The sequence below is a fragment of the Lynx canadensis genome, chromosome E3, assembly GCF_007474595.2.
Source record: "Lynx canadensis isolate LIC74 chromosome E3, mLynCan4.pri.v2, whole genome shotgun sequence".
Lineage (NCBI taxonomy): Eukaryota > Metazoa > Chordata > Mammalia > Carnivora > Felidae > Lynx > Lynx canadensis.
In genome coordinates, this window is record NC_044318.1 from 31,989,694 (window position 1) to 32,097,118 (window position 107,425).

Genomic DNA, 107,425 nt, shown 5'->3' on the forward strand with positions numbered 1-107,425 from the left:
AGCCAGAGCCGTGAGTCCACAGTGACAACAGTGAGCGGCAAGGGCTCTGGCAGGACGGCACCAGCCACGGGGTTTAAGGGAAGCCTTCGAGAAGGTGGTGATGCCTATGGGCGGTGACTCTGGGGACACAAAGGAGTCAGGAGAAGAGAAGGAGTCCCAGGGAAAGGGAGCACTGAATGGAAAAGCCTGGACACAAGAGAGATGCGGAATCTGTGTGGCAGGGTGTCCGTGGGGTGGTTACAGCTAGACCAGAAGGCAGGCCGTGGCACGACTTTAAGCGACCGGAAGCCACCAGAAGCTGTTACTCAGGGCATGACACGGTCTGATTTGCTCCTGGACTGATCTCTCAGGTTGCTGATGAGGGGGCGGGGGGGGCGGGCAGGATGCCGGAGCAGCAGACCGGAGTGAGGGGCTTGGATTTTGGTGGCAACAGGAGGGGAGCGAGTGGATAAATGGAAGTGATACCAAGAAGGGATGGGGGACCAAACTTGCTGACAGGTGAGCTGTGATGGGCCGGGGCAGCAGGGGTCTCCAAGCTCCACATGTGTTCCTGGCACAGGTGACCAACAGCCAGAAGGGTCACCCATGGGCCAAGCACTGTGGCCAAGGCAGGTGGAGAACAGGGCTCCCAGAGCTCTGTGTGGGGCTTGATGAGTGTGGGATGCTTGTGGGTGACCCCAGGAGAGGCCCTGGTGGAGCTGGGGTGCAGGGCTGGGCTAGGACAGAGGCAGGAAGCTGGCAGGGCTTAGGGATGGAGAGAGAGGTTAGAAGAACAGGTTTGGTCTGCAAAGTCCCAAAAGCCTTCCTCTCCTGAAAAATCTGGATGATCCTCCCAGGCACAGGTAGGGACCAGAGGCTCGGAAAGGGTCAGTGACATCCTCGGGGTCACACAGCAGGGAGTGAGGAGCCTGGCCTAGAACCCAGGGACTTGGGATTTAGGGGGATGGACACATGAGCTTATGTTCTCATCGCCACCTCATCATCCCTGTGTGTCACTCTGTCCCCTTCGCTACCTTCCAGGTTTTGTGGCTCTGAACACCTCCCACCCCGTCACTCTGAGGCCCATGAGGGGAATGTGTATTGGGAGGTTGTGTTGCAAGAAAGGCCCCGTCCAGGATGTCCAGACATGCCCAATCCCTTCTTCCCACCTCCCTCCACCCCTTCCCTCTCTCCCATCCCACTCGCTGGGAAGAAGGCCTCCCTGTTGCTTAGCAACTAGCTGGAGCCTAGGAGAAAGGAAATGGAAATAGCTCAGGAGGTGCCTCCCCTCTGTCAAGATAGGTCCTTGGTGTGTGTGTGCGCGTGTGTGCGTGCGTGTGCTTGCACGTGTGTGTATGCCTACTCTACTTTGAGCCTAGTGTGGAGTCTTACCTTTCAAGACATGCTGACGCCCACCTCGCCCTGAGCCTGCAGGAGGATGTGGCTGTCTGGAAAGCTAATGTCAGTGCCAGTTTGGTTGTATCTTCAAGAAGCAGTGTTTCCAGAACAAAGGAGGGGACAGACCTGTGGGGCTTCAGTCTGGATCTGGCCCACCGCTGGAAGGCTGGCTTTGGAAAAGTTGGCCAGATCAACTGCAACCTGCCTCTGTGGCGGGAATGCAGTTGACTTCATCTTCCTATCTCCGCAGGGCTTCCCTGGGAGCTGGGGACACACGTGACCGCATGGGCCAGCAGGACAATGGGTGTTTGGGGGGAGGAGGTGCGGGGTTCAACTGAGGCTGAAGGGAAAAACAAAAATAAAACAAACAAATTTTACCTGGGGCACCTGGCTGGCTCTGTGTGAAGAGCATGTGAGTCTTGATCTCAGGGCTGTGAGTTCGAGCCCCACGATGGGTGTAGAGATTACTTAAATAAATAAATAAACAAACAAACAAACAAATAAGCAAGCAAGCAAGTAACCAAACTTAAAAAACAACAACAACCTAACACGTTTTCCCAGAGACCAATGTGGTTGCCTACAACCACAAGGGAGTTGCAAGCAGAGGCTAGATTTCAGGCCCAGGAACTGGTACAGGGGAGAGAGGATTGCCTTAAGCGGTTGCTAGGTCCCTCCCTGGAGAGGACTATTCCAAGCACAGGGCCCTTAGAGGCCATCTAGTCCAACCTGCATGAACCCACTTTACAGATGGGAAAGCCTGGGGTCCAATCTCCCCTCATGCCCTGAGGCGTGACCCGAAGGTGCTAACCTGACGTCCGCCCCCCTCTGCAGCTTGAGGGGGAGCGGATTAGAGCCATGAGTGGGCCTTTAAATCTCCAGGATTAACCCGCGCGGAGAGGAGCTTAGCAGGTGGCCGAGAAGTGACCATCCCGCCTGGTGTCTGTGTCTGTCTCGCAGGGCCGAGGCCAGCGGCTCCGGGGCCAGCCGCCATGTCCTCCACAGTGAACAACGGGGCGGCCGGCATGCCGTCCCCACCGGACGCGGCGAACGGCTTCCCTCAGCCGGGGGCCTCCTCGGGGACCTGGCCGCGGGCCGAGGAGGAGCTGCGCGCCGCGGAGCCGGGCCTGGTAAAGCGCGCGCATCGCGAGATCCTGGACCACGAGCGCAAGCGGCGCGTGGAGCTCAAGTGCATGGAGCTGCAGGAGATGATGGAGGAGCAAGGGTGAGCGGGCCACGGGGCGGGGCGGGTCACGGGGCGGGGCGGGGCGGGGCGGGGCCGGGCGAGGCTCGGACTGCAGTCAGGCTGGGAGGGGCCGCACTCGGAGCCAGTCCAGGTGGGGCCACTGCAAGGCCAGAACTTGCCTTCTTGTGTTCATTTATCAACCGTCTTGGCCGCCTGCTCTACGTCAAGCTCTGAACTAGGCTCAGATTCACAGAAGCCAAGGAGACACACAGTCCATGTCTTCCAGAAACATCCAGTCCGGGGGGGAGAGAAGCATGCAAACACCTATGCTAACCAACTCAAGGTCTCAGTTTCCCCTTCTCTAAAACAACTCTATTGAGCTTCCTGGACTGTGCCAAGGTGGGTGCTGCAGCCAGGCAAGAGGGGACGATGGGCTTTTTTTAGTACAAGGCTACCTGTGGTTTCAGCAGAGGAACCCCAGCCAGCAGCCACACCCAGAAGCTTCAGTGTTACCTGTCCAGTTCAGACCCAGTCACAGGGACACACAAGTGCGCCAGCCACCGTGCTGCACAATGTTGGAGCTGGATCAGGGTCACTTCCTCAAAGACTGCCCCTCACTCCCTCCCCAACTGAGAGGAGAGACAACCGTGTTCAGAGCCAACTCCAGCATAAAACGGGTTGGAATCGTGGTTAAAGGACAGGACAGGAGAGGACCAAGCACTTCAGGAGCTCAGAGGAGAGATTCTGAGAGGAGACATTCGAATGGGCCTTGAAGGATGAGTAGGAGTTCGCCAGGGCTTGTGCATCGATCAGTCAGTAAGGCTCTTTTTAGGGACTTTCCTCAAAAGTCCAGTGGAGACAGGACAGGCCTGACACCTGGGGTTGGAGGCAAAGAAACAGAACAAAGCCATTCCCATTTGTGCAGCTCTAAGGAAAGCTGGTGGTCTTGAGTTTCCATTTTGTATCTACCCTGAGGATTTTGAAACTATTGGGCTGGCTGTTGAGGGAGTCAAAGTGAGGAGCCCGCCCATCAGACTGGCACTGTTGGGGAGCTGACAAGTTGGAAATGCCCAGTGCACTGGGGCCCGGAGCCACACTGGGACAGACAGCCTGTGTACAGAAGTGCTCCTAAGCCTCGCCTTTGTCCGTCCAGGCCTCTGGGCTCCCCAAGAGGCAGCCAAGACATGGTTCACCATCACTATAGAGCCCAGGAAGACACTGAGGCTCAGACAGAGACAGTCCCTGGCTGCAGGCAGAGCCAAGGCTGGGCCCAGATCCAGGGTCCTCAGGGAGGCTGCCAGGCAGGGCCCCTGAGACACAGAGACTTGGTGTTCATCTCCAGCTGGGGACCAGGTGGGGGTGGGGGGGGTCCCTGCCAAGAGGGATAAATGGATGGAAAGCAGCTGAAGGCAGACGGAGAGGAGGCTTCCAGCTGGCAATGAAACCAGGTTTGATGAGCCGTGGATGTGGACAGAGGAAATGAGACCCCCAGGGGCAGGGTCAAGTAGGGGTGGGAAGAGGAGAGCCCACGGACCTCATTTCAACCTGCAAATCCCAATAAGTTGGGGCGACTTGGGCAGTGAAGGGTTGACAGGCAGGTGGGCGAGTTGAGGGAACAGGAGGGGCGCCTGGGCCAGAAGAGGGCCAGCCTTCTGCGCTGCATTCTTGGAAACTGTCCCCTCCCCCTCCCACAGCCCCACCTCCTTCCTGAGCCCCCTCTCTCCCCCTTGAAGAGCCCCATCCTCCCAGGGAATCCCTAAGGCACCCCTCTCATGGTGCTCCTCCCCTTCCCAAGCCTCCTCCCCTGGCTGAATCTCCCTCTCCTCCAGGAGCCCCCAGACCCTCACGGCACACAAGAAGGTCATCGCAGGATGAGGGCAGCCTCACACAGAGGGGATGGTCAGGCAGAAGTCATTTGACCATGACCTCAGTGTTGGTCCCCTGGCATAAAGGACCGTGCCTCTCTGGGATGCACCCGCTAGGTCTCCAGTCAGGACCCCTTACCCTACCCAAGCCCTCACTCCAGATGGTCCTTAGTCTGGAGTCTCCTGTAAAGCTAGCTCTCAAGTCACCAGTGCCCCCCCGCCCCCAAACCCCTAGCGGCAGCCTGGTCAGTGGAGGGCACAGCCACTCCGGAACCCAACAATCCAGAACTGAGCAAGCTATGGTTACTGGGAGTTGTTCTACGTCCTGTGGGCTAAAGATGTACAGGGCTCTCCCACCTCCAGCCAGTCCCCAGAAGGTGCTCCACAAACACTGGGGACCCTTGCTCTGTTACAAAATCCGGTCATTAATATCCATTTCTACAAACACTGGTTCATTCGAGTCTATTTACCAGGTTCTCAGGCATTTGACAGATATTCCCACTAGTCACAGGAACACACATTCTTTGGCCCCATTAAAAAGCAATCCCTTCCTTAATATTGATGGATGGATGGCTAATTCACTGGTGATTGATGCTGCATTGGAATCACCTTCACGCAGCCTGCAATCACCATGGGGCCAGGGACAGAGTCCCTCGCCTGTGTGATGTGCTGTTCCCACCCCAGCCCCAACCTGTGCCCCTTCCTCTGCCCCGGAGGCGGGCAGAGCCATGCTCTGGGGCTTGGAGCTTGGAAGCCTCCCTTCTCCCTGTTCTGTTTCCAAATCCGTCAAATGGGAAGAGGAAAACCGCCCACCCTCTCTGAGCTGGAGTCAAGAACAAATTAGTGACCCAGGGACCCAGGAAGTGATTACGTAGGAGCATCCCAGTCTGGGTGGAGACAGGCAGAATGAAACATTTTCAACTCTGAGGACCTCTTTTAAAATGCAGTATTCTGGGGCGCCTGCGTAACACAGTCAGTTGGTTAAGCGTCTAGCTCTTGATTTCACCTCAGGTCAGGATCTCACAGTTTGGGAGTTCAGGCCCCGCATCGGGCTTTGCGCTGATGGTGCAGAGCCTGCTTGGGATTTTGTCTCTTTCTCTCTGGCCCTCCGTCGCTTGTGTGCTCTCTCTCTCTCTCTCTCAAAATAAATACATTAAAAAAAAAATTTAATGCAGTGTCCCCTCACCCTGCCCCAGCCTCAGAGGGCGGTCCAGGAAGCAACGACAAATTTGGCACATCGTTCCCTCATGGCCCATAGAGTGGAGATGAGACAAGGGAGCCAGATTGCCTGAGCCAGGCGGCTGGGACACTGAGACAGGTGTCATTGCTGTCCCTGTCCCCAGTCCCCTGGCCAAGCCTTCGACTTCCAGTCTGGCTTTGGCACGGCCGCCAGGCCTCTGCATGGCAGGCACTGCCACCTTCACAAGGACGGGGTAGCAGCCTCCCTACCTCGGCCTTTGCCTCTGGGAGAACAGGGAGATGGACCGAAGGTGATTCCCGACCTGGGACACTGCTGACCTGGCAGGGGTGTAGGGTGGAAGAAGGCAGGGAGCCTGGGACAGCTAGACCCTCGGTCCCTCCTGCTCTGGGACAAAGGGTCCTTGGTCACTACTATTTATTGGGCAGCTATTATGTGCCACGCACTGCGCAGAGTGCTTTGTAAGCATCATTTCCCTTAATCCTTGTGACAGCCTTGAAAGACAAGTTACTGTCCCTTTTCACAGATGTAGAGGTCAAGGTCACAGAGCTAGAAAATGGGGGGTGCCAGGACTCAAACGCAGGACCGCCTGGTTCTCGGACCTCTTCCCTTAATCACTGTCCAACGTGGCCTCAGCTGAGGGCTGACCTCAAGAGATACGAGGGAACAGGAGACTTGAAGGCAGAGGTTGTACCTGACACCTCTTTGCCCAGTAACCAGACGGTCATCCCTGGGTCCCCAGCTTCTCCTAGCAAGATGCTCTGGGGCATAGAGGCGTCCTCCCTAAGCCTCCAAGTCGATTCAATCCAGCACTCCCGGCCTCCCAATGGCCTGCGCTGAAGTTCGTCAACTTGCCTCAGACCTGCCTGCTCTGGGATGGGCCCTAAATTCCTGCACATGTCCTGCTCCAGGTCTTAGCGAACCCTGAGTCCTGCTCCTACCTCCCGGCCCCCTATGCTCCATAGACTCCAGGAGTCTGGGGAACTTGGGCCCTGGCCTGAAGCCCATCCCACTCAACTGAGGATGTGGCCCAGCCTCGCTCTTGGGCCATCTCCCCAGCCCCACCAGGTCCAGGGCCCCATGGCCTGAGACAGCCGGCCTATCTCTCCCACCCAGAGATCCACGAGTCAGGGTCTGGGCGGCGTGGAAGGGCCTCCGCTGTCTGTCTCAATGTTGGTGCCAATGACAAGCTGGTCCCCTGAGGAGAAGGCGAGAAGGGAGCAGTTCCCATGTGCCTGCACTGCTCAGAAAAGGGGCCACCGTCCCTTCTTCCCGGGCACCGGGACAGCCCAGCCGACCAAGGGCTCTGCACTGCCCAGCGAACAAGGCCAAGGCACCTGCAGCCAAATGCCCGAGTCTGAGCCTAACAGGGACGGAGGTGGACATTGATGAGCATGAGCCAGTCGGCAGGCGGTCCCCAGGTCCCAGCCACCCTGCATCCTGGATGCTTTGTTGTCCACTGCTTCCCCTGGGTCCTCCCGCCCACTCCCCACGCCCACTGCCCAGCTCTGACTTCACGGTCTCCCACACAAAGCCCTGCAGTAGCCAGTGCCGGCCTCCCTGCCTCCAGATTCCCCGCCTCTAGCCACGCAGCCACCAGAGTCAGGTGTCCAAAACGAACATCCAACCTTCAAACTGTTCGATGCCTCTCCGTCACCAGTCACTCATTTGTCAAAGCAATTTGGAGGCCACATGTGGCAGGCAAGGTGCCAGATGCTGGGACACAATGGCAATCCAGACAGACAAGGTCTCTGCCCTCAGGAACCCCCAAGCCAGTGCAGGATACAGCGGAGTCGGTCAACAGGTAACAACACAGGAGCCACCTGCTGGGACCTGGAGGCACAGGTTGCTATGGAAACACAGCCTAACCTGGTCGGGGGTATCTGTCCTGCGGTAAACAGCCCATGAGTCACGTCTTTGTGCTTAGCCATGATTATTTCCACTGGCTAAACCAGGAAGTTAATTTTGTGAGGCAAAAGATGTGCTCATTTCTTCTGGCTTTTGAAAGGAATTGCCACATTGCTCTCCAGAAAGGCTGGGCCAATCCCAAATGCTTGTTGGACAAGGGGAGGGTAGGAGAAGAGAGGGGAGGACAGAGATGGGGTCCCTGAGAGGCAACAACGTGCCATTTTCATGGACAAACTGAGTGCAGAGGCCTGGGTCTGCTGTGAGGACAGAGCGGATGGTGAGTGAAGGACAGAGACAAGACGGGACCCCGGTCCTATTTTGCCACCATGTTTTCCATCCAGGACAATGACCTGCAGCGCAGAGATGGGAGGGTGAGGGGATTAGGAGGCCAAGATTCATCCGGCAACAGACACGGTATCTGCGATATCTGCTGTGCGCCAGGCGCAGGGCACGGGGCTGAGCGAAGGCCCCCACACCCTGCCCCGGGGACAGCATGGACACAGGCTGGAGGGGGAAATGCCAGAGGAGCCAAGAGGCTGTCACAGGGATGCAGTGACAGGGGATGATGACTGACCCCAGGGTGGGAGCAAGGGTGATAATTCTGGACTTTGGTCCTTAGCCTGAACCCAGGCTTAGGGAGGGAGGGGGAAGGGAATAGAGAAGTTGGGGGACTCCATTCAAGACCAGACTTGGGGCTCCCGGGTGGTTCAGTCGGTTAAGTGTCCGACTTCGGCTCAGGTCATGATCTCACAGTTTGTGGGTTCAAGCCCGGCATTGGGCTCTGTGCTGACCGCTCAGAGCCTGGAGCCTGCGTCAGATTCTGTGTCTCCCCTTCTCTCTGCCCCTCCCCTGCTCTCTCTCTCTCTCTCTCTCTCTCCCTCCCTCTGCAAAAATAAATAAACATTAAAAAAAAAAAAAAAGACCAGCCTTCACCCACCTCCCCCCCCAAAACAGGGAAGCAATGGATCTGGTACTGGGATCTGGGACAAGCCGCTTGCAGCCTCGCTCTTGCAGAGGTTGGGATGAGTTGAGGACTTCCCAAGGCTATTGTAAGGATCAGGAAAGCGGAAAAGTCCTGGACCTTCACTTCTCCCTTAAAACGTCTCCAGAGAGTGACTGCGGCCTGGACGTGGGAGGGTGACCTGCCCTGGGAGTGGGGGGGACCAGGAGGAAGGGCACAGCTTCCTCCCCACAGTCTCCCCCCCTTCCCCCACCTCCCGGGACAACTCTTCCCTTTTTTTGGTCCATTTGTTTGTTTGGCTGGTTGTTGCTTGTTTGTTTAGTTGGTTGATTGTCTGGTTTGGCGCAAAAAGCCTTGAGCTTCCCCAGGGCTGAGAGCCTTGCTTGGTCGTGTGACCTCAGACAGGTCTTTGCAAGCTGGAAGGTGCACTTGTGATGGGGGGGACGGGGGGGGGGGTGGGGAGGGAAAGAAAGCCAAGAGGGCAGCCCTCACCCTCCCTGTGCCCCTGCAGGTACTCGGAGGAGGAGACCCGACAGAAGGTCAGGACTTTCCGGCAGATGCTGATGGAGAAGGAGGGAATGCTGACCAGGGAGGACCGGCCTGGGGGCCACATGTGAGTGCTTGCTGCTTGGGGGTAGGGGTGGGGGAGGGAGGGTGATCCGGAAACTTCAAAAACGTTCTGACCCCAGCGTGGCCGCTGGCTGACGGTGTGGCCCCAGGCTAGCCCCACTTCCCCAGTTATTACCACCTGTAAAATGGGCCCCGGAGTAAGCACGTGTTCCGGAAAGTGGGAACCGACACACCGAATGCCATTGCTAGCGTGGCCAAAGAACCATCAGGTAAAGAGAGCAAGGGCTCCGCAGGGGTCACATCTTGCGCCCGTCATAGGACAGGAGGAACACCACTGTGCCATGGGCCATGGGCTTGGCATCCAACAGGGGAGCTATGGGGAGGCAGATTTATCTGGGGTTAGAGAAACTGGGGACAAGAATGCCACACGAGAGTGCAGCAGGCTGCCATAGGAGTGTGAGGGCAGCCCGTCCCTGCGCCAGTCCCGGCCCCACCGGATGGCTGACCGCGCCCCATGCCTGGCAGGCAGTGCGCACTGAGGGGGCTTCATGGAATCCACTCGATGGGCCTTCCCCTCCCCTCACTGAGCCTCAGAGCCCCACCCCGGTTCTGGCTCTGGGCGGGACAGAGGCTTCTAGAGCAGCCAAGATAAATACTCCTGGCATTTCTTCGGGGGGGGGGGGACTAATTTGAGGAGCAGGCATTTTGCCAAGGCCCCTAAACCCCTGTCACTTTTGCTTACACCCCAAACAAAAAGAGAGCAGCATGTTCTGAGAGATTCTCCTGTTGAGGACAGAGAGAGAGACAGAGCACAAGTGGGGGAGGGGCAGAGAGAGCGGGAGACACAGAATCCGAAGCAGCCTCCAGGCTCCCAGCGGGTCAGCACAGAGCCCAACGCGGGGCTTGAGCTCACAAGCCTTGAGATCATGACCTGAGCCAAAGTCGGAAGCTTAACCGACTGAACCACTCAGGCGCCCCTCCTGTCGCCATTGTCTTAAAGACAAACAGCATCGCAGGAGTAGCCAACCTGGGTGGGCAGCGGGGAAGCCCTTTCTTTGTCCTTCTGGATGGCTGGGGGCTCCGGGGGTGGGGGAGTCCCGCCGTACCCCACCTAAACCTCACCTCTCTGGTTCAGGTATGGAGAGGAGCAAACACAGGGCAGCGGAGGCTTGCGAGGGGCTCACGGGTGATCTGGGGGAGCCAGGCGATAAGGTGGCGCTAATCACCACCTCCCTCTCTGCAGCCGCCCTCAACTCACAGCACCCTCAGCCACTCCATGCCCTCCCTTCAGTGATGCCCATCCAGCCCCCTGCCCCCCACCCCCACCAAGAGCAGGACAGCACCTCTCTTCCCTTCCTAAAGCTCCTGAGAGCCGGATCCTCCTGCTGCTGCCCGCACCACCTCCAGACTCGGAGGTCCTGGCTTTCCCACTTGTGCCCCCCTCAAATCACCCCAGCGCTTTTCTGGAAAATCACCCTCCTCTACACAGTGCAAGGGACAGAGGCCTGTGTGGACTCTCCTGCCACTTTCCCTGGCCCTTCCAGCAAGAAGCGTGCCCTTCTCCCCTCTCCCAGGCTCCTTCCTTCCTTCCTGTCTTTTTTATTTTAATGTTTATTTATTTTTGAGAGAGAGAGAGAGAGAGCGCACACACGCACCCGCCCGCACCCGCCCGCTCGTGAGCAGGGGAGGGGCAGAGAGAAGGGGAGAGAGGATCTGAAGCGGGCTCCATACTGATAGCAGAGAGCCTGATGTGGGCCTCGAACGCACAAACCACGAGATCATGACCCGAGCCAAACAAAGTTGGACACTTAACTGACTGAGCCACCCAGGTGCCTCCCAGGCTCCTTCCTTTTAATTGGATTCCCCGTCCTTCCTCAGCTCTGCTTCCTCCTCTGGCCACTGTCCCACGTTTTTCTCTCCTTTTTCAATCGAATTTCTGTAGACCGTGAGGCACGTGTTGCCCCTACTTCCTTAGGCCACGCAGCCGTGGTCGGCTTCTGCCCCAATCCCTGGGACCTGCTGACACCAAGGCCTCCAGAGTCCTACTTCCCGTGGCCCGTGCTTCTCGGCAGGTCTGGCCTCTCTCTAGTCCGGGCCACCACTGTGCTTCCCCTTCTGGAAGCCTACTTTTCCCCTGGCTTCTGTGTTTCCTCCTGCCTCCCCTGGTGGCTCTCTCTGTCTCCCTTTGCCCCTGCCCTCCTCCCGGATGTTGGGCCCTTCCCTCTGCCTTTCCTCTTCTCCCCAGGAGGGGGAGGATCTCACCTGTTCCCCTGCTGAGATGCCTCCTGTCAGGGGGTGCTCTCAAGTCTTTGCCAGGGGTCTTGATCATATCTTCCCTGTAAGAACCAGGATGCACTGGGAAATTCACCAGCGTGTCCATCATCAGAAGAAATGTCCTTAAGGGTCTGTATTGGGTGTCCCCCCCCCACCATTCCCCGTGCTAGTGCTAGGAGCAGGGAGGAGAGGAGGGGAAGGGGGGCCCCCTGCCCCGCCCCCCCCAGGTGGCAACACAAACCTGAAACCTGAAACCAGGAATCACCAGCAACCCCTGACAAGAAACACCAGGGCCGCTTGAACCACGCAGCCCTTGTGTGTGCTCGGTAGAGGAAGAGAGAGCGACAGGCTGGGGTGGTCAGTCAGGAAGGGTCCCTTGGAAGAGGCAGTGTCTGGAAGACTCGATGATCAGGGAGCACTCCTGCTTTGGAGGCAGAGAAGAGTGTAGACTAGGCTGGGTCCTGGGATTCCGCTAGCTAGCGTGTTAGAAGATGCTATCAGAAGACTGATCTTTATCGGTTTACTGCTCTATCTCTGGTACCTAGAGCACTGCAGCTCGCCCGATTTTCCCCAAAGCCTGGGTTTCCTCCTCTACGTGGGAAAAGGGGTGGGGCCGGAAGGTTTCTTCTAGCTCAGGGAGCCAAAACGATGTGAAAATAGCACTCCAAACGGTGACGGGAGGCAAGCTAAGGAGGCTGATGGTGGCCTGGATAATAACTCGCAGGCTGGGAGGAGCCCGAGGCCCAAGGCAGAGAGGTGACAGGGAGCTGGTGACCGATGGGTCGTGTGCCTTCCTGTGGGCCTGGCATCAGACCGTGGATCTTCGCTTCCTAGCTCGGAGTCTGGGGTAGTGGAGGGAGAGTGTGGGCTCTGGTGTCAGACACGTCACCTGTCCCAACCTCCAAGCTCCATGTTAACCCCCCGGGCCCTGGATCCCAGCTCGACCACACCCCGGCTGTGTGACTTGGGCACGTCCTTGACTTCTCTGGGCCTTTACTTCTTTACTTATAAAAGGGACCACTCGGCAATCTCTGTGCTCATGCCTCTGGCTTCCTGACCCCGATACCCCAACCCCCTCATGGACTGGATTTTGAGACATGGAGAAATCCAGTGCCCTCTTAGAGGGAGGTGACAATGCCAGAGCCAGTAGAATGTCACCTCTCAGGAGGAAGAGAGGAGGGATATCTGATTTTAACCCTCCATGGACTGTAAGAGCCTATGGTACCTCCCCTTCAGGAAAAGGGTCTTAAAGGGGCAGGATCACTCCCAGTGATCTTAAGTTAATCTACCAGTTTGAGTGACCGACTCTTGAGACAGACCGCCAGGACACCATACTGCTGCAGTACCTGGACCGGATTCCATAGACGGTGGCAGCCGGTGGAAGGTTTGGGGGAGGTGTGATGTGGTCAGACAGGTGTTTGGGGACTTTCTTCTTGGAAAGAGGAATCAGAAGGGTGACAGGCGGGGAGAACCGTGGGGCAGCTGGCAAGGTAATCTGGAAGCCAGATGACAGACAGTAGTCAGGTCCCAGAGACACTGAGAGAGGACACGCCTTTGTCCTTGCAAACTGATTGATGTTGGGAGCCTATCTTACCCCCGAAACCCTCTGTGGTTCCCCACCATCCACGCAGCCCTGGACGCCCTGGCCTCCTACTGAAGGCTCTCCACACCCTCAACCCAGCCCGGTTCCCCGCTCCCAGCCTCAGGCAGCAGCCAGCCCGACCTGCAGTTCCCAGCTCCCTCCTGCTGTTCCCAGGTCCATGCCTTTGCTCACCCTGGGCCCTCGGTCTGGAACACCCTGGGCCCCTCTGCACTGGCTCTAATTCACCCCATCATTCAGGGCTGCCTCTAAAAACCACTCCACCAACATTCCCGGGATAAAAGTGAACCGTTTTCCTCTTTGGAATCCACACAATGCTTTCTTACTTCTCGTGGTTGCTCTCAGTTCTATTTTGTATTTTCCCTCGCTCTAATAGACAAGCTTTAAGAATAATTGTTTTCCTAGTTATGTAACATTAAAAAAAATGCTCAGGAGAGAGAGTTTCTGGAAAACAATATTCATAAGCTACTCCCTAACACAGTGAGCAAATTCCAGTCTTTTTTTTTTTTTCCTGTGCATCCGGTTTGCTGCATAATGCGACATCTCTGTGCCTCATGGTTTTATCTATAAGATGGGAATTTTCATGATGGTACCTATGTCACAGAGCGGTTTGAGCATTAAATGATTAAATGAGATAAATACAGACACAGTGCTTAGAATCGTGCCTGACAATACGCCCCCATGCACTGTGTGGAGCAAGGGGAGGGGCCTCAGGCCTGACTCATCCCTGTTCCCGCCACCTGTCCTGCCATCCTGTTCATCCCTGTTCCTGCCACCGCTGTCCCTGTCCCAGGCCCCAGGCAGACCTGTCATGCCGGCTGAGTGAATGAGCTGGGAAAGCAGACCCTTTGCCTGGAATCCTCCCCTCCTCTGTCTGGACTCATTCATCTGTTGATTGGCCATTATGCTCTTGGCTAATGGGAAACAGAACCAGTTAATGAGAGAAGCTGCTGGCATGAGGAAGAGCGTGTGACAGGCAGTCTTTACTCAGGTCAGAGCCTTGGCCGTGGCGGCCGGTCCAACACATGTCCTGTGCGGTGAGGACCCTTGGTCCGTTCGTTCTTGGTCTCTCGTCACTAGACCCAGACTGTTTGGCTGGCTTTGCTCAGCTCTGTGGGGGCTGGGTTCATTGTATCACAGGGGAGTAACGCCTCCCGCACCTATTCCACGGATGTGGTGAGGAGTCAACTAGATGACAAACTCGAATTTAAGGGCAGGAAGTACTAGGGGCACCTGGATGGCTCAGCTGATTAAGCATCAGACACTTGATTTTGGCTCAGGTCATGATCTCACATTTTGTGAGTTCGAGCCCCACATGGGGCTCTGTGTTGACAGTGAAGAGCCTGCTTGGGATTCTCTTTCCCTCTCTGTCCCTCTCCTGCTCACGTACAGGTGCGTGCATGCTCTCTCTCTCTCTCTCAAAATAAATAAATAAACCTAAAAAAAAAAAAAAGAGCAAGGGGGTACCTGGGTGGCTCAGTTGGTTCAGCGTCTGACTTCAGCTCAGGTCATGATCTCGAGGTTTGTGAGTTTGAGCCCCACGTCAGGCTCTGTGCTGACAGCTCCGAGCCTGGAGCCTGCTTCGGATTCTGTGTCTCCCTCTCTCTCTGCCCCTCCCCTGCTCACACTCTGTCTCTCTCTGTCAAAAATGAATAAACTTTTAAAAAAATGTTTTAGGGGCGCCTGGGTGGCTCAGTCGGTTGAGTGGCCGACTTCGGCTCAGGTCATGATCTCGCGGTCCGTGAGTTCAAGCCCCGCGTCGGGCTCTGTGCTGACAGCTCAGAGCCTGGAGCCTGTTTCAGATTCTGTGTCTCCCTCTCTCTGACCCTCCCCCGTTCATGCTCTGTCTCTCTCTGTCTCAAAAATAAATAAACGTTAAAAAAAAATTTTTTTTAAATGTTTTAAAAAGAGGAGGAAGTGCTACACAAATCTAGAACTCCATGCATATCCAAAACTCCGTGCATACACCCACAAGTGTGTCTATAAAGTAGAGGCCAGGGCTGAGCTAACATCGGCAGCAGGGGCTGGCCAGTGAAGTCAAGGCCTGTCCTGTTTGCACATGAATTCTCAAAGCCAATTGCATAAGTGAACTTGTATCCTTTAGTCAAAAGTTCCCAAACCAAAGGGGATGTTCCTTTCCTTCTCTGGGCCTCAGTTTTCTCCTCTGTAAAATGGGGAGGTACAATTTCTCTAAATCAGGTAGTGACTCTGATTGGGATTTGTGGACATTCGAGGGCAATTGAAACATTATTGTTGGTGATATTATCATCCAGGAAAGGCAGGCTAGGAGAACACAGGGTTCTAGCCTTGGGAGATCCTGAAAAACAGATGTGCTGATATCAGCTGCACAAAGTCAGCGAGAGAAGCGTCAGCCTAGGCCCTTTTATACCCCTGGAACCTGCAGGACACAGAGGTTCTGGAACCAGAAGGTTCTGAGACCTGTGCCCCTCCCTGAGCCCACTACTCAATGCCCTGTGCTTGTACCTTCAATGCTCCCAGCAGCCGAGAGCCCAAGTAAATCTCTCAGAAGGGACCACAGACTGAGAAAGGCCAGCTGAGAAGTCCCCAGGGAGGGAGAATACAGAAGCTCTGTCCCCAGGACAGAGGAAGAAAGATGTCTGTAGGGGTGCAGCCGGCAGAGCAGGAGGGCACAGTGTGGGGAAGGAGGAGTTCGGGTGTTACAGGCAAAAAAGGATCCCTGCCCAGGGCAGTGCCCAGACGGAGCTGTTTTGTTTTGTAAATAACCTTTATCACATTTTCGTCAGGATAGACTCCGGAGCTCCCTCCTGCCATCGGCTCACCCACAGTGTTTGAGGTGCCCTTAAGTTTTGCCAAAGACCGTGTTTATGTGTCAGGCATTTGTGCGGGTGAGGGCTGTGTGGGGGTGACACCGTCAGGGTAGGGGACAGTGAGGGGGGGGTGGCGCACGGGACAGGCTGAAGAGCTGGAGATTTCAGGAACAGGAAGGAGGCCACTGGCTTCAGGAAGAGGAATGTGGGGAAGAGCAGAGAGGTTTGAATGGAGGGGTATGGGGATGTTTGGCTCTGTGGGGTGCAGGGGGAATGACGTGAAGCCCCCCCGCCCTCCGTCGCCCCAGAGAAACCTCCCACACTACCCGTGTGACTTCAGGGTTGCCCCGGGCCAGGTTGGGGTTTAGGAACCAAACAGCATTCTTGATACTGGCCTCCAGGCTAGCTAACACTGTCAGATTTGGGTTACGTTCTTTCTTTGTTTTTGTTTTTTTAAGTTTATTTTAAGATAGGGAGAGAGAGAACGAGCAGAGGAGGGGCAGAGAGAGAGAGAGAGAGAGAGAGAGAGAGAATCCCAAGCAGGCCCCTCGCTGTCAGTGCAAAGCCCAATTCAGGGCTCAAACTCACAAACTCTGAGATCATGACCTGAGCCAAAACTAAGTCAAAACACTTAACCTACTGAGCCACCCAGGCTCCCAATTCTTTTTTTTTTTTATACAAGATCAGTTCTTTATTCTTATTATTTTTTTTTAGTTTTTTGTTTTATTTTTGAGAGAGAGAGAAACAGAGTGTGAGCAGGGGAGGGGCAGAGAGAGAGGGAGACACAGGATCCTAAGCAGGCTCCAGGCTCTGAGCTGTCAGCACAGAGCCTGACGTGGGGCTCGAACTCACGAGCTGTGGATCATGACCTGAGCTGAAGTCAGACGCTTAACCAACTGAGCCACCCAGGTGCCCTACAAAATCGGTTCTTCAAAGAACAGATTAGTGGGTGCTCTACTAGAGATTTGCTCCTGGAAATTCTTTCACCTTGTAGCTGTGGGGAGAAGGTGAGGGTGCGTTAGTGTCTGACAGGGGTCCCTCTGTCTAATAGTGGCAACCATGTGTGGGACGACCGTCTGGGGCCAGGCCTGTCGCTCATGTCAGGAGCTTCCTAGAGCGAATCTCACTTAATCCTCTCCTCAGCTGGGATATTCTTTTCGGGCTTGTGGAGATAAAGGCCTGGGGACTCAGTGAGCATGGTCATGCCTGGATTGAGACCTGTCTGTGTGAATCCAAAGCTCGTGTCATGTCCTTAATGCTCTGCCACCCCCAGTGCTGGCCTGCCTTGCTCCGGGCAGGGAAAGAGTGAGCCTGGCGAACAGCACCCAGGAGTGAGGGTAGTGGTACCCGAAGCAGGGCTGAGCCTCCGTCTGGGAAGGGCACTGTCTGAGCCAGCAAGAAAGAATGGAAAGTGGGGAAGCCACCACCTTGAAGCCACTACCCTGGAGCTGGGCTTTGGAGGGTCGCTTCTGGGCTTGAAGAAGAAGTTGCACAGTACTGTTTCCCCCAGAGAATCCCCCAGCGGCCCTGTGACAGTTATCACGCTCCTCTCGGAGAAGGGGCTCAGAGAGGGGGGATGACAGGTACCAAGTCACACAGGGACTCAGGGCCAGTGCACGATGAGGCCACGCCTGCGGCTTCAAAGCTCATGCTCCTGCCGCAAGCCCCGCTGCCTTTAGGAAGAGAGCATCCCTCGGCGAAGCGCCCGCGGGGAGCGAACATCTGTGGCGGAAGACGGCTGTGGGCTCCAGAGCCGGGAGCAGGGACGGGACGCTGCGGTCCCTGCTGAGCGCAGGGGAGGGCTCTGCAAGATAGATGGGGAGCCGCGGAGGCGGCGGAGTGCCGGGGCCCGCGCCGCTGCCACCGGGCGGTGATTGATGACAGCCCGGCAGCGGCAGCGGGAGAAGAGCAGCCGGGCCTCGGGAGGCTGCGGAGAGGAGGGCGAGGAGAGGCCATGAATATTTCAGAGCCGCGGCCGGGGCGGGGGGACCGGATGGGGGCGGGGAGGGAGGCGCTCGGCGGGGAGGGGGGTGGGGACCAGGCCGGCGAGCGGGGTTAGGGAGCTAGGAGGGCTCACGAGAGGAAGGGGGGCTGCGGACGGGGAGTGGGCTGAGCGAGGGGCAGGGGGGTAGGGGTAGGACAGTGGGGCTCAGGGGCACAGGGATCGGTGAAAGGGACTGTGTGCGGGAAAGGGGGGCTGGGGAGGGCAGAGGAGCACTATGAATGGGAGTGAGGGGCTCGGCGAGGGGAGGGGGCTCACTGAGAGGTGAGACCAAAGAAGGGGCCGAAGGGGCGGGAGGGCCCGGCTGAGGCCGGGTGTCTGCAAGGGAGGCGGCTCTTTGGGTCGCCCAGATCCCCGACTGACCGTCTAGGGGTCGGGGCCGCATCCCGCAGACCTTGCGGGAGGACCAGGCCTCGGGGCGCCGCGCTGAGAAAGGGGCAGGCGGAAGGCCCGGCCCTGGGGCGCGGGTGGTGAGCGTCCCTGTCGCCGGCAGCGTGGCGGAGACCCCGCGGCTGCTCGAGGGCGCGGAGCCGGGCCTGGAGTACGCGCCCTTGGACGAGGACGACGGCCCGGTGGACTGCGACTGCCCGGCCGCCTGCTACCGCGGGCACCGGGGGTACAGGTCAGCGCCCGCCGCGGCGGGGAGGGGCGGGGGGAAGGGGGCCGGAGCCTCCCCTCCTCCCTCACCGCCCACCCCCAACCCCCCACCCCCTCTCACCCAGGACCAAGCACTGGTCCAGCAGCTCGGCGTCGCCCCCTCCCAAGAAGAAGAAGAAAAAGAAAGGCGGCCACCGGAGAAGCCGGTGAGAGCGCCGCCCGGCCGGAGGGGACGGGAGGGGCACGGTGGGGTCCCCCAGGTGCGCACCCTTCTGCGGGCAGGAGACCCAAAGTTGCATTTGTGAGCCCCGCGCCTCGCCGCGACCCTTTGCCCTTACAGAATCCCGCCCCCTCACTGTGCGGGCCCCCAACGAAGGGCCCGCCCCCTCACCAGGCTCCTCCCCCTCGCGGAGCCCCTCCCTTTCGCCCAGCCCCCTCCCCTTATTGGCACTCACCTACCCCAGAACTAGACACACTGATCCGGCTCCTGGGTCGACCCGCTAGACCCGCTCGCAGTCCCCCCTTCTCGCTCCCCCGGCGGTCCTGCACTCACCACCACAAGTGTGAGTGGCCTGGGGAGGAGGGGTTTAGTTGGGTCACATCTGTGGCTCCCCATCTGTGTGTCCCCCTCTCCTATCCCTTGCAGACTTCTGGAGCCCCAACTAACTCTGTCCAACTGTCTGTCCTTTTCTCTCCCTGGCCCTCAGCAAAAAGAGGAGACTGGACTCTGAGTGCAGGTCAGTATCACTGGTTACCAGGGGCGGGCGGGGGGGGGGGGACAGGAGTGGGGATGTCTGTGGGTGGGCAAGACTCCAAGACCATCCCCCAGAGGCAGGAGGCCTGCCACATCAGGCCCTGGACACTGCCAATGTGCCAGCTGTGCCCACGGAGGCCAGAAATCCCACCATTGGAGCCTCTAACATTTGGGTTTGAAACAGCCCTCACTCAAAATGCCAAGGAGGCTGAAGGGTGGCTAGGGGACAACACAGGCAGCTCCATCACCTACCTTAGGGACCTTGCTGGCCCTCAGGGCCTCGGTTCGCTTTGTACAATGGGCAGCCGCTTTGAACAACGGGCAGCCGGCTTCAGCTAGATGCCCGAGACACCCAGGTTTCCCCAGCATTTCCAGCTGCCCCTCCCCGTCCCGGGCACCAGTTCACTAGAACCTACCCCACCCTGTGTCCGCAGCTGTGGGAGCTCCTCACCCCTGCGCAAGAAGAAGAAGAGTGTGAAGAAGCACCGAAGAGACAGGTACCTTCCCTCCCCTGGGGCCTCCTCTCACTCCTGTCGGCCCAGGACCATGGCTGTGCAGATCTGTGTCCCCAGGCCACCCCAGACAAGCTCAAGAGAACCCTTTTGTGGCCCTACAGGTCTGATTCTGGGTCCCGGAAGAAGAGACGACACAGGTGAGTGATGCCCTGCTAAGGGTGTGGACAGAGGCTAGTGCCACCCCGTGGGGACCAAGGCCCAAGGGAAGCAGTGATGGGAGGGGATTGGTGAGGGTCTTCCCTTGCTCCACCCTCCCTCCGGGACTCCTTCCGGGAGGCAGGCAGGGAAAGTTGGGGGTGGGGGGCGAGAAGGAAGGCCAATTGTTTGCAAAGCTTTCTGGTCCCATGAGTCAGCCTTGATGTCAGGAAGGGAGAAGCTCAAGACCCCACATTTGCAGGGAAAGGGCATCCATACAGAAGGAAAGCTCAGTGGGTGGGAGACAGGTGGGCGAGCTGTGGCTGTGGCTGGCAGTTGTGTCTGGAGGACAGGTGCCAGCCCCCAAAAAGACCTGACTGACAGGCCAAGGAGCTGGCCTCCAACCAGGCGGGGCTGGGAGCCAGTATGGGGCTCTGAGCAGGACAGAGATTGTTCAGGATGGATTAGGGGAGGGGAGGGAGGAGGTGAAAGTCAAGAGCCCTGGCAGAGGCTGGAGTGGGGAAAGTAGAGAACTCAGCATGGAGGGAAGGAAGATGTAAGGTCGTCCCAGCCCCAGGGTGGGCATGAGGGCCAGAGGACCTCCCAGCAGCCCTGAAGAGGGACAGAATCCCCAGTCTCATTCCTGCAGTGGGAATTCGCCGAGGGTCATTTGCCAGGTGGGGTAGGAGCCTAAATAAATAATCCTGAATCTCTAATTTCCCCAATTTCCCATCTTCCCTTCCTCTCTTCCCCACTTCTCAGGGGCCAGTATGGGCCCCCACTGCCCCCTAGTGGTCACCATCCATCTGCACAGATCCTCTGGCCCGCTCCCAGGAGTCCTGGGAAGGACCTAGAGACGACCTAGGGCTAGAGCAGCTCCAGGTGGGGAGACTGAAGCCCAAAGCAAGCAACATGGGTCCTAGAACTAAAATCTTTGGCCTCCTGGGCCTGCCCCCACCCACTCTGCTCCTGTGAGAAACACATCCCAGTTTTTTCTTAGCATCACTTCATGTTTGGTCAGAAAGAGGCATCTGTTCAGGACTAGAAGCATCCAGCTGGAAATCTGGTGGCATCAGGGAGGGTGGGGCTAAGAGATCTACAGGGACCAGGGGTGCAGTGAGACCTTAGACACCTACTAGGAAACTTTTCAATCCTTTTGTCAAACGTAGAAGGAGAACACTGTGGGGCCTGGCCCAGGGAGCTGGATGGGATGGGACTGTAGGGGGCAGGACTGGGTGGGATGGAAAGCTTTGGGAACAGCCCTTGATGAGACTCCAGAGGACTCAAATGCAGGGAGATCATGCCCAAGGGAAAGCATTTCTTTCCTAAACCCCCGGAGAGCTGGCCCAGAGTAGGGCCACTCTCTGAGGGGGCAGAGAGGCAGGAAGCCTGGGCTCGGCCCTAGAGAGCCCCATCTGAGGGGACCTGGGAACAGGGGACACAAATGAGGTGTGGAAGGGCCACCCCCACCACCATGACTCATAGAGGGGCCTGTCCTGAGACCAATTCCAGAAGGAAAGGACAAGTCAGCCTTCTGGGGTGGTGGACACATCACTTATGGCACCCCCAGGAGGAGCAGGACTCCGGCCCAGATGGGCAGTGATCCTGGGAGAAGGAAGGAAGGAGGCTTGGCTGTGTGAAAAGGAACCAAAGCAGTGAGGTGGGATGAGCGAGTCCACACCAGCCGGGGTAGGGGTGGGGGGCTCAGATCCCAGACAGGAACAAATCTCAGCTCCCTCAGCTCCCTACCTGGGCACACCCCCTGCTGGGCTCAGGCCGAGCTGTCCCCTCAGCCTCTGCTTTCTGCAGATCTCGAAGCCCCAAGAGCAAAAGGAAAGAGAAGAACAAAGAGAGGAAGAGGTGAGAACCTGTCACCATTCTCTAGCTCCTCCGCCTCCCTCCACTCTTCCCCCACTCCGGCAAATCTGGCCTTCTAGAAGCACGGAATTGGGCCCTTGGAGATAGTTCGTTTGGTCCCCATTGCCCAGATGGAAAAATTCCCACCCAGAGAGGAAGCCAAGAGCCCCTGTGTGTCAGTGGCAGAGCCAGAACTGGAACGGGGGCCTCTTGCCTCCCAGTCCTGGGTTCTTTCAAACTCTGTCTTTGTTACTCCCCGCGTCCCTCACCCCCTAGTCACAAGAGCACCAGCTGAGGAGCCAGTGAGGTCTTGGGGGTCCGGGCTGTCTGGAGAAGAGGGTGCTTTCTCCTAATTCCCACAAATGACCCACATGGACTAGAGAGGCTATTTCTGTAGGGCACTGTAGGGGGCGGGGTCCCCCGTGGGGCAGTCAGGCGGAACTTAGGTACTGGCTGGTTTCTCTCCCAGGCCACACGCGGAGTCCCCAGGTCGGAGGCCCCGTCGCCACAGCAGCGGCAGCTCCCAGAGCCCCTCCCTCTCCTCCCACTACAGCGATTCCAGATCACCCAGCAGGTAGGTCCTGGGCCCCTTCGAAACGCTCCAGAGGACGTTCAGCTCGGTTCAGCTCTGCTGGGGGGTGGGGAGTTGCAGATCGAACCCTCCCAAGGGCTGGGGAAGAGGCTGGTGGGCAGAAGAGCAGTTGGTGGGTGGAAGTCTACCAGGAGGGTGCAGGTGCCCACCCCCCTGCAAATGGGCGAGGAAGAGCTTCCGGCCGCGGCTCTCGGAAGTCGAGGCAATAGGTGGGCCAGGGCCTTGCTCTCTAAATGCAAGTGAGAGGCAGGGGAAGGGGCAGCGGTTCCGCTCGCAGAGGGGGCGGTCCCACGCCGGCTGCCCGCCACGTCCCCTCCCCACGCCCCACCCCCCCAGGCTGAGCCCCAAGCACCGAGATGACGGGCGGAAGACGGGCAGCCAGCGGTCCAGCGGGAGCCGGTCGCCTTCCCCGTCCGGCGGCAGCGGGTGGGGGTCGCCCCAGCAGAACGGCGGCAACAGACAGCGGAGCGGAGCGCACGGGGGCCGCCCCGGCTCGGCGCACAGCCCGCCAGATGTACGTACGCTTCGCTTTGCGGAGGGTTCCCGCGCCGTGCGGGCTGCGCCGCGCTGGGTGGGGTGTCACCGCCGGGCGGGGCGCGGTGAGTGTGTAAATGGGGGAGGGAGGCGCCGCTTCCCCCTCCCGGCTCGGGAGCGGCCTGGAATGCTTGGTTGTTGCGCCCACCTGGCCCTAGTGTCGGGGCGAGGGGGGCCTGCAGGCTTGGGCCACCCTTGAGCTTGGCAAACTGATGGCCAGAGGGGGTTGACCACTGGGACTCCCAGCCAGTTGGGTAGAGAGCTGAGGAGAATCCGGGGTCTCCTGCCTCCCTCTCTCCAGGCATATTGGGGTGGGAGGGGCATGGACAATGCTAGGGGTCGCAGTCAGGAACCGGATTCAGAGACGGGGTCTCCCCTGGGCACCACTTAGGCCCTGAGCCTCCCTCTCCCCCTCCAAGCGCCCTCCCTCCCTCAACCCTCTCACTGGCCCCTCCCTCTCCCTCGAAGCCCTCCTCTTTCTCTGTCCGCAAGCGGCCACCGAGCTGCATTTCTAAAGTCCCTTTTCCAAGGAGAGTGTGTCCTTTCCCCCAGGGACTGGCTGCCCACGTGTGGACAGATGTCTCAAACCTGCAGGCGCCCTTGTTCCCCGTGTTCCAACCTTCCTAAAGCACCTGCCAGTGTCCCCATTGCTCCCTCAGAGACTCCACACCAACACCTCCCAAAAACTGTTCCCACCCATCCTCCAAGAGGGGCCAGGACTCCTTGAGACCCACAAGCAGCTGTGGCGATGGCAGGGGCTGGCAGAACAGACAGGCTTCTCGGCCTTTCCCAGGTGGAGGGGCTAGGCTGGGCTTGGAAGGGGGCGTTCTCCCAAGCCCCAGGGGAGCCCCACATCCCCTTGTATCCGTTGATCTCAGGGAGACGGGGCGGCAGTACTGGCAGGGGCACTGGGTGGGCAGGGGGACTTGGGGTGGACAGGCCTGCAGGTGTCCCCACCCCAGACCCTAAGGCTGCCTCCCAGCAGGGAGGGTGGGGGCTGCCCCTCCCCAGACCTCCGGTCTCAGCAGCAAATATGTCCGTGTTGGTCAGTTTCATTTTGATTTTTGGCTGTTTCCTTCACTCCCTTTATTTTCTCAAACACCCTTACCGCCAAGGCCTTAGTGAGGAAAGCCAAAGGCAGCAGACAAAAGGCTCTTGGCGTCAAGGTTAATTTTTGTTTAAGGACGTTACCTGTTTCGGGACTGCCCCACTTGGACAGGGTGCCAGGCTCCTGAGCTCCCAAGGGCCTGGCTGGGCCACATAGGGAGGATCACACCAGTGTCCCTGGATCTGTCCTGGGGGTGGAAGAGGACACACAAAGGTAGCTGAAGGCAGCCAGGACAGAGACGGTGGACAAACTCAGAGGAGAGTGTGACCATCCCCCCACCACCATGGGCACAGAGCCCCCAAATACCTTCTCAGGGGAGCTTCTCATCCTCCTGGAAAGGCACAGAACGAAGCCAGGGCCAAAAGGAGGCTCCATCCCACTTCTGGTCCCCTCCCCTCCCTGAGCAGTAGGCCACCAAGAGCCCTGGACACGTACAGACAAAATGGCCACAGCAACGAAGTAAACCCCAGGACAGAGCAACCAGGGAAGAGGGTGTAGCCTCCAGCCTTGGGGAGGGTGCCCTGTCGGCCGCACCCAAATCTTGACTGCCTCCCAGAATGGGATTCCATTTTGACATTGCTCTGGGAGCCTCCTGGGAGACGGCACTCTGTTACCCCTTTCACAAAGCATGTTCCCCAAATCCTCTCCCTTCCCTCGGGCCCTGCGAGATCTGGGACCTCAGGACATCCAGGCCTCTCACCTGCACCCTTCCAGGGAGGTGAGATGGGGGCGGGGGGTGTGTGTGTGTGTGTGGAGACTTTGCCAGTCACCAAAAATGTCTTTGGGGACAAGTACTGGGGGGCGGGGGTATTCTTGGACGCTACCTTAAAAAAAAAAAAAAAAAGAGAGAGAACAAACGGAAAAAAAGAAAAGCTCACCATTTTTAACCCCGTCTATGTTTTTGCTTGTTTTTTTAGCCTCCCATTTGAACCGTGGTAATATTGTGATTCCATTTTCCTGTTCAGTTGGCAAGGGAAGAGGGTGGGGAAGTTTATGTAACTTTTTCCTGTTTTGTTTTTGTTTGTATTTTCTTTCTTTTTTTCTTTCTTTTTTTTTTTTTTCCTTTGGTAATGTACAGAAATGCAAACTATCTCTCTGGTTGTTTTTTTCTTTTTTTCTATCTTCTATGTTGCTCTAGAATTTTGCTTTTGTGCGTGTTACTGTGGGAGCCTCTCCTCCTAATGCAGAGATGGGTCCTGAATCTCAAGTGAACATTGACCATATACATATGTCTTTATACTTATTCTTTTTCCCTTTGTAACCAGAATTTAAAAGGGAAGATAACTCTTAAAAAATGACTCCCACGCCAGCAGCCCCTGCGAAATCTGCAGCGGCAGCCAATCAACTCCTCAACCCCAGGGCATGTGCTGGAAATGCCTCAGCTTTTAAATGAACAGAAGTGGCCCCCACCGTTCTTCCGTGTCCCTGTCTCTAAGGAACGTTGGAGGGAAGCTGGGAGACGGGAGGAAGAGAGATATTTCCCAGGTCACCGGAGGAACATCCAGGGGCAGTGAGCACCCTATGGCTCCCCAGTTCCTTCTAGTATAAGATGGCTGGGGGAGACAGGGACAGGCTGCACAAGGCCTTCAGTGCCAGGCCCCAGATCCTAGAGGGAGCTGTCCACACCTGTAGCCCAGGTGAGGGCTTCAGAGCCGGACATTCCCAGGCAAGACAAAAATCCTCATCTTGAGACAAAGGCCAGCTGGGTGCTGGCTCCCGCCACGGCTCTCTTGTTGTCCCGTCCCAGGTCAGGATTAAACCCCCAAAGGGATTTCTGGGTTCTGCTATTTACTGCCAGGAGCTCAGAGAGGTCAAGTGACCGGCTCAAGGTCACACAGCTTTTTAGAGGTAGATCCAAAAGGAGACTCCAGCCCCCTCACCTCGAGACCACCAGCCAGTGGAGAGAGTGGCCAGTGGAAAAGCACACTCTGGGAGCCCTGAGTAAGGGGAGGAGGGCTTGGAGGTGGGTGCTGGTTGTCTCAGCTCCTGCCTTCCCCCTGGGGACCCCTTCAGATGTCCACGGCACACTCCCAGCTCTCAATTCCCTGGCACTGGGGCCCATCCACACAGAGACCAGGGAACAGGTGGGCCCAGCATTAAGCAAACCCAACTCTATAAAACTGTCACCTCAGTGACTCAGAAACCCTAAGCCCTCACAGTTCACACACGTATGGGGACAGAAATAGTGAGGCAGAGAGGGAAGGGGGCTGCTCGTGGTCACGTGATTTGGCGATGGCGAAGTAAGATGCTGAGCCCAAGTGCCAGAAAAGGTGTGAGGTGTTTAAGGACTTAGAAGGAGGGCCCCCTGCCTTGGCTCCACCTGTCCCTGGCATTGGAAGTGTCAAGGGAAGCCTCTCCATTTGGTGAGGGTGACAGAGAAGGTTCCTGAGCCAGGCCCCCAGGCTCTCTCTGGCCTCCGCCTCTGGCTCAAATTTCATCACGGAATGGGCAGCCTAGGGTGACCCAAGAAGAGGTGTCCGTCACCTGCTCCACCCCGGCCCCCCGCTCCTGCCCCCAGGAAAGAGCAGTAACCACAGCTGGGGGGGGGGGGGCAGTCAGACTAGGAAGCGGCATCTTGGCATTTCTCCCAGGCCGAAGCCAGAAGGCAGGAGGGATGGGTTTTGCTAAAATGACGCCTAAGCAGAGGGGGAAAGCAGTTGACCTGAGGCAGGATCAGGCCTCCAAACTGAATCTGTGGTTGCCTTCCCTTTTAAATGCACTGATCCCTTCACCCCATCTGTCCACTCTGCCTCATTGTAATAGCTTCTCTCTCTTTGTTCTGTCTGGGCCCGCCTCTCTCTATTTCCCTGCCTGTCTGTTTCCTTCTGCCTTTGTTTCCCTCTCTCTCTGCATCTCTCTGTCTCTGTCTCTCTCTCCATCTCTCCCCCCACATGGGCCTCTCTCCCCCTGCTGCCAGCCCCTCCTGAGCCCACCCTCTGGTTCTGCTTCTATCCGCCGCTTCCTGCATGCCCTCTGGAGGTTTTCTGTTGTTTAAAGAGTTAAGGAAAGCTTGGCTATTGGAGCCTGCGGGTTTAAACACAAAAAGAAAAAAACAAAAAGAGCAGACCAAAATGGCTGGGCAGGAGCCCCCTCCCACCCCTGGGACTAGACCGAAAGCCACCCTGGCCGCACATGCAGGTGCCAGTTCCCAAGGGGGAGCACAGCTTAGAGTCACCGTCTTCCCCCCCACCTTCTGCATTCCCAATGCGGAGATCTTCTTTTCTTTTTTATTATTGCATTCCTGTCCCTGACCACTGAGAAGGTAGGTATCCCGGCCCCGCTGTGCGCCCCGCTCGCTCCCATCTCCAGATAAGCCCCCTGCCACTCTGCTTGGTTTGAATGTGGTTTTCTTTCTCTCTCTTTCTCTCGATCTCGCTCTGGTTGGTTTTCTCTCCTTCCCTTTTCTTTCTTTATTTTAGTGACTCCTCATTTGTAACTTGCATTTTTTTCTCCAAATGAGCTACGTACGAAAGCTGTGTTTCCTGGTTTGTCGTTTGGTTTTCTTGACTTTCCCCGACAACTTTTCTGGTTCATTTCCCCCCTCCTTTCCACCTTCCCTGCTCCTTCTTCTTCCTCTCCGACCCCACCTCCACCCCCACCCCTCCAAGCCCCGTCCCCCCCACGCCCTCTCTTTCTCATTTTGTTGTCCGAATGCATTTCTGTGTGGTTAGCATTTCCAAGTTTGTGTTCTCCTCCTGAACTGTATGCTGCGGTTGAGCCAATTTGATTTCTGTTGTCTGGAGTAGCTGCTAAGCCCCCCACCCCTCACCCCTGCCAGCCCCCGGGGCCCGTTTTGGCACTAAGCAGTGGTGGAGGAGCGTGTGCTGGCCTCTTGGCCTCCGGATCCTGGAAGAAGTTCTGGCTGAGGCCAAACCTGAGGAAAGAGCCCTGCCCCACCCTCCAGGGCCTGCTGGGCTCCCAAGGGTCCTGCCCTGGTGGCAGCTGGAGCTTTCAGGCAGGACCTACAGACTCTGGGGCAGCAGCTGGCACCAGGGCTGAACCTCACAGCTCCATCTTTTGGGTGTAATGGTCGTTGAACTTCAGGGGCCCAGTGAGCTGGCACTGGACTCAGAGGGCCTACTTAGTATAAGTTCCAGTGGGGCAATTTGGGGGATGAAGGGGACTCTCAGCTCACCCTCCCCCCTGCCTGGACCACTACTCAGCTCAGACAGGGTCTCCCTCTGCCCCCAGCATCGTTCCATCTTCTGAATTTGAGTTTAATGTGCAGAATGATTCGGAAAGGACAGTCAGTGAGAGCCGGGGTTCCCCGAGGTGTTGGAGCGGAACCGAGCTTAGGTCCTGAGACTTGCGACTCCCAGGCCAGTGCCCAATCCAGCCACATTGGGGGTAGGTCCTCGGACCCCACCGCCCACCCCAGCTCTTTAAACTGTTTCCTGTCCCACCTGGGAGTAGCTGCAGAAGTTAGACATCCCAGCCCTTGTGAGGCATCAGCGGACCTCCGTCCTCAGCTCTGGAAAGAGAAAGTCCGCTCTTCACCCTCCCCGCCCCCCCCCCCCCCCCCGCTCCCCTATGTTGACCCCAGGGGCAGGTTGTGAGGAGCTCACCCACTCAGAATATTGCTCGGCTGTGAGTGGTGTTGGGAGGGCAGACAGGAAGTTGTTCAGGGAGAGAGAAATCACTCTGGGTCCCACGGGGAGACTGTCCCAGCCCGATGGGAGGAGTAGAGGACCTGATGTGACCAGGGACCCAGAAACGGGATCGCCACATGCTGAGCTAGAGGGGGTAGTTAGCTGAGCCCTAACTCCCCCTAGAGGGGGAGAGGGGGTGGAGCATCTCAGATGCTCACTGTTCTCATCCTTAAGAATCCCGGGATGGGGCTGGCACATCATCTTTTGCCTTACTCTTTTCCATTGCCTTTTCCCTCCAAACATTTCTTATGTAAGCTAAAGAGAAGGTTTCAGAGAGCAGGTGGTACGAAGGAGCAGAGGGGCTCCTGGAAGCCTGGAAGCCGGGCTCAGAGACAGGCGAGGTCCTCTGTGTTCACTGACTCATTCACTCACACACACACTCAGCCAGCATCCGCTGGGCCCTCCTCGGTGCCAGGTCCGTGCCTGGGTTTGAGGGAACTGGTTTGCGGCCCCCACCTGTCAGGCTGGGGCACTGACAAAGGTCACTCAGAACAATTAGAGGGGAAAAGCCGAGCCAACAGGTGGGGAACTCTGCTCACCACAGTAGGCCTCACAGCCCTGCACAGTCCATACTGAGAGAAGGCCCAAGGGTCTGTGGGATCACAGAGGAATGCACCTGTTTCAGGGTGAGGGTCAGGGGAGGCTTCCTGGAGGAGGTGGTCTTGATTGAGCACAGGGCCCATAGGCGTTAGCCAGGCTGTGAGGGGGTGCTGAGGGGCAGGGAAGGGGAAGAGGGAACAGGAGTCACAAAGAGCAGGCTTCCGGAGGAGATGTTTGGAGGTCCCTGGCCACAACAGTCCCGTCTGGCTATGAAATCCCATGGTGTCTGGACTGATTTCTCCCTCAGTTCCTGGGAAAAATGAGACCCGGCCAAGCTGAGGAGGGGGCTCTCACTCTGGCGGGACCATGGCGACCCTTTCTCCAGGGAGGTATGGGTGGATAAGAATGTGAGATTGGCCCAAGGAGTCTTCCCCCAGGGAAGGTGCCGTCTGCCACCCTGCCCAGCAGCGCCTTCGTCCCGTCCTCTGCCATCCTGGCACGTGGCCATGCCCAGACCTTCCTGCGCTGCTCTGACCCCGTTCATCCGTGAGGGGACTGTGAGTCACTTGTGCTCTGAAAAGAACCTTTCGACTCCTACACAGGCGCCTCCCCCAGCAAAGACCCCAGTTATCCCCACTTTATCGATGGGGAAACTGAGGCCCCCAGCGTTCGATCACAGCAAACTCATATCAGGGCTGATTCCAGGTGTGCCACTTTTCCACTTACCATCATCTTAAGCTATGGCATTTGGCTTGGAGGAGGGGAGAGGGAGGAGGACTTGACTTCAAGGCACGCCAGGCAGGAAGCTTCCAGACAAGCACAGAGGTTTGGGCCTCAGTGGTTGCGGGCAGCAATGTGATGCAGGTGGGCGTCCACCCAACCCAGACCCTTTTTGCTCCTAACAGTCCCACCACACGCCCAGCCCAACAGTGGGAAGTAGAGAGGATCCCCCCACCCCCAGTGTCTGTGGGAAGGAACACTGGGGCCTTCAGTCTCCTTCCCCCACTGCTGGCCTGTCTCCTGGAGTCAGAGAAGCTGGCTCAGATCCAGAGTCTAAGCTGGAGCCAGGGTTCATGGCCAGGTCTTGACCCCCATGTTTACTATTCTGCCCGCTTGCCTGGCTGCACCCCCCCCATCAGAATAGCAAGCAAAGGCTTCTTTAGGGTGGGGTCCAGCGTTTCCTGGGTTTGGGTACTATGCCTTGGTCACCAGGACCCCCACTCCCCTGCCTGGGATCTGTTCACTTTCCACTCTCAGACAACCCAGGAGATAGGAAAGAACTTGGAAATGTGAAGATTCTGGAGATTTTTCTCATTTGCCTCCTCCGGGGGCTTGGGAGCTGTAGGCACTGGCCACCCGCTGGGGTGCAGGGGATATGTGTTAGGAGAGCCAAGTGTCTCCTGGTAATGTCTCTTGACTTTGGAGCTGCCATCTCAGAGGGGCCATGTCTCCTAGCCCAGGATGAGAGGGGAGCTGGTCATCAGGAGAGCTGGGGTGCTCAGATATCCACCCTGCCCACCTATGCCTGCCTGAGCCCCAAAGGGAGACACCAGGCTCTCCCAGGAGGCCTTTACGGCCCATTTGACTCTGGACAGCTGCTCTCACCTGCTATGGCTAGTGTTCATTGGCTGCTTCAGCCACCAATCAGAGCTGGCTGTGCCTTTCCTCCCATGGGACCGACTTCTTGGCTCTGCCTCCAAGCCCTGGCTGAATCCAGGCTTGCACGGAAGGGCCTGGGCACCACCCCGCCTCCTGTAGGAAGCATAGGCCATGCCAAGGAAACCACGCTCCCTTCAGTCTCTGGCAGCAAGGTGCCCTGAGGGTGGTAGGTAGCTGGTTTTGTTCTCCCATCCCAGGACCCTGCCAAAAAAGCTTGGCCTAGACCCTGCCCCTCTTTTAGTACTACCTGGTTTGGCCCCGACCCTTGTAATGATTCCTTCTTCAGCAACGGCATTGAGGCCCTACTAAATGCCAAGTTCTGCGATAAAAACTGAGGTTACGGAGCTGAATCCAACCAAAAATTTCTGCCCTGGAGGTGCTTCGAAGTCAAGTTGGTGCTGGTGGTTGGGGGTGGGGTAGACAGGTGGAACCAACTGTTACCAGATAGACAGAAAGCTGGAAACCCGAGGACAAGAGGAGGGGTCTGTTCTGTGAGGGGAGGAGGATGGAGAGGGTGGTCAGGGGTACACAGAGAATCCTGGAGTATTTGCTCTGGTAGGGACATCAGGAAGCAGAGCCCAACCCTCTCGTTTTGGGGATGGGGAAACTGAGGCCCAGAGTGGGGAAGTGACTTAGCCAGGGTCACTCAGTGAGGCAGAGGCAGGCTCTCAGACCCCTGGTTGCCAGCTAGGGCCCTTTTGATGGTACCAGGCTCCCTTTCTGGTTTTCTGTACCCCAACCCTTGTGTCCTAACTGCACTTTTGGAAGAACATTGGACATCTCTATCCAGCAGTCACCCAAGAGGTGCCTGCTCAGGCCCGAGGAGCCGGGCGCGGCCAGTCCTTCCTCCAGAGGCGGTGTGGCCTCCTCTCGGCCTAGAATGGGGTGGTTGCGTTTTTTTTTTTCTCTCTCTCTCTATCTCTCTTGCATTTTTGTGAATCTAATGATGAACTTACGCTACCACACTTTTCCCTTCTCTTACACACCTTACCTACTAAAGGAGGAAGTGCCACTTTATTGGTAAGTGGACGTTAACCAAGAGGGACTTAAAAAAAAAAATCAGAACTTAAAAAAAAAAAAAAAAGGAAAGGAAAAGAAAAGAAAAGAGAGAAACAGAAAGACAGTCGGGTGTTACTGACAGTTCCACAGGTCTCTGCAGGGCCGGAAAACAAAGAAAGAAAAATGTTAACAGAAAAAATGTCAGTTCCCCAGGAGTTCAGACATTGTTTTTGATTTTGGTATCTAATGACATTTGTGGATTTTGTTTTTTATTTCTGTTTTTCCTCCCTTTCTTCGGTTCAGTTTTGAGTTCAGTTGTCCCGCCCCGCCCCCACCCCCATCTGTGTGCCGTGTGCCCCTCCATCCCCTCACCCACCCCCCACGCGCTGGGGGGGCCTGGCCTGGGGGGCTGGCCCCGGCCCGGCCTCCCGGTGCCCGCCCTCTCTCTACTCTCTGCCGGGATCGTCCGTCCCATCGGGGGGCAATGCCAGCCCCCGTGCCCGTCCTGGAGCCCCCTCCGTTTCAGCCCCCCTCCCCCCACCGCTCCGTCCCTCTTGTGTTTTGCATGCCGAGAACCTTGCATGAGCTGCACTGTTGAGGCCAGAAGGTGGACACTCAGGAGAGGCAGAGGCAGGGCAGGCGCGGGGAACCGTGTGTGCGATGCTCCGGGACTGGCAGCCCCCGGCCTGGGCCCGGTGAAAGCCCCCTCTCCTTCTCTCCCCCCCCCCACCCGCCCGCTCTCTCACCCTCGACCTCGCTCCTTCTCTTGGCCTGTCCTCTCTCTGTCTCTCCTCTGCCCCCCCCCCCCCCCCCCCCGTCTCCGCCTTTTCTCTCTGCTTCTCTAACTTCCCCTGCTCCTTCGCCTCCTTCTCCTCCGCCTCCGCCTCTCTCTCTGCTCTGGACTCTCTCGACCTCCTCGGTTTCCTCTGTCTCTGCGGGCATCTCTTCCGCCCCGTCTCTGCGCCCCCGTCCCCTCCACCCCCCTCCGTGCCCTCTCTGCCTCTCTCCCCGTCAGAAGCCCAGCTCGCCCTCGCCCAGGGCCCGCGACCAGGCGGAGGCCGGCGCAGCCACGCCGCCCGCGCGGGGCAAGGAGAGCCCGAGCCCGCGCTCGGCTCCGTCGTCGCAGGGCAGAGGAGGCCGCGCGGCGGGCGGGACGGCCAGGCGGCGGCGGCGGCGACGGCGGCGGCGGCGCTCCCGGTCCTCGGCGTCCGCGCCCCGCCGCAGGGGCCGCCGGCGCGCCCGGCCCGCGCCGCCCCGGGGTTCGTCGCGCTCGCTCAGCAGGGCCCGCTCCAGCAGCGACTCCGGCGGCGGCGGCGGCGGCGCCCCCGGCCCCGGCCCCGAGCCCGGCTCCGAGCGAGGCCACGGCGCGCACGGAAAACGGTGAGCGGTTCCCCTCCCCGCCCCGAGCGCTGCCCCGCCCCCGCGGAACACCTGCCCCCACCGGTCCCGTCCATCCCCGCGGAACACCCTTCCCCGCGCTCTCGCCCCTCCCTCCCCACAGAACAGCTTCCCCTCTCCACCGACCCCTCTCCCCCACCCCTCGGAACAGCTCCCCCCCCCCACCCCCACCGGCCCCTCTGACCACTCTCCCTGCTCCCAAAGACCCCTTACCCCCCACCTACCGACTGTTCTCCCCACACTGACCGCTCTCCCTCCTTCTCATTAAGCTCCCCCTTCTGTGATCACTCCCCCCACCCACGGTGCAAACTCCCTTCCACTCTGCAATTCTCCCTCTCTGCAAACTGCCTCCCATTCTCCTTCCCCACTCACTGAGGTCCCCCCTCACTGATCGCTCTCTCCTCACACACGGAGCCCTCCCTTCCCCACACTGATCACTCTTCTACCCAACAGAGTTCCCCCCCCCGCCCCGCCCCACACCCAGGATTCTCCTCCCATCAGGGAGCTTTCTCTCCTCCCTCACTTGCCCGCCCCCACCGATCACTCTCCCTCCACACCAGGGAACACACTCTTCCACACTGATTTCACTCCCCACGCCCCTATCCCAGCCCTTTCCCTGCTCAGGCAACCTTCCCCCGCGCCACCAACTCAGGCATCACCTCTTCCCGCTCACTAACCCTTCTCTCCTGCATAGAACTCCTCCCCCTACTGAATCCCTTTCCCTCCCCTGAGCCCACTTTGTCCCTAGCTGAGCCCCCTCCCTGTCACCCGCACCCTCTTCAACCCCCACCCCCACCCCGCCCCCAGCCCACATTCTCCCTAGCTAAGCCCCTGTCGCCGTGCCTCTCCTCCAGGACCAAGGAGCGGCCCCCGCGCGCTCGGCCGGCCAGCACCTCCCCGTCCCCGGGCGCGCACGGCAGGCACGGCGGCCCGGAGGGGAAGAGCTCGTCGCGCAGCCCGGGCCCCCACCCGCGCTCGTGGAGCTCCAGCCGCTCGCCCTCCAAGTCCCGCTCGCGCTCCGCGGAGAAGAGGACCCGCAGCCCCAGCCGCTCGCCGTCGCCCAAGAAAACCCTGGGCCGGTAAGTGCGGGCCCGGGGGTCCCCGCCGGGCGCTGGGGTGGCGGCGGGGCCGGGGCCGGGCCGCGTCGCTCACCTCGGCCGGGCCCGCAGGGACAAGGACGGCGAAGGCCGCGCGAGGCACGCCGAGGCCGAAGCCGCCCGCGCCCGGCGCCGCTCCCGCAGCTACTCGCCCATCCGCAAGCGGCGCCGGGACTCGCCCAGCTTCATGGAGCCGCGGCGCATCACCAGGTACGGAGGGGCCCCGGCCGGCCCGCTGGGGACCTCCAGGGGAACGGACTGAACCCGGTGCGGGAGGAGAGGTGTCGTTCTGGTGGGGGCGGGGGGGGGGGCGAGGGAGAGGCCCCTGGAGGAGGAGAGGGGCCAGAACTGGAGGTGCTGGGGAGGTGGGACTCAGAGGCAGGGGTCTGAAGGCCCACGGAGGGGAGGGGGCTGTGCGCTCGGGTCTGGGTAGGCAGCAGCAGGCATGGAGTTCAGCTCCGGAAGATTCCAGCCATCCCTCCTGGAGCCCCTCCCTCTCTCCTTCCTCCCCACATCCATCTCCTGGCAATGATGTCTCCTTTTCTCCTTCATCTCAAGGTCCAGCCTGCCGAGTGGCCTGTGGCCGGCCTGGGGGCCGAGGGGACCCCCTCCCCACAGGCTGCAGGGGAGATGCCCATGTGAGCTGATCTGGCTCTGTTCAGCTGTCATCTGTCTGCCTCTCCTTTTCTCACTAACCTCACTGCTCACCTCCCAGCCCCCTGGGGAATTTGGAGGAGGGGGCACCAGCGGCCTACCCTCTGGGGCAGCTGTGGGAGGTCCCATCCCTTCCACTGCCCCTCTCAGTCCTATGGGGCTGTGCAGAGGGTGTGGCTGATGTGACAGAAGCCCCATCAGAAAGCTTCTTTGGCCCAGACCGGTGGGCGTGGGCCTGGGCCTCCGGGTGAGATTATGGTCTGTGTTCGTGGAAATCACTCTGATAGCCCTAGACCCCTGACGTGGGGTAGAGGGCTACAGGCAAAATTCTGAACCCAGCTCTGAGACTTTGCTGGGCAGCCTTGGGAGATCAGTGTGCCTCTCTGGGGCTCGGTTCTCATGTCTGAACAATAAGCAGGGCTCCCTGAGCATCTTTTCAGCTCTAACATGGACTGATTATCTAACCAGCCCTTCCAAGTCCTTGGTGATCCAGATCGCCATACGCTGAGGGTCCTAAGACAGCTGGAGCCCTGCACCTTCCACCTGGCACCCACCTCGGCCCCTCTCCCGGGCTGCCTCCTCCTCCTTCCACTAACGTACACCTGTTTTCTTCCTCAGAATTAACCCCACGCCATGGGGCACTGTTGCCCCCTTAACCACTCTCCTTTCTTTTCTCTGGGTCACAGCTTCCTGGCTTCAAACTAACTCCGGGCCGGCGGGAGGTAGCTGAGTGAGGAGAAGGGGCCGGCGGGACTGGGCTGGGCCATGGGCATGGGCAGCGATGGCCGGGGGGTCTCCTCCTTGTTCCCTTGAAGTGACCTGAAAAACCAAATCCTTCGATTCCGTGAGGAAGAGAGAAGCAGGGCTGGGCTATATCCACAACGGTTCCCATGCACAGAAACCACTACTTAGCTTGGTTGACGCGAGTTGTCTATATTTAAAAGTTTCATTTATTCAACAAATTGTTGAGCGCCTACTCGGGTCAAGCAGAGACTGGGTCCCCTTTCCCTAAAGACAAGTGAGCAAAAAACAAAAGGTCCAACATGAAATTGGCAAGTGACCACTGACTGCCTGATCCTTTTGGGGTAGAGGGCACTCCAAGGCCAGAGCTCAGGGGAAACTGAGGCAGGAAAGCCCTGGCCACTGCTGGGGAAGTGCCCTGGCCTGAGTGAGGGGCCAAGCTAGAGCCTGGGGCAGAGCTCAGGGACCCGAATGGCCTGTAATCAGCTTTTCCCTCCTGGCAGTGCCCGAAAGCGTCCCATCCCCTACTACCGGCCCAGCCCCTCGTCCTCCTCCAGCTGCCTGAGCAGCGACTACTCAAGCCGGAGCCCCAGCCGCAGCCCCAGTCCCGGTCACAGCCACGGAAGCTACAGCAGCCGCAGCCGCGGGACCCGCAGCCGCACGCGCAGCCCCTCCCGGACCCCCAGTCCCAGCTACCACAGCCGGAGCAGCTCAGAGAGTGGGGGCTTCTGAGCCCGGACAGACCCAGCTTGGTGCCCCCTGGCATAGGGAGAGGCGAGGGGTCAGGCCCCAGGACCCGTGAGGGGGCCTGCACCCCACTGCTACAAGGGGGTCCCCGGGCCAGGGAAGACCTTGAGTGTGGGCGCCCTGCAGACAAGGAGGAGCTGGGTTCTGCTGCTTCTAGAGGGTCCCCACCCCCACCTCCTGCCTGCCCACCGTGTCCAGGGAACAAAGAGCCGTTGCGAACACAGGGATCGCCCTGTCCCCCTTCCTGCTTGATGCCAGCTCACCAGGCTGGGGACAGCTCGGTGGACCCAGGGACACCTCGGAAGGTGCCAGACCTGGAAGCCTCCCGCACCCACTCCACAGGGCCCTCGGCTCCTTTCTGTCAACGCGCAGACGAGGAGGTGGGATGGCAGGCAGGATCTAAGTTAGACAGAAGGAAGAACGACCTAACCCTTGGTGCATCACCATCCAAGCTGGGGAGCGGCTTCCTTCTGAGCTGGCTGCAGGATCCTGGCTGATGGCTGGAGGCTGGCCCCACAGCCTCCCCCGACCCCTCCCCTGGCCCAGGAGGACCCAGACTAGGTGGGCCCCTAAGCCCCAGCCTGAGGAGCCGGGGAGCTTACTCTTGGTCCCACCTCTCCCTTCCAGGCCAGGCTCTCCCCTTCGGCCCTCACCCCATGCCCGGGGCCAAGGCCGCAGCAGCAGCCAGGCCTTCTGCATGACAAGAGATGGGAAGTATAGACTATGCTGCATCCGAGCCCGACATCAAAAGGGGTTCAGGTCAGAAGGTGAAGAGAGAAGAGGTAGATGGAAGAGAGCCTGTGAGGAGTGGGAGAAGGCAACGCAGTCGGATGACCGAGCAAGCCCTGGTGTCCCAGTGTGCCCTGTGCCTGGGACATGGGCCAGATGGCAGCACAGGGTCGCAGGTATAGGATAACAGGCACTTCGGGGCCTGCCCGAGGGAGCGCTTCCTTCTCGGGATTTGGTGGGGAGGTAGTCAGTGGAGGCTACCCAGAGAGGGGTGCTACAGCAAAGGGTAAGATCTAGATGCAGGGCCTCGGCCTGGGACCTCGAGTGGCACCCCCCCCACCCCCAGCCCTCTTCTGCTGCTCCCAGCCCACTCCTCCTGGGGCCCTCAGGGATCTCACAAAGTCTTCCTTGGCCCAACAGGGCATCTGCCCTGGGCTCCCACAGGGGGGAGGGGTCTGGGGTCTGGTCCGGGTTCCCCCTCTCTCTATTTTCCCCTCCCTCTTTCTCCGCGGTGCGGATAAAAATTGGACTCTAATAAACACTCGGTGCCCGGATGGCAGGTGGTGAGACTAGGTCTCTGTGGATTTGGGCACCTGGGGAGTGTGGGGAGGGCATAAGGTCCTGGGGTCCTTCCCTCCAAGAAAGGAGAGGGTCGCGGACTCCACCCCAGAGAGGAGATCTGGCGGGAAGGAACCAGAACCCAGGATGTCCATCTCCCTGCCTGAGTGCTGGAGCGGAGCGTGCAGCTCAGTGGGGAGGAAAACGGGGGCCCAAGAAGACTTTCCTTTCAGCCTGGAGACCCCGTGGGCTTTGAACACCCCCACCTCCCTCAAGCCCCACACCCCACCTAGCTTCCCCTCCCATCATTGTCCTTGACTCCAATACACCCCATCCAGCTGACCCACCTCCTCGGGCCCTCCATGCATGCCCTCTCCACCTCCAAACGTTCAGGTGAGCTCCTGGTTCAGGACCTAGCTCAGCTGCCTCCTACTCCGAGGAGCCTTCCCGATCTCCAGCTGCAATGCCCACTCTCACCTCTGGGTCCCTCCAGCTCTTTGGGGTCTGTACCTGCCTTTAGGTCCCTAAGCTCTTGTTCAGCTTATCTGTTGGCATGCCTATCTTTCCCTAAATCTATGAGTTTCTGGAGCCAGGCCATGCCTTCTTGGCCTCTGCATCTCCCAAATAAGCACCTTTGAGATGTCTGTCAACTGAGTAAACAAGTGAATCAGGGAGCCAGGGAGCCAGCGGTTCCAGAAACCTTGGGGGAGGGCATGAACCAAAGGCAAGGTGCAGTGGTGGCAGATAGACACTAGAGGGCGACAGAGAGAAAAGGAAAATTGCCTGTTGGTGGCTGGCCAGTAGTGACACAAAACTGGCCTAAATGGAGAGGGAGCCCTGGGGGATGGTCTAGGTCAGACTGGAAACCCCAAGCTTCTGTCCTCAGCACCCACCCCGGCTACTTGGGGAAACAGCGTCCAATCCCCGGGGAAGGAGGGGGAGAGGACAAAGCCCCTGCCCACCCACAGACTGAGGGTTCAGCCTAAACTCTGCTCTACAGCTTGGGAAAAGAGAAAAAAAATACCTCCAGGAAGGCAAGCAGGAAAATAGAAAACTCCAATTCTGCACCTGGTAGCAAGGGGTGGAGGGGATGGGGCGGGGGGAACCTCCCCAGGACGCGGGCCTTTGGGGTGTCGTAGGTCCTCTCCTGGTCTCTCTGCAGATGGGGGCCTCGGGGACCCCTCTAACCTTGTGCTCCCAATACGGTAGCTGGGAGTCAGGCTGGGCAGGGCTTCCTGTGTTGTGTTCTGGTGGTGTTTTCTCTTCTTAATTGGTTTCCCGCAGTCCCAGACCCAGGGTAGCAAGTCACAAGAGTACACGCCCAGTTTGGGTGTCCCAGATAGTGTCTCCCATCCCCTGCCTCTCTGAGATGCTCTTGAAAGCCCCTTGGACTCGCACCGGCCTCTCGGCTGAGGGCCTGCCCTTCCTTCACCAGGCCCCTCTCCTCCACTCAAGGACACCCAAGACATGAAGGTGCTCCGGCTGTAGGGCCTCCCACCTCCACAGACACCACAGGGGATGCCAGGTCCTCCCTCTCTGCCTCCCTCCACTCACCACACACACACAGCCCTTCCAGCGGTATTAGATGGCACAGCGGGCAGTGCGGAGGGGCTGGGGGAGTGAGGGCGAGTGGAGGAGAAACTGTTGATTCACCACGCTGGAAGGAGCCTTCGAGAACATCCAGTCCAATGGTCTCATTGTACAGATGAAGAAAATGAGTCACGGGAGCCGGCTGCTGGCCAAGGTCACAGAGCCAGAGACACTGCAGGTCCCCAGACTCCCAGACTAGACAGATTCCTTCTGCTAGACAGCAGGGCGGGAGGGGCCAGGGGATGGATCCCCAGCCCTCCCCACATGGCTCCTCCTTGGCCCCCTTTCAGTGGTGGTGGGGTGAGGTGACACCCAAGGTTAGCCAGAAGCCTAGGGGGTGGGCAGGTTGGAGAGATACTCCCAGGGGGCAGTATCTAGATGCTTCCAGAAAGATCCAGTGCCCCCCACCCCCATGTGCTCTAATTACTGTTGCCCATATTTTTAATTCCCAGTAAGCCCAGCGACTGGTACAACCCATCAGCTGTCAGGCCTCTCCAGGGAGCTCGGGCAGCTGCCTGAAGACTCTCGAGCTTTCTCTAAGGCTGAGCCAGGGAGGGAGGGGCTGGCTCAGCCACAGTTGGCAAAGGCCTGTCAAAGGTGTGGCTAGTGTGGCCAAGGCCTTGGGCTCAGTGCCAGGCAAGGAGGCTCGGAGGCTGGCCTTGGGTTGCTGCAGAGTACCGCAGACTTCGGGGCTAAGGATGAGGGGAGGGGCCCCTCTGATCAAGGAACCCCAGACCCTGCAGTGCCAACCTCCCCCCCGACTCCCCTTTTGGCTACTGGGAAATCTCTGGGGGTGGAGTTGTCCTCTTAATCCCAGAAAGCCTAGCCCTGGCAGCTCAGTGCCCAGAATGATACAGTAGAAGATTGTCAAAGAATATTTGGGCAGGTAGACAAGTAGGGGCTGACATTCAGCCTTTGCTTCCCTTGCCCTGTGCCCAGGGAATAACGGTGTGACCTCCCGAAAGGGGGCCTGGTCAGGGCGGCAAGAGACTCCAGAGAGGCTGGCCCGACCTTCCCTCCCCCTTGGCTGCACACCTCCCCCTGCACCCACAAGCTCACAGCCCTCCCTGGACAGCTCGGAAAGTCTCTCCCCTCAGTCGGGAGGCTTGAGTTCCAATCCACTCCCCCACCACCCCCTCCCGCCCCCTTACCAGCTTTGTGACCTTGGGGCAATTCTAACTCCATTTTCTCATCTCAGAAACGAGACTTTGATAAGATACTTGGACCTGCTCTAGAATGCATACAACTGGGTAATTCACATTAGCCTAGATCTCAGTATCCAAAATGAAAGGACCTCTTTCCTTAATAACAATGAGCACTTACTGAGCGCCAGGCACTTCCCATACACTACTACATTTGAGATTCACCACCGCCCGGCAACACGGGTGCCTTATTATTGCCGACGTTTTGCAGATGGGGTCAGCGGGCTCAGAGAGGTCACCAGGCCAGTGAACAGCAGCACCCAGATTCAAGCCCAGCCTTGTCTGACCCCAAAACCCAGTTTGTCCCCCACCCCACCCCCTTACCACCACCCAGAGCCACCCACGTCCCTTCCCTTGTGATTGGCAGGGTCCCTCAAGAACTGACCCGCTGAAGATTGATATGAACTCTCAGTCCTGCCCCCCCCACCCACCATGGGCAGGGTGCTAGGAACTGTTGGGCCCTGGCTTACACAACTTCCCTGGCTGGGGCAACAGGAATGGACCCTCCCCACCCTGGCTTCGGGCAAGATGCAGGGAGCTACGAAGGGAGCTTCTGTCTACAAAGTGTTGGCAGGGAGGCAGCCCAGCAGCCCCCACCCAGAACGTGGCTGGGCCGGGCAGGACCACACTTGAAAGCATCCATGACCACATCTGACAGCTCCCTGTAGGGTGGGGCTCCTGGGCTCCAGTCTGGGCCAAGGTGGGCAAGCAGGGGCGGACAAGGGCCCTCCCTGGCTCCTGACCTCACCTCCACTTTACAGAGCTGGGGATGGGTGGGCCTGGGAGTGCCAGGGAGTGAAGGCCTGGGGCTCGCTAAAGCTGAAACCCTTGTGGGCCCGGGGGGGCGGGGGTGGGGGCAGCCAGTAGCTCCCAAAAGGAGACCCACTGGGCCCATGACACGACCCAGCAAGGGAGGTGGAACAGAAACAGGGGTTCCATCTGCTTTGCACCCTTGGCCCACAAAAGTCCCAGGAGCTCAGAGGTGACCAGAACAACCTCAGACTCATGCCCCGGCTCCTGCTCTTCCTAGATGGGAGGAGATGGACAAGAAAGAAAGAAAGAAAGAAAGGAAAAAAGAAAGAGGGAAAGGAAGAAAGAAAGAAAAGAAAGAAGGAAAGGAAGGAAGGAAGGAAGGAAGGAAGGGAAGGGAAAAAGAAAGAAAGAAAGAAAAGAAAGAAAGAAAGAAAGAAAGAAAGAAAGAAAGAAAAGAAAAGAAAAAGAAAGGAAGGAAGGCATCCAGGAGCTCTCTCCTGAAGAGGAAACAGACACAGAGAAGGCATGAGATTTGTTGCTACCCTGAGCTCATCAAAGCGAGTGGCTGGAGTCTGGCTTCTAGTTTCTCAGGCATCTACAGGGCTCCCTGTAAAACTAGTCGGGGTTCAGCCTCAGCGCAGCCCTGGGAAAGGGGCATTAAGCAGAGTGGGCCTCCTAAAGAGCAGAAGTGGAGGATTCCAAGGTGGGAGCCTCACAAGGGTAAGAGCTAGGGCACTAGAGAGGCAAGAGGCTCACTGTGCTAGCGTCTCACAGCAGACAGTACGCCAGTCACTATATCTCTTTGAACTCCAGTTTCCTCATCTAAAAAGGAGGGATGGGGCACCTGGGTGGCTGAGTCAGTTAAGCATCTGACTCTTGATCTCAGCTCAGGTCATGGTCTCATGGTTTGTGGGTTTGAGCCCCGAGTCGGGCTCTGCACTGACAGCATGGAGCCTGCTTGGGATTCTCTCTCTGCCCCTCCCCTGCTTATTCTCTCTCCCTCTCTCAAAAGAAATAAACATTAAAAAAATTAAAAGGAGGGATAATAGGGTATAAATCAGGAGAAAGAATGGAGGGGGGGTCATGCCTATGAAAGCAGGAGATAGGGAATGTCAGGATTATGGCAGGAGCCTAGGTGCAGCACCCTCTCCCAGAGGTGGGAGGTGGGGGCCTGGATCTCACAGGTGGTCAGACAGGAGGTAGGGGCCCAAGTGCAGGCCTCAGGCTCCAAGCAAGTTTGAGAGAAATGTACTGCCTAGCGCTCTCCCTCCCTTGGTCCTATGGGAATCATAAACAAAAGGGACTTTGAGATAAGAATCTACAAAAAGGAAACTGAGGTCTGGAGAAAGGAGGGGACTTGCCCCAAATCACAGTAAGTCAACAGCAAAGCCCAGGCTAAATTCAAAGTTACTGCCTTTCAAGTTCCCGGTCCAGGGCTCCTCGAGGAAAAATAAGATATATGGGGGGATTTGCAACAACTTTCCTCCTGACCCCCTGTCAGCAGTGGGTTTCCGACCTGGGTCACTGCCTCTGCAACAGAGATACATAACACACTCTCCTTCCTCTTCCCCCCTTTAACTGCAGATAGATAAAATAACAACAATGAACAATGAGCAGGTACCAGGCCCTGGCCCTGGCCTAAAATCTCTACTTGCTTTAAGTTGCTGAATTCTCACATCAACCCAATGATGTAAGCATTTTTATCATCATCATCATCATCATCATCATCACCATCTCCATTTTCCAGATAGGGAAACTGAGGCACAGAGTCTGACTTCGGCACATCCACCCAGTTAGTGGCAGAACCAGGATGTGAAGTCAGACAGCCTGGCTCCAGAGCCCACACTCTCATCGACGACACCACGCTGCTTTTAAAGACATTATTTCATAGACACCTTGTGGTTCAAATCCCGGCTCTGCCACTTCCAGATACCCGTGGCCTGGGACAAGTAGCCCAGCCTCTCTGGGCTTTGTCCTCCAGGGCAAAGGGATAGGACTGACCACCAGCCGCGCCACCCAGCGCTTTACCGTCCAGGCCTGCGAGTGTCCGGCAGCGGGCACTGCACCAGCACCGGTGCTCCAGTCATTTGTTTTCTCAAACAAGAGAAGGTTCCAGATGTGGGCAGGGCCTTCCTCGGCCCGCCCCCGCCCCTAGTGCAGGGGAGGAATGCAGGGGGAGGGGCTGCCCCCAGCCCGTCATTGCCTTTAATAGAGACCTGAAACACCGCCTGCTAAAAATACCCGGCTGGAGACGCATAAAAGCGCTGCGGGGCCGCCGCTTCGCACTTCTCTCTCCAAGCCTCAGCCAGACGCGCGGAGCAGAGCCAACATGACCGAGCGCCGAGTGCCCTTCTCGCTCCTGCGGAGCCCCAGCTGGGACCCTTTCCGCGACTGGTACCCGGCCCACAGCCGCCTCTTCGACCAGGCCTTCGGGCTGCCCCGGCTGCCCGAGGAGTGGGCGCAGTGGTTCGGCCACAGCGGCTGGCCGGGCTACGTGCGCCCGCTGCCCGCGGTCGAGGGCCCCGCCGCGGTGGCCGCGCCCGCTTACAGCCGCGCGCTCAGCCGGCAGCTCAGCAGCGGCGTCTCGGAGATCCGGCAGACGGCCGACCGCTGGCGCGTGTCCCTGGACGTCAACCACTTCGCCCCCGAGGAGCTGACGGTCAAGACCAAGGACGGCGTGGTGGAGATCACCGGTGAGCCCCCGGCCCTGCGGGGACCAAGCGGGCGGGGTGGGAGGTTGAGCCGTGGGCGCGGGGGAACTGGGCAGGGAAACTCCAAGGGACCCGGAAGACTTGGGACTCACCCTGCCCCCAGGCTCTGGCTCCGGCTCTGGAAAGGGGACTGCGTGTGCTTCCTCAGGGCCCTTCTGGCCCGAAAAGTGCTCTATTTGAGGGAAGAAATGGCTCCTTCCGGAGGAGACCTCCAGCCCCGCCCCCAAATGACCAGATCTCCTCGGGGCCATCCGCAGGCCCGGGCAGAGGGGACTGGCGCTGGCCCTGCTGCTTGCCCTAAGCCCGGGTCCGCAGAGGGGGCGTGTGCGCTTCCTTGGCGCGGCGCCCTGCCCCACCCTACTTTGAACCCAACTTTCCAGAAGCTTCTGAGGGGCCTCGGGCTTAGTCTGGCCACTCACTGGGGCATGTGTGGATTTGGGCGGGCCCCTCCCTGCAGCTTCTGACCTCCTTCTCCCCCCCCCACCCCTTCCCCCCTAGGCAAGCACGAAGAGCGTCAGGATGAGCACGGCTACATCTCCCGGTGCTTCACTCGCAAATACACGTGAGTCTTGGCCCCAGATTGAGGGGGGCGGGAAGAGGGGTGCGGGGCGGAGGGGGCAGTGAGGCATGGGGGTGTAACTCTTGTCTTCCTCCTCTGTCTAGGCTGCCCCCTGGTGTGGACCCCACTCTGGTCTCCTCCTCCCTGTCCCCTGAGGGCACGCTCACCGTGGAGGCCCCCATGCCCAAGCCAGCCACACAGTCGGCAGAAATCACTATTCCTGTCACCTTCGAGGCACGTGCCCAGCTTGGGGGCCCAGAAGCTGGGAAGTCGGAGCAGCCTGCAGCCAAGTAAAGACCTTAGCCCTGCTGTCTACTGCCCCTTGCCTCAGTAGCCATCACTGACCATCCCCACCCACCAACCTGTATGCTCTTTTGATACGTTAACCTTCTGTTTTTCTCAAATAAAGTTTGAAGCAACTGCCAGCCTCTGCCTCTGCCTCTGCCTCAGACCCAAGCTTCTCCAGGCCTTTCCCTGATTTTCAGTTGGGCCCTCTCTAATGGCCTGGGGTTCTGTGCCATTTGCTGGCTGACACACTGATCACTTTTGCCCAGGGTCTCCTGTGTGCTGAGCCCCATGCTAGGCCCTGAGTCCACAAAGAGAGAAGAAATGATTGTAACTAGCTGTGATGGGGGAAACCAGGTCCAGGCTTGGGCAGTCAGGGACTCAGAGGCTGCAGTCAGGTGCAGAGGGACAGAGCAGGGCCAGGGGAGGGGAGCTTCTTGGGAGCTTGGAGTCCCTTGCTGACTTCAGTGAGACTTCACTATTCTCCCCGGGAGGGGCAGGACCCTGTAGAAGGTATGGGAGGTGTAGCACTCCAGGTGACTTTCTGAGAGGAGGTTGACCTTGTCGAAGTTTCCATCCCCCAGTGTCCACGCATGCAGGAAGCAGGCCTGGGCTCTCGGGTCAAGGGTGCTCCGCAGAGGGTGAGGGCAGTGCGGCCCAGGCTTTGATGGAAAAGAGGCAAAGACCCTGACAGGGAAGACGTGCACTCCAGGAAGGGCCTGCCTTGACGAGCCCAGGTAGGAAGAGTCACACCTACCTGGGTCCTCTCCCTGGCCCTCGTCCTACCCACCACCCTCTCATCTCACCTGGCCCAAGAAGGGTTCGGAGGGATCTGGGAGAGGAACAGAGCAGATGGGGGTTTGGGAGCCCAGGGTGAAGTCTCTGAGAACTTGAGAGATCCCACACCATCTCCACCTACAAGGTCACGGAGCCTGAAGCTGCGGCAAGACACCGTGACATTCTAAGCCCACAGCCCGACTTGCCCGGGGTCTGTGAGAGCGGCCACGTGCACACATACACACGAGTGCGTTACCCTCAACACTGCGCGGCTCCTTAATTGCCACTGCTTGGTGCGGGGCTCCCCGTTGGGATACCACAATCTGGAGCAGGCAGGAGGCCAAAGCAGGTCCCTGGCTTCGAAGGCCTCGCTGGACCTGGAGGGCAGCCAACAAGGGAAATAAATAAACACATGGAACGAGGATTGTGCCGGCCCGGCTGGCAGCACAGGTCTGGGCCTGTTGTCCAGGGCACTGCCCCATCTACCCAGCCCTACCACTATTCATTTCTTGAGCTCCTATCTCCTCAATCTGCCATCCTCCTCCCTGACAACACACATGCCGCATCTCAGGTGTCTCCTGGACGTGTCCACATTCCTGTGGTCCCAACTGAATCAGCCCGTCCAGGGCTCGCCCTCACTCTGCTCGCCAGCTCCCTTCTGGCTGGCAGCAGGATGGCCCTGGCCTCCAGGGGTGTGGCTGCCTCCTCACGTCTTGTCAGAGTGGGAGCAAGGCTGCCAGCGAACTGGAAGTGTGGGAAAGCTGGTGCCAAGCTTTGACAAGGTAATCCTCGCGTCAAGAGGTGTGGCTGGTCCTGCCTTCCACCTGGGCGCCTCGAGCCTCAAAGAAGTGAACGGACTTGCCCGGGTCCACACGGCTAGTCCTGGGGTGGGGAGGGACATCAGTGTGGCCATAGGCAGGGGAGGGCAGATTAGCTCAGACAGGAAGGCTGGAGAGGAGGAGGGCATATCGAAGTGTCCCACGCTTCAAGCTTGAAGTACAACCGAAAGAGGCTCGGTGGGGCCACAGCAGAAGGGGGATGCAGTGAGCCCAGGGGCCAGGGCTGCTCGAGGGGGCTGAGGGATCCTAGTGTCCAAGGCCATGGCCTGGGGCAGGTAGAGGTCAGCGCTCAGGGGACTGTCAGTGCCTACCACAGGAGTGAGTCCAAGGGCAGCAGCTTTGAGGTCTTGAGGGTTCAGGCCATCACTTGGGACACAGCTGGGCACAGGGTAGGTGGGCGGGAAGGGATTCAGTTCCTGCAAAGGAAACAGGCCCCAGTTTCCAGAGGAAATGAAGCAGAAGACAAGGAAAACTGTAGCCTGCCTGGGCCACCATGGGGCAGAGACAAGAGGGGAGTCTGAGGCTGGGCTGGCCCTATGCCCAGAGCACCACCACTCAGATATGGGGTCTGGGCCAGCACCCCTGGGTAGACTGGCTGGCTCATGTCTGCGGGTTTCCACCGGGACAGGCTGGCACTGGGCACTGGGACACCTGTTGTGGTCCAGGAGCATTTCCAAGCTTCTCCAGGCCTTTCCCTGATTTTCAGTTGGGCCCTCTCTAAAAGCCTCTGATGTCCTTCAGGTCTGCAGACTCCAGACATTGGCCTTGATTCAATGAATACTAGCAATAGGGCCCCTCTGCTCAGCAGAAGGGTGCCTAAGAGGCAATGCTCTGTGCTCCAGGCTGATGAGGACCTCAAGTCCCTGTGGCCACCTCTCACCAGCTCCAGCCTCCCTAGGATCTGTGGAGTGCACAAGCCATCCTCAGTTCCAGGCCAATCCCTGGGTCTCTCCTTTTCTCTCTCCCTCCCAGTTGTGAAATCTGCCATCCCTGTTGGCACTGCCTCTGGGCATAGGACCCAGCCAGTCAGTCTGAGTCTCTGCTCAAGGGACCAAATGGAGGAAACCTCTCAGTGACAAGCAGTATTATACCATTAGAGATGGGGTGGGGGGTGGGGGGGCAGGACATCCTGTGGGGTCTTAGTGGAGTAGGAAAAAGGGATTTCCGGAAGTGACCCTTGGATAGGCAAGGGGGAATCACATAGGCCAGGGCTGGCAAACTGGCAAGGTCAGGCTGGAGGAAGGAGAGCAAGAGGGCAAGTGAGGGAGGTGAGTGGGGCCCATCTCAGAGGGCCCTGAAGGCCACGCTAAGTGTAAGCGACCATAGTGGAGAGGTTTAAGCATCCTGCTTTATTTATTTAAAGTTTATTTTATTTATTTTGAGAGAGAGAGAGAGAGAGAGAGCAGGGTGGGGGCAGAAGAAGAGAGAGAGAGAATCCCAAGCAGGTTCCGTGCTGTCAGCACAGAGGTGGACATGGGGTTCGATCTCACAAACTGAGATCATGATCAGAGCCGACATCGAGAGTCAGAAGCTTAACAGACTGAGCCACCCAGGCATTCCCTAAGCATTCCTGCTTTAGGAAAAAGGGTCCAGATCTTAGAGGAGAGTGGTTGGCAGGAACCAGTCAAAAGGCAGGGGACAGTGTGCTGCTGAGGTGTAGTGGGCATGGGTCCCGCCAGGGGGAGAGGGAAAGGAGGACAGATGTCAGGATGTGGCAGCAGTAGGCTCCGTGGTGTGGGGTAACAGACCGCAGTGTGGGGATGTGGGGGGCAGGGAAGAAAGGGATCCGCTGAGGCTCTGAGCCATTGACTCTTGTGGCTTCCTGCCCAGGTTGCGGATCCCAGTTTCCGTAAGTCCAGGCAGACCCCCAGACCTCTGCTGCTGGGGAATGAATTGTTTCCAGATAGCATCATCTTCCTTGCTACAAAATCGACTCAGGGTTTGCCAGGCACAGACTTCTCCATGGAGAGGTTGGGGTGGGAAGCAAAAGCCCGAAGAATGGCTGCAGAGGACCCTAGTGCTGGGTCCAAAGGGCATGGTCAGAGCACCTGTGTGATGGGGAAGGGGCAACCAGGCAGAGAAAGGAGAAGGCAGGACCAGAGCCTGGCCCATGGTTGATAGAGACCCCGGACCTCCTGGTCTGTTGGCAGCCACCCAAAGTCTCCTGGCAGAGCCTAAGACAGGGCAGGGCTCAGGCTGGTCAGGGTCCTATCGGCTCACTTTACCCTGGACTCCCCTACACCTCCCTACCCTGCCCCACCACCCCATGCAATTGGTGGGACCTGGGGATCTGAGACAGCTCCGGAGCTCAGGGCTTGGCCTCTGGCCCAGACTTGCACAGCAGCAGTGAGCTGCCAGCTCAGGACCAAAGCAGGGAGGAAGCTGCATAGGTGAGGGCAAGCCTAGGCTGGTCTTAGCCAGAATCTGGCACTGGGTCTGGCAGCTCAGACCCAGTGAAATGGGGGCTAAGCCCCACTCCCCCTCCCATGCTGCCCTCCCAGGAAAGTGGCCCCCCACCCCAAAATATGTACTGTCTGTCCACCAGACAATGCCCCTGTGTGCCAGTCCTGAGGGGCACAGGGTTGCACGGGGGGAGACCCACACGTGAGCAGGAAATATCTCCATCCCCAGCACAACCCTCTTAGCTAAGGGCTCTGGGTCCTCCCTTCTTCCACCTGGCCAGGTGACTTTGGATTTCACTGCGTGCATCTCACTCTGTATCCCAAGGATGAGCCATGTTCTCATGGGTTTCTCACGAGACAGTTCTGCCAACCATTCCTTGTGCTGGGAGAGCTGGCAGCGTGAAAAATGCCAGGAATCCCAGGCTTGGTGAAGAAGGGACAGCTTCAGATCAGTAACAGAACCGCTGGAGGGTTTCATGTAGGAGCATGGAGGGCAGAAGAGCCCTGGCCGGCCAGCCACCTCCTTCTCTTCCGAGGGGCAGACTGAGGGCAAAGGAAAGTCAAGTGCCCAGCCAGGGCTCCCAACACCCAGAGAGAAAAGGTCACGTCTGGGGACCCTGGGGAAACCCACCAGCCCTGGGAGGAGTCTCTGTAGCATAATGGCCCCTGCCACCCTTCCTTCCAGCCTTGCACACCTACCAGCCTGGTATAACCACCCTGTCTGGACTATGGTGGCAGTAATTGGATCAAGATGTGGCACCAGTGGTCCAGGGGGCTGCCTCAGAGGAAGAAAGTCTACCCCCGCCCCTTCCCCTGGGCCAAACAGGGCAGAACTTACTAGGAAGGCTTGGATTAAAGAATGGATTGAGGGGCGCCTGGCTGGCTCAGTCCAGGGAACATGCGACTCTTGATCTCGGGGCTGTGAGTTTAAGCCCCGAGTTGGGTGTAGAGATTAAATAAATAAAACTTAAAAACAAAATGGATCGAGGTGGCATAAGCAGTTGTGTTCAGGAAAAAGCACTGGGCTGAGGCCAGCTCCGTCCCTGTTGGAGATATGGTCTGGGGCCCACCCTGCTCTGGGCTCAGTTTCCATTTTGAGAGTCTGGGTGACCTCTGAGGCCCCTCCTGCCTTGGGTTGTCAGTGTTGTCAGCCCTATGCAGAACGGGCATCAAGGGAGAATCGTGAAGATTGGCAGCTGCCCAGGGTCTCCTAACAATGGTAGGAAGGCCAAAGTCCCAGGGGCGCCCAAGGATATAAGGACAGCTCTCTGCAGGACCAACAAGGCCTGGCATGGGGAAGGAAGGCCTTCCTTCAGTCTTGGCCCTGACTCCAGGGCAGGTCCGGCTAACCCTTCCCTTCTCACATCCTTCCCCTCCACAAGATAGGTTGAGAGGTTTTCTGAAAGTCCCTCCAGGATGGCTGAGTCTGAGTGTTCATTCAGGCTGGCAATGGGACAGGGACATTGAGGACTTACTTAGGTGAATGAACGACCAGAGAGGTCAGTGAGCCCTCTCCCCTAAGCCCCCTCTCTCTCTGAATTCTCCCACCCTCTCCCAGACCCTTCTGACCTTCTGCTGCCCTTCCCTGTCTCTCTCACTGCACCCCCCTTACTCAGACCCACCCCTCACTGCATCCCTCCCCACCCCCAAACCCCTTCTCCAAACCTCCCCCCACTTTCTCAGAGTTCTTCCATTTTCACTGAACCCCCACCCTCCATCGCTGTACTTTCTCACTTCATCATGCTTAAGCATTCTGAGCCCCTCCCTATCTGAACTCCACCCCCATCTCTCTCTGAGCCCTGGTGGGTAAGCTATCTTTTTTACAATCCCCTCAGTGGGCCTGCTGAAAACCCCCTTCTCTAGGCCTGTGCAGCCTGGAAGCCTTGAACCCTAGGAGTGGCCCCACAGGCCAATCTTTCAGCAGGGGTCCTGGAGCCTCCTGGGTAGAAGAGAGGTTGTGGAGGAGGAGAAACCAATCCCCACCAAGCATGCTGCAGGCCCTGCCAGCTGGGGCCTTGGGCTGGTGGTACTGGCCAATTCCAGAAAGGAAGCCCAGCCTAGGCCCCACCTGGGAGGGGGGACGGAGCCAAGTGCCAAGCAAGGCAGGCTCTGACTGCCCCCTGCCGGACCTTCTGGGGCTGGGCGTCCTCACCCTCCCCTCCTCCAGGCCCAAAGAGGACAGTCAAGGACTGCCCCCTGGTGCTCTCCCAGAAAGCCAACACGGCCTACCCCAGAACCCTCAGGAGTCTCTGCCCTCGTTCTAGGTCCTGCCAGGCCCAGAGCAGAAATGGGGCAGGGGACGGGCACCCTCAGCTCCGCGCCTTCCGTACCTTTGGCCCTGTTCTCTGCTCTGGGCCTCAGTCTCTGAGAGCCCTCAAGCCTCCTAGAAGCTCGGGTCTGGAGGACCCAGCTCACCCCCAGCCACCCCTTTCTCTGCCTTTGCAGGGTCTGGCAGCCAAGGCCTCCAGGCCCCTTCTCTGCCCTGCTCCATAGATACTCGCCACCATTTCTCTTATCACAATTGGCAAGCACTGGGCACCTGCTAGCTGTCAATCACCGCTTAGCTTAGGAAACCCTCAGAGCAACCCTATGCCACTGAGAGGCAGCAGAGGATTGTGGTTACGACTTCTGCCTCTTGTGTCAAAACTGCCTGGGTCAAGCCCTCATTGGGCCCACATACTAACTGTGGGAACTCGGGCAAGTTACAAAGTCTTGGTTTCTTCCTCTGCAGAGTGAAGCCGACTACACGGACAAATACAAGTCTTGGACACCCAGCCACACTAGGCATTTTTATGAGGTAGACTGTATTAGTCCCATTTTACAGATCGGGAAACTGTCGGCCTGAAAGGCTAAGGGACTTGAGAGATTACACCACACAGCTAGGACGGGGTAGGGTGGGCATTCAAAGCCTGGCCTCCTAAGCTTTCTGCCACTGACACAGCCCTTCCCGTTTGGAACACGACAGACATGGCTGAGCGACAGAAATTTCACCTTCGAGAACCATAGCCAGCCACGCTGAAGCTGACCCAGCCGTCTCCCCTCCCGGGCCCTCAGGCTGAATTAGCTCTTTGCCTGGGGACATGTTTGGGGCGGAGATTGGGGTGCGTGCCCTCCTGAACCTTTCCAACGTCCGATTCTGGGGCTGGCCCTGGGCGGCCACCACGCAGTTCCAAGTTGGGAGTCTCTCTTCAAAGGCGTCGGGAAAGAAAGGGCTTTTTCAGGGGTGTAACAAGCACTGGCCGAAGGAGGACGAGGCTGTGACGTGAGGCGGGCGGCAGGTGAGGCTGGAGAAGCCTTGAACGCCAAAGACAGGCAGGGGGGGCTTCGTTGCATCCGGACGCCAGGTTACAGGGCCACGGGGCCAGCATGTGCCAGACCCAAGTCGCCACCAGCCCTGAGCCCGCTTCAGCTGTGCGGGTCGAGCAGGCTGTGCCGAGCCCGGCTTCCTCCTCTGCAATCTGCGGGAAACGTGCCCGCTGGGGCCGGCGCCGAATGACGGCTGCGGAGGTAAGACAGCACCGCAAACCCGCACAGGGCATCTGCGGTCGTGCCGGCCGTTCACAAACTGAGGGGCAGGCACGGGGTCAGGGGGAAAGCTGACGCCTGAGGCCCTGTCCCCTCCAACGCGCTCCCTCCACCGACCGCGGCAATGGACAGGGCCCGGAGACGTGGCCAATCGCCTACACTGCCACAGAACGCCCCGCACAGCCCAGGCCCGGCTGCTCTCTGGGTGACGACCGCGCACGAGGAGAGTGGAGGCGGGCTGGGGGAGGGCGGAAGAGGGAGGACCGAGTGGGAGGGGCGCCGGGTCGGGAGCGAATCGGACCTGGGCAGCTGCGGGGGCAGATCGGGGAGCGGGGCTAGCAACAGGCCGACCATTGGAGGAGCGGGACAGACCGGCCCGTGATTGGCTTTCGCCACTGCCGGAGATTGGAAGGCGGGCCGTGTCCCGCCCAGCTCACATCCGGGTATCTGGCTAGTCCTGGAACCTTCGCGATTCCTGCTGGTCAGACGCCCTCCCCCTCCCCACCCCAGTTCTTGACAGTGCGCGCGGGCTCGTTCTTAGTCCCGCGGCGGGACCGTGGTGGGGGCGAGCACCTGCGGGGAGCGCGCGGGGCTGTGCGGCTTACTCACGCGGCCTCGCCCGCGTGCCCCTGCAGAACTGAGTCCTGGCGGGCCCGGGTGTCTGGGATGGGAGGCGACCCGAGAAGCCGGAGGATGGAACTCCTACGTGGGTTGGCGCCGAGGCGGCCCAGAGCTCTGGGTCCAGCCTCGGTGTCGCAGAGGCTTGCAAGAAGCAGAACCCGGGGGGATCCTGGCGGAATCCCGGGGAGGGTGGGGCTCCGTAGACGCGGACCTGCTGCAGAGCCGAGCGGGGCCCAGTTGGGGACAGCGCTTAGGCGGGGCCAGGCCCAGGTAGATGCCGAACCCACCCCCCCCAACCCGCTGCCGCGTGCGCCCCGAGTCTCGGGCCCAGCGAACCATTCAGCACCCCAAAGTAATGGTGCAAGAGCGGCCTGACCACTCGTCGCTGGTCAATTCTGGGGGGAAGCCGTGAGGGATGGGCCTAGGTTTTGTTTGTTTGTTTTTGTTTTTTTTTTACTTCTGCTATGCAGGCTTATTTTGGCCCTGTCCCCACCAGGCTAAAGAATACTTGGGGGAGCAATTATTATTGCTCCTTTTGCTTTTGCCCAGCAGTGGGATGTAGTAGATGGTTTGATGTTGGGGATCTGGACAGAATTTAGGGAGACTGCATGGGAAGCGACTCGCCCCCAAATGAGTCAGCCATAAAAGCTGCTCGTCCTTTATACCCGGCTACCCAGCCATTATTTCCTACATCTCTCGTCTCTATTTTCAATGCGATCTTCAAATTTAGGGCAAGAGAATATGTTTCACTCTCAGTCTGCCTACAATCCAATGCCCTGCCTCTTGGAACTCATCACTGAGGGACCACAACATTTCCCAAAAGAAATGTTTTCAGGGGCACCTGGGTGGTTCAGTCGGTTTAAGCGTCCAACTCTTGATCTCAGCACAGGTCTTGACCTCAGGATTCTGAGTTCAAGTCCCACACTGGGCGCAAAGCCTAAAAATTAGACTGTTTTTAAGACTAAGCAGTTTGCAAATGGAGAAGGCAAAAACCCTGTAAACCATGATGACCTTATACTTCCATATTTGGGGAGGCAAGGACTTTTGGAAGGCAATATGCTTTGATAACCTTATGGAACCCAGAATCCCACTAGGCTTTAAGGAACCCACCAGCTATCAAAACCCCATCCCTAAAATCTGGGCTTAGCGCCTAAGAGGTAGAAGGAAGGGTTTGAGGTCTCTCCCTGGTCCCTAAGAGTCAGTAAGTAGGGGAACTTGTCCATCATTGTAGGAAGAACCAGTTTATACCAAGGTTGGTTTAAAACGAGTCTAGATTTATTCTCCTGATGTACATTCATTATGAAGACAGCCTCTCAGACATGCCTGCCTGTTCCTGAGAACTCCTGGGAACATGGTGGGCGACACTGTTTTGCCACCCTCCTCAGGCACAGGGGGAGAACTGCAGACCGCCACGACTCACCCTGTGGCGTGCATGTGTGCTGGCTTGCGAAGTCAAAGTGAGACTGGGTGCCTACATAAGACTTTCTCCATCTGGGGGAGGCAAGAGAGGGCTGAAAGGAGGCAAAACATCCTAGCCTGGAAGACTCAGGTTCCCTTGGGCAGCAGGCACTCCCTCTAGCCTGTCCAGTAGGCTCGGGGGACAGGCCCTGGTGCTGGCTACTGCTTAAGATCACCTGATTCTCAGTAGAGCACTATGAGGCTCCCATTAATTTCACGTAAACCATTGAAGACTGGACGGAGGGGCAAAGCAAAACCCTTGTGCAAGGCAAGTGCCCACACAGGGCTGGGAACAACTTAAAGGACACAGGAGGAAACTGGACAAACCTGCAATGTGGGACATTCCATAAGACCATCTCTTGAGGGGCACCTGACTGGCTCCGTCAGTAGAGCTCTTGATCTTGGGAGTTGTAAGCTGAAATCCCACATTGGATGTAGAGATTACTTAAATGAAATCTCTAAAAAAGACCCATCTCGTGAAGATGCCTGGTTTCTTGAAAAAGTCATTATCCTAAAAGAAAAGAGGTGGAAGGAATAGAGGCTAAAGAAACCTAATAATGAAATCCAGTTAATGAATTAATTAGATCCGAGCTGGTGGTGGGGAAGGCATTGTGGGGATAACTTAAGGAAACCTGAATATGGGGTGACATTAGCAATTATTGATTTCCTTAGGTGTGATGACAATGGGGTAGTCATGTGAGAGCATGTCCTGATATTTGAAAGAAATATGAATATGGGGAGTAAATGTCATTACTCTCAAAGTTCCACAAGATAGAGAAATATAAAGCAAAGATGACAAAATGCTAACTACCGTACTAAGCAGTGGGTATTTGGTTATACCATTCTTTTCAGCTTTTTTGTCTGAAATTTCTCAAAATGCTGGAGGTTCAGTGCCCCACCCAACACCACCTCCATTTAAATGGAGTTATATCTTTAGAGTAATCCCCCCCCCCCCCCGCAAGCTTATTTATTTGGGGAGAGAATGAGAGAGGGCATGATCAGAGGAGGGGCAGAGAGGGAGAGAATCCCAGGCAGGCCCCATACTATTAGTGTGGAGCCTGATGTGGGGCTCAAACTCACAAACCCTGCGATCAGGACCCAGCCGAAATCAAGAGTTGGATGCTCAACCGACTGAGCCACTCAGGTGCCCCTAAACACGGTTAAAGTATCCAAAACCTTCCATCTCAAAGCCAGAGTCAACTCTACTGTCTCAAACTGAGCCAGGTAAGAATAGAGAACAGTGGTTTACCTCTAAGAGGAGGAAACGGATGGCTGGGAAAAGGGTGTGGGGGAGTGAGTTATTGATAAACCAGGGGTCACCCAACTGCTGGCCAGATGGTAAACATTTTAAGTTTCGTGGGCAATATACTGTCCCTTTGCACTTTTTTTACAACCCTTTTAAAATGGAAAACCAGTCTTAGCTCAAAGACAATACAAAAGCCTGTTTTAGACTACACCCTGGTGTACTTTCATGTGCCTGCACTACCTACTGATATAAAACCCCCCAAACCAGCTAATGTTCCCCAAATTCCCGACTTTCCGCTCCTGCAGGTGGATAATTGAATGCCACCTCAGAGTACTACTTAAATGGGAAATCCTGACCCGTTTGTCTTGCCAGGTGTGGATGAAGTACAAACAAGATACCAACAAACTTGACCTGGTACTGAAGGTTCTTGTCACCTTGACCCAGCCACTCTTGCCCCCACCCTCTCTCTCACTGACCACAGATATCTGGTTCATTAGAGGCAGGGTTTGTGGCCGTTCCCATTCGACCATTTATCCCAATCCATACCAGAACTGTAAAATTCAAACCAGCAGACTAATGAGCAAGCTGGTATACCACACTGTAATGTCCTGATTAGGCTGGGTTACCGCTTACTGTCAACTCCGAGAATTAGACAAGTGTTACCCAGCTAGTTTTCGGCAGGCTGTTTTTCCACGCTTGGAGAACTGTACACCCAGGAGGGGACGGCCACTCTCAGCCACTCCGATCAGCCAGCGTTAGTCAACACGCAGTCTCAGCTGACCAGCGCAGAGGCCAACGCGTGTGGTAATTACACATAAATAGAGTGCGGGAAAACTGCACTGGCACCGAACAGCAACTCGCTTGCTACACTCAAGTGCCCTGCCACTAAATCTCGTTTGACGGCCCTTCCGCCCCAGCCTTGGAATGGAGAATTCTGCTTTACAGGGACACCCCAAGTAGAGTGGATCCACTCTTCCTAATTGCTCTCCTACCCCTACCCATCACCATTATTTAATTGCTTCACACAATGTTATTTTTAACACTCTGGAGTGCACTGAGGAAGAGGACTCGATCATTGGTGCCTAACATGGGGCATCCTTCAGTTCCTGACCTCTTTAAGGCCATCCATTTCCAACTACTTCTCCTTTTTTTTTTCCCTTTCCAAATACTTCAGCTCAAAAAAAAACATCACAACAGATCGAGTGCAGGAGCAGGTATAGAGTCCAGCTGACCTCTACTAAGAGATCAGGAAAACTGTAAAAACAATGCTCTTTTGGGGCGCCTGGGTGGCTCAGTCGGTTAAGCGGCTGACTTCGGCTCGGGTCATGATCTTGCGGTCCGTGAGTTCGAGCCCCACGTCGGGCTCTGTGCTGACAGCTCAGAGCCTGGAGCCTGTTTCGGATTCTGTGTCTCCCTCTCTCTGACCCTCCCCTGTTCTTGCTTTGTCTCTCTCTGTCTCAAAAATAAAAAACGTTAAAAAAAAAAAAAAAAAGCCCTTTTTTTTTGGCGGGGGGGGGGGAGGCGGGGCACATAATTACTGTTCTTGAAGTTATTACTTAACATGTCATGGGTTTTTATTAAACAAATGAGTTATTTTTAGTATCTGGTTTTTGATATTCTTCGAAACTGGATAGAAATGCAGCAACAGACAGCATCCTAGCTCAAGAGAAATTTAAGTGTCCGTCCAAGTACTCTGAGCAAATTCCAGGCACTCATAATGGGAAGTTACATGGAAGAAATAGGAGTATAATGGCAGCACCTTCCAGGAGCTAACCCTTCTTTCTGATGAGCCTTGGTGAGCCTGTTATACTTAACCCAGTTTGACTGCTCTGATGATGCCCGTACCTCTACTGTCCTATTGGCAAAATGTCGTCTGATGGTCTATACCCTCAATATCTCCTGCACTGAAAGAGCTAAATCACCATGTGCTGATGCTGGCTGACGCTCAGTTTCTTAGTCTTCCTGGCTGAGCAAAAGCAGCCTGGTGTTTGTAGGCCAAGTTCAGGAGGGCCCAGGACTGGGGCTGTGACATCTTGGGAACTTGGGCACGGCAGCCACTTCTATTTCCACAGCTATGCCTGCAGGGGCACTCTCAGGGTGGTTCTGAGTGACAAACGAGCCAACATGGGTGAATTCATCCAGCACGTGGCAAAAACTCGGTCACACAAATTGTTATTCCTAAAATGTGAATTCTGATTACTCGAAAAGTTAAAACAACAACAACAACAAAAAACCCACAACCCTCCACCTCTTTCCTGGAGCAAACCCAACCTGACGAGGAAAGCCTTTGTCCTGGCATTCTTCCTTCCTACAGACAAATATCCCTCCCCACAGTGATCAAGGCAGGACACACCCCACACACCCAGGGATGCAATTCTCATGGTGGCCACACTCTGACAGCTGCCATCAGCCAACAGTGGGCTACTGAGAGCTCAGCCCACACCAACTAAGGCTGCTGGCCACCTCAGAGGGGCTAAAACCACAAGACAGTTTTACTTACCAACACCTTTAAGTGCAAAGAACCACCTCATCTAAGACTTTATGAGATCTCCAACAATACTGGGAAACTAACGGAGTTACCAAACCAGGCACGTGACCCAGTTTTCATTCACACCCACCCCCCCCCCCCACCCCCAAAGCTCAGAAGTTCTGTAATTTGCCCGAGGCCCAGAAGGGAGCCAGATTCAAACTCAGGTCTGTGCTTCTCCCAAATGATACCCCCAGAAGGACCTTTAGAGATCTACTTGAACGTGCTCGTTCTTGTAAGAGAAACGGAGGCTCCAAAGGTGCTACGGTTTTTCAAGGTCAGCAAACCCGGTCGGACTCCTAGCTAGAGGCGCTTTCCGATAGTCTTGTCCCTTGCCCCCAGTCCAACTTCTTTCTTTGAGCAGACAGGGGGACAGAGCCCCCCCACCCCCGGCCCCGTCCAAGCAAACCTTCAAAGGCAAATTACACTCATTAAATAAAACTAAGTGGCACTGACATCAGATCTGTAAGTTTATTTGCTCAATGTACGACAGCTACATAATGACTCACATTCATGATATTCCATCACTGAGGAAAACTGCTAAGAATGGTCCGTGTGTGAAAGAATTCCTTAGAGAAACACGGAGTTGGAAAAATAATCACTGATTAGACCTTAAAAATAGTTCACTGCATAACATGACAAAAAAGCACAGAGGCTCATTCAGAGAACATCTTCATTGTTCTCCTACACTGTAATAGTTATAATTTCACCATGACAAACACCAGACATTAAGATTAAGCTAACACTGGTGTTTCTTTTGCTTCCCCCCCCCCCTTAAAAACAAAATATATAACTGCATGTCACTATAGCAACATCCAAAACAGATCAATTTGTTACGATCACTATTTGGTAGAGCAAACTGTACCCCCAAAAGGAAAAATTAAATTAAAAAAACTTTAAAAAATTTGAAGACTTAATTTTTTTTTGTCATAGGAATACATAACACCTACAGTATAAGTTAATAAATTTCAAGCTACTGTATAGAAATACAACACTAGCATGCACAATATTGTATCAATAGAGTAATGGAGGAGTAATCATTTCACTGGAGAGACAGTATCAGAGGCAAGTGCATTTCTTTAAAAATAAAGAAAAGAAAAGAAACCATTCAAGCTGCTTAAATATCAAGTCTCCCATCCCCTCTTCATTTTTAGCCCTCGGGTATAATTTTATCTTGCATTATTCTAAAAAGCAGCCAGAGCCAAAGCTGAAATTTGAAAGAAAAAATAGGTTTTGTAATTCCAGTAAATCATTTCCAAATGCTACAAGAAAGGACACAACACTGCTCACTGGACATGAAGATAAGTTAAGGAAAAGCCCCACCTACCCCCTCCCCCCACCCCCAATCTTTTCCCATCCATGGCATTGACTTTAGGCCCCAGTGATGGCACAAAAGCTGTACAGCTCTCTTCTAGGAGTTTACTGCTAGGGTTCAGTTAATTGGGACTTCTGCTCTAGCGTATGGAGGGAACCTTCTAAGGAAAGTCACGCTGTATAAACTGTGCGATGCCACAGAGCATCAATTCGTCGTACTTCTGGTCTTCACGGTCACCTGGATCCTGTCACACGTATCCATTTCCTAACCGTAAGTTCAATTTTGGTAACAGCAAAAGCAACGGTCAGTGTTTCCTCAATTATTACTCATACCTCTCCTTGACTAAATAAAACAAAGAAACAGACAAAACAAGTCTGGCGTCATTACCTGTCTCGGGAGTTCACACTGTTACTGATCTTCTAAAAAAGACTGAACACATACTCAACGGTTCGCGTTTTCAGACGGATTTTTTCCAAAATGAGAAATGAAGGACCGAAGGCTAACTGAGAACAAATTTGTGGAAAACAGCAAGGTCGTTTCCCTTCAATTCCAAATCATGCGTCGACCACGCGCGAGAGAAAAGGACTCTCCAGCTTCGATGCTTTCGTTAAAAAGAAAAAAATATAGATATATAGAAAAAGTTTTGGTCAAATAGGAGTTATTTATTATCCGAGGATGATTTTAGTTCATCTTCCTACAACAATTACTCGGGGAAGGAGTGTTTTCGGGGAGGAAAAGACTGACATGCTTACGGAGGCTCCCGCCATTGGACAGAATGTGTATGACTAGAAGAGCTCTTCCTTCTGGATTTTTCTACCAGTAAGCTTCTAGCACCTGAATTTTCACACACTGCACCGCAGACTTTCTCAGGAGGACGGCCCAGCCTTTGCAGCCCCACAGCGTCTCCACCCCCTGGGCGCCGCCAGCAGAAGGTACAGTGGGGAGCACTCAAGTGAAGAGTGAAATGGCAGCATGATCCCTGAGGAAGGAGCTGTGGCAGCTTAAAAATCAGGAGTTCTCTGAAAATATCAACACAATAAATGACATACAGACCTGAATTTTCTCTATTTTTGTGGTGTGTAACGTTTCTATTAAAGCGAGTAATCCATTTTTGTGGCGGATTGAAGTTAAGAGGAAAGAAAGACAAAAATCCCACAGCCACCTGCCAAGCACCTATTAACCAAAACCTAAAGTAGCTCGGATTCTCCTCAGGCAAGCCTTTTTGGCCTAGGAGACAGGGAACAGCAACACCAACCCGGGTAAAGGCCGACTAAGGATGGAAAGCCAAAAGAACCAGCAAAGAAAAATGCACACTCGATGGCTTGATGTTACATATGGCTGTCATGTAGAAATACTGTAAACTGCAATTTAGTGTTAATACTGTCAACTAATCGGAGACTTCAGAAAACTGGCAAGGCCTAAAACCACAAGGATAAATATACCTTCTGTCCCAAGTCTGTCAGTTTGGGATTTACACTATTCCCTGGCTGGTCGAGTGCACCCTGAAAAAAAACACAACAGAACAAAACAAAAATGCACGGCTAAAAACAGATGAGCTAGGAAGTACCCAGAACTTAAGATTAAGAGCGTATGTACATACAAATCCTTACTGGAACCACAGAACTTCCTGAATGAGGGCCATTCCATTTTTCAGTTTTCTTTTGGACTCCAAACCCTACTCTGGCAATAAGTTAGACTCAAGACAGACAGCTCCACCTGCATTCATCTACAGAACAGTCCGTATGCCAGTGTGAGGCTGCTATTCCAATACCAGCACAGCTAACCTGACTTTCCACTAGTGGTGTTTTGGCAAAAACGTCAAAGAGGCGATCAAAGACAGGACAGGTCGTGGGCTTCTCCCTGGGAAGGTCGTCCCTCCCTTCCCCTCCCCCACCCGACCCCCCACTCATGGGAAAAAAATAAAGACTGCGGTAGGAGCATCAGCGTGCGCTGCCAGTCCACCTGGGGGCCTTAGTTGTTGCCTTCTCCGCCGTCGTCGTCTTGCTGGTCGCTCGTCCAGAGCGTTAGGTTGTCGCGGAGCAGCTGCATGATGAGAGTGGAGTCCTTGTAGGAGTCCTCGTTCAGAGTGTCGAGCTCGGCGATGGCGTCGTCGAAAGCGGTCTTGGCCAAGTGGCACGCCTGCTCCGGCGCATTCTGGATCTCGTAGTAGAAAACGGAGTAGTTAAGAGCCAGGCCTAATCGGATGGGGTGAGTAGGCTGCATGTGCTCCTTGCTGATCTCGTGGGCCTCGCTGTAGGCCTTCTCGGAGGACTCCACGACAGTCGCCCTCTTCTCTCCAGTGGCCACTTCAGCCAGGTAGCGGTAATAGTCCCCTTTCATCTTCAGGTAGAACACTTTGCTCTCGTACTGGGTCTCACTGCAATTCTTGATCAGGTAGTTATCCAGCAGGCTCAGCACATCCTGACACACCGCTTCCAACTCCTTCTCGATCTTTTCGCGGTAAGCACGGACCATCTCTATCTTCTTCTCATTGCCATCTGCAGAGGTTTTCTGCTCAATGCTGCTAATGACCCTCCAGGAAGAGCGGCGGGCCCCGACTACGTTCTTGTAGGCCACGGACAGGAGGTTTCTTTCTTCGTTGGACAGTGGCTCGTTCAGCTCTGTCACCTATTAGGAGGAGAGAACGAGGAGTCGTTATGGTCCAGATGATGGCAGTGGATTAATCCTATCTCTGTGCCACTAAAACACAAACAGACTCGTCGGCTGATTAAAGTGATTAACAGCCGAGAACTGAGGCCGTGTGGGTGTACGGAAGGGGATGGAGGCGGAACGAACAACAAAGAAGGAAAACACTGCTGCTCATCAGTGGTGCCCGAACCCCTGCTTCCTCCCCGGGAAAGGACACAGCCTTAGCACACAGCTGTTCCGAAGAACGATCAAAGTCGAGCTCCTAGAGGACAAACCAAAATTTGATCTACGTTGCAAAAGGTCAACAGATCTCTCCTGTAACATTACATACCTACCTACCAAATCCCGGGGGTCGTTAAGCACAGGTGGCCAACCCACCTCAACAGATTTTTAGGAAATCAGACTGACCCTTTCCTTCTAACCTCGTCCTGTCTACTCAGTTCCGTCCCTCTTCAGGGAGAATATTGTGAGTCAACTTCAAGTTGACATTTGAGAAATGAGAAGGCTTTTCTGCTCTTGTGTTAAGACCGTATGAATTACAAATCTCAGAAGGGAAATCAAAACCACCGGGGGCATGGGGCTGAGTCTGGCCACAGAGATACGTCAGCAACTGGGAGAACACGGACCTGTTGCTGTGTTCGGCCTAATGCTACGAGTAACACAAAAGAATGGAGAGATGAGCAAGGTATTTCTAAGCTGAGGTGGCCAATAGGAATTAATGCTTCTTTCCATGTGGGCATTTGGACAAGTTTCGATCTTCATCACCCCAAAGATTAATCACCCTGAGGAAGTTAAAGCAATGTCCCGCCAATGATCTGTATTTTTAGGACTACCACACAACTGCTTAGAATAAGAAAGTCAGTAGCACTGCACTGACTTAATTTATATTACCTGATGTCTGTCATATCAGAGCCAGACACCGCTGTCTGACAACATGTGAAATAGAAAATTTTACAAGGATAGGGCTTTTTATTCCTATCCAAAGGCACATTTTTTATTTGTCTGGCTATCCTATCTACACTGGTAGTTATACTAAGTCAATGGCTAAGCCACAACATCAGGAACCATGATTCATTCACTATTTCATAAAGTCTTACAGAGGACCAGACACCTCCCTTGTCCTGTCCTCTCCTACCTGTGGCTCCAGTCACGACACCTTAATTGCAACTAAACAAAACAAAAACTTCGCTGTTCTGCCCTTTGTTCTTCCCCTCCCTGAAATACTATACAAGTGTCAAGAATCCAAGTTAAGGGGCGCCTGGGTGGCTCAGTTGGTTAAGCATCCGACTTCGGCTTGGGTCACGATCTCACAGTTTGTGAGTCTGAGTCCCACATTGGGCTCTGTGCGGACAGCTTGGAACCTGGAGCCTGCTTCGGATTCTGTGTCTCCCTCTCTCTCTGCCCCTCTCCGGCTTGAGCTCTCTTTCTCAGAAATAAACATTAAAAAAAGTTAATATCCTCTATTCGTATCCTCTCTGAAACCTTCCCCATCTCTCCCTCCAACCCCAGTTAAAACTGGCCACTCTAGGGGCGCCTGGGTGGCTCAGTCGGTTAAGCGTCCGACTTCGGCTCAGGTCATGATCTCGCGGTCCGGTCCGTGAGTTCGAGCCCCACGTCGGGCTCTGTGCTGACTGCTCAGAGCCTGGAGCCTGTTTCAGATTCTGTGTCTCCCTCTCTCTCTGACCCTCCCCCGTTCATGCTCTGTCTCTCTCCGTCTCAAAAATAAATAAACGCTAAAAAAAAAATTAAAAAAAAAAAACAAAAAACAAAACTGGCCACTCTACATAGTGTTATATTACTTATAGATGTGAAGAGTGGGGGGAGGACATAATCCAAAATGATATACCAAAACTATTTTGAGGAGTTGGGATACCAAGAGACTTTTTCGTACGTGTGAATCATTCACATTCGGTCTGTATGGCACTTTTATAAACTGGGGAGGTGGGGAGGGTTATGCTTAGTGCAACTGGTTGTATAAATTAAACAGTATCTCTGAGGAGATAATTAAATCAGAACACAAACCAAATCATGCATATTAATTTACGGCAAGCAATTCATTCTTTGAAAGAATTAATCATGCTTTGCTCGCTAATTCCCACAATATCCGGCAAATGACGTATCTGCAAGTATTTCTTAAACTCATCAGCCGCTTTTCTTATGTTACCCTTTTGCTATGCATTATTGGTTCCCCATTATAATGCTGGAGAACAGGACCTTCCCCAGACATGGCCTACATGAGACACAGAGTGAGGAGACAGGGTTTTTGTGCAGAAGGAAATCAGGACACAGGTGCTTTCTGTTCCATGACCTCTGACCCCCGTGCCCCTGTGGAAACTCCACTTCTCCAGAATAAGGCGGCTTGTATCATCTCACGTCCAATTCTTTATATGTTCTAGGCTCTGGAGACACTATTCTCAGCCCACAGACCACACTGTCACTCCTGATGATTTGAGGCATATTCAGATAACCCAGAAGACTGGGGTTTTCCCAGGCCCACCATTTTACTAAGTGACCTTGGGTGCAAGCATTTCATCCTCCTGGCATCTCATTTTCTTATCCGTTAAAATAAGAGTTCTGCCTCTTTCATAAAATTACTATTAAGAGTGTATCAGAGGGGCGCCTGGGTGGCGCAGTCGGTTAAGCGTCCGACTTCAGCCAGGTCACGATCTCGCGGTCTGTGAGTTCGAGCCCCGCGTCAGGCTCTGGGCTGATGGCTCAGAGCCTGGAGCCTGTTTCCGATTCTGTGTCTCCTTCTCTCTCTGCCCCTCCCCCGTTCATGCTCTGTCTCTCTCTGTCCCAAAAATAAATAAACGTTGAAAAAAAAAAAAAAAAAGAGTGTATCAGATGAGGGGCGACTGGGTGGCTCGGTCAGTTGAGTGTCTGACTTGGTTTCCACTCAGGTCATGCTCTCATGGGTCACTGCATCAAGCCCTGCATCAGGCTCTGTGCTGGCAGCATGGAGACTGCTTGGGATTCACTCTACCCCCACCTCTCTCTCAAAATAACTAAAACATTAAAAAAAATTTGTTTAATTTTTTTCAAAATTAAAAAAGCGTATCAGATGAACGGTAAAGTGCTCTTGACTCAATAAAGTGACAAAGAGGTGAGCAATTACTTTTGAGAATGCCTTGAATAGTTTTCCATTTTAATTCTCAGCATAAGAAGCCTCTAAATTTCTTACATAACAATCTGCTAGCTTACATCTCTGTATCAAGTATCGCTTCTCCATTTCATCCTGTTCTCTGTTCAAAGCTGAAATTTCTTTAGCTACCTTACATCACTTCCTTTCCAGAAACTTTAACATCATATAGCCTGAAAAAAAAAAAAACAAAAACCTCCCCAGACTGGCTTTCAAACAGGCAGAGGCCTCTGTAAGCCTCAGCCACGCAAACCATAGGACTCCAGCCTATATTCACTGGACACTCGCCTCTAGTGCAACCTGATAACTGTCTCTGATGCAAAAAGAAGCCAGAGTGCCTAAGGCCATTGAGATCGAGTTCTGGCCTTTCCCCTAAATCATGCTGTCCTTATTTCCAGAGCCGGCAACTATTTAAAGCTCAAATGACCTCACCAGTACCCTATACTGTTAGGTCTCCTGCTGCAAATGCAGTAGGGCTGCAGAGCCCACGGGCAGAAATGTGCTTATGTCAAGACGGCACGGTTGCCCCAGACGGGCACACGGAGATTATGAAACGGCAGTATCGCCTTTAGATATAGTAACTCGACCACATTTGGAACATACCCAGATGTTCTCTGCCACTGAAGAACTAAGTGAGAGGGAAAAACTTGACTCTTAAAAAGTCCGCTCAAAGGAAAGATGAGGTTCCTCTAGGAGCCTTAAACAAGCACTTCAAAAACTCCTTAAGATCAAAATGACTTGTGTGAGAATTAACCTGTGATTTTTACGTTCAAACAAGAGATCCCAAACAGGCTAGTTTTAAGAGTCAAGAGGACTTTTGAAAAGGGGAGAAAAAAAATTATTCTCATAGTGTCCAAAAAAAGGTTTAACCAAGATAGAAGGAGAGTGTTCGATGTGGGAAGATGAGAGAGATGTATCATCTGGGAAGGGAGAGACTTATTTTTCAAAAACAGTCACTGAACTGTTTCTACGAATGCAACACATTTAAATATGGTCCCCAAAATATACTGTCACGGCTGCTGGAAAATGTAGAAAGTCTGTATTCTCTGGTGTGTCACACGTTCCGCTTAAAAACAAAATGAAACTTTGTCTTTTCAACTCCTAGGATACTAGTCCAAGTTCAAATTTCTTTCGGTGAGTTCAAGATAAACAGAGGAGTAAAAAGACCCAGAAAATCTGATATTCTCAGACAGGTTAAGAACTAGAACTCCCCAAATCCCAGCTGCTAAGGAATCAGATATTAATTAGTGTCAACTGTTCTCCCCTAAGAGTTGATGCAGAGACTTTTCAACCAAAGATCAGCAACCCTCAAGATTCTTGGAAAGCTATTTAGAGGACTTTCTGACCCCAAGATTCAGAGCACTGAGTCATTTACAATTTCCTCAACTTCTCTATCAAGGACCTAAATCGTAATGAGCACAACTTCAAATGTTTAATCTTCTTAAATAAGAAAAAACTTGAATCAGGCTTACTTTATTTAAAATCTATTTCTATTGGGGCACCTGGGTGGCTCAGTTGGTTGAGTGTCTGGCTTCCACTCAGGTCATGATCTCATGGTTTGTGGGTTCGAGCCCTAGATCAGGCTCTGTGCTCATACCTCAGAGCCTAGAGCCTGCTTTGGATTCTGTGTCTGTCTCCCCCTCTCTCTGCCTCTCCCCTGCTTGTGCTCTCAAAAAATGGACAAATAAACATTAAAAAATATATAAATAAATAATATCTATTCCTATCTTGCAGAAGCTTACGAAGAAGTTACAAAACAACAGTTATGGTGGTGACCACAAGACATCTTGATTTAAGAGAGCTGAAAATCTCCAGAAAGAACTGAGTTCACATCCCCAAAAAACAAGACAGAAGGGATGAACAGGTGGAAAAAAGGATGTTTAGGGCATGAAACTATTCTGTATGATACCCTAATGGCGAGTACATGTCATTACACACTCGTCAAAATCCATAGAACATGTATCACTGAGAATAAACCCTAATGTAAACAAACAAACCATGGACAGTAGGTCTAGGCCCACTGACTCTAACAGACCAGTCAAAAGACACTGACAGCACAGGGCACTGTGCAGGCAGGCGGTGGCAGGGCAGGTAGGGGGCACATGGGAACTCTGTGCTTTCCACTCAATTTCGCTGTGAACCTGAAACTGCTCTTAAAAAAAAAAAAAAAGAAAAGAAAAAGTCTATTAAAGAAAAGTAGAAAAAAGAAGGCTAGCAGACACTAGGTATAACATTTGGCCCCGTCTTCCATTTTTTAGGGCCCTCAGGTGTGGAGTACTAACCACCCAGAAGGGCCAAGAAGAAATGAAAAAGATAAACACAGTGACTGCTGTATAGGAAAATCCTATGCCAAAAACAGAAAAAACAAGGTGACAACGTGCAGGATGGGCATCAGCGTCCATGTAACGGACACAGTATCTATATGCTGTACAGACAGAAGAATAAACCATTGGAAAGAAACACTTTCAAGTGTTCTGCTTCAATACAGAATGAATCCTGTATTCTAGAGATGACCAGTCTACTAAATAACTACAAAAACTTTACAAAATAACCTGAAGCTATGTCTCGCCTGAGTAAAACGCCTTTAAACTTGAAAAACTTGAATTATAGTCTGCGTGGAAGAGTTAACTGGAGACTGCTATCTTTAGAAAGGTCTGCCGGCAAAGCTGACCCCTGGCTGGCATCTGAGAACTTGAATTTTGGAAGGGTTCCCATCATTCCCAGATAAGAATGGCTCCCTGTCCCTAAACTGTTTGCGCAAACAATGTGGTTCATGGTAAACACCTGTTTTCCTTCTAGGAGTCTTCATTTTTGGTATGTGCTAGGCAGGAAGTACTATGTGAATAGTCCCAGTAAAACCCGTGGTCACTAAATCTCTTATGAAACTCCTTGGCAGACACCATTTCACACACACACCCTACGTAGGAGTCCCTAGCAGGAGTCCCCTGGGGGAGAGGATTCTCGCTTGGGCCTGGTTTACTCTTTGCCCGAGGCACCTTTTTTCTTTGCTGATTTCGCTCAGTATGGCTTCACCGTAATAAATCAACAGCCCTGAGCACAACTGTATGCACATCCCAGGGGGTGGGGGGTAGTCTTGGAGACCACCAGTACACTCATTCTGGAAAACTTGATAGAATGTGTCCTGTAAGGTCTGATGACAAGGAAAATGTACTGAAAAGCCATGCCATCAGATAATCCACCAGACATTTGTTGAGCATCTATCTAGCACGTGTCCCACGCCACCACTCTGTGAAGACAGAAAACAGACAACCTGGAGGGGGCACACACTTATTCCCTTTAGGTCACCAGCCACACAGGTGGATCTTCTGAAGAGTAGCACGCTACCTGGGCAGTTTAGAGGAAATTTTAATTAGAAAATAACATCAGCTGGGCTTTAAAAAAAAAAAAAAAAACAAAACCCCGGCAGCAACCATCCTGGATAAACACTGTGCAGAAGGGAAACATCTCAGGAAGAGGAACATCCTACAACAGTCATGTAACTTCATATTCATCAGGGCCAACTGCAAGGTCTCACAGGTGACAGGAGAGCTGGCCAAGCACCGGGGCTTTTCTGACAGCCACCAAGTCCTGAGTTTTTTTCACAACCACTCTACAGAGGCGGACATCACACTTACTTCACGGGTGTGAGGCAGAGATACGAAATGATTTTTCCCCCAAAGCACACCACGAACACACAGCAGAGACGGGACATAAACGTGGGCCCTGTGGCTTCAAGCCCTGTGTTCTTTCTCTGACGATATAAACGTTGCTGACACATCACAGAGAAAGGGCTGATTTCTCTAACACAGACCTAAAAAAGAATTTCAGACCAACCAGCAATAGCAAAAGGAGTAAAAGGAACGGACAGTTGAAAGAAAGGGAAACACAAGCAGAGCACCCAAACCTCGTCCATTACAAATGTTCGTTTTTTCTCTGATCAGACGGGCAATATCTCAAGTCAGACGACTTATGAAGGTGATGGCGTGGGTAAAGCACTCGCTTACAGTGGGAAACTATAAACGGGCAAGACCTTTATCGGAGGGCAATCTGGAAAGGACTATCAAAATTACAACTGCTCAACAACCTTTTGACTCTGCAATCCCCACCCCCCTTTTCAAAGTAAGCTCTATGCCCAACGTGGGGCGTGAACTCACAACCCCAAAATCAAGAGTTGCGTGCTCTACCAAATGAACCAGCCAGGCGACCCTCTGCAATTCCCTTTCTTGAAAGGGATTCACTGCGTTATTGCTAACAGCTGAAGTCTGGAGCCACCTAAATGGTCTTCGGTAAGAGGCTAGTTATTAGATTAGGACACATCCATACAGTGGAATTCTTTTTTTTATTTTTTATTTTTTTTATTTTTTTTTCAACGTTTATTTATTTTTGGGACAGAGAGAGACAGAGCATGAACGGGGGAGGGGCAGAGAGAGAAGGAGACACAGAATCGGAAACAGGCTCCAGGCTCCGAGCTATCAGCCCAGAGCCCGACGCGGGGCTCGAACTCACGGACCGCGAGATCGTGACCTGGCTGAAGTCGGACGCTTAACCAACTGCGCCACCCAGGCGCCCCACAGTGGAATTCTTAAGACAGCCAATCAAAAAGTATTTGTGTAGGGGTGCCTGGGTGGCTCGGTTGGTTAAGCGGCCAACTTCAGCTCAGGTCATGATCTCGCGGTTCAGGAGTTCGTGCCCCACATCGGGCTCTATACTAACAGCTCAGAGCCTGGAGCCCACTTCAGATTCTGTGTCTTCCTCCCTTTCTCAAAAATTAAAAAAAAAAAAAAAAAAGTATCTGCGTATTCTCAGTGTACTTTCTAGAAAGGTCTGAAAATAGAGTGGCTGGGAGGCAGTCAAGATTGAGAAGGTTGAATTTCGACCTGTTACGGTATACCCAAACAAACCCGCTCCACAATTTACCCTGTTAATCAGATCTACAATTAAAGTTTAAAGCCAATTTTGAAAAACGAGTTTAAAAAAAAAAAGCTGAAGCCAGTAATTTTATATAAACTAGTTTATTGATACAAATGATTGTACATCTGCTGGTTAGTGCTCACTACCCCACCCCTACCAAGAACAACTTTTTTCCATTCATTTTAGTTGTATAAAAATCTTTCACTGTATCTTTATACAGATTAGGACCAGTATATAGTATATATACCATAGATTTCAGCCCTGTCATTAAACCAATTATTATTTCGTATATTTTCCCATTTTATTCCCTACATAATCTTTGTTAAATCCAACACTTTTTTGAATTTTTAAAAAAATATTTTAATGTTTATTTTATTTTTGAGAGAGAGAAAGAGAGAGGGAGACACAGAATCCGAAGCAGGCTCCAGGCTCCGAGCTGTCAGCACAGAGCCCGATGCGGGGCTTGAACTCACAAACCATGAGATCATGACCTGAGCTGAAGTCAGACGCTTAACTGACTGAGCCACCCAGGTGCCCCTATTCCCTACATAATCTTCTGGTTTCCAAGTATCACTCTCTTTCCCGTAGTTATACTTCTTATACTTGTAATCACATCTTCCTGCATGCACAAGGGCAATGTTACTATCACTGATCATGGGCATCTTTGTTTGGTTTTGAATTTAATGGAATACTTCCAGTGTTTCATTCTTAAATACTGACTTTCGCTTTAAAAGAGATTTCTCTACCATGTTGAGAAAGTATCCATCTATTCCGTATCTTTCTAAGTAACTTTTGTCATATTAGAAATGGGTTCTTTACCAAATTGTAACTTCTATTTTGGTCCTCCAGATAACGCTTTATGATTTAGTACTGTTATTCCCATTTTAAAGTTAGGAACATTAAGGCTCAGAGCCCCAGAATGGAACCCATACCTAATGGCTCAAAATCCTATATGCCTTCCACTATAGGCCTAGTTCTTAACCAAGGAGGGGGAAGCTTTTTTAAAGTATCTCCCTACGCAGCCCTAACCCTTGAAGACTCAGTAGTGAGTGGAATCCATTCTTCTGTTTCTCCAGGTTAAGAACTGCGGCACAACGTTCCTCAAAATGTGGAGTTACCACGTGACTCAGCAATTCCACCCTTTGGTAAGTACAGAGGAGAGTACTGACAACATAACGTCCACACAAAAACTTGTCAACAAATGTTCACAGCAGCACTAGTCAAAACAGCCCCAAAGTGGAAACAATCTAATTGTCAGCTGGTGAGCAGACAAAATTAAATGCAGTATTATCCAAACAGAGGAGGGACACAGGCTACAACATGGGGGACACTGGAACGAACGAAAAAGCCCCTCACAAGACCACATACTGTAGGTTTCCAGTTTTAGGAAATGTCCCAAATAGGCAAATCTCTAGAAACACAGACTGGTGGTAGCTTAGGGCTCGGGGGTTTTGAGGGCAGGGGAGTAGGGAGTGACTCCCAATGGGTACAGGGTTTCTTTGTGGGGAATGACAATATTTATTCCAGGACTCAGACACTGGTGCCAGTTACACAACCCTGAACATGCTAAAAACCACTGAGAGGTGTCTGGGTGGCTCAGTCAGTTAAGCGTCCGACTTCGGCTCAGGTCATGATCTCGTGGTTCCTGAGTTCGAGCCCCACGTCGGGCTCTGGGCTGACAGCTCAGAGCCTGGAGCCTGCTTCGGATTCTGTGTCTCCTCTCTCTCTGCTCTCCCCTGCTCGTGCTCTTGGCTCTCTCTCTCTCTCAAAATTAATTAAAAAAAAAAAAAAAAATCACTGAACTGTACATTTTCAATGGGTGACTGGTAGGTGGATTTTACCTCAATAAAGCTATAAAAATAAAACTGCTGCACTGTATCATAGTCTACACAGCACTTTCACACATACCAGCAATTAAACATTAACTCACATGTTTGAGGAGTTCAGAATTCCAGATACTTCGTGCTTCATAATACATGGGCTTATACAAAGAAAAGTAACTATAACAGAGCACAAACCTTGTGTTTTTAATTCTCCTCAAAATGAGAACAAGAGTACTGTGTTATGTTTATTGCTCACGCATACTTACATACACCTGAAAAGGGCTAAGAAATTTACATTCCCTACCACAGGTTATTTTTCCATTATGATAATAAGCATCCAATCCTGCCATTAGGGGAGGGTGCCAAGGAGAGAAACATACTAAAATTACTTAACTTCCCGAAATACAGACAATCCACACGAATAGCAAACCAGAGCTCCCTTCCCTCTTACAGACCGAGTGAATGTCTTCTACCCTCTACCTGCATGCTTTCCGGAAGAACTCAGCCTAAACCCACCTTTAGAGATTCACTTCATGTTAAAACCTAGTTCATCTCCCTACAACTGCCATGGGCTAGCAAAATAAGAATTTTATCTTTTGGGGCCAGAATCAATTCCTCATACAGGTGAAGAGAGCCCTCCTATCTCTGGATCTCGCCTGCTTACTATTTTCTATGATCTGGATACAATTCCCCTGCCCATCCCAACTCTCTTCCCCCAAAGAGGCTCCCTGGTCACTGCCCTTCAGCCTGCTACTTAGAATACAAGACTGCAAGCTTCAGCAAACAAATGAGCTAATATTTATAACTGCTGCTTTTATGACAGATCTGTGTTTTGGTGGGAAAGGGGGAACTCCCCCAGCTGAAAGTGAAACAAACTGGCGTGTATGAAAGTGCTGTATAAACTATGGTACAGCACAGCAGTTTCTTGAAAACCACTCTACTGAGATATTACCTATCGGGCAAAGGCCAGGGATGCTATTGCCACACAATATACAGGACAGCCATCCTACAGGAGCTAAGACTAATACGGTCCAAATATCGATGTAGAAAAACCCTGCACTAAGTTACCGACACTCGGGTCATGATATTCACATTCTTCCTCATACCACACACTTCTGTGCTGTCATGCTTTTCCAACCACCTAAACACACTTCCAGAACCCATAAAGAAAAATTATATATCCATCAGGTCCTAATTCAAATACTACATATGCTTCTTGAAAAATTCTCAGGCAGCTCTAATCACTGCTTATTCTGTGTAAGTTTTACCTTCCACCTTTTATACTGGGTTTTTTGGTGGTGTTTTTTGGTAAATTTTTATTTATTTATTTTTGAGGGCAGGGGGTGGGGGAGGGCAGGGGAACACAGAGAGGAAGACAGAGAATTCCAAGCAGGCTCCATGCTGCCAGTGCAGAGTCCAACACGGGGCTCAAACTCACGAGCAGTGAGATCATGACCCGAGTGGAAATCAAGAGTCAGACACTTAATTGACTGAGCCACCCAGGCGCCCCAACATGCTGCCGATTCCTAACACTTTGTACCGTTAACTGTATACCTTTCCTTTCCCCAAGAAGACTGAAGTCCTTAAGGGGCAGGTACCACCTTGCACTCACCAATGAATCACCATGTTACCTAACAGTCACTTCTGAATGTGTAAGTGACATGAATTTACACATGATGTATCAAGCCCAGACTGTTTGCAAAAGTGGTAATAATATTTCTTCCCAACCCTGTACACATCTTCCTTTTCACTATGATTTTGTAGCTCCTCCTATGAAGAAATGGAATATAGTTCTCCACCCCATAGGCTGCACTCGGTCATGTGACTTACATTAACTAGTGGAATATTATCGAGTATAAGGCAAGCAAAGGCCTGAAAAGTGCTCGAGAGACAGGAAGGGCTTGCTGCTAGGAAACTTCCAGGGCCACTGTAGTTTCATCTAGCCAAACTGAGGCTGGCCTAAACCAAAAATACTTGGCCAACCAACAGAATCATGAGAAGTAAGAAATCTTTGGGGTAATTTGATATCAACAAAAACTAACTTATATACTTGTTTTAATATTATCTTGCAGTGTTAAATTCTGCTTAAATTAACTTCTGAAAATCAATCAGACTGAATTCCTACTGCGATCTCAATCAACACCCTAGGTCTCTTTGCCCCCAACAGGTACTATTGTTAAGTGCCATCCGCACCACATGGAATAATGAAAAGCTGAATTTGGGGGCCAAAATACAAGACTTTAAGCAAAAAAATAAGGCCATTTCATTACCCTAGATTCCACCCACTGCTCCATTCTGATCTCACTTTTTAACAACTAGGACATTTGTCAAAACTTTGCTATGTAACCCCACATAGGAGGAAAAACACCTGACCTGAATGTCTTGAAAAAATTCAGGTATACATATTCCAGTGTTCCCTTGGCTGGTAGTCAAATAACCCTATTCTAAAAAGTAATTCAATCAATATTAGTTAAAAATTAAACAGCTTCTTCTACAAACCCATACTGACTTTCTTTTACAATAAGTTCCACTTTTAGGCCTTTTCTTTGCTTCTACAACTTCTCCCAGAATCAACATCACGTTCACTTTCGTTGGGATTGTTCACTTATGTCCATATCTCTTGTTCCACCTCCATTATCCAAGGCTATTCCCCCAAATCCATTATGAACAATAGTTCAGCTATCTCATCAAATTTGACAACTTCTCACCCAAGCTACACCCTTGACCTCTTTGTTCAGAATCACTCCCTTTATTTTTTAAGTTTTTACAAGTTTGTTTATTTATTTTGAGAGAGAAAAAGAGCACAAGTGGGAGAGGGAGAGCCAGAATACCAAGCAGGCTCCATGCTGTCAGCATGGGGCCTGATGCAGGGCTCAATCCCATGAACCATGAGATCATGACCTGAGCCGAAATCAAGAGTGGGACACTTAACTGACTGAGCCACCCAGGCGCTCCAGAATCACTCGCTTTTTTTTTTTTTTAAGTTTATTTTACTTGTTTTGAGAGAGACAGTGCAAGCCAGGGAGGGGCAAAGAGAGACGGAGAGAGAAAATTCCAAGCAGGTTCCATAATACCAATGCAGAGCCTGATGTGGGGCTCTAACTCACAAAACATGAGATCATGACCTGAGCTGAAACCAAGAGTCAGATGTTTAACTGACTGAGCCACCCAGGCGACCCCCAGAGAAATCACTCACTTTTAAAATCAAACTCTTACAACCTCCAGTAATACCAGTCCTCACTCCCACCTACTGGCACTCCCACCGTGCTCTTGAATCCCATCCTTTCTCTTCCCCTTCAGACTTTACTCCTTTCTTCTAAGATTCACCAATTCAATTGTTTTTGTTTAAATATAAACTTTCCTGTGCCTTGTCCTTCTGTTCTACGAGCTCTAAAGCATCCAAATGCGCAATCAGTCCAACCACTCAGCCTTTTTTATTCTTCCACCCAAAACTGAAGCGAGTAAAGACGGGGAGGGAGACCGAGACAGACACCAAGAGAAGACCAGCCACTGCGCATTAGGGTTTTTCTGACCCTCTGCACTCACTGCCTAGCGATCCTTGCTTACCACTGCCTCTTTGTAGAGGAAAGCGACCACTAGGTAAGCAGATTCCAAGGCCTTTTCTTGGCAAACAACTTCTTTCGTTGCCTCCTCCCTATGCGCCAACTAAGTGTTTCTTCCCTCTATGTGCCCAGTGGTCAGTCATTCTCTCCCCTGTATGTTCCCTCCTCCTCTCCTGTTCTTTCCCATTAACATATAACCCAAGTTTAGGGTGAAAATAAGTGATGCCTTTTAATCTCATTTTTTTTCCATCTCTTTATTTCCTACAAAATCAAGCTTCTGAAAGTTCAGTCTAGGGGCGCCTGGGTGGCTCAGTCGGTTAAGCGTCCGACTTCGGCTCAGGTCATGATCTCACGGTTTGTGAGTTTGAGCCCTGTGTTGGGGTTGTGCTGAGTGCTCATAGCCTGGAGACTGTTTCAGATTCTGTGTTTCATTCTCTCTGCTCCTCCCTGACTTGTGCTCTATCTCTTAAAAAATAAATAAATGTAAAAACAAATTTTTTTTAATAAAAAAAAAGTCTATACTTCCTAGCATTTCCTTTCATTCACTCCCCACCTCACCACCCCTGTACCCATCTAATAAAATGCCATTAACTATCCTTCCCATTTCATATCCCCAACCAATGTTCCCTTAAGTCAACTTAAATTTTTATTCATAAAGGAACCCAACACTGCCGACCACTCCCCCTTTCTTGACACTCTCTTCTTTGTTAGCATTCTTTCCTGGTTTTCTGCCTTCATCACTACCAACTCAGCTTCCTCATTCTGGTAACTATAGAAGTGCTATTCCCCAGGGTTACATGTTTTGACTCCAACTCTCTGCTTTCCCTAGGTGACCTTACTACGCCTGGTTTTAACCACCATGGATATATAGTGACCCCCACTAGAATGGCAGTTCTAGGAGGGGAATGGGACACGTGTTCTCCAGCTCTTGGACCAGAACGTAGTCTATACTTGGTCCTAAAAAAATATGTTTACTTGGGGCACCTGGGTGGCTCAGTAGGTTAAGAGTCCAGCTCCTGGTTTCAGCTCAGGTCATGATCTCAGTTTGTGGGATTGAGCCCCACGTCCAGCTCTGCAGAGCCTGCCTAGAATCCTCTCCCTCTCTCTCTGCCCCTCCCCTGCTCGTTCTCTCTCAAAATAAATAAAAATATTTAACATCTAAAAATACACACACACACACACACACACACACACACACACACACACACGCTTACGCTGTGCCAGGCTCTACTCTAAGTGCTCCTCATGTACTATCTTGTAGCCATTATCTTTTATCTACTTCCACTTAAATGCTTCCCCAAACTCTGCAGGACAGCTGCATTCCTCTTCTCCATCATTTTTCCTTCTTCCTCTTTCTTATTCTATCTCCGACCATCAAGTTGTCTCTGATCTACCCTCACTATCCTTGTCCAGGTTCTCCTCCTTCAAACTAGACCCCTTGTAATACTCTAATTAGTCTCCCTCCCTTTGTCTCACTGGCCTTGAGTTTCCAAATCTCTCCAGGCCAAAAATCAGATCACGATCCTCCTCTGCCTAGAATCCTTCCATGACTCTCCAGAGCTTAGAGAAAGAACTCAAACTCCACAAGGCCCTTCAATAAACTGGTTCCTACTTACCTCTTTGGACTCCTTTGCTAATATTCCCTCAAATGCACAGTACTGCAGCAACCAACAGTGAATAAATGAATCCCGCACCACACTCTGCTCTTCTGAACCTACACATGCTATTCCCTCTCCCAGGACAGTCCTTCCTCTACATGTTCCCCCCTCCCTTGCAGTCCCCCAAGGGTCTATGCCAGCATCACTTCTTTAGGAAAGAGCCACTGAAGTCCAGTGTGACTTCAGTGCCCTGTTACTCTATTACGCCGTTACTATACCTGTTTGAAGTTTACCATATTATTTTCCTTTCCTCAATAAATGGATCCTGTCCCAAAAATCTCAAGTTTTAACTGCAGGACCTTCAGATGGCAAAAAATAAATAGAACGGCAGCATATCCGTCTAAATTACTGCTAACATCATTAGATTGGTCCGCTCCATACTTCTGAGCATGGATTCAAAGCCAGGCTGTCTGGGCTCAGACAGCTATTACATATGCTGACTATCTACCCGCCCATGCATCCCCACACTCAGCAGGACACTGACCTTAAGGCAAAAAGGATTTTTAAAAAATGCCTGGCAAGTAACAAGGTGAAATAAAAGCAAAACGTGTTTACTTGCATCATCCTCTGCAAGTTCATTGGGTTTTAGCTCTTCTGTCAGAAGAATCTACCTCCCCCACCCTAAAGAAAAAAGGCAGCAAGAAAGGAATCCCAGTCCTGTAGTGATCACACTCTTACCCCACAGATAACACATTACCTGCATGTCAACTGAAGAGAAGCACCTTAAAATCAAGGGAAAAGTGACAATCAGCCGCCATCTGGATTAAATGGTTTAAGCAAGAAACTACTTGCAGGGTGCCAAATTTAAATAAATGTAGGGAGACCCTGCTGCTAACTTGACCATTTACAGCAAAAAAGGGGTAATTTTAGGTCGGTAAGAAGCCATCTTCCAAGATGGTAAATCCCAAGGGGACCAACCAGTAGGCAAGTACGTAGATAAAAAGACTGACTGCTAGCCTGCCACCTGGTGAAGCAGGTTATGGGGAGGTTTACTCCGCTATTCATCTCAACAAATGTTGTGAAAATTCCCATATCATTGTTTTCTTTTTATTTTTTTAAATGTTTGTTTATTTTTGAGAGACAGAGCACAAATGGGGGAGGGGCAGAGAGAGAAGGAGACACAGAATCTGATGCAGGGCTCAAACCCATGAACCACAGGATCATGACCTGAGCCAAGGTCGGACACTTAACCAACTGAGCCACCCAGGTGTCCCTTCTTTTTATTTTTTTTAACATCCATTTTTTAGAATATCTCTACACCCAACGTGGGGCTTGAACTTACGACCTAGAGATCAAGAGTCCCATGCTCTTCAGACTGAGCCAGTCAGGTGCCCCCAGGGTTTTCTTTTTAAAGGCAGTCATTCCAACCAGAAAAAAGTAACAAAAGGGAGATCTGTTGAGAGCATATGTCTTCAGTTTATTTTTCTTCATGTAGTAAAAGGGCAACAGGGCATCCTTGAATTTTGAACCATGTGTATGCTTACCTATTCAGTTACATCTTTCATTACTTTTTTTATTTTATTTAAAAAAAAAATTTTTTTTTCAACGTTTGTTTATTTTTGGGACAGAGAGAGACAGAGCATGAACGGGGGAGGGGCAGAGAGAGAGGGAGACACAGAATCGGAAACAGGCTCCAGGCTCTGAGCCATCAGCCCAGAGCCCGACGCAGGGCTCGAACTCACGGACCGCGAGATCGTGACCTGGCTGAAGTCGGACGCTTAACCGACTGCGCCACCCAGGCGCCCCAATCTTTCACTACTTTTAAGAACACGCAGTACTACTGATGATTTCAAAAGGCTTAAAATTTTATGCTTTCAAAAATTCCACTTTTGGGTCTCGGTCCTAATATATCAACTGTGGTCGAAGCTTTAGCCACAAAGATATTCATGGCAATATTACCACAAATTTGCAAAGAGCATGGATGTTAAATAAAAATATAAGTAAATTATGACACATCCACAGACTTAATTCAGCCATTGAACATACTAGTAACAGGAAAAAAAACTCCTTGAAATAATGAGTGTCAAGGGAGAAGGCACGGTACAAAAGCAAGCCTAAACCCCAAGGAAAAAAAAGACATGATGGACATATACCCCTGCATGGGGAATTATGGGGATATCTATCTTTTCCCCCCAAATTTTCTAGCATCATAAAGGTCAGACATTTTTGTCATCAGTCATCACTCCCAACGATGACTCCAAAGACTCCCTCAGAAATTAACAACATCCCAGGGCCCATAGGTGGGTGGCTCAGTTGGTTATGCATCAAACTCTAGATTTTGTCTCAGGTCATGACATGATCTCAGTTTCACGAGTTCAAGCCTGGCACTGGACTCTGTGCTAGCCGTCGGTGCCCCTCCCCAACTTGCGCGCTCTCTCTCTCTCAAAATAACTAAATTTTCAAAAATTAAAAAAAGAAAAAAAAAGGACATTAATTAACAGCATCCCCAAATTCAAGATACTCTACCATATTCCTTCCCAAAAGAAAACAAATTAGGGGCGCTTGGGTGGCAGCTAAGCGTCTGAACTTTTGCTCAGGTCATCATTTCAGAGTTTGTGAGTTCAAGCCCGGCATCGGGCTCTCTGCTGTCAGCACAGGGCCTGCTTCAGATGCTCTGTCCCCTACTCCCCACCCACCCTCTCTCTCTCTCTCTCTCAAAATAAATAAACTTAAAAAAAAAGTTAGGGGCACCTGGCAAGCTCAGTTGATGCAGCATGTGACTCTTGATCTGAGGGTTGTAAGTTTGAGCACCCACACTGGGTGTAGAGATTACTTAAAAACAAAACCTTTTCTAAAAAATTTAAAAAACTAAAAAACTAAAAAAAAAAAAAAAAAAGGAATATTCCTTCTCTACTACCCACTTGTTCCCAACTAGCTTTTCCTTGCTTCAGGATGCTCTTTTCTGAGCCTATCCTATGAATTCTCCTTGCCCTTCTGGACTGGGTCATTTCGACTTAGTAGAAAAAATTTAGTGTCTAACGTCTATTTCTATTACACAGATGTAGTTACAAAGACTAGATATAGGTTGCATGTGAAGAGTGGGGCATCATTTGCAATAGCTTCTATCCCACCCAGCCTGTCCAGCTCAAGCAGCAGAACTGCACTGGCAGGGGGCATGGGATTACCTGCAAGGCTACCATCCATGCTGGGCCACCAGGGCACACACATACTCATTTGCTAGTTCTTGTTAGCTACAAAAGGCGCGCTGTATTGAACTGAAGGGTCCGGAACTGGAACAATTCAGGCAAAAGAAAGTTTATTTCCACATCCTTAAAGTACTGGCACCAGAGACCACAGTTTCCTAGATCCAGGTTATGAAAGTATGGGAGCTCAGGTGTTGGCCATTTAAATGATTTATCTCAAAACAAACCTGCGTCTTTAAAAAAAAGCCTTCCTCTTGGGGCGCCTGGGTGGCGTCCAAGCTTGGTTTTGGCTCAGGTCATGATCTCAGTTTGTGGGATCGAGCCCTGAGTCCGGCTCTGCACTGACAGCGTGCAGAGCCTGCTTGGGATTCTGTGTCCTTCTCTCTGCCCCTCCCCCGCTCACTCTGTGCCTCTCTCAAAGTAAACAAACATTAAAATAAATAAAAATGAAAGCCTTCCTCTGATTACCTCTTCCCCTTCTCTCCACTGCCACAGCTGCCCTACACACTTGGCTGTGGGGGAGGGCAGCTAAGGGATTCCTCTTAAGCTCCTGTCATTACATGTGCAGCTGCCCACTGCTGTCACTGTCCTATTCCCAGCTCTGACACCCCCGTTCTAGTAACAGAATTAAGAGGAGAAAGCTGACACTACACCTGGGTCCTACTCAGTTCAGCTTTCATCCATCTCTCCAAAAATACGGTATTACTCCAAAGATTAGGAGGATAAGACCGAGGAGTTTCTTTGGAAATTTTCTAAACCTCATGTTTAAAAATTTCTGTATGTGGGGTGCCTGGCTGGCTCAGTCGGAAGAGCATGCGACTCCTGATCTCGGGGTCGTGAGATCACTTAAGTAAAAACTTAGAAGGGGAAAAAAAAATCTGTGTATGTGAGAACACTCTCATTTCCATTTACCTAGTCACAACCGAATTAACGTTACGCAGCACATTAACAGTATTCAACTCATGCAAGGGAAAGTCTCCCTCTGTAGGACACACCCTTACAGGTGAAATGCTGATGAAAATTTAGCTTAGACTTCGCCAGTTCTTTAAAAAGGAAAGAAATAAAAGACTCATGCCAAGTCCTTAAGACGTAATTTTTATTGTTGCTGCAAGATCGTGGGACCAAACCAATTATTTAACCGTTTACCTTTAAACTAAAGCTCTCCTTTGGGAACTTCTACTGATCATTTCTCACAGAACGGTTTTGTGCACCATTCAAATTTATAAATTAGAAAAAACAAAACTCCAGGATCTCTACAAGTGCCCAATTTAACAAGTAGGATGATGTGGTGGTAGTGAACCAAACTCAACAGCTCATACCTAAAACAGAATTTGGGGAGAAGAGGAAAGGGATTATGAAAGGCAAGGCCAAAAGGCAGATGATATTGACAGCCTTCACAACCTACAAAGGCAGCAAACATAGCATCCTCTGATTATAACCTTAAATATCTGGTTAAGCACTAATAGAACTTAGAAAATAAGACAAAAGATGGGCGCCTGACTGGCTCAGTCGGTAGCACATGTGACTCCTGATTCCAGGGTCCTGAGTTCAGGCCCCACGTTGGGCACAGAGCTTACTCAAACGAACAAAAGATGGTGGTTTATGTGTAATTTTTTTCCTCCTTTGACTATTAAGTACCTAAGATGGCCTGTGCTCTCTTTCTCCCACATCCCACGGAATCTGATAGCAATACAGAAACAGTCAGATGCCCTGCCAGATAAAAGGGTGAAGGCTGGTGATTATGGGAGGGAGAAGCTCCTGGCAGCCTCAGAAGCCCCCAAACGATGTGTGTGACATCATATACACGGGACTATCAGTGTAGCATCCGTGCTTGAACAGCTCACCCTCTCAGCACTGCGTGGTGCTCATTAGGGTGCCATGCGGTGCTCATTAGGGGACTGCTGCCACAGAGCAGAGAAATCATTTACAACGAAGTCAGCACTGGAGTGGAAAATGAGTCCTAGTACAAACCCAGCAAAATTTCCATAATCTCCAAATGATTAATAGTTTGTTCCGATTTCAGATACATTGTTACTTATTTGGGGGACCATCATATGGTTTTTAAGCTCTGGAACTTCGATGGAAATCTTAATCTAGCTGAGACAAGTCTCTTTTCTTTTCAATTTATGCCAAAAAGGTCCAGATGTTAGAAAACAAAGAGAAGGATCCCAATTACCAGTGGCTGTAAGCTGCTGTGGTTACTTCATTATTGACACATTCCTGAATCAGTAATGTTTTGAAATCCAGTCAGTTATAGCCAAGCCATCATCCTTTTTAGAAACGGCATTCTCCCAGTTTTTCAGCTAGAGGGGACGGTTGCACAACATTGCAAATGTGCAAAATGTTACTGAACCGTACGCTTGAAAACGGTTTGCTGCATGTTACGTTGACTTTTACCTCAATAAAAACAAAATTATTTTTTCTTCTTAACGATTAGGAGTTGGGCTTAACAAATAAATAAGGCTTCCTGCCAATACTAGGGGATGAAACTCCCCCCACGGTCTGCTGTTAACACAGAGCTCTGTTAACAAGAATACACGTTTAGCAGCACCTTTTATCTGGATAGAATTCAAAAGATCCATGGGAGGTTGCTTTTTTTTTTTTTTAATGATTAGAAAAGGCACTTAATCGTCATTTCAGTTACTGCAAAGACTACTACATAAAAAGCCAACTGTTATCTGTATCCTTCCCACCCCAAAGAGAACAATTGAAACCACATGACTTAGAATAATGGCTGGCAGAACTCCACCTCTGAAGTCTACAGAGGTGTCATTACTCCATTAGTGATAATGGCTATTGATCTGGCCCCTCCTGGAAGGGCTAGTAGGAAAAACACAATATTTAAGATAGGAAGAATTTTCAACTATATTGATTCCAGCAAGAGTTTTGTTTTTGTTTTTGTTTTTTTTTTTTAAATAGAATTAAGAAGGCCTTTTGCAAGCAAACCCCCCAATCGGGTCACTTCAACAAGAGGAGCCCAGCAGCTTTTCTCCCTCCGGAGGCGAATACTAGTATCCTACTTAGATTATTAACTTCTCTTCGGAGGCTATTAGAATCCAAAGGACAGGACAGAACCATCTAACAAGAAACATCTAGCTGTTCCCTCTCCCCTTAAATGGAAGACTACACACTTCTCTTAAAAATTAAACCTTGGGGCGCCTGGGTGGCTCAGCTGGCTAAGCATCCGACTTCGGCTCAGGTCATGCATGATCTCATAGTTTGAGAGTTCGAGCCCTGCGTCGGGCTCTGTGCTGACAGGTCAGAGCCTGGAGCCTGATTCAGATCTCTCTCTCTCTCTCTGCCCCTCCCCCACTTGCATGCTGTCTCTCCCTCTCTCAAAAATAGACAGTAATAAATAAATAAATAAATAAATAAACTGGCTGTCTCATTTGGAAGCGTGTGATTCTTGCTCTTGGGGTCCTGAGTTCGAGCCCCACACTGGGCATAGGGATTACTAACACAAAAAATAATAACTTAAGGAAAAAACCCAACACTAAACTTCCCTCTTTCTTCCTTTTCAAAATATTGCATGCCGATTTTCATTCCTATTGTGTCATGTCACCCACACACAATTTATTCCTCCACACAGGCCCCAGTGACATTATTACTAGGATAATTTCATTAAATGCAAATAGCCTTAATCCCTCTATCATTAGGATGATTTCAGCCTTAGAAGAACACTCATTTGAGTGACAGGACAGAGTATTTTTCTCTGTATCTTTCTGTCTTTCCCAAATTCTCCATGAGGAGATGACTCTCATAAACAAGGGAAGAATCAAAGTTTTAAAAATAGTTACTATTTTCGAACACCTACTAACTTCTTATTCCTCACACCTTTTTCAAGGGGATATTGACCTATTTCACAGATGAGGAAAATGAGGGTCGGAGAGGTAAGCACGCTTCCTCATAAGTGGGTTTGAAGAAAGGTCTGCTTTATTTTACAACTGCCCTTTCCTCCATACTGACAAGGACCAGAGGCACAAGAGAACTTTTGCCTTGTGTTTTGTAACCAGTTCTCACTCTCTAACATTACTGAAAACGACCCAGTAGGAAGTCAAGAGTTTTTTAAGGTTTTTATTAACACCTGCCAAGTTAATAATCTGCAAAAAACCCAAGTATACAGCCCAGCCCAGCACTATGATTAAGACATATTCTTGTTTAAAATTTCTATCTTTATTCCATTATTGTCCAATTTTAACAATGAGACAAATGTTTAAAAATACAAATGTAGCTTATAAACTTTTGTGGGTAAACTAGAAATTGGAAAATGAATTGGCATATCTAGAGGTCACTGCTCTGCATGCCTAAAGGTAAATGATATTCTTATTTTCTGGACCAATTCTTATCTGGTGGATAAGATGAAGTCCTCAATTCCACCTGCTTATCTGCTAATTTCTGCATTACCTTGGACAAATGCCATTTGCATACTCCCTACCAGCCCTTAGGTGCATTGCAGCCTCTGTGTCATTGTGTGTGACATCACTGGGTTGCTATGGATATAGGTGCGAGGTCACTCACTTTCCTGTGAAACTAGAAATATGGAAAAATTAGAAGAGTCTAAATAACATGAACTAAACATATTTCCAACACTGATATCTATTAAGAGCAGAACTTCTCATTTGAGCTTTAAAATGTTTTAAGGTAGCATCTGTGGCAATACATTAACACGGCAATACTCCCCATTTCAGAATCAAGTCTCTTCCTTAATGAGACAAAAATCTTTTGGTAAGGTAGCCGGCTTAAATAAAAAAGCATCAGCATTGTTATCTTTTATGAACCGGCCAGGTTGTTCAAGGATTAAGCTGGGATACCTACATTGCTTCATTAAAAAAAATTAACACGCAAGATACACTCCTGAATCCACTTCACACTGGAGATGCATTTTAAAAACCTTTGTTACATAAGACAGGAAGTTAAATGTTAAGACAGTGGGAGACCTAAATCATTAACCAGATAATTTCCCATGTTTTATTTAATAATGCTCAATATTTGCCCCCTCCTCTAATATCAAACTCTTTGATAGCCCATTAGATAAATGTAGTGTTACTGACAAAATGGTGCAATACAGGCAGGAATCTGCATCCCAGACAAAATGCGACAACTGGCGATCAGTATTCTCTTTTCATCAGCATGAGGATGCGCTAGCTTTTTTTTTTTTTTAAGCCTCGGATGTATCTAACAGAACAAATTATTTAAAAAAAAAAAAGACTTTTTCCTCCTTTAAAATAACTCCTCCCAGCCTCCACCCAGTCTAGGCTCTCTGCAATATGACAAATGCAGAATCTTCTAGAATGACTTGATACTGCCTCCCACCACTGCTTTGTTTGCAATATCAGATTAGGGAGAATATTTTTTCGACTTATAGGAATTTCAACAGATGTGTGCCTATTTAAAAAAGAAACAGCATTTGTCACAAATTAAACCAGTCAGCTAAATGCATAACCTTTATTTTAAAGACAATACCTACCCTTTTCAATACAAAACACGTTAGGAAAAAACGGAGATGACATGTCGAGAACGATCAATGAAAACGCTAGCGAGAAATACGTTCCCCGCAAGAGGACGTGCTTTGGGGTATAGAGAAAGAGGAGCCTTTTGTTAACAAAAACGTGAGAGCAGCAAGGTTTCGATTTTGCACCATTGAGCCCAGGTTTTCAGGAGAGCCTACGTTTTTTCTGTGGAGGTTCTAAAGGATCTGTCAGGAGAGGCAATGGGGAATATCGGGGAGCGGGGGGGGGTATTAGAAAACCAGGAGACCTGATGAGTGAATGGGAAAGGCGCCGCCCAGACACCAGGGAGAGAAAGAGGAACCGCATCCATGCGGTCCCCCCGCCCCCACGCCCAGGCTGGGAGGAGGGGAAGTGGGGCACAAAGGATGTTCGCGGCCCCCGCTCAAGTCCCCAGCGGACCCGGGGACGCGGGGGCCAGAGACCCCGCTCCCGAGACCAGCCCTGCAAGATCCCGCCCCAGCCCGAGTCCGGGGAGGGCCGAGAAGGCAGCGCCGCCGGCCCTGGGGGACGCTCGGGGAGAGGCCGCGTCACAACCCGGGTCCCTATCGCTGCCGGGGCCCTCCCCAGCTCCCCGAGTGGGTGGGGAGGGGCAGTCAACGCTGCAGTCGCGAATGGCGACTAGTCCCTGGGCCGTCCACGCGAAGGCCCGCGTCTGCGAAGGGACTGGGGCGAGGCGGGGGGAGGGGAGGAGAAACTCACGTTCTTCATGGCCGCGGCCATGTCGTCGTAGCGCTCCGCCTGCTCGGCCAGCCGGGCTTTCTGCACCAGTTGCTCGCGGTCCACCATTTTCGAGGGCTGGATCGGGCCGGGTGAGGAGACCGGGGCGGCCTGAAGGGCTCGGAGGGCAGCTACGGCGCGGCTGGGGCCCGTGTGCCGGAGAGACCGACCCACGAAGCGAGCAGCTAAGGCGACGGCGACGGCGGCGGCGCGGAGGCTGCGGCTAGAGCTGCGACCGCGGGACCAGGCGCGAGGCGGCTGCGGCTGCTGTGCGTGCCGCGGGCGGACAACCCCCTGCGGCCCCGCCCACGCCGCGTGACGCAGACGGTCCCGCCTACCCGCCCGCGCACCCCGCCCCGGCCCCGCCCCGGCCCTTCCGCCTCTCGGGCTTCTCCTCCCCAACTCAGCTTACCTTCGCTTTCTGGGCGTCCCTCCCTTCCCCGCTGCCTCCCCGCACAGTGCTCCCCGTTCTTCACTTTACCCCGGTTCCTGCGCCTCAGCTTCTCCAGATCACCCCCAACCTCGCCCCTCACACCGCCCCCGCCCTGCCAGGTCCCCAGCGCGTGGGCCCCTGGGAATTGTAGTTTGCCCGGCAGTGGGGTGATATGTTGGAGAGATCAAGGACAAAGGGGCAGTTAGGACTACATCTCCCAATGGTCATAGCGCGCGAGCGGAGGTGAAGGGAGGGGTTCTAATTCCGCGGCCACGGGGGACCCCTGGCGGGGACTGAGGCTGCTTCAGTCTTAGCGAGTGCTGATTCACGGCCCCGCCCCATATTCTCCGGGAAATTACGAGGTGAGGGGGCCGGGACCTCAGCCCTGGACCCCGTCTCAGAGATAAAGTAGCAGCAGGCCAAGGAGGGACAGAGGAGAGGACACGCGTCCACCGTAGGTCCAAATTTGCCAGGGTGGTGCCCGCCGGCAGGATGGGTTGAATTACGGAGCTTAATATTGGGAGCTAAACTGTCACCCTCCCCCACAGCTTCCATTTCCCCACACGCACTTTGAGGTTCTTGGACCCGATGAGGTGAAAACATGGAAGGACAAATACTGGCCGGGCATACTGTTTAATTTACAGAAAGGATGCAGCTGTCTTCAGGCTGACCCCCGGGGGAGCTCCTTCCTCTCCAGCATGGAGTGTCAAAGATTAAGTTCTGTTGCCAAGAGCCTACTGTATGCTTCACATGAGGTTGTTATCTGAGGGTTGACCAACCCTTCTCTCCCCACCTAAGACGCACACACTGAGGTCGGGCTGACAAATTCTTGCTCATATGCTTCCATTTTCAACGTTCCGTGGAGCTTACACATCCATAGTTTTGACTGCACATTTTATTGGCTTCATTTTTTTTTTCCCGGCAGTTATCTGTTGAGCACCTACTGTGTTCCAAGCACTGTTCTAAGCAATGGGGTACAGCAAGGAACGACACAAAAAAACCCTACCCCCCAAAAAACAGGTAAGATAAAGATAAATATGTCGAGTAAAATGTTAGGAAGTGATAAGGAGTTAAAACAACAGGATATGAAGTGTTGTGTATGAGAATCTAGAATGAAGGAGTCTCTGTGAAGGACTATTCAGGCTCTATGCTAGATGGTAGAGGAAGAGGGCACAGAATCCTGCCCTCAAGGAATTTAGAATGTTTTAAGTGCTGTTAAGTTTTGTTTGTTCGTTTGTTTGTTAATTCTTTCAGGCTGGATAGAAAGAGGTTCTGAAAAGCTTCTCCAGGAAGGTTGGTAACATTTCCAACCCAGCTCTTAAAAGGATGTGTAGCATTTGAGAGCATGGAAAGGACACAGGCAGCAGGACTCAGAGGCACGTTTTCCCCTGACATATTTATTGTTAGGCAAAGAATCCAAAGTGTTTGTTGCCTTAAGTGACCGGGAGCGGGGTTGGGGATGGAGTCGGGAGCCAGAACAGGAGGAGCCCTGAATGGCAGGCAAGGGAGTGAAGTCCTTATCCTGAAATAAGTAGGAAGCCTGTGAGAGATTTTAACGAGGGCAAAAAATGATGAGATTTGCATCCTGCGTCCATCATCGTGGCCTCCTCAGAGCACTGCACGGTGCCTGGCACACAGTAAATCTGTAGAATGTATGAAATAAAGAAATGAATTAATGAATGCATGCACTTTAGGGAGGCTGCCCCCGCAGAAGTGGAGGAGATGGACTGAGTGAGGAGAGGGTCTAGAAATTGCTCTCCCCACCACTGACATAGCATCTAGTCCCTCCTCTCTTACTACAACACTCAGCAAAATGCAGTCCTGGGGGTGAATAAACTCTCCCCCTTCTCCTGTCTCCTAGTTTCTCCTACATGAGTGTTCACCAAGTCATTCCTCTTCCTCTCTCTTCCTCTCTGGTCCAGGCCTGGGCATCGCAGGTCCGTGGCAATGAGCCCTCATAGCCAACCCTGCTTGTCCTCCTGTGCATTAAATGTGTCAATGATTCAGGCCCCAGATGCAAAATCTTGGGAACTTCCTGGCTCATTTCAGGCTGCCTCTCTGACCTCTCCACATCAGTTCCTTCCCCCACCAGTTTAATGTGCATTAAAATAATAATTATTATTATTATTATTATCACTATAAAAATCCAGGCCAAATCTGGTTGGGAAAAGAAAGCAGATGCAAAGAAAAGGATGTTCCAAAGCCAAAGAGGAATGACATCTGCAGTCCCCACATCAAAGCTTCCCTCCAATGGTGCAGGGGAGAGCTGGCCCTGCCCTCCTTTCCTTTTTGATTTTTTTTTTTTTTTTTTTTTTTGAGTCTCTAAGCTTAAAGCTGCAGCAGCCCAGCCGTGCCTGGATGTTGAGAGGGCTGCTTCAGAGGTAGAGTGACATTACACAGAACAAATGGCTTAATCTTCTGGCTTCTTTCGCCACTGCCTGGTACTGCTGAAAAACACCTGGAGCAAGGAGGTGGAAAACTAGCATCCTGGCTTCTGCTTGCCCCCCCCCTCACCCCCCCCCCCGGCTCTGTGTGCAAAGCCTGCCCCTTCTCAGGGTTTTAATTTCCCCAACTTTGAAGTGAGAAATCAAACGAAGTGAGCGCTAGATGCCCCACCCAGCCGCGACAAGACAAAGTTCTAGATTCGGCTTGTTCCTCTTCTTTAGCCGCGGCAACAGGGAATCTGTACCTGCAGACCTGGGAGATGATTCAATCCCAAGGATTGAGAGGCTCAAAATCATCCCTGTTTTGTAGATCGGGAAGCTGAGGCACGGAGAGGCTGTATGACCAGCCAAAGATCACACATCAGTGACTGAGATGATCAGTGACTGAATTCAAACCCAGGGAGATCGTCCAGACTCCCAATGGCAAGGGCACCCTTCCCTGCCCAGGCTGTGAGGATCTACCCTTTGGCATCTGCTCAGGAAGGGAGGGGCCTTGCCCTCTGGTGATGGGCCTGACACGAGGGCCCTGGGCAAGCACCCTGCATGGCTGACCCTCTGCCCCATCTCCAGCCCTGGAGGACGTGACCTTTAGATCCATGCTCTCTGGCTGAGCTGGCAGACAAGTAGGCCGGCCAGAGACATTAGTGTCCTGCTGTTTCTGTGCAGTCATAAATCACTGCAGTCCCATCCCCTGGCTCCTGGCTTCCTCCTGCGGCTACAAAGCTCCCTGATTGGCGGGGAGGCGGCAGCAGCGGTGGCAGCAGCAGCAGCAACATCTTCTGAAGCAGGCAATACTCCCCGCCCTGTCCTCTGGGAACACTTCCCTGTCACTCTCCTCGAGGGTTGGGCTGTGGTAGGGGCAGAGCACATAACAGATTCAGAAGCAAAGGACGAAAAAGAAATCTCAGTGGGTGGCCCACCCTCCTGAGGAGTGTGGGGCGGTGAAGGAAGGCTGTGGTGGGAGGCAGGACCCACAGGTTGAAGCCTTGACTTTGCTATTGATCTTGCTGGGTGACCTTGAGCAAGTCACTTGACCTCTCTGGGCCTCAGACTGTGCATCTATAAAAGAATAGAATTAGACGGCTGCTTCTTAAGATCTGCCAGCCGGTGGCAAACAGCCTTTCAGCTGGCCCGCTTCAATGTCTTCCCAGGCTCTCCAGTAAAAGATCTAAAAGATCTTTCCAAATAGACATCCCATCTTCTCCTTCCCTTGCCTTGGCTCCACCATACATGTCACTCCCCTTGCATATGGGCCAAAGTCACTTTGCTTTAGCCTGGAGTTCAAGGCTTTCCTAAGGGCCCCTGCCCACGTCTCTAGCTTCATTTTTCACAGGGCACTCGATGGGCATTTCCTAGCCATGTAGTACCGTCGTCCAACTCTGGGCCTTCTCAAAAGCTATGCCTTCTGCAGGGAACTCCTTCTACTCCTACCCCCATTCAATCCTTACCTCCTATCTTTCAGACTCAGATACTGTAAGTTAAACTGAACTGCTCCCTTTTGGAGCCCCTACCGGCTCCTATGCTACAATACTTCCGGCAAGGGGTTTAAATCTCCTTATTACCCTTATATGTATGAGTCTGTCTTTCCCTGAGGTCTTACAAACGGGTTCCTCAAAGACAGAGCTCCACCTGAGCCACCTCTGAGCTCCAAGCCTAGCATGGAGCAGGTTTTCAGGTCAGTTTGGTTCAATGAAAGGGACTCTCCACTTCGAGAAAGGATTGGCCCGGTGATGGTCTAGCCTCTTGAGGGGGATTTGAAAAGTTTTACCCCAAAAGCAATGGTCATGGGCAAGTTGCAGCAAAAACTCGGGAAAGCAGAACCGTAAACAATCCCAGGAACAGATAGGGCTATGGCCAGAAAGGATAGTTTTGAAGAGCATCTGTATAGGATTTCAAAGAAGGGCCTGTTGACATGGGGCTCACTACCAGCAGAAATTCTCTGTTCTGACTCCCTGGAGGCTGACCACTCCTCACCAAACCAGCTTCCCTACTCCAGGACCAAAGTCTCAAATCCCCTAAAATCTCCTATGAAGAGGAAGAGATTGAAAAGTCTAATAGATCTCTATATTTTTTTTTTGAAGATTTCATTGTCTTTCTTTTTTTTTTTTTTAAGTAATTCTACATCCAATGTGAGGCTTGAACTTATAATCCTGAGATCCAGAGTCACATGCTTCATCAACTAAGCCATCCAGGTGCTCCTGACATATCTTTATATTTTAAGTTTTGCATTCCCCTAAAAAGAACCAAATTCAAAATTTACCACACCAATGGAATGTCTGTCACAGTAAAAAAAAAAAAAAAAAAAAGGGTCATTGTCTCAAACAAAGAGATAAACTGTGCCATTCCCAAGAGATGGGCGTTCCTGGTGCACCTGGGTGGCTCAGTGGGTTAAGCATCTGACTCTCGGTTTCAGTTCAGGTTGTAATCTTGCAGTTCGTGAGTTCGAGCCCTGTGCTGGGCTCTGTGCTGACAATGTAGAGCCTGCTTGGCATTTCTCTCTCCCTCTCTCTCTGCCCCTCCCCAACTTGCTGTGGTGCACTTTCTGTCAAAAAATAAATAGGGGTGCCTGGGTGGCTCTGTTCGACTTCCTCTCAGGTCATGATCTCATGGTTCGTGGGTTCGAGCCCTGCGTCGGGCTCTGTGTAGACAGCTCAGAGCCTGGAGCCTGCTTCAGATTCTGTGTCTATCTCTTTCTCTGCCCTACCTTACTCATGCTCTCTCTCTCTCAAAAATAAATAAGCATTAGGTAAATAAACATTAAATAAATAAATAAATAATCTTTAAAATAATAATAATAAAGTGAAAAGAAAGAGATAGGTGTTCCAGAGCAGAGGCGCCTGAGCTAGGATCTTCTCCCAAAACTCAGCTATGTAAACTTGGGCCAAATGCTTCACCAATCTGGACCTCAGATTCCCTACTGAATCTTTTTCTGTTTAAGTTTATTTAATTTTTTGAGAGGGAGTTAGAGCACGAGTGGGGGAGGGCCAGGGGGACAGGGAGGGAGAGGATCCCAACCAGGCTCTGCACTGAGCCCAACATGGGGCTCGAACTCATGAAACATGAGATCATGATCTCAGCTGAAGTCAAGAATCAGATGCTCAACCACTCAACCGACTGAGCCACCCAGGTGACCCTCCCCACCGAATCTTAAAGAGAAATCTCCACCCTGCTCTCTGAATTGTACGATGGCAGGAATATGTTCTTTGACTTGGTAGAGGGGTCTGAAGCAGCGTTCTGAGGCTTCGAACTCCAACGGAGGACTCGTGGGAGACTGATAGTGATGAGGCGGTGGCAGCCTGCCAACTGATCACACGGAGTGAGGTGGACCTTTCTATCTTTGGAGGATTGCAAGCTTCAGGGAGCCCACCAATGCCTGCTCATCTCAAGGAAGCAATTTCTCCATCAGCTGGAGCTGTATGGTGATGACACGAGCGGGTCTGGAGGGCTTGGGGCAGGAATCAGGGGTCAAGGGTCAGCAGATAAACAGTGATTCTCAAGCTGGCTGGACATCACTGCTTCCCAATACCTGGGGTTGGGGGAGTGTGTCGAGAATATAGAGTCCCAGGTGCAGCTTAGACATCCTGGGTCAGAATCTCTAAGGGTGGGGTCCGGGGAACTGTATGCTTTCAAAGCTCTCTGGGGGATTCTTCCTATCACCCATGGTCTGCCAGGGTAACCTCAAAAGGCCCTGGCGGCTTTGAAGGAGGAGAGGCTGGGTTGCCTGAAGAGGAAGTCAAGCGGCCATGAGTCCTTCTGAGAACTGGCTGGGAGAGGTGGGGGAACTGGCATTTTCTCGTGTTGGCCATTCTGCCGAGTCAGCCCAGCACTAATGCTTCCAGAGTGCAAATCCCACTCGGTCATGTAATAGGAACACTGGTGCTGACGCAGCAGGCAGTCGGGAGCCCAGGCTGCACCAGGGGACAGACACTCCGCACCAACTCCTCACTCCGGGCCCCGGGACAGGCAGGGGCCAGAGGCACTCCCTCCATGCCAAGCCTCGAGTGAGCCAAGACGACTCGAGAGCATGGGGCCTGCACCGTGCTCTGAGTTTCGGGCCCAGCCAGGCTTCCTCTCCGTCTTCCTGGAGTTTGGGGTTCATAATCGGAAGGGACAATAGGAGGACTCCTGTTAGTCCAGGAGAGGAATCCCTTCCTTACGCGGCACCCCACCTCCTGGGTGTCGGCCCTTGCTAGCACCCCTCCAGCCACAGATCATTTGCTGTTCTCCTGAGGTCCCCCTTCCTCTTCGGGACAGCACTCCTGTTCCCAGAGCATCTGTCCATTGTTCCTCTTTCTGCCTCCCAGCATTGCAAGAAGGAGGAGAAGGCTTCTCCCCAAAAACCTTTTATGTGTAAGGCCAGAACGCTGAAGCCCTGTGGTCTCCACACTGGACGGTTTCCCCAGCAGCGGAAAGTAGGTTTGAGCACATGCTTTTCTGCCTCCAGAGTGCCTGATATGCGATGCAAACGGAAAGATGGCCAAAAAGACATTGCCAGGACACGCAGTACTGATTCCCTGCGCACAGAGGCTTCTACGAGGCCGAAGGACACTTCGTGACAAAGAGGGGTTTGGTCTCCAACCTCACGGCAGCGGTGCCCCTTCCCCCAACCCAGGCTGGGTAGGTGCCCAGCTACATCCAAGTCTTACCTGGGGGTCTATAATCGATGCTCCTCCCCCCAAGTCCTCACCTTAGTCTCTAATCTCAGAGAGCCGGGAAAGGCCAATAGGTGAGAAAAAAGAACAGGAGAGCGGATGTGATTGTTCCCATGCCTCTATAGACACTAGAGAACCCATAGCACAGATGAGGAGCCCAAGGCACACAGAAGATAAGTAACCTGTCCAGGTCACACAGCTAGTAAGTGGAGGCTTTGGGTCATAAAGGAGGTTCATGTGTCTCTTACTCCTTATCCACCATCTGGAAGCACCCAGCTGGGCCTATTTCTTTTTTTTTTCTTTTTTGATGTTTTTATTTAGTTTTGAGAGAGAAAGAGAGAGACAGGGTGGGAGCAGGGGAGGAGCAGAGAGAGGGAGACGCAGAGTATGAAGCAGGCTCCAGGCTCTGAGCTGTCAGCACAGAGCCTGACGTGGGCTCTAACTCACAAACCCCATGAGACCATGACCTGAGCCGAAGTCAGGGGCTCAACTGACTGAGCCATCCAGGCGCCCCTCTTGGTTTTTGTTTTTGTTTTGTTTTGTTTTTAACTTTTTTCAATGTTTCTTTGTTTTTTCAATGTTCCAGTGTTGTTTTTTTTTTTAACTTTTTTCAATGTTTATTTTTGAGGGAGAGGGCGCACAAGTGGGGGAGGGACAGAGAGAGGGGGACAGAGGATCTGAAGCCGGCTCTGCACTTTCAGATGCAGGGCTCAAACTCACGAACCGTGAGATCATGACCTGAGCCAAAGGTGGACACTCAACCGACTGAGCCCCCCAGGCACCCCCAGCTGGGTCTGTTTCTAACGGAGGGAGGAAGTAAGTGACTTACTCATTCACAGGAAGGAGTGTGGTCTCTAGGGGAGTGAATCAGAGCAAAAGCCCTCCCAGAGAAGTTGGAGGGACCGCAGTTTCCAGGTGTACAGCCCACAGGGGTGGCCATCCATGCTGGGTTCCGGGCCCTGGGACAGTGAACAGAACTGCTCCACTAATGACTTGCTGAATAACTTTAAACAAATTACTTCTCTTCTCTGGAACTCTGTCCCTCCTTTGCCAAATGAGGAGCCAATGACTCATGACGCATCAGGTCAAAACAAGCCACTTGGGCTAATACTAAAACCTTTACATTTTGATACCTTCTCTAAAATGATCTGAACTCAGGTTCTCCCGTGCAGATCAGAAGCACCCAATGATGTCACGGGGCTTTGCTGGCTATCTGTGATATCACGGGGCTTTCCTGGGTTCTAGGGAGGAGAGAACAAGTAAAAAGGTGCCAAGAGGAACCAAGGTTGGGAATCTCAGAATGGACCAGCCCTTCAGAATCTTCAGCTAGGAGAGGTTTCACGCAAGGCAGAAAAAATTGGCATTTTAGAACACAGGTACTGTGGCAGCTGGGACAGAGGATGGACTGGATGAGAAGAAGGCCAGAGGGAGGGAGACCACTTGGGGGGTTCCTGTGAGAGGTGGGAGGCTGGGTCAGGGCCGGCCGTTGTAGTGGCTGTGGGAGGTGGGACATACCCAGCATGACTCCCAAGATGATCCCATTCTCCGAGATAGAACAGGCTTAAGGGAAAGGTGATGGGCTCAGTTGGGAAGTGACAAGTGTGAAAGCGTATCTAGGGGCGCCTGGGTGGCTCAGTCAGTTAAACGTCTGACTCTTGGTTTCAGCTGAAGTCATGATCTCACAGTTCCTGAGTCTGAGCCCTGCATCCGGCTCCGCCTCACATGGCAGAGCCTGCTTGGGATTCTCTCTCCCTCTCTCTCTGCCCCTCCCCCACTCGTGCTCGCTCTCTCTCTCAAAAATAAATAAATTAAAAAAAAAAAGTATCTAAGTATAGGGTTGTTGAATCATTGTATTGCACACACGAAACTGATACAGCACTATATGTATGTTAACTATGCTGGGCTGAAAATATAAAAAAACAAATTAATAAAATTTAAAATTTAATTTAGTTGAAAGAAAGAAAGAATATCCGAATGAGATGCCCAGGTTGGGGCCGGAAGTAGAAATCTGAAACAGCAGGCCCTCACGCATGGGCTCAAGAGGAGACCTGGAGGGAGCACCAGGAAAACCAGAGTTCCTGTGTCTCAGGGATCATGGAATGATGTGATCACCAGATCCTCCTGGTGCTCTATGGCCATGTTGCCAGATGCCTGCAGAAAACTCATGTGAGGGCAGAAAGGAAGACTCTTTCTTTCTTTCTTTCTTTCTTTCTTTCTTTCTTTCTTTCTCAATATTTATTTTTGAGAGAGAGAGCGAGAGAGCAAGCAGGGGAGGGGCAGAGAGAGAGGGAGACAGAGGATCTGAGGTAGGCTCCACACTGTCAGTGCAAAGCCCGATGCGGGGCTCAAACGCACGAACCACGGGATCATGACCTGAGCCGAAGTCAGACATTCAACCCACTGAGCCACCCAGGAGCCCCAGGAAGGCCTTTTCTTGAGTTAGGGCGTCCTTGTTGACCTAGGCCAGCAATCTGGACAGCAAGGGGTAAAGGGGTGAAGAGTTAAAATGTGGAGCCGACTGCTTTCATCAGCAATTTAATGGTCAGATGAAGGAGGGAGAAGCCTATGTTCTGGCAGCTGAGGCAGAGGGAGGGTTTTATTTGTTCCGGAGGAGGCTGAGGGTTGTTTCAATGCTCAGAGGAGTGGCTGGAAGAGGAGAGGACTGGGAGGGACAGGGGGGTGAGCTGAGGTGGGAGAGGGCAGGGTCCCCAGATGAGGGGTCAGCTGGGATGGCAGGTGGGTGGATGGGTCTCTGAGTGAAAAGCAGGGAGGTTCCTGGGAACCTCTTTCTCTGAGAAGGAGAAGCTGAAGTCATTCGCTGCTGAGTCATGAGAGGAGGAGGGAGGTTTGAGGAAGTATCTGGGGAGGATGGGGGAGTGAGCTGGGGAAAGACCGGCCATTCCAGGACTGGCTGGACCCAGAGGCCACCACACAGGGCCCCTGTCCGCACAGACTTGTGCTTTTCACCTGCAGCCCTGGCAATGTGAGTCTTAGCTAAGAAGGCGAAGGTCAGATCACCCGGAGCAGGCAGTGGTCAGCTGTGGCCAAGTTGTTGAGGGGCCAAGGGTCTGGGGGACAGGGAGGGAGCCTGATATAGCAAAGGAGTGAGGGCCCAGATGGGCCAAGGACTGAGCTAGGTAAGGGAAATAGAGGCCAGGAGGGAGTCAGGCGCGGGAGGCCTCAGGGACAGGGAAGAGCAGGGAGTGGGGCGGAGGGACGTGGATGTGACACAGGAGTGTCGTCATTCTCAGAGGACCCCCAAGGCCTGAAGAAAATTCTGGGGAGTAGTCATGGCTAAGGTTAAAGGTTAAAGAGCTTCCCCTGGAGGCTCTGATGCAAGACGCTTGTCCTGTGGATGCTGGAATCCCAGGAGGCAGGGCCTGGGGAAAGGGCAAACTCCCGTCAGGCCACAGGCCTCAGGAATGCCACCCGGGACCGGCTGTTTGGGCAAAGGGGTGAGTCACAGAGCTGCAAGGCCTGAGCCCCAAGGAAGGGGACTTGCTCGAGGCATTTGGAAGGAGCAGAACTGGCAGGACACCTCATGGCTTGGACCTTCATACCTCTCCCTTCTGCCTGGCACAGAGGCCTGCCACTCACACATCTTGTTCCCCTAACTGATCTCTGGGGCACACTTCCGCCTCCGAGATGGGTACGATTCAGGCCCTCTTGAGCTTCATAACAAAGGGAAGAGGAAGTCAAGGGCTTGAACAAATAGGAGCGTGACCACGGTGTACCCTGCTTGGTCGTTTGTGGGTTTTTTTGTTTTGTTTTGCTTTTTTGGTTTTTTTTTGGGGGGGTTGTTTTGTTTTTAGTAGTTTTTTTATCCACTGGGTTATGCAGAGTAGAGAGCATTCCCAAGGGGCTGGATGTCCTGGGGATCCTCCCAAGGCAGGGGAAAGAGCAGGGAGAAGGTCCTGAGGCTGAGCTCCGTCCGTCCCCCCCCCGAAAAAACCAGAGATTAGAGAACGGTAATGACAGAGAGATAGACACACTGTGGTAGAGACAACAGACCCAGAGAGAGAGAGAGAACGAGAGAGACAAGGATTCAACAGAGGGACGGACAGGAAGACAGACCGCCTGAGACAGAGACGGGGAGAGAAGGTGCTGAGCAGGCTGGCCAGGTGCCCACGGCTCATCCGGGAAGCTGCTGGGCTGGACCCAATCAGTGCAAGATGGATGGCTGCTTTGGGAGGGCGAGAGGCCGCCAGGCAGGGCAGCTGGGCCGTCTCTCCCATCTGCACGACGCGCTGCAGAAAGCCCGGCCAGCTGACCCTGTTTCCCAATAGGCCGATGGTGGGGTGCGCCCTCGGAGCTTCCTCAAGGACAGCAGGGGGGTGAGGAAGGGCTCTGCTTTGGAGACACGGACCCCAGCTCTGCCTCTCACTAGCTGTGAGGTCTCGAGGCCATCGAGTTCCCTGGGTTGTCTTCATTCCCAGCTCTAAAATGAGAACCACCACCCCGGTCCTCAGTGATTCTGACATGTTTTCACCTGCTCCGCAGAAACAGGGACCTGGGTGAGCTGGGACGTCACAGTGTCCTTCAGGTCCAACAGGAACATGAAGGGAACAGATGCCTTCTGTGCCTGGCACCCTTTGGGGCTAGTTCCAAAAATCTGGCCAAGCAGTTTGGGCTGAGGGTGGTGGTGAGTCAGGAGAATAGGTTGTGACCCCAGGTCCCAGAGTTGCACAACTGATAAAGATCCCACCAGTAAAGGGCTCCTATCCAGCTCCCCTTACTTCCAAACCCCGGCACTTATGCTCGGTGCCAACCCCCACAGCCACAGGGAAGTAGACGGGCAAGTTTCATCGTTCTGTCCTAACCATCCAAGGGCTCTACTCCAGACAGTAGCCCTCAGCAGCAGGACTGGGAGAGACTCTTGCTCCTGGTCACCAAGGCCACCTGCACCCTAGCCTCATCCAGTCTCTCTGCCATTCATTTACCCCTTCATTCACTCAAACGTCGAACGTCTACCAGGTGCACTGGTAGGTGTGATGAGCCCAGGATGCGGGAAGAGGACACAGAGGGGATCAATCACCCTCTCCCCAGCTATCCAAACCCCGGCTTAAATGTTCCCTCTTCCAGAAGGCTTCCCATAACGTCTACTAGGATTGAGGCCTTTTTCCACCTCTGAGCCCATAACACTTCTCCAAAGACCCACACCCTGGGGTCTTATACAAGGTCTAGGAACGTATATGCATTATATCCCTATAGATAGTCTCCTTTCTGGAGGCAGAGCCCACTCCCCGTTCATCTTTGCCTCCTACAGAGCCCAGCACGGTAGCAAGGGGTCAGGGTTCGAAGGATACATATTTGCCAGTCTTTGAACCTCAACGATGCATAATAATTACTGTCTTTAAACCTCAGTCTTTTCACTTGTAAAGTGAGGACAATAATCTTCACTTGCCAGTGTGGCCAGATGGATCAAATGAGATATTGCATGCGAAGTCCCCTGGCAAGCTGGAGGCCCTACACTCCTTGCAGCCATGGGCTGTTGCTAATAATATAGCAATCTCAGGGCCGGAGCTGGGCTCAGAGAGGCAGGGAGCAGGCGCCCCTCTGTCTGCAGCTTCCCCTGCCTGACGGTGTGGAGGGGTTCTCTGAGCCTGAAACGACCCAAATGTGGGCAGCCAGACTGCAGGGGCAGGAGAGAAGCTGTGGGAACCTGGATACCCAGTTTCCAAGTCTGCCTTTAGCTCAAGGTGAGTGACCTTGGTTGGGGTAGTCCCTTTTCTGAGCATGGGGTTATCCATCTGCCAAGCGGGAATAGTAATTCCGGGCTGGCAGCAGAGAGGAGGCGAGGCCCCGGTGAGGGCTGCAATGCGTAGGAACCCCCACATCAATGTCCAAATACTGTGCATTTGTGGGGTCACAGAAGAGGAGTGCGCCAACCCCTCTGCAGACATCACCTCTTGCCTTCTATCCTGACTGGGTCAGACAGCAGCCCCTTTCCCTGGCAGACTGGGCATTCATTTCTGGGCCAGAGTGGTGCTCAAATACTTGCTGAATGGGAGAATGAATGAATGAATGAATGAATAGGAACCCAGGAAGCATTAGAGCTCCCTTTAGACAGGTCAACAGCTCATCCTGTGCTCACTGTCTACCACTCCCACCAGAGTCCAACCACCCTCACCTCCCCTGTATTAATGCGGCAGTCTCTAGTCTCTCTACTTCTATATTATTACCCGACAAGCTCTCTCTTCTCCATAGGATGCCCAGGGTGATCTTTATAAAATTCAGATCTTATGTCTCTCCTCTGCTTATAAACCGCTAGTTAGCCAACTGGTACCCTCGCGATAATCTTCATAATCTTTAATGAGCCTACAAGGCTCTCCTCCCTTCTAAACCCACCATCTCGGTTGAACCTCCATTCCAGCCATCTGATTTTCCTCCCACCCCAATAAGGCCAGCCTCCTTTTCTTCTTCTGAAAAGTAACTTTCCTCTCAAAGTTTTCCCTGGCCCCTCCCCCCAGTATAAATTAGGGGCCCCTGTAACCTGACCCTCACTTAACACTGTTCTTTCCCATTGCCATGCTCATCAGGCTTTGATGGAATCTTTGCTTCATCTCCCGCCTGGACTGTAAACTCTTGAAGAGCATAGACCTGGTTTGCCCTGCAATGGAGCTTTTCATCCCTGCCTGGCACAAGGAAGGGGCTCAGAATATTTGATGAGTAGCTGAGTGAGCTGGAAAGACAGACTGCAAGGAGTCTTTGAGAGTAAGTGCAAGCAGGAGCAGAGGCCAGGATGGGTGGCTGGAGAGAGGGGCAGAGCCAGCCTCCGAGACAGAGCATCTGGCCTTGACTATGAGTTTGAGAATCCACTAAGAGCCAGAGATCACCTTCCCAGCCTTGCCTATATCACGAAAGCCCTGAGAGCCAACTCCAGAGACCACATGGGCCACATCCTCAGAGTATGACCCTGCGGCCCCCCCCCCCCCCCGTGCCTTTGCTAGGGTGCCTCTAAGAGCGCGGCTGGTTGTTAGACTCTCAGTCTAGTGTGCATGTCTGGGAGTGTTCAAGGGTGCCCTTCTCTAATTTGTTCACTCAAAAACTGGCTTTACAGTTTCAACAAGCCTCTGTAGATTAATCCTCCCCTCTGGAAACAAGAGTGGAGACCCCAGCCGGGCCCGAGTGGTGGGCCAGTCTTTTAAGCTGGGAAAGGCCTCACAGACTAGAAAATGTCGCCTGCACTCCAAGCTCCCGGCGGTCATTCCCCATCGTTCCTTCCCACGCCGCCGAGATAGGCTGCACCAGGGCTCCCTGGCCCAGGTTCCGGCCAGCCCCACCCGTCCAGTGGCCGGGGCCGAACACTCCCAAAAGCTCCAACGGGTGCGCCCGGGAGGGGCTATTTCCAGGGGAGGAGAGGGCGTCTCCTTTGCTTTAGGTTCGTCTCGACGGCACTTCGCAGCTTGCTGTGATTGGCTGTGCTGTTCCCAGGCTCTCCAATCGGGAGGCTAGCGCGGAGCCAGGGGTGGGGCTTCAGTTCCCACGCGGGACGGGCTCCTACTCGCTTTTTTTCTGTCCGCCACGCCCCGCCAGCGCCAGGGCGGTGACTCAGCTGGAAGGCGCGACCCGACTGGGCCGGAAAGGCCAAGCCGTGTGGCTCCCTCCGGGCCCGCGGCACTGAGCACTGAGCGGGTGGGACTCGGGCAAGGATTTGTGGGTTGGGGTGGGAGTCCCTACATCTGATTCCCCGACCTTTCTATGTGATCCGGAGAAGCTCCAGAGCCTTCTCTGTAGTTTCCCTTTTCTGCAGTAGAGATAAGAATACTGGGAGATCTTGAGACAAGCTAGGACTAGCTAGTTAGTAGAAAGAGCGTGGGGCTTTTGGGAATTTACTCTGGTTGCAAATCCCTTCCCCTAGTTAACCAGTTGTGTGATCCTGGCCAATCGCCAAAGACTCGTGTGTAAAATCAGAGAAGGATTTTACCTTCATCCTCTGGTTGTGATGGTGAAAATAAGACAAAATGACATAGATACACAGAAGGCAGCAAAATTCCAATTAGGACAGCCAGCTTTGATGAGCAAAACAAAAAGGGCAGTTTTGGAAAGCTAGCCCTGGAGGCTAGGCTTTGAATAAGATAGCTAGACAGTTCTGCATGAGAAATGAGCAAGAACCCAATTGAAGAGTGGGCAACGGCCTTGCATAGACATTTCTCCAAAGAAGATATATAAATAGCCAATAAGAACAAGGAAAGATACTCAACATAATTAGTCATTAAAAAGGTGTAGGGTGCCTGGCTGGCTCAGTCAGTGGAGCATGCGACACTTTTTTTTTTTTAAGTTTATTTATTTATTTTGAGAGAGACAGAGACAGCATGAGTGGAGGAGGAGCAGAGAGGGGGGAGAGAGAGAATCCCAAGCAGGCTCCACACTGTCAGCCCAGAGACTAATGCCAGGCTTGGCCCCACGAAATCACGAGATCATGACGTGAGCTGAAACCAAGAGTCAGACACTTAACTGACTGAGCCACCCAGGTGCCCCAAAAATGTTTAAAAAATAAAGACGCAAATCAAAACCAGGAGGTACCGCTTCACAACCACTAGGCTGGCTAGAATTTCATTTGTTTTTGTCTTAGAATTTTTTTTTTTTTTTAATAGGGAGGGAATAACAAGTTAGCAAGGATGTGGAGTGTTGGAACCCAGGTCATTGCGGGTGGGAATGTAAGAGGTGCAACCAGTGTGGAAGAGTTTGGTGGTGCCTCAAAATGTCCAACAGGGAATTACCACATGGCTCAGGAATTCCCTTCCTAGGTACGTACCCAAGAGAATTGAAAAGAAATTCTCAAATGGATACTTGTACGTCAATATTCACAGAGCATTATTCATAATTGCCAGAAGGTACAAACAGCCCGAGTATCCATCAACAGATGAATGGATAAACACAATTGGCTGAGTCCACACAAAGGAATATTATTCCACCAGAAAATGAATGACGTCCGGGGGACAAAACAGAAGAGACTCATAAATATAGAGAACAAACTGAGGGTTACTGCAGGGGTTGTGGGAGGGGGGATGGGCTAAATGGGTAAGGGGCACTAAGGAATCTACCCCTGAAAACATTGTTGCACTATATGCTAATTTGGATGTAAATTTTAAAAAATTAAAAATTAAATTAAAAAAAAAGAAAAAGAAAATGAATGACGTCCTGATACATGCTATAATGCAGATGAACCTTGAAAACGTTATTTATTCTAAGTGATAGAAGCCAGACTAGAAAGGCCACCTATTTATCGCATGACTCCGCATCTATGAAATGTCTAGAATCGGCTAATCCACAGAGAAAGCAGATTAGTGGTTGCCAGGAGCTGGGGGAAGGGGAATGAAGAGCGATGGCTCATGGGCCTAAGGGTTTTTTTGGGGGAGGGGTGATGAAACGTTCTGGAGTTAGGTGGTGGTGATGGTTGCACAACCCTGTGGATATACTCAAAAAACCACTGCACTGTGTACTTGAAAAGGGTGAGCTTTACGATAAGCAAATTTTATCTCGATGAAACTTATTTAAAAGAGAAAAAAAAAAAAAAGCGCAATGACCAAAAGGCAGGAGTCAGAGGGTTTGCAAAACAGAGAGGAGAAAGAAAGAAGCATAGTAGGAGAAAGGGAGGGTTTCAGCACTGGCATAGGCCGTTAGGGCTAGAGTGGAGGAAATGAGTAAAAGTTATCTGGGCATGTGAATGTGTGGGGTGGTGTGTGTGAATATAGAAGGGCTTTGTCAAAACGAAGTATCTGCTTCTCAATTTTCAGTTGGTTGTTCGGTCCTTGCTCCAAAGCATCAGCCAAGTGTGGTGCAGGCACAGCCTGGAATTGGTGCAACCAGGAACGAAGGGCTTAGTGAACAGGAAAAAGGAGAGTCACGGTGGAGGCAAAAGCAGATGGAAGTTTCAGACATCAGCAAAAGTCAGGAGTGCTTGGCAGAATCTAAGCTCCTGAAGAATTCCTGAGGTTTCTGGTAGGGATGCTGGGTGTCCTACTGTAACAGGAGACACGTGGCTGGGTCCTTTTAAGTAAATTTTGAGAGGCAAGGTGCACTCAGCAAGTTGAAAGACGTGGAAGATATCCAAGAGGCTGACATCTGGGGCACCTGTATCACTCATTTTCCAATGGATTCCCATTGCCCTTGGAAAAAAAAACTTCTCCCCACAGCCTAGAAAGCCCCAAGTGATCTCGCCCCCTACCACTTTTTCCTGACTCCTCTCTTAGCACGTTCCTCTTTGCTCCAATCATAGAGTGCCCTTCTCTCTGGCCCGTCTACAGCTCAGGCTAAATCCCCACTGAGGGATTTGGAATGTGTCTCCCCAAACCTTTTTGTGGCCAAAAGGTTCATGGCCACCTTCCTCTCATTACTGAGGCCCAACTCAAGCCTCACCTCCTTGGAGACCCTCCCTCACCACCCAGTCCCTAGCAGGACAGCCTGCTTTATGTTCTTTAGAGCACTTATCACTAGCTCAAATTCTTTCGACTATTTTTTTAAGTTATTTATTTATTTTGAGAGAGAGAGAGAGAGAGTGAGAGAGAGAGAGAGAGAGCCTGTAGGCAAACCTGTGCATGAAGGGGGAGGGGCAAAGAGAGAAGGAGAGAGAGAGAGAGAGAGAGAGAGAGAGAATCCCAAGTAGACTCTATGCTCCACGCTGAGCTCAATGTGGGGCTCGATCTCACAACTGTGAGATCATGACCTGAGCTGAAATCAAGGGTCAGACACTTAACTGACTGAGCCACCCAGGCGCCTCTCTCTCGACTATTTATGTGTTCAATGGCTTATCACTGGTCTTCTCCTCTTGAAGGTAATCCCTGTGCCACGCAGACAGGAAGGTGCTTTAGATTTCTTCTTGCTCTGGAGCCCCAGAGCACGGCACTGTGCTTGACCTAGCACACAGGTGCTCCAGAAATATTTGCTCATGTCCTCCGTTCACCCAACAAATATTATTTGAGCAACTACTATGTGCAGTCCCGTGCACGAAGTTGGGCACGACAGCCCCAGCCGCAGCCCACAAAGGCCCCCTGAGCTAGGAGAGGAGACAGCCAAGTCAGCAGTCTCAGCAGGGGTGAGTGCTGTCCCCGGGGAGGTACAGGGTGCGATGTTGGCTGCTTCTAGTCCAGACCGAGAGGAGGTGGTATCAGAGAAGGCCTTCTGGAGAAAATGAAAGCTGAGACATGAGGCTAAAAAGAGTTGACTCAGGGGAAGGAGGGGAGAGGGTGACGCGTATCCCAGGCAGAGAGAACAGCATGTGCAGAGGCCCGGTGGGAAGAGAGCCCAGACATTAGAGGAATTGAAAGTAGTTCAGCCTGGCGAGATCCTGGCAGCAAGTGGCAAGAGATGATGCCGGAAACGCAGGCAGAGCCAGCCTGGACAGGACCTTGCAAACCGAGCTGAAGAGTGGAGGAAGAGCACTGGGGAGCCACGGGAGGGGTTTGAGCAGGGGAGTGGTACCACCGGGGTTGTAAACAGCTCACTGTTCTTGTGGCATGGGGAACAGGCTAGAGACAGGGAGACAGTGAAGAAGCCGTAGTAAGAAATGGGGGGGGGGGGGGGACGGAGAGAAGTGAACAGATTCCAGCAAGGTTTGGGAGATAGAATCAGTAACATTCGGTGACTAATTGGTTTTGGGGGGTGGAGATTGTTGGGGATAACACCCAGGTTCATGGCTTAAGCTAGTGGTTGGTAGTGCTACTTACCAAAGAGGGAAACCCAGGTTTGCGTCGTTCTTGTTGTTTTGTTTTATTTTAGAGAGAAAGAGCGCGAGTGCATAAGTTGGGGAAAAGGGCACAGGGAGAGGGAGAGAGAATCTTAAGCAGGCTTCACGCTGAGTGTGGAGTATAACGCAGGGCCCAATCCTACGAACCATGAGATCATGGCCCGAGCGGAAACCAAGAGTCAGACGATTAACCAACTGAGCCACCAGTCACCCCACTTACAAAGATTTGTTTCTCACTCACTCTAAGCCCATCTTGAGTCAACAGAGGCTTTGCTCCAGGTGGCCCTCACTCAGGGACACAGGTTGATGGGGCCTCCACTCTCTGGAACATCACTGGTCACCCTGAAGGAAGGAATGTGGCAAACTGTGCTCAGGTCCTTGAGGGCTCCTCTATGAGGGGTACTTCCATTCACACGTCATTGGCCAAAGCGTGTCACAGGGCCATGCCTCACTTTAAGAGGGCAGGGAAGTACAAGTCCACCGTGTGCCAGGAAGGGGAGTATTGGACATGTTGGTGACCAGTATTGAGGCATCAAAATCTCAGGCTTTAAGGGGACACCTGGTGGGCTTGGTGGGTAAAACATGTGACCCTTGATCTTGGAGTCATGAGTTCAAGCCCCACACTGGGTGTAGAGCTTACTTTAAAAAAATAGAGAAATCTTAGGTTTTGTCATGGGAAACTCTGAGAAACTTGGACAAATCAGTTTCCCTCCCTGAGCCTCAGTTTTCCCTGTCTGTAAAAGGGGGCGATGTTACTTCTCTTGCAGGGCTGCTATGAGGGTTAATGGGCAGAGCATTGGTACTGATGAAAGCACTTTGTTTAGATGCGAAAGAGGAATCCAGGGATGGGAAGCTGTAACACTTCTCAGGATGAAGGAGACACACACTTGAATGTGGGCGTGGCCGCAGCGGCTAAGTGGATCTGAGCGTGCTGCACTCAGATCTGGGGGCTACAGGCTGGCTGGTCCCTCTGCCCCGACTCCCTGAGTCCTTAAGTATTTTCATTCCTTTCGTTGCTCAGATCCTCATCCTTCCAATGACACTGTGGGTCTTGGAGCTCCCTAACAAATGGAGACAAAGCCATTACTGCCAAGCGCTGATGGACTTTGGAGCTCAAGTGTCTGCCTCACTCCTTGGCTGGGAGCCAGGACCCGGGTCTGGAGCCTGTGGGAGGCAGAATAATGCCCTCCCCCCAACCAAGATGTCTATGTCCTAATCCCTGGAGCTCCTGAACAGTGTTATTTCAAATGGCTAAAGGGATTTTGTAGATGTGGTTAAGTTAAGGACCTTGAGATGGGGGGAGCACCCTGGATTATCCAGGGTCTAATATAATCACAAGGGGTTTCAGAGGATGGAAGAGGGAGGCAGGAATGTCAGGAAAGGAGATGAGGCGGTGGAAGCAGAGGTCCAAGTGATACAATTGTTGGCTACAAGGAGGTCACGAGCAGGCATGGGAGGCAGGCAGCCTCTAGAAGCTGGAAAGGTAAGGAAACGGACTCTTCTTTAGACTCTCCCGAAAGAACAGCATCCTGCCGAGACCTTGAACTTAGCTCAGGGAGACCCATTTCAGACTAGCGACCCCCCAAAACTGTAGGATAATAAATTTGTGTTGTTTTAAGCCACTCAGTTTGTGATAATTTGGTACAGCAGCCATAGGAAACGAGAGAGCCTGCGTGCTGGACGTGGAGGGCAGA

At 52.7% G+C, this 107,425-nt stretch overlaps 3 protein-coding genes and 2 long non-coding RNA genes across 6 annotated transcripts; 3 read left to right on the top strand and 2 right to left on the bottom strand.

Moving 5' to 3' along the window:
* Positions 1 to 2,366: 2,366 nt before the first annotated feature.
* SRRM3 (serine/arginine repetitive matrix 3) lies at positions 2,367 to 37,012 on the top strand. Its single transcript, XM_030301048.1, is given in 16 exon segments — positions 2,367 to 2,599; positions 9,004 to 9,105; positions 18,221 to 18,349; positions 18,450 to 18,530; positions 19,032 to 19,061; positions 19,513 to 19,575; positions 19,695 to 19,730; positions 21,538 to 21,588; positions 22,055 to 22,159; positions 22,514 to 22,691; positions 32,682 to 33,046; positions 33,919 to 34,143; positions 34,234 to 34,371; positions 34,720 to 34,759; positions 34,761 to 34,799; positions 36,060 to 37,012. Coding segments are annotated over 16 exon segments (2,556 nt in total). The 3' UTR covers positions 36,801 to 37,012.
* A 6,337-nt stretch (positions 37,013 to 43,349) lies between these two features.
* Positions 43,350 to 44,830, top strand: HSPB1 (heat shock protein family B (small) member 1). The gene is made up of 3 exons (XM_030301470.1): positions 43,350 to 43,828; positions 44,345 to 44,408; positions 44,510 to 44,830. The coding sequence occupies exons 1-3, from the start codon at positions 43,465 to 43,467 to the stop codon at positions 44,697 to 44,699; spliced, it is 618 nt and encodes a 205-aa protein (XP_030157330.1). The 5' UTR covers positions 43,350 to 43,464; the 3' UTR covers positions 44,700 to 44,830.
* A 13,712-nt stretch (positions 44,831 to 58,542) lies between these two features.
* On the bottom strand, positions 58,543 to 86,770 carry YWHAG (tyrosine 3-monooxygenase/tryptophan 5-monooxygenase activation protein gamma). Its single transcript, XM_030300065.2, has 2 exons — positions 86,496 to 86,770; positions 58,543 to 62,028 (listed from the first exon to the last, which is right to left on the bottom strand). The coding sequence occupies exons 1-2, from the start codon at positions 86,580 to 86,582 to the stop codon at positions 61,372 to 61,374; spliced, it is 744 nt and encodes a 247-aa protein (XP_030155925.1). The 5' UTR covers positions 86,583 to 86,770; the 3' UTR covers positions 58,543 to 61,371.
* Positions 86,771 to 88,323: 1,553 nt separating this feature from the next.
* Positions 88,324 to 95,034, bottom strand: LOC115504427. Its single transcript, XR_003965692.1, has 2 exons — positions 94,872 to 95,034; positions 88,324 to 88,589 (listed from the first exon to the last, which is right to left on the bottom strand). It is a non-coding gene; the product is annotated as an uncharacterized LOC115504427 (long non-coding RNA).
* A 1,892-nt stretch (positions 95,035 to 96,926) lies between these two features.
* On the top strand, positions 96,927 to 103,045 carry LOC115504350. 2 transcript variants are annotated; one of them, XR_004343052.1, is made up of 3 exons: positions 96,927 to 99,741; positions 100,582 to 100,756; positions 102,793 to 103,045. It is a non-coding gene; the product is annotated as an uncharacterized LOC115504350 (long non-coding RNA). The 2 variants fall into 2 exon arrangements; XR_004343053.1 differs by having other exon boundaries at positions 102,856 to 102,895.
* Positions 103,046 to 107,425: the final 4,380 nt, after the last annotated feature.

What these genes read in the sequence shown, in the direction of transcription:
- HSPB1 (XM_030301470.1), top strand. Translation starts at nt 43,465, where the DNA reads ATGACCGAGCGCCGAGTGCCCTTCTCGCTCCTGCGGAGCCCCAGCTGG. An exon ending in CGGCGTGGTGGAGATCACCG is followed by an intron (nt 43,829 to 44,344) that starts GTGAGCCCCCGG and finishes CTTCCCCCCTAG; the next exon opens with GCAAGCACGAAGAGCGTCAG. An exon ending in TGCTTCACTCGCAAATACAC is followed by an intron (nt 44,409 to 44,509) that starts GTGAGTCTTGGC and finishes TCCTCTGTCTAG; the next exon opens with GCTGCCCCCTGGTGTGGACC.
- YWHAG (XM_030300065.2), bottom strand. Translation starts at nt 86,582, where the DNA reads ATGGTGGACCGCGAGCAACTGGTGCAGAAAGCCCGGCTGGCCGAGCAG. An exon ending in TGGCCGCGGCCATGAAGAAC is followed by an intron (nt 62,029 to 86,495) that starts GTGAGTTTCTCC and finishes TCCTCCTAATAG; the next exon opens with GTGACAGAGCTGAACGAGCC.